The following is a 144179-nucleotide window of genomic DNA, read 5'->3' as shown; positions in this document are numbered from 1 at the left end:
ATACTAAAGGGATTCAACTAGGGAGAAATCCAAAGAAGATCACTGTCGACTGTTTAGCCTTCGCAGATGACATGGCATTGATTACAGATTCACTAAACAATGCCCAAAAACAAATAAGAGAACTACAAAAACAAGCAGCCAAAGTAGGACTACAAATATCCTATGAAAAAACAAAGTTTATGACAAACATCTGTGATGCTCCTCAAAATATTGCAGTTGACAACAACACAATACACAAAACAGATTCCTTTAAATACCTAGGAGAGTGAATTACGTACAATGCCAAAGAAAAGACAGCTATAGAAACTAGAGTGCACAAAATGGAAAGAGTGTTTCATATGACCAAAAACGTTTATAATAAAAAATCCTTGTCCTGGAACACGAAATTAAGACACTACCAAACAGTGGCCAGACCTGAAGCTCTCTATGCGGCAGAAACACTTAAACTAACAAGAAATGGAGATCTTGAGAAACTAGAGAAGGTCGAAAGAAGAATTTTAAGGAAAATACTGGGAGCTAAAAGAAACGATAATGCTGAATACAGGTTACGACCAAACAGAGAGCTATATCTGAAAACGGAGAAACTAACTGATGTAATGAGGAAGAGGAGACTACAGTTTTTTGGACATATATTCAGAATGGATAACAACAGACTAAACAAGCGGATATTCACATTACTCAATAGCTACAAATCCAAGCCAGCATGGTTCATAGAGACTGAAAAGGACATTGAAAATGCTGGAGTTACAATAGACACAATAGAAAACAGAACACATTTCAGAAAGGCAGTTCAAAAGGCAGAATTTCAGGAGAGAAAGAAAATAACTAGACGAAAGTGGACTCAAGAAGAAAGGGAACAACACTCTAAAAGGATGAAGGAAATTTGGAAACTGAAGAAATCTAATACAATGAAGAGTAGCCAAAGTTGATTCATCGTACCCTCCAAATGGGTTATTCGAAAGAAAAAAAAAAGAAAAAAAAGAAAGCTGTTAATTTTGTACATCTTTATGACTGTTGCTCCTAAATTAAATGTCGTACGAGTTTTAGCAAAGGCTCCTTTGTCTGCTCTCGCAGAGAACATTAACCTGATATACTTAACTCGTATAAAGCATGTGACTGTAGATCACCTCTTGCTATTACAGCAAATACAAAGGATCAAGCAACGTGTGTTTCGTAAAACTCAGCAACCACCTCATCGGCTATCTGTGTCGGCAAGTCGCTTTGGACAGATACTTACCGAATACTGTCGCCTGCAGACCTAGCAGAGAGCCACTTCCTCGCCTCTGGCGTCTGGTGTGTGGGCACTGCCAGCGCGCGTCCAGTCAGCAAGCCTCTTTCTCTCCCATAGCGACGGGTGCTCTCGCGTGCGTGTACGCTAGCTACTCAAACATGCGTAACGACACTAAAGTATCAATGGTTTTTTTCATGGTTTTGTCTTTCTACCAGAGTTTTACTTCCTTTCCTTAGGGCACTGCTCCTATCTTTCCCTCATTTATGTCGTCTTATTGAGTACCCTATTCCTCTTGTCTCAAAGTTTTCCACTGTCAGTACCTAACCTTTTCCTTATTTCTTTCATTTTATTCTCTAACCTATTATTTCGTTCTTCCGTATCGATACTATCAGCATATAACCTATTCTTATTTCTTTCATATCATTTCCTAGGCTATTCTTCATTTCTGTCATATCATTTTCTGGCTTTTTCTCCCTTTTACTCAATTTAAGTTCTGCTTCTTTCATTTGGCGGTAAAGTTCAGACAACCCGTCTTCCAATGTTTCCATTTCGAACAAACGTTTTTATTTAGTGTTAAATAAAAATTACAGCTACATAGTTACAGTTACTTATAACTTACGATAACGCTCTATTATACAGATCCGTCCTTTATTCACAGATACGGGTGTTGTTGAATTGCAATAGCCGCTTCACTGTCACTATATTTGAAAAAAAGGCTTGTTTCTGGCAACTGATCTGAGTCACGATGTTATAACATTAGTAAATTTTTTTAATACCAGGTCTGGAGAATTTTGCAGAAACTTGCCCAAAGAACTCTGCAGCTGCTTTCATAGCGGTTTGCTACAAATGCATCAATTCCATGATATGGATTCTATCTATGACGATGATATTTGATCTTAGCTTGCCTGTTGTTCGTGTTTAAAATAAAATAAAATAGTAACTTCGCCCTGATATATTAATCGGACACACAGATGATAACTAGGTTGTATCTAGTGTAACTTCTCTTAGCAAAAGACATATTATGTAATAAAGAGAAAACATTGGGTGTCATGTTTTGTTCTTGTATCAAATTATGTGCGGGTTTTTTTTAATTTATTCTAGATAATATCTGTGTCGGCGAGTACTGAAACCGCCACAGACGATACTTATTAAATATCAAACAAAGATGAGAATGTGTGACTAGTATAAATAATACAGAACGAACATTAATTTCTCTGTCGTCTTCTTGGAGTTACGTGAGTAGGAAGCCTGTGACGTGATATTGTATGCTAGCGTAGCATTCTTTTGTCAAGTTTGTAAGAGGGACGCCATTAAGTAAGGTTATGAAAAGGTGTGTAATTAATCGAATTATTTAAATGTTTTGAATAGAGTTACTTAGTGAAACCTTGCATTATGATTTATGATAAGCTTGCCTGGTATTTTATCCCATCCCTTTAAGACATTTTCAGTTATTTAAATATTATTCGTGGTGCAGAGCTGCGCTACGAACGAACGAGCCGTTGCCGCGGCGCATTCAAAATTCATTAAATGAAATCTATCATACCGCAAAGAAGCGGGCGGGTAATAGTGAAGTAAAAATTATTTCTTTCAGCTTTCGAAGTTGCAGAGCAGAGCAGCAGATTTTATGATGTGTTTTACAGGTTGATGCAGGCTGTTGATAATATATTACTAACAGTGCAAAAAGATAATTTACTTTCATCACATAAAAGAAATCTTGTTGTGTGTAGTTCTGGTCTGGCAACCTTATAGTAAAAACATCTTTTTTCTCCGATAATAGTCTCATGTTCTCGTGTTAGTCGTTGTACTTATTGTTGTTTTACTGTTAACAAAAATCCACTGCAAAATTATGATGTTAAGCAATCATTGCGTACTGTAACATCAGTATTGATAACGAAGTAATTTTCATTAACCTTTTCAATGACTATAAAGTAAGGAAGATACGTTGAACTTTATGGCGAGTTACAGTAACAAAAAATGTTCCTTTAATAGAAAGCCAGATCCAGAACAATAAGAACATAATATATTTTGTTTTGTTGAAAATTAATGATCCAAAGAAAGGCATAGCACTGCATCACTAAAAGGTATTTCGGGGCTCTTTTCGTAGTAACATATTTTGTCTCATACATTAGTTGTTACGTGAATAATAATAATAATAAAACAAAACAAATAGAAAGGAGACGAAGCAAAACTGGCGCCCAAAAACGCGAGGCTCGAATTTGCAGTGGCCACGAAAATAATAACTGTTTTATGTGTTTTATTTCATTGTCTATTGTTATATACATGTATGTATTTAGTGATAAATGTATGTATGTGTATCATGATTACTGCCATGTATTAATGAATGTACAAAAATTCTTTCATGAAAAAACGCACCACTGCAAGCGAGTCAGAGGAAACGATCCTGATAGTACTGAGAAACTGTAACGACTACATAATCCGGGGGCAGCCGAACCACGAAATCAGATAAACTAAAGGTAAGACTACAGTGTAGTTGTCCTGTTTGCAGAAGCTTAACTCCAGTGAAGTGATCTCATATCGCTAGTGGTGTGCGTAGTTTGACGTTAGTATTTATGACAGGCAAAGTTGAGTGTAGATAGTAATTTTAAGTGTACAGTGTATTGTAGATAAATTAACATATTTTGTGTGCAAGTGGCAAAACTGTCCGATCTTGTGTTCGAGTAGGTAATTTATGAATATGGTTAAATTGCGTAGTCAACGTCCGAGCAATATGGATACTGAGGAACAGCCATTAATTAGTGCAGGAAATGTAGAAACGGGTGCATTAAGCAGTACAAGTACTCTCTTTGAGGATATACCATGCGAAAATGTGGGGGCAGGGGCACAGGAAGTGATGCCACCGCCCACCAGTGCTCAAGGAGATGTAGATAAAGAAATTGCACCAACCCCAGAGAAGCAGGAACCAGAGAGTGGTAATCTGCCTGGTGGGTATTCGCTTCAGACGATATTAGAGCACGTGCTGGATTACCAGTCAAAATTAGCACAACAACAAGCTGAAAAGGACGAAAAAATTGAGATCTTTCTCGCACAGCAAGCTGAGCGAGATCGCCAGCAAGCTGAGCGAGATCGCCAGTTAACAGAAAATTTCCTTGCCCAGCAGGCTGAGCGGGATCGCCAGCAAACTGAGCGGGATCGCCAGCAAGCTGAGCGGGACCAGCAACTTGTGCAATCGTTAGAAATTATGAAAAGAGAGATTGCCTGTATGAAACAGAATTATGAGTCGATACCTAAGGCCGTGCAGGAATTGACTGTACAGGTCAACAACCTGCAAGTAGCAAACACTAACATTGTAGGCGAGATAGGTGTCTTGGCCAACCGATTAGAAAAGCTAGAAATAGATTCCACACAGCTTGTAGAGCAGAAGTGGAACGAACAAGCGACTAAACTTGAAACCGAATTCAACTCTTGGCTAGAAGCAAAGGAGCGTGAGATCGACAAAATATTAATTCTAAGGTACAAGCAGCCATGGCAGATAGAGATTCCGAATCGTTCAGTACCGCAGTAAATAGTCAGGTACAGAACGACGTGCAAACCATCAAACAAATACTCAGTGAGGATATTCCGCAGTGGCAAGTGAATATTAGCAAACGGATATCCGACTTGGAAATGGGTTTAGCACAGAGCAGCAAACATCTTGAACATGAAACTATGTCGCCAACAGCCAATGTTTTTGGCAACGCACAAACTTATACGCGACGCAACAATGGTGAATCTTTAGGCGATAATGCGAAGAGCTGTAGCTTCGGTTCGGAGCACACAGCCAATGTCCCAGGAGCAAACCAGTATAGTCCAAAAATATTGGTTGAAGAAAGTTTGATCAAAAATAGGCAGTTTCAAACGTTTACTACTGAATGGAAGTCAGTACACCCAGTAGTATTCATAAAAAGCTTTAAAAATATCTTGCCTAGTGTGTGGAACGAAGCACAGAAAATTCAATACGTAATGTCATACATTCAGGGTGATGCAGCGTTGTGGGCTACGGAAGTAGCGGACAGCTGCATGACGTATGAACAGTTCGTAAGGGCGTTTTTGTCGAAATACTGGTCGCCTTGTATACAAGAGCGGCTAAGAAAAGAAGCATACAATCCCGAACCGTACTCACCCCGTCTTGGGAATCTGAGACGGTATTTCGAGAAGTATATAAACAAAACGCGCTACTGGGACGAGCCTATCTCACCAAGAGACATAATAAGACTCCTGAAATCACATTTACCCATTCATATCAAAGAGAAATTAATACACGTACCAGAGAGCGACATGGAACATTTCCTGTCTGTTCTAGATTCAATAGACTTAATCCAGGAAGACGCAAAAGCAGCGTGTGATCACTCGCGGAATAATGGATCAGGGTGTAAACATGACAGAAATAATAGTGCACAAAACCACAACCATGGAAGTGGTGGGGGTGGTAACAAGCGGCAAGAGCACCCGCAAAATTGTAATAATGGGAGAAGTTAGAACGGGTATGGTCAACCGTCCCATAATAAAAAGCGCCGATTTGACGAACGGTACGATTCCGGACTGCCAGGGACCAACCGCTGAAAAAATGAGCGAGGTCAGTGGCATAGCAAATACAGCGACAGTAATCGAAATTGGAATCAGAATCAGCGGCCAAGCCCAGAACGGCAAGGTAATGACCGGTACGACAACAACAGACCACCACTGCAAAACGCGCCTATTGCGCAGTCGTGGCGGCCTACAAATCTAAACGTACACATAGTAGAGGTCGCGGACAATAGCCGTCCAAGTACCTCGCAAGCAAGCCATCCAACAAACTAGAATCGGCCTCGATATGCTCTCCATCGCTGGCCGAGGGGTGGAGTGAGAGCAACACGAATGACAATAATATCCCTGGAATACATATGCTGCGATACAACGACGGTATCAGTATGGATAAAGATCTACAGACCGAACCGCATGAATGTAAGAAGGATAGCAACGAAAATGTGCAAGCCATAATAGAAGCGAAAATCAATGATGTTGCCGTGAATATAATCATCGACACAGGTGCCTCAGTGAGTGTAATGAGTACAGAATTGTTTAAAGCGCTGGGGAAGGGACGTAGCATACCGACTTTCCTGGTTAATAATTGCAAGGTGTCTGGAGCTATAAGTGGACAGAGCCAATTAGTTAAGTACCAGGTGCAGGTGGAGATTTGTAAGGAGGGCGAAGCCATAGTGAGCTCGTTCCTCATTTTTAAAGGGTTAAAGGTGGCCTGCATTCTGGGAGTAGATTTTCTCCGTGAGAGGGACGCAGTGATCGACCTCTCCTCGGGAAAACTAAGCATAGTTAATAAAGGTAGGAGGATTGAGTTGTCTATGATGAAATCGAAGGAGATACTTGTGCCATGTTGCAACCGAATTAATATCAAATGTGGAACCCCTGGGTACTACACCTCAATGATTATTTACCTGTGACGGATCTCTATTATCCGAGTATAAAAGATAGACATTTTGAAACAAATGTTGATGCATTTCAAACCAAAGTACAGGAATCTGAAAGTTTAAGCAACATACAAAAGCAACAGTTGACGCAGCTGCTATCGGAATATATCATGGTATTTACCGACCGACCAGGAATAGTCAAGGGGTACCACTATCACATAGAGGTCATGCCCCACAAAACATACTGTCGCGCATCTTACTCCATCCCTTGGTCGAGGAGGGAAGTAGTGGCTAAAGAGATTCGGAGGATGTTAGAGTGGGATAGTAAAATTATTTATTCAGTGACGTGTCAGATGTAAATAGTAGTAGTTATGAGAAGATTTCAATTGTGTTTTAGAGTATAAGTATGTTAGTTTTAAGAAAGAATTTGTGTGTAGTTAAAATTTTGAGGAAGCAAGACATAAATAAGTAAGCATAGCATGAAAGTAGAATCAGTAAACTGAGCAATAGCATGCAAATTGAAGACTTTGTTTACAGACAATTAGTGTCATTAAAATACTATATGCTCATCAAGCAATGAACAATCTTTTTGTTGATAAAATAATGATTATGTTCTTGAATCATTTTTCATTTGTAGTAAGTAAGTACAATTAATGATGAGATCTCATATAGTAATGTAACAGGTGTAATTGTGTTAGGATTAAGGAACCCTGAGAGAGAGTCTCTAATGGACAAAAATTCACTTTGTAGTACGAAACGATTATGTGATGTAACGTTTACTGCCAATAGTGATCTGAGAACGACACTGGAGCAGAATTCAATCAAAGACAAACCCTTTCCGTGTAACCTACGCTTTGTATGTATCGATGCTTCAATTGAAGCCCGTGTACTTGGTACACGTCCTTGAATCTTAATTACGCGGTACGCGAATCAAGTCAATCAATGCGGAAGCTACTGTAGTCCTGTAGGACAGATCATTTAAAAAAAAATACTAATACTAAATGAAGTATTTAATGAGCAATATGCCCAAGTCCAGCTGTCATGCACATGGTATAATCTGTTTGCTAGATGGGAGATAACCTGGCAAGCTACACCGAAAAAGGAAAAGAAAGCTATGTACCAAAAATCACACACCTTTAAATAATTACAAAAAAGCCATATATGCCTAGTAATAATACTAAAAGTGTGTAATGACATGGTAAACACAATGGACTGAATGTAGATGAGAGTGATTATGCTAAGAACAGTTGATATGCATTAAAAATAAACTGTGTGCATAAACAATCTAGGAAAGGACGGAATATTGTGTGTACCAGGGACAGAAAATGACTGTTGTATCTGCACCAATATATACGTCGGTATAAGTCAAGTGTTGAGTGACTAACTGTCAGAGTGCAGTGCTCAACGAACAATAAATTTACTGTGTGTAAAAACGGTGGTTAGTGATCCGTTTGGAGTCCATTCAAACAAACATTGCTCGACGGAAACATTTAGTGTGTGTAAACCGAAACATTTTCGCGTGTTGAGAGACGCTCTGGCAGCGTATCGACCGTGAGAACAAATGAAAGTGTGTAGTACAACGTGCGTGTGACGAACCCTGAATACCAGTGTCACAATGCGATTCACTTGTGAAGCCACAAGAAACCCGTTATCACGCCAAAACATCCTGTGCTTGCCAGCGAAACGACGGCTTACTGAACAATAAACGCTTTTAACAAAGTTGCATTTGCTTCCACAGCTAATAATCTGTATCCTTAAAGACAGCACACCGTTGTGGAATATTTGTTTCATGTGTTGTGACGAGGAGCCATGCGGAGAGGCAGAGACGGGTGCCGTGCCGCCAGCCAGCCGGTCGCGGGAAACAACTGCAACACGCCGACATTGGTGAATGGTTGGGCGCGGTTCGCGACTGCGCGGGCGCCACCCCTACACTCCGTCGCTGTTACGGCGAGCAGGTCGTCGACCCCAGCGGTCGTTGGCACGCCGCGTTCCAGACGACGCTACGCAACAATTGCTTCGCGCCGCCCGCTCCGTACGACATTGTTGACATTCAACCGAACATTACCAACTACGCTGTTAATGTACTAATATGAAAATGATTTATTGGATACGAAATTAAGTGACAAACATTTTTTTCTTTAGTTTACTGTGTATAGACTCAAAATATTCATTTGTTCTGTGATATATGTTATATGTTTTCGTCACATTAGTGAAGCAAACTGACACGAATGACATACCATGGTAGAACATTTGTCGTGAGTAAGTGTAGAGACAATCCATTACACTACTGTAAAACTGTTTAATGATTGACTTTTAGTGTGACACAGAACACAAATATTACCACGAATGTGAAAGAGTGCAGAAGGTACATCTTTAACAAGGAGACTAAAAGTTTAACATTTTGTCATAAATAACCTTTGTTATCTGTGAACATTGGATAAATTCCAACCTTTTTTGATGAACACTCAAACTGCGTTTTACAACAAACCAGGCGAGATGACCATGGCTCCAGCGCAGTTTTCCCAGGTTTTCTGACTGCACGTAGCCCGAATGGGGGAGCCAGAACACTGTAATGACCCTGGGACTAGGTTTACGGTCACCTCGCAAAGTGTGAGAAAACCATAAAGAGTGTAATTAAAACTATAGTGCAAAAGAGCAAAGAAGTGAACAGTGAATATTCCAAATAAGGTGACAAACAAGGACAAAACGGACGTTAGTGGCAGCATATTGCCAAACATTCTTAACGTTAGTCAATTGCTGCCAGGGAGCATTGTAACGTCTCTTAGCAAAAGACATATTATGTAATAAAGAGAAAACATTGTGTGTCATGTTTTGTTCTCGTATAAAATTATGTACTGTTTTTTTATTTATTTTAGATAATATCTGTGTCGGCGAGTACTGAAACCGCCACAGACGATACTTATGAAATATCGAACAAAGATGAGAATGTGTGACTAGTATAAATAATACAGAACGAACATTAATTTCTCTGTCGTCTTCTTGGAGTTACGTGAGTAGGAAGCCTGTGACGTGATATTGTATGCTAGCGTAGCATTCTTTTGTCAAGTTTGTAAGAGGGACGCCATTAAGTAAGGTTATGAAAAGGTGTGTAATTAATCGAATTATTTAAATGTTTTGAATAGAGTTACTTAGTGAAACCTTGCATTATGATTTATGATAAGCTTGCCTGGTATTTTATCCCATCCCTTTAAGACATTTTCAGTTATTTAAATATTATTCGTGGTGCAGAGCTGCGCTACGAACGAACGAGCCGTTGCCGCAGCGCATTCAAAATTCATTAAATGAAATCTATCATACCGCAAAGAAGCGGGCAGGTAATAGTGAAGTAAAAATTATTTCTTTCAGCTTTCGAAGTTGCAGAGCAGAGCAGCAGATTATATGATGTGTTTTACAGGTTGATGCGGGCTGCTGATAATATATTACTAACAGTGCAAAAAGATAATTTACTTTCATCACATAAAAGAAATCTTGCTGTGCGTAGTTCTGGTCTGGCAACCTTATAGTAAAAACATCTTTTTTCTCCGATAATAGTCTCATGTTCTCGTGTTAGCCATGGTACTTATTGTTGTTTTACTGTTAACAAAAATCCACTGCAAAATTATGATGTTAAACAATCATTGCATACTGTAACATCAGTATTGATAACGAAATAATTTTGATTGACCTTTTCAATAACTATAAAGTAAGGAAGATACGTTGAACTTTATGGCGAGTTACAGTAACAAAAAATGTTCCTTTAATAGAAAGCCAGATCCAGAACAATAAGAACATAATATATTTTGTTTTGTTGAAAATTAATGATCCAAAGAAAGGCATAGCACAGCATCACTAAAAGGTACTTCGGGGCTCTTTTCGTAGTAACATATTTTGTCTCATACATATTTGATCTTAGCTTGCCTGTTGTTCGTGTTTAAAATAAAATAAAATAGTAACTTCGCCCTGATATATTAATCGGACACACAGATGATAACTAGGTTGTATCTAGGTGCAATTTACGTTAAAAAACGAGCCGTGACTGACGTTTAAATGGAAATAAATAAAAACTTACTGTCCTTTTTAAGTCCACACATTAACTCACGAGCATGTGAAAGGAACTATGCTATTAAGTGATTTGAAAAAAGCTCTAGCCCCCAGTATAGTAGTTAGCGAAGTCACTTCGTAAAAATAAATAGAAACATTTGGAAAGAAACAGGCAGTGCACACAGCTGAAAGTTAACTGAAGCTGAATCTCATACTAACTCAACGTAATCAGTCTAACCGACACACTATGTCCCTCACTGGCGAGATGAGTTCAAGTCCAAACTCAGTGCACAAATTCAGAATCCAAAACGAATTCACAAACAAAAAATACAATTTCTGCTGACTGCAGTAAGAGATATATCAGTGCCCTGATAAATGCAGAATAACTCGAAGTCGTCAATGAATACGCGTGAAATATTCGATGTGTGATGACTAATGACGTGAAAAATTTGTATCACCAAACATGCGGTGCTGGATCACTGCTCAGACCAGTGTAGATGTTGCGTCAACTAACTCGTACTGATCAGAACACTTCTGCAAGGTGGTTGCCACCCTTTACGACTTCAGACCTCCTATCCACGGAAACCCTTCATCCACGTCCCTTAATAAATTTGCACTTTCAGCAACCTGACTCACAGCTTTTTACACATAAATTATGTCTAAAATGTGATTATGCTGTTAGTTGTGAGCTAAAATGTCAATCAGAACATCTTACACTTAAATTTGTGTGCAGTATTTCGTCCAAAATTTAAAGTTAAAAGAAACGCAAAGTTTCGTTGCAGCGCTAAAAACCAGTTCATGTACTCTGTGCCGCTAATTATTACAATAAATATGGATACTATACCATGTGCTTATTGTGTTTTTGCTGCTATTTCTGTTTCACTATTCAGAAGTATGGCCGCGCAGAGTGGCCGGGTGGTTTGAGGCGCCACGTCACGGATTGTGCGGCCGCTCCCGCCGGAGGTTCGAGTCCTCCCTCGGGTATGAGTGTGTGTGTTGTTCTTAGCATGAGTTAGTTTAAGTAGTGTGTAAGTCTAGCGACTGATGACCTCAGCAGTTTGGTCCATTAGGAATTCACACACATTTGAACATTTTTTTAAGAATTTTGGTCGGTGTTCAAGTTACGGGCGAACGAAGGAAATTTATAAACAGCTCATTAAAAACACATTAAAAAAAACTTAAGAACTTAATGTGATGTGGAAGTAGATCCGCAGATGTATACTGCCTTGCTGATGGTGTTTGTCTCTTGTATAAGATAGTATAGTTGTTTTTCATTTAATTTCAATTAAGAAGCGTCTCACAGATTAAGTTTTTTACAAAACATGGGAGTAGTTTAATCGCTTCACATCAATGAGAGCTACAATTTGAGTGCTTGATCTCTTTTGTACCTTAAACTTTATTAAAATTCCTGAAAGATTTGTTGAATTTTTTTCATAAAAATCTTCTCTGTGTTGCATCTTCTCACACATATTAATTACAGTTTATATCTGCATACTCTCAGAATCGTGTTGCTCCCCTCTTTAAGTTGATGTATTGTCCTTCACTGTAATTTCACGGTTTGCGCTGTAGGTGGGCAAAAATGAAGCAATGTATAAAATCTCTTTGTGCGTGCTAGCAGCAGATCTGACGTCACGTCCGCTCGTTTGACTCTGTCGTTTCCAGGAATCTCAGCAGTGTGGCACAGAGAGCCGCTGAGACCCCCACACAACCCAGCCTGGGCCGCAAGCGTATGGCCTCTTCGTTGCGGATCACGTGCAGATCAAACGCTGGTCGCACATATAACCTATCATCCGCTCTCAACATATAGTCCGTCGGGTTACATGTTGAAACCTCCTGGCAGATTAAAACTGTCTGCCGGACCGAGACTAGAACTCGGGATCTTGGCCTTTCGCGGGCAAGTGCTCTACCAACTGAGCTACCCAAAGACAACTCACCACCCGTCGTCACAATTTTACTTCCGCTAATACCTCGTCTCCTACCTTCCAAACTTCACAGAAGTTGGTAGAGCACTTGCCCGTGAAGGACAAAGGTCCCGAATTCGTGTCTCGGTCTGGCACACTGTTTTAATATGCCGGAAAGTTTCAAATAAGCGCACGCTCCGCTGCAGAGTGAAAATTTCATTCTGTGTTACATATTGACTACTCTGGGCCATTTTCAGATCTTGTCTAACTGGTAGCGATTATCACTACCTGGACAAAAAGATAATTTTCCCCAAAATGGCGTCTTGTACTTTCGGGACTGCAAAATTCTACTTCTATGTTCGTCTTTACTCTCCAGTTTCTTCCGTGTGTCTTTGGTTCACCAGGAGGAACTTCCTTTCTTCACGTCTTTCGTTTTTCTTTCTCTTTCTTCTCGGGTTCTGTAATAATGACAGTCACGTATATTGTTAAATACGTTCGTCTTGAACGTAATACTTAGACTGTAAACTGATCACGTGGTCTCCAGTGTCCACCACAATATCTCCTGATAATTCTTTCTGATACGTCTGAACAGTTCGCATGCTTGCCTCATTCAAGGAACAATAGACTGAGAAAGGAGTGATTCATTCTTTGTAATCTATACCAGAGGCCATCGTAGTATTGGTTGATTCTGTTCGCTGCCTACGGTCAAAGTGATGTATAGTCTGACTAGCAGTTAAATCTGTTAAATCGCTGGTTTCTGAGTTATCAATTAAATTTGAAATTAATTTTTCCACAATAATTTACTTCATGGTTGCTTTCAGGTAATAGATAGAAACATATTTTATCTACTTTCAGTTGGTTGCTCGTTCTGTTCTTTGAAACTACAAAATTTGATTTTGCTAATGTATCTCGGTGAACTGTTTTAAAACCAGAAACATCGTGTCTTCTTTTGGTACATCTCACAATTTGAAGACTTCCTCCAATGTAAGTAACCAGCTGATAAAAGTTTCCACAATGATTACATCCGGAACTAACGTGTTTGTAGACACATCAAGTAATATGGACAACTTATTGATTGTTAATAATCTTCACAATAACTTCCACTGGGTTTATTTCGCCGCCATAGTTTACCATAATATGCCACATATTAAAAATTTCAACTAGTGTTACAAAAATAGAACTTGAGTCTAGAGTCAAATAAAGATTGTATACAACTGATGTGTACATAGTTCCGCGTAGTCAGCGCGTACACAACTTTCCCACTAGAGCGCGCCCCGCTAAGCACAACAGCGCAGGCGCAGCATTCGTCTGTCTCCGCACTACGAGATGGCGCTGTCTTAGAGACGGACCAAATTCTGCTTCCGCCGATGCGCGTATTAATATGTAATGCAGCTAATGAGATCGCTGCTAACGTAGAACCTTTTCTCCTCACGGATCACACTCGCGCAGTGATACATGAACGCACGAGGTATTATAACGAGTGTACAGACCTCCGATTAGTCAGTCTGCATCAGTCTGCATTAGTCTATAGTCAAGTTTCAGTCTGCACCTAAGAAGATTATCATATTCCTGTACATAGCCATGAAGAGAAATGTATAGACACTTTGCCAAGTATCAGAGATATGTGAGAATAAGATTAACGTACCAAGACCAAACGAACTTCAGATTGTCAATTGTAAATAGCATCCAGAACCAAGTTAAGTTATTTTTATGCTTGTTATTATTTTTAATAAATGAGTGTGAAAATTAATGAAGTTCTGTTTAAAGTTGGTCACCGTCAATCTGCTACTCTAAGCGTGCAAGTGGCATTTCTATCGTCTGACCTAATGGCAGAAGATAAACACGCCACGATAGGACCACGAGACATATTGCTGACACTCGCCTACTTCGTTAGAGCGACAAGTCACATAATCTGATGGTGTGTGTACCGAAGGTTTTACAGTACGCACACCACAACAACATTAACGAAATTCTTTACTTCTGTTATCATGGTTTTATTTTATTGTAAAATTTTAATCGTCACAACAGATATGATACAGCTTCACGTTTTTTGTTGCAATGTATGGCCACTGAACAGATGAGTACGGAACCCAGTGATACTGTAATTCTTTGCCGCGTGAAGAACGATTCTTAGCCCTTGGCAGACCTCTGCGATGTACACAGAATAATAGAAAGAAACTATTTAGTTTTCCATTAAACACAATATTATTATCACAAAATCATTAAATTAATGCTACACCGTGCCAGATGTATTGTAGCCACTCAAGTTCTCAGTGATCATCCACAACTTTTGTATTACTACACAGGATGACCAAGGAAATGGCTTGGTGCTTTGTAGGAGATACTAAAAGACCGAGATGCTTGTGACTGGCTGCAGAGATGGCCCATCACACAGGGACCCTGAGCGGCCGCGCTGCGTACAGTACCGGACGTATCCAGATGTCCTACGTGCACAACATTACACCGGCACAAAATCAAGGACAGTAGCCCATCTGCAGATAGGCACATGTCTCTAGGATTCTATTTTTCGCATGCTGGAGGCGCAAAAAGTCTGCAGAGTTGGACGCTAGTGTGAAAAAGACTGGAAAAGAACTTACCGTATCTTTAATTAAAAAAAAAAAAGAACTGTGTGCGCTGGTAGCCGTTTAATAATAGCACTAACACTACAATCTTTTTCATATTTACTTTAATTTAATTCAGGTAGACATTTACATTTATTTCTTTCCTGCATTTATTAGTTGTACATTAATTGCATAACCTGAATCAGAGCAAAATTTGAGAGGCTGACTGGCTGGTCAACAAGTGATGTGCAGTATTGTCTAAAGCATGCACTAAAATTCATCGTGTTACTTGTTTAGATAAAATATAGAGAACTAGCATTGTATTAAAATGCAGAAGATAAATTTTCTAAGGAATGTGCTATAAATGAGTTTAGCGTATGCTTTAGAAAATGGCGCATCATATTAACTGTTTTTCCACTGCCTGCTTTCTCTTTATCTGTGACTCAGGCATCTGTACGACGCACAGTGGGATTATCAATATGTTGATTCCTCTGAATATAGTTAAATGTCTTTTATACAGCTATTCCTTGTATTTAACAGGTCATGACTGAGATCATCATCATCATCATCATCATCATCATTTAAGACTGATTATGCCTTTCATCGTTCAGTCTGGAGCATAGCCCCCCGTATAAAATTCCTCCATGATCCCCTATTCAGTGCTAACATTGGTGCCTCTTCTGATGTTAAACCTATTACTTCAAAATCATTCTTAACCGAATACAAGTACCTTCTCCTTGGTCTGCCCCGACTCCTCCTACCCTCTACTGCTGAACCCATGAGTCTCTCGGGTAACCTTGCTTCTCCTATGCGTGTAACATGACCCCACCATCTAAGCCTGTTCGCCCTGACTGCTACATCTATAGAGTTCATTTCCAGTTTTTCTTTGATTTCCTCATTGTGGACACCCTCCTGCCATTGTTCCCATCTACTAGTACCTGCAATCATCCTAGCTACTTTCATATCTGTAACCTCAACCTTGTTGATAAGGTAACCCGAATCCGCCCAGATTTCGCTCCCATACAACAAAGTTGGTCGAAAGATTGAACGGTGCACAGATAACTTAGTTTTGGTATTGACTTCCTTCTTGCAGAAGAGAGTAGATCGTAGCTGAGCGCTCACTGCATTAGCTTTGCTACACCTCGCTTCCAGTTCTTTCACTATGTTGCCATCCTATGAGAATATGCATCCTAGGTACTTCAAACCGTCCACCTGTTCTAACTTTGTTCCTCCTATTTGGCACTCAATCCGTTTATATTTCTTTTCCACTGACATTACTTTCGTTTCGGAGATGCTAATCTTCATACCATAGTCCTTACATTTCTGATCTAGCTCTGAAATATTACTTTGCAAACTTTCAGTCGAATCTGCCATCACAACTAAGTCATCCGCATATGCAAGACTGCTTATTTTGTGTTCACATATCTTAATCTCACCCAGCCAGTCTACTGTTTTCAACATATGATCCATAAATAATATGAACAACAGTGGAGGCAGGTTGCAGCCTTGTCTTACCCCTGAAACTACTCTGAACCATGAACTCAATTTACCGTCAACTCTAACTGCTGCATGACTATCCATGTAAAGACCTTTAATTGCTTGCAAAAGTTTGCCTCCTATTCCATAATCACATAGAACAGACAATAACTTCCTCCTAGGAACCCGGTCATGTGCCTTTTCTAGATCTATAAAGCCTAGATACAATTCCCTGTTCCACTCATAACACTTCTCCATTATTTGCTGTAAGCTAAAGATCTGGTCCTGACAACCTCTAAGAGGCCTAAACCCACACTGATTTTCATCCAATTGGTCCTCAACTAATACTCGCACTTTCCTTTCAACAATACCTGAGAAGATTTTACCCACAACGCTGATTAAAGAGATACCTCTGTAGTTGTTAGAATCTTTTCTGTTTCCATGTTTAAAGATTGGTGTGATTACTGCTTTTGTCCAGTCTGATGGAAGCTGTCCCGACTCCCAGGCCAATTCAATTATCCAGTGTAGCCATTTAAGATCTGACATTCCACTGTATTTGATGAGTTCCGACTTAATTTCATCCACCCCAGCTGCTTTATTGCACTGCAATCTATTGACCATTTTCTCCACTTCCTCAAATGTGATCCTATTTCCATCTTCATTCCTATCCCATTCTTTCTCGAAATCTGAAACATTACTGATCGTATTTTCACCTACATTGAGCAACTCTTCAAAATATGCCCTCCATCTGCCCAAGGCATCCACAGGATTCATCAGCAGTTTTCCTGACCTGTCCAAAATACTTGTCATTTCCTTCTTACCTCCCTTTCGAAGAGTGCTAATTACACTCCAGAATGGTTTTCCAGCAGCTTGACCCATGATCTCCAACCTGTTTCCAAAGTCTTCCCAAGATTTCTTCTTGGATGCTGCAATTATCTGTTTGGCTTTGTTTCTTTCTTCAACATAACTTTCTCTGTCTACCTGAGTTCTAGTATGTAGCCATTTTTGATACGCCTTCTTTTTCCTTTTACAGGCTGCCTTGACTGTGTCATTCCACCATGCTGTTTGCTTCATCCTACTTTTACAAACTACTGTTCCAAGACATTCTTTAGCCACTTCTAGTACTGCGTCCCTGTACCTTGTCCATTCCTTTTCCAATGACTGTAATTGACTACATTCAACTAACTGGTACCTTTCTGAAATCGCTGTTATGTATTTGTGCCTGATTTCCTTATCCTGAAGTTTCTCCACTCTTATCCTCCTACACATGGACCTGATCTCCTGCACTTTCGGCCTCACAATCCCAATTTCACTGCAGATTAAATAATGATCAGTGTCATCAAAAAATCCCCTGAATACACGTGTGTCCCTCACAGCCTTCCTGAATTCCTGATCTGTTATTATATAGTCAATGACAGATCTGGTTCCCCTGCCTTCCCAAGTATACCGGCGAATGTTTTTATGTTTAAAAAAGGAGTTTGTGATTACTAAGCCCGTACTGGCACAGAAATCCAAGAGTTGTTTCCCGTTCCTGTTAGCCTCCATATCCTCTCCAAATTTACCCGTAACCTTTTCATACCCTTCTGTTCGATTTCCAATCCTGGTGTTAAAATCACCCATGAGCAGAACACTGTCCTTGTCCTTTACTCTAACAACTACATCACTGAGTGCCTCATAAAAACTATCCATCTTATCTTGATCTGTCCCTTCACAATGCGAATATACTGACACAATCTAATTTTCTTGCTAGACACTGTCAAATCTATCCACATCAGTCGTTCGTTTACATACCTTATTGCAACTACGCTGGGTTCCATTTCTTTCCTGATATAAAGCCCTACACCCCAATGTGCTATTCCTGCTTTGACTCCTGACAGGTAGACCTTGTATTCTCCCACTTCCTCTTCTTTCTCACTCCTTACCCGAACTTCACTAACAGCTAAAACGTCCAGCCCCCATCTTGCTTGCAGCCTCTGCCAGCTCTACGTTCTTCCCAGAGTAGCCCCCATTGATATTAATAGCTCCCCATCTCATTACCCTTTGTTTGCCAAGTCGTATCTTAGGAGTCCCTGGTTTGTCAGTTAGAGGTGGGACTCCGTCACCTCCAAAGGTCCGAGGCATTTTGCTCTGATTGTTGCCAGCATCATGTTATGACAGATTTTCTACAAAAATCTTTGACTTTTCACGACTCGTGATTTAACTAGTATATTTTTTTTAATTAAATTTTAAATGCTTGAAATCTATGTTACCAATCCACACATATATTTTCATTTACAGATTTGAAGATGAACTTTAATTGATTGTAGTTAACAATCAGTTGTGCTAATTCGGTATTGAGATTGTAACATAAACATTTTAAAAAAATATTCAGTAGCGATGTCTGTCATGACAGCATATAAAAAATAAATTGAAAGTTTCCCTGTGTGATTCAAATTTATCTACGTTTCGAATTTTTACCCTGGTATAACAGGGTAACCGATGAATTAAATCTAGCTAATGTGAATTACAGTTGGCAATGCGTTTGTTGACACAAAAGACCTGAAGTAGTTTTATCGTATACATCCATTGTTCATATTCGTGGTTTATCTATAGTAATACAGGGTCGCATTCATAGGAACGCACATGTAGCATTAAAGAGTGTCAAGGTTTCGATTCGTGTGATGGGCATGGAGTGATTCTGAAAGAGAGATCTTTCTTTTTAACTTACTTCTTGTGAAGGACTGGATCTACAAAAAATAAGGCAAGTCTTTACATAAGTCTTTACGTAATGAGGTATCTCGACCTGAAACGCCTTCTTCATACCAACGAGCATGGTTTCTATAAATATCGGTTATTCGAAACACTGCTCCCGCATTCCTCATTAGTAAACAGCCTAGCCACGTTAATGTGACAACCTGTCAAGAGGCTGAATAACCACTTTCTGCAGCTCGGGCATGCTGGATGAGGGTCAGTGAGGTTCAAGAAGTACGTGACGAGGAAGTAAGGGTGAATATGGTCCCAAACAGTACGTCTGCTTAGCCGGGTGGTAACGTGCACGTCTCGCATGGAAGTGGGCCTGGGTTCGATTCCCGACCGGCTTGGAGATTTTCTACGCTCAGGGACTAGGGGTTGTGTTATTCACATCATCATTTCATCCTTATCACTGGGGCGCGAGTCGCCCAACGTGGCGTCGACTGAAATAAGACTTGTACTTGGCGTCCGAACTTCCCCAGATGGGGCCTACCAACCAACGCTACCATACGCTCATTTACATTTTTTTTGTCCCAAACAATAGTAGCATACTTGTGTTGACCGACTGCGGCTTCCAGAATGACGAGATCATCCAGGGAATGCCACCGAAATATTTCTCAAACCATCATGCTCCATCCTCTGGTCTGAATCCTTCCAATGACTCTTGCAGGCTTGTACACAATAATAGCTATATGACAGGAGCATGAAACGTGATTCCGGCCACCTGTCGCCACTCATTAGATGTCCAGTTGCCGTTTTGGCGTGCAAATTCCAGCCTTCATCACCGATGGACAGCTGTCAGCATGGGTGCATGAACCAGGCGCTTTTTGTGAAGACCTACACGCAGCTACCTATATTGAACGGTCGTCGAAGAGATACCGCTGGTAGCTCTTTGGTTCATTTGGACGGTCAGGTGCTCAACAGTCGCATGTCCATTTGCCGACATACATCTCCAAAGCAGCCGTTCACACCTGTCAACTAAGTCCCATGGTGCAACACAGTTGCATCGGCTCCAGATTTGGATAGCACCATTTTCTCTTGCACAGTATACACTGATCAGCCTGAACATTATGACCACCTACCTAATAGCCAGTATATACACCTTTGGCACTTATTACAGCGACGACATCCCAAAGGTGTTTGATTGGTTTCAGATCTGGTGTGTGGGGGGTCAGTACATCGACTGGAACTCTCCACTGTGTTCGCTGAACCACTCCATCACACTCCTGGCCTTGTGACATGGTGCATTATCTACCTGAAAAATTACACTGCCGTCGGGAAACACGATTGTCATGAATACTCCTTTGCCATCATGGTGTCTTGCACGAGAGTCACTTGACCCATGGTTGCCAACGTGAATGTTCCACAGGGAATGATGGAGCCTCCACCAGCTTCTATTCATCCCACATTACAGGGGTCAAGGAGCTGTTCCCCTGGAAGACGAAGGATTCGCGTCATCCCATGATGATGAAGGAATGCGGATTCACCAGACCATGCAACGCTCTGCCACTGCGCCAGAGTCCAGTGCCGATGGTCACATGCCCATTTCAGTCATACATGCCGATGTCGCCACGTTAATATTGGCACATGCATGGGTCATCGGCTGTGGAGGCCCATTGTTAGGAGTGTGCGATGAACTGTGTGTTGGGACACACTTGTATTCTACCTAGCATTAAGGTCTGATGTTAGTTTTGCCACAGTTCGCCACCTGTCCCGTTTTACCTGTCTATCTGGCGTACGACGTCCGATAGCCGTAATGATGGGTGGCCACCCTACTCCATAACATCTGAACTTAATTTCACCTTGCCTTCGCCACGTGTTCAAGATACTCAAAATGGTTGAAATGGCTCTAAGCACTATGGGACTTAACATCTGAGGGCATCAGTCCCCTAGACTTAGAACTACTTAAACCTAACTAACCTAAGGACATCACACACATCCATGGCCGAGGCAGGATTCGAACCTGCGACCGTAGCAGCAGCGCGGTTCCGGACTGAAGCACCTAGAACCGCTCGGCCACAGCGGCCGGCGTTCAAGCCACTCATCATAGCGTTCCTCGAACACCCGACAAGTTTTGCAGTTTCCGAAATGCTCGTGCTGAGCCTTGGGGTCATCACAATCTGCCCTCGGTCAAAGATAGATCGCACGCTTTCCACGTTCTACATACACACGGCACGCTCAATGATTGTACATGTACCTTGGGTGTGTCTATCAGTCATTCCTCGCCACATGACGCTGCTATAGCATGGACGGGTCTATATCGAGAGTAGGTCGGTGGTCATAATGATCTGGCTGATCAGTGTAAGCAAACAATGAAATACGAAATATGGATGGTATTCAGTTGTTCAGAGTACAAACAGAACTCAGCTCCAACTGAAATGTGTTCATGTTTAGCACTACAGGTGATTTAAAAATGAAAAAAAAATATTCTGCGTGTTTCCACCCGTCATTTGGTTATTTAAACTCTTTGAGGATACTCAGCGATTAGAGGTAACATTTCAAGAAGACTACATTATATTATATGGTACATTGGATGTATTGCGTATTGTGTATTGAACCGGGGACCTAGAAACGACGAGAGGCTTCGTCCCGCCGTAGCCCTCAGTGCTTCACCGACTCACAACATTCCACAGCCTGAAAATGTACTGTTGTCCCAAGCATATTGCAACAAACGGTGTATTTCTATCGCTGCTCGTTTAGTTTTTATTGCCGTTTCAAATATACCGGTCATTTTTGCAACACCCTGTATATAGATGGCGATAGTGTCACATACACAAGGTATAAGAGGGCATTGCATTGGTGGAAATGTCATTTGTTCCCAGGTTATTCATGTTAAAAGCTTTCTGAGGTGCCTATGACTGCACGACGGGAATTAACAGCCTTGACTGCGGAGTAGTAGTTGGATGTAGATACATAGGTTTCTCCATTTCCGTAATCTTTAACGAAATCGATATTCGAAGATCCTCAGTGTCAAGAGTGTGCCGAGAACACCAAATTTCAGGCTTTATCTCTCACAACAGACAACACAATGGCCGACGGCCTTCAATAACGACCGGGAGCAGCGGAGTATGCGTAGAGTTGTCAGTGCTAACAGAGAAGCAAAGCTGCATGAAATAGCTGCAGAAATCGCTGCTGGATTTACGACGAACGTATTTGTTAGGACTGTGCGGCGCCGTGAAGTTTGGCGTTGATGGGCTGTGGCAGCAGACAACCGTCGCGAGTGCCTTTGCGCCTACTGCGCCTACTGCGCATTTACTTGGCTCGTGACCATATCAGTTGGATCCTAGACGACTGGAAAACCGTAGCCCGGTAAGATGAGACCCGATTTCAGTTGGTAAGAACTCATGGTACGGTTGGAGTGTGGTGCAGACCCCAGGAAGACGTGGAACCAAGTTGTCAACAAGGCATTGTGTGAGCTGGTAGAGCTCCATATGTTAAGGGCTATGTTTACAAGGAATCGTCTGGGTCTTCTGGTCGAAAAGAACCGATCGTTAACTGAAAATGGTTATGCTTGGGTACTTGGAGACCATTTTCAGTCATTCGTGGACTTCATGTTCCCAAACATGTCAACAGGCCATAATTGATCGCCATTCGTTTGAAGGACATTCTGGACAGTTCGAGCGAATGATCTGGTCACCCACATCACCCGAAATTAATCCCATAGCACATTTATGGGACATAATCGAGAGGTCTGTTCCTGCACGAAATCCTACACCACCAACACTTCCGCAAATAAGGACAGCTGCAGTTTCAGCATGGCTTAATATTTCTGAGGGGACTTGTAGAGTCCATGCCACGTCGAACTGTTGCACCGCCGGGCAGGAGGAGGTCCGACGCAATATTAGGAGGTCTCCCATGTCTTTTGTCGCCTCAGTGTAATATGTCCCTCTATGACCTTTACGCTATACTAGTAACAAAAAAATCTTAATAAAGGCTTCAAAACTTAATCGTAAGTACAGAAAGCAGTTGTATACAAGTCGATAATTTCATGTTAAACTGAACTTTCATTTTTACCCACCATTTGCTTTTCTTTAAAACGAAAAAATGTGTTTGCAGCATTTAGCAAAGACATCCAGTAATCAGTACCGATTAGTCATGGAAGTACTTTTAGTTCCATTTTTGTGGCGTTAGTGTAGCGTGTTTCTGCGTTTGGAGAGCCGCACGGGCTTTAGGCAGCTAGGAACGTACACAGTCGAGTGGGCCGTGTGGCCGTGAAGATTTGGAAGTAGCACTGTTCTCTGGGAGTCGTATCCAGACCGTAGGTGTCGGCTGTTGGCCATGGTTGTTAATAGGCAACATTTAGACTATTTCAGTTGTGTGATATAAATATTTGGACAGCTATTGTGCAGTCATTCTTTGTACAGAACTAGTAATGAATTGTAACATGATTTGATACTCAGGCGTGAAGCATTACAAAGGCTACGAGGTCACTCATTTTTCACAAACTGGAGGTTGATTACGAGACTGGGTAATATTTACCCAGTCCTATGCATTATGAACGTCCTCCCTTGCACTTTAGATAATTCATTGCTTTACTGAAAGACGTGTATAGCAAACTTGTAGTTTTTAGCTTTATTAGAACTTCGATTCATATCAAGTGTAGTGATCACGCACGTGGCCTATAATATTTGCCTGATCAATCTTAAGACAATACGGCATATGAAATCAGTATTAGTACTAGTTATTTTTCTCGCACAAGATATTTATTATAGTAGATGCACAATTTTTGTGACGCCATCTTGTCATCCCCGTTAGCCAAGATCCCCCTTTGTCTCTTCAATGACTGATCAGTAGGGTAGGTGGAGCAAAAGTACGGCTTTTCGAATTTAACAAACGTTTTTCTTAAAAAAAAACTGCTGCAATACGACATCAGTTACGCATGCAACACATAGTCTGACAACATGGTAGCATTGTGTAGAAGTCTTGTCGTCATCCAATTATTATTAGAGCTATAATGACAGCACATAATACACAGAGATGACCAAGAACATTATGACCACTTACCTAACAGCCGATATGTACACCTTTGGCACGGATACCTGCGGCGACATGTCGTGGCATGGGAGCAATGCGGCGTTGGTAGATAACTGGAGGAATTTGGCACCACATCTGCACACACAAGTCACCTGATCACCGTAAATTCCGGGGAGGGGGCTGATGAGCTCTGACGCCATGTTGAATCACATCCCAGGTGTGTTCGATCAGGTTCAGATATGACGAGTTGGGGAGCCAGCACATCGACGATTCCATTACACTCTTGGCCTTGTTTCATGGCGTATTATCTTGTTGAAAAATGCCACTGCCGTCGAGAAACATGATCGTCATGGAGGGTGTACGTTGTCAGCAATCTATGTACGATACTCCTTGGCAACACTGGACTCGCATTCGGGAGGACGACGGTTCAATCCCGTGTCAGGCCATCCTGATTTAGGTTTTCCGTGATTTCCCTAAATCGCTCCAGGCAAATGCCGGGATGGTTCCTTCGAAAGGGCATGGCCGCCTTCCTTTCCTAATCCGATGAGACCGATGACCTCGCTGTCTGGTCTCCTCCCCGAAACCAACCCAACCCAACTCCTTGGCCATCATGGTTCCTTGCACGAGATCCACTGGACCCATGGATGCCCACGTGAATGTTCCACAGAGCATAATGTAGCCACCACCGGCTTTTCTTTGTCCAGCAGTGCTGGTGTTATGGAGCTGTCCCCTGGAGGACGACGGATTCGCCGCCTCCCATCGGCATGATGAAGAAGATATCGGGATTCATCACGCCATAAAATGGTCTGCCTCTGCGACAACATCCAGTGCCGATGTCGCGTACTCATTTCTGTCGTAGATGCCGATGTCGCAAACATCGGCACATGTATGGATCGTGGACTGCATAGGCCCCTTGTTAGGAGCGTTCGGTGAACTGTGTGTGGAACCTCTGCCCAGCATTAAAGTCTAATGTTAGTTCCACCACAGTCCGCCAAGTGTCCTGTTTCACCAGTCCCCCCAGCCTACGATGCCCGACATCTGTCATGAGGGGTGACCCCCCAACCCCACGACGTCTGTACATGGTTCCACCTTGGTTTCACCACGTGTTGAAGAGACTCATCACAGCACTCTTCCAACATCTGACAAGTTGTGCAGTTTCCGAAATGTTCGTGCCGAATCTCCGGGCCATCAGAATCTTCCCTCGGTCAAACTCAGATAGACTGCGCGCCTTCCACATTCTACACACGTACAGCACGCCTGATACTACATGCACACTGCCTGCGTCTGACTAGCAGTCATTCCTCGCCAGGTGACAATGCTATCGCTTGGACGGATTTATGTCAATAGTGGATCGGTGGTCATGATGGTCTGGCTGATCAGTGCACTTTAACCACGGCGACGAGTAAACAGTTTACAAACTTAGCCATTTCGGAAAATCTTCCACCCTTGGCCCGAAAGTCAATGATCATGTCCTTTCGGACGTCAGATTACTCACGCAGTTTCCACATTACAACAACGACTGCGTTGTTTTCCGCGCCCCCCTGACACGCTTTATATGCGCTCCAACGCTAGTGCTGTCACCTGCTAGCTGCGGTTGGTTACTGCGCTTTGATGTCGAATGTAGGTGGTTGTCACAGTAATGTGACAGAACAGTGTAGATGTTTACCAACCAGACACTACTTAAGCTAACTTAAACTAACATACGCTATGGACAACACACACTCCCATCCCCGAGGGAGGACTTGTACCTCTGACGTTCCGAGCCGCACCGACCATGACAAGACGCCCTATACCGCGCGGCTACCCCGTATGGTTGTAACGGGAAGAATTATCAACACGCTGTAGAGTGGAAAGAACCCTCTGCCATGTACTTCACAGTAATTTGCGTAGCATAGTCGTAGACGAAGATGTACATTTAATAAAGAGTTTGTTAGTCGTCGACTGCGGATGTTGACATTATCTGTTGTCTTGACAGCCGGCCGAAGTGGCCGAGCGGTTCTAGGCGCTTCAGTCTAGAACCGCGCGACCGCTGCGGTCGCAGGTTCGAATCCTGCCTCGGGCATGGATGTGTGTGATGTCCTTCGGTTAGTTAAGTTTAAGTAGTTGTAAGTTCTAGGGGACTGATGACCTCAGATGTTAAGTCCCATAGTGCTCAGAGTCATTTGAACCATTTTTGTTGTCGTGACACTAACGTTCGAGAACTTAATTCACCAACGTGCGCTGTACCTCTCTGCTTCTCGACAATGTGAAGAAAATTGGGCTGATATAGTATGATGATAAAACAAAATATCTCCTTGTATCAAGCCGTCAAACTCTCCTTCCTTTCACTGCTGCTGGAGGACATATCTTTGAACGTGTTCAAGAATTCAAGTAACTGGGATCCATACTGACTAATAAAACTGACGAAAGAACTGAATCAACGAACAATAAACAGACCAGGGCGACATTAGTAATAACTGAAGAAGCAACCTGTGCCTTCGAGAGTAAGGTACCCCGAAAGATATATGACCAGTCTACAATACCGTGGAAGGTAAATGGGAACGAAGACCTGTGCCAGTGGTCTGGAAAGCCGCAGATTATCCGGGCTCCCTCCCATTCGTCCTCCATTCTCAGCCGGCTGGGAATCGCCGAAGGGGGCGTCCAAGAGCACGATAGAAGAATCGAGTATTAACAGTCTTCAAATAAGTGGAGCTGACAACAGTCGAATATGAAGCTTGAGAGCGGCAGCGATGGACTACCAACTGGAGTGTAGATCTTCTCTGTTGTGACTGACTGACTTCATTTTTTACTGTTGTTTTTGTAATTTCCTTCATAAATTTTTTACAGTGTGCTGATTTTGTGCCTTTTTAATGTGGTGATTTCTTTTGTTTTTTCTGCTGTAAGCCTTAAAGGGACACTAACGCAATAAGTGATAATGATGATGAATTTCTCCAGTCTGCCTGTCTGCCGTATGCAGATCCTGTAATTTAAAAACAATAGACCAGTGACAGCTGTACTGAGACAAAAATTATAATAATAGAAATACCATTGTTATAGTGTTCATTCGTTCATATTGTTGACAGGTAAAAGTGAATGACTGATTTCCCATCACATACCGTTCAATTAACTATGGCGAAATGTGTACCTGTTCTTTCCTAAAACACTAGTTATAGGCAGCGTGGAAAGCAACGGCAATGGAACTACGACAGCTGCGCGACAGCGTCGGGAGTGGAGTAGGGTTGGTTGCCTCATTTGCCATCACAATGGATTCCGTAAGAAGATATCCTTCTTATTTTGATTAGCGCCAAAGGAACTACGCTATAAAAACCAGTCTAATCTACAAACGTTACGGGTTTCTGACCCCTCCACTAGAAACGTGTCAGCAATAACGCGGGTCACCTGCTTTATAATTAAGTCTGCGATACATACCACTCCCCTTGTCTTTTGCTAATGGTTATGTACGCTATTATTTGTAGTTCATGATATGATACAATAATATCTTCAGCAAAACGCTCTTCGTAGACTTTATTTAATACATTTCAAAGCTACCACAGTTCCCCTAGGTTTGCTTATATTATTAAGCATGAGGGCAGTATGGTATTGCAATGTGCGATGCAGAAGCCAGTAGATATCGGCCACTAGGCTAATGTGTGCGCCGTGAATTCCGGAAGGCGTTCAGTACACGAGTAATTTAGTATTATCGTCTAATGGAGAAAATATGATCTTTCGGAATATCAGGATGATTTTGTAACTGGACTGAAAACTTCAAAGCGATTACTGTTTTTTGGGAGATATCGAAGATTTGAAGGTACCTTTGGATGTACGCTAATGGAGTGCTTTGAGGTCCTGTCACGTATGTAACTGACCTGGTGAATAAGCTCCATGAGGGTGTTAGGGGATTATATTACCGTACATGCGGACGTTGCAACGGCACAAAACTGTAGCGAAGTGCAGCAAGGACTCGGAATGTAGACGCACTGGGCAGCCACTGGCATATAACGTTTAACAAGCAAGAATGTAACGTGCTGCGCATGTATATGTGGGAGCACTCATTTCTGTTTGATTCTACGGTAGGTGATCATGCATTCGAAAGTGATACCTGCTAAGTATCAAGGAGTACGATGCCCGGAGCGATTTGCACTGAAAAACAAAACCTAGTTATAAGGAAAAGATGTCTAATTCTGATTTTTTGGAGTATTACGTAAATGTGATTCAACCAAGAAGGATGAAGTTCACACAACCAGAATTCGAACGATCCTTAAGTGTTGCTTCTTGTCACTCTGGGATACCTGAATTTTCTCATGTTGAGAAATGGGAAGGTGCGATCTGTTTTAGTTGATAAAAAACTTTCTAATGCCAAGATTGCATAAACATATCTTTATTTTCAACAACCGGTTTCGACAGAATTTGCTATTATCTTCAGGTGCGTAACATACTGCATATATTTGGAATTTATTTCATATCAAGAAACGTGGCTCAATATTTGAGAAAAAAGTATGTACGCCAACAAAAACAAAAACCACACCACGCAAGATTTCCGATACCCGATGCCCGAATCATAATGCCTTGCAAGCCACCAAACATACGGACATTAAGCCACAACAACCCAGAAGTAAACTTACCTGTCTTGCATACAGTAATAAGGATATATGACCGATAGTGTGAGAATGTGCTTCGTCTACAAATATAGTACAGTTTTGTAATCGTCACAGTGTTTAAAAACCACAGTCAAAAGTACGTGATGCTAAATGCGAAATATTTATAATTTACGCTCTGATCTTATGCTACCGATATAAGAGCCATCTAGTGGCTGTAATAGACTGCACACGTGTATTCTTTGCATAACTGACTTCCAGTTGTACCATATACTACGCCGTTTAAAGTGGATCATCAACGAATGGAAAACATCAAGCTAACGTAAAAGGATGTGTTAGTGTGCATTTTATTATATATTGTGATTTTTATGGCGTAACAATCATTTGTAAGCTATACATACACGGATATGGTACGGACATGGCCGTGTGCACAAGGTGCTTTTTGATTGTATACATTTAAACCAATAACATGACAACTTGACAGAAGATTCCAGATCACAGTGAACACGTTCTGCTACAAAAATTTGGAAGGCATGTAATTGTATACCTTCCATTTACGTTTCTTGTAATGTCAAACACAAAACTTTTTCTCAAATTACGTCGTATTCCAAGTATGTGAACTTTGTTACAGACCTGAAGATGACAGCAAAATCTGTCGAAACCGGTTGTTGAAAATAAAGAAACGTTTATGCGATCTTGACTTTGGTAAACTTTTACTCTGGGATACAATTAAAGGAGGAGAAGGAGAATTCTTGCGAAATTACAGCACATTTCGTCATTAGCTTGATTTTTAAGTAAGGCATCGTCAAGGTGTACCTCGTCCAACAACAGTGACAAAACCGTAGAAGAAAAGTGTTGTGCGTTGCGGATAGATTTAATATGGAACTTCCGAGACAAAGAGACAGGAAATATATTACTTTGTTCCACCTACGTCTTTCTAAAGAACCGTGACACTAATTATAGGGCCGGCTGGAGTGGCCGTGCGGTTCTAGGCGCTACAGTCTGGAGCCGAGCGACCGCTGTGGTCGCAGGTTCGAATCCTGCCTCGGGCATGGATGTGTGTGATGTCATTAGGTTAGTTAGGTTTAATTAGTTCTAAGTTCTAGGCGACTGATGACCTCAGAAATTAAGTCGCATAGTGCTCAGAGCCACTTGAACCACTAATTATAGGAAAATTCGATCTGTTACGGAGCCTTGACGACAGTCTTTCTTCGGGCGAAACTATCGCGAAGTGTTGCAAAAAGCACCCTTCGCTAAGCACTCTAATGTGACATACGGGCTACATATGATGATCTAGATCATGCATCTAAAAGCCTCAAACAAATTTTATTGCAAAACGTTGACTAATTAGGCTGTGTTAACTTCTGATATTCGTGCAATCGTTATGTACGAATAAACCCTGCTGAAGGAGGACAAATACTGAAATTTGTAAATAAAATTGAGAGAGTGTCTGACAACGATAAGTCTTCGTGTAAATACGATGTGTGATATTGCCAAAAGAAACGTGATCTTTGGAAAACACTTGTCATACCAGATATCACGTTAATAGCTATTCCAAGTCTGAGACCTTTTAGTGACTCTGCCCAGCTCTACAGGTGTGAGATAGCATTTCCGACTGTCGTATGGTGGATACTGAATCCATTTCCGGTACCACCATGTATGTTTTCTAGAGTGAAAATTGCGTCGCGGGTTTTATACCTCTTTGATAACAACAGAGGAACTGTCTGAAGGGCAAATAGGCGCTATGAACTCGAAAACGGACACATGTGTTCGGGAGGCAGTGCTGATTGTAAGCAGCTCCTACTCGGAGCACCTGTGGCCACACACGTAACTTCACACATGACGAGCATGCATCATCAAGCGCTTTCTGAAAGCGTGCTTGACCGTCCGTAGTGTGACTTTACGATATTCTGCTGATTGTTAAACTCCTTCAGGCTTGCTCCCTTTCCAATTATGCATCATAACAACCTGCAAGTAACTGAGCGTGTGTAATTCGTAATATGCAAACTTGTACAGGCGAACGTTAGTTGTAAGCCAATCTTCGTACCGCCACTATGTTGGTCTATACGAAGCAAATCTGGGAAAGTTTAGTGTATTACGGTAAGGAAAAGAGGGATACTATATACATTACACAGTTTAACAAAATACAAAGCACTTGACCTTGTCACAACGGACATGTCGTTATTAAATGTATAATTTTTTTCAGAAATAAATAGACGATCAAATAATGGAAGCTATTTAGTAATCTGGGACAGATAGAGACGCGGTATGTAAGTCAGCACTCGTGTGTTACAGATGTATGTATACGGGTATTTACGGTTATACGTATAGCCCCCTCAGCTAGCGAGAATTCTCAGTGTAGTCTTTCGTGTGGGATTATAAATTCTCTTACAATTGTATCCCCATTTGTAATGGAAAATATTGTGAGCACTAAACGGTTCAGATACGTTTCTCCAGTGATACTGAATTACCAACCGTGAGGATACATCTTTAACTCACAGTATAACTTATTGTGAGAATGAGGTTTTCATTTCATTATCTTGTTTTTACGCCACACATCGTGTCATCTCTTGTTTTATTTTTTATTTTTTCGCTCGATACAAAAGTAAAACCTACCAATACGAGCAAATCACCGTCGTCAGAGATTCACATATTCGAGGCAAAATTAATGCTTGTATAAGCACGCTCGGACTGTGTGGAGGAGTAGAGGATTTGTGTGTGCTTGCACATGCATGCATGTTTGTCAAGCTCGTAATTAGGTGGACGGCCGCCGGGGGCGGCATGAATCTCATTGGCTGTGGAATGGAAGTGAGAGCACCTGGTCGCACCTTGAGTGTAGTGTCTTTGTGGAAGGAGCAACGCTTTTGGCACCGGCAGCTGGTGTGTATGACGTCCAGGTAAATTGAGCGTGGTGAAAAATTTTACAGGAATCAAAGCACCTCAAGGGGAATATACAAATGAACGTGGACCTCGAACCACAGTGTCAACAGGCATTTTTCATATATGGAGCGTTCCATTTTACTCTGTGACAAGAAAATGGTTCAGGAAAGGTTGTGTTGTTCTGGAAGCCCTACCTGCTTGCAGTGCTGAAAATTAGACTATTCAAATATTTTAACTATAAAAGGCTAATGAGTGAGATAACTCTTTCGTAAATATGTCAAGAAACAACGGAGTGGAAACACATATTTTTATAGTGATGTTGCCGCTGGGTGAATGGATTGCCATCCGGCAGTTTACCCCAGCGACCACTGTCGTTCATCGAAAGTGAGGCAAAGATGACGTAACACTTGACTAGACAGCGCTAGTTCATGTAGCAAGAGGAGTACGCTTCCATCGACCTCAACAGCAACACGAAAGTATCCACGCTGAATTTATTTTTACTCTATGATTTCTTGCCAGATCTACAGAAAAGCCACAGTACTGACATTTCCTCATACAGATATATTATTCTGGCGCAAAATAAAACCATTATTTCATTGAAAAACCGCTATGTTTTTCAGAATGTGACCTTAAAGGAATTTTCGATAACGGAAGCAGACAGGGATTCTGAAATAAAAAAGACCGTGCTGACCTACTTTCTTCTCACATCGAAATGAACATGGTTGTCGCAGATTCCACAGCTAAGTGGAACACAAAGCACTACCACACGTTATGGAAACGAGAGGTGGCAGAAACTATCGAGGGACCGACTGAACCTATCACCCTAACCAAATAACGATCGGCCGGCATATTTTAGCTTCGAGTCTTATCTAATTGAGCCAGTTTTCAAAGCTAGTGATTATAATGTTGGAGAGAGACTTAGGCTAGCATTTATTGAAGATTAGTTTCAAATGAAATGCGATTCGTCATCGGTAGAACAACACTGCTTAAATCTGGCACCCTCCGTTGTTGTTTTGGCTCAGAGTGTTATGGGCGGTGTACGAGTTGTCACGTTTGTTTGTATGGACTGAGTCAGGCGAACCTTGATGCGTCACTTCAGATATATACAATGATCTGTTTCTCACTGAGCGAAAAATGACACTACGTTACATTTACCGTCAAATCTGTCATGTTTAAGGGCAGAACAGTCAGTTAATAAACCGTGTAAGACGTGTATATTTCTATTGTCTACTGTCAACCCACAATTTATGAAAGATTTTTATATTTTATTAATAGGATTAAGTAGGAATAATTAATATTTGTCATGTTGGAAATAATTGTGGTAGCAGGGAATGTCTGCACCAAAGCATTGTTGGCAAGAGAGACCGCAAATTGATATAATTTTAAAAAGTGCGGGAGAGACCGCGTATGGATACATTTTAAGAAAAGAGCGGGAAAGACCGCGCATTGACACATTTTGTAATGGTAGCAGGGATTGTCTGCACCAGAAAGCATTGTTGGCAGGAGAGACCGCACTTCAGCGTTCGTAGGAAGTCAGTAGCAAGCTAGATGTGAAGCGAGTTGGTAGCAGGTCTGAAGCGAGAGGTTGAGAGGAGCAGTGTGCCTGCCAGCCACCAGCTATCATTTACAAGAGATTACAAACGGATGTACAGAGACATCAGCTAACTATTATCATAAGAGGAACTAATATGATTGAATTATTTTCTTTGCGAAACTCAAGACTACTGAATGTATGTTTGCTCAATACTAGCTGTAAGATTATTGTAAAAAGTAAGTCCCATTTGAACGTTTGTAAAATCATTTCATTACCAACAGTAAATATTTGAAGCGTTTTCAGAATATAATTAATTTTTGCCAACAATGTTGCGTTACTGATTATAATCCATACCAAAAAACATCAATGTAAAACTTTGCAAAATTTTTATTGTCGTCAAGAAAAAGGGTAACTATGAATTACGTAACTTCAGTCAAATTAATTAAAGAATGACGTCAGCTTTTCTATTAAAGAATAACGTCAGCTTTGGTAATAAATACAGCCACTTATTATGACAGCCCACCAGCAGTTAATAGAGTACAGTAAACCAGAGTAAGTATATTCATGTCGCAATGCGATGTAGCAGTCAGATGGCGATCCTGTAACAGTAAAGAAGGTAAGGAACAGTTTTGGGTTATTGTAGATAACGACTGAGGGCCACGACGACGACACATTCTATGTTTCGTCGAAATAATCAGAAAATCACATTTAATAAGTAGCAGTTAATTTTTTATGCGAAGATCGAGAAAGAGAATAAATTTCAAAGGGAATATTTCATTTGTTATTATTAAGCAAGATATAGAAATCCTAAGGAAAGGTTTCATAGGTTATTGTAGAAGGGAAGTTTGCGTATAAAAAAAGAGATATAGAGGAGACGGGAATGTTTCAACCACTTACTGTTGGATTGATGTGCATGTGAATTCAGGACGTAAAGTACCCATGATAGGAACACAAAAGAAGCTGAAGCCGTTGTTGTAGCATTCAGAAATAACATACGTTACTTACTGATAACAGTTGTAGGGGCCTGACTTCGATTGCTGGACTAATCGGAGATTTTTCTCTGTTCAGGGACTGGGTTTTTTTAAAATTCGTATCGTCATTACTGACAAAAAATTTAAATTATATATTTCAAAACAAAAGCGGAAATCATGTCAAGGTAAATGTCTCAATAAGGAAAGCAGTCAGTCAATGGTACTTACGTTCTTTCTGGTACTAACGGTACGAAAACTTGTGTGTGTGTGTGTGTGTGTGTGTGTGTGTGTGTTTCTTCTTATGTCACCAGAATACAATTTCTGGATCATTCTCCTAGAGAGTGCAGTGAAACGTAAAGCTGATCCAACATAGAAGGCACCTCAGTGTTCTGTGCTACCGCGAACAGCTTCAACACGTTCAAAATTCACGAGTCAGTTTGTTTTCGACCTAGCGGCGTAATACGTCTCCGTCATAGTTGGCTGCCTTTGAGAGTGCATAATTTACGTTCCCTGTGGCTGTAAGTAAATTTCTGGCTGCTCTTATATGCAAAGCCATGATAGATTCCTCGTCCGATTCTTGTCTAAGCGGAGCAAGTAAATCCCCTCTAATGGTCTCCCTCTTGGCGGAACGCGAACTATAAAAAGAAAGGGACTTTTCTACCTTTTTCTGGTTGAGGAGGAATATTCCATCTTCGACATTGTGCAATTTGTAACGTTAGTTATCTGTGTAATAGAAAGATGTCCACATCACTACAGGCCAAATAATTTTATTGAAAATAGTAAAATACTTATAATAATTATAAAATTTACAAAAATTACAACAAAACATTACAGAGCATTTACAAAATCGTCGTCCAGCCCCTCTGTGCATTCGAGAAATCATCTTCATACTCACTTACGCGGACCTGTAGCGTCGGTGCTTTCCTTTTATGTAGCAAATAAATAAAATGACAAGAGGATAAACCCGGTCAACGAGATGGCTACAAACCTCTGATTGTTGGGCGGTCGTCTGTGAAGGCTTCATGACGACGAGACAATGTTCGATAAGATGTGTGGAAAAAGTAGTATTCTCCATATACGAGGTGCATTCAAGTTCTAAGGCCTCCGATTTTTTTTCTAATTAACTACTCACCCGAAATCGATGAAACTGACGTTACTTCTCGACGTAATCGACCTGCAGACGTACACATTTTTCACAACGCTGACGCCATGATTCCATGGCAGCGGCGAAGACTTCTTTAGGAGTCTGTTTTAACCACTGGAAAATCGCTGAGGCAATAGCAGCACGGCTGGTGAATGTGCGGCCACGGACAGTGTCTTTCATTGTTGGAAAAAGCCAAAAGTCACTAGGAGCCAGGTCAGGTGAGTAGGGTGCATGAGGAATCACTTCAAAGTTGTTATCACGAAGAAACTGTTGCGTAACGTTAGCTCGATGTGCGGGTGCATTGTCTTGGTGAAACAGCACACGAGCAGCCCTTCCCGGACGTTTTTGTTGCAGTGCAGGAAGTAATTTGTTCTTCAAAACATTTTCGTAGGATGCACCTGTTACCGTAGTGCCCTTTGGAACGCAATGGGTAAGGATTACACCCTCGCTGTCCCAGAACATGGACACCATCATTTTTTCAGCACTGGTGGTTACCCGAAGTTTTTTTGGTGGTGGTGAATCTGTGTGCTTCCATTGAGCTGACTGGCGCTTTGTTTCTGGATTGAAAAGTGGCATCCACATCTCATACATTGTCACAACCGACGAAAAGGAAGTCCCATTCATGTTGTCGTTGCGCTTCAACATTGCTTGGCAACATGCCACACGGGCAACCATATGGTCGTCCGTGAGCATTCATGGCACCCACCTGGATGACACTTTTCGCATTTTCAGGTCGTCATGCAGGATTGTGTGCATAGAACCCACAGAAATGCCAACTCTGGAGGCGATCTGTTCAACAGTCATTCGGCGATCCCCCAAAACAATTCTCTCCACTTTCTCGATCATGTCGTCAGACCAGCTTGTGCGAGCCCGAGGATGTTTCCGTGTGGTGTCACACTATGTTCTGCCTTCATTAAACTGTCGCACCCACGAACGCACTTTCAACACATCCATAACTCCATCACCACATGTCTCCTTCCACTGTTGATGAATTTCAATTGGTTTCACACCACGCAAATTCAGAAAACGAGTGATTGCACGCTGTTCAAGTAAGGAAAACGTCGCCATTTTAAGTATTTAAAACAGTTCTCATTCTCGCCGCTGGCGGTAAAATTCCATCTGCCGTTCGGTGCTGCCATCTCTGGGACGTATTGACAAAGAATGCGGCCTCATTTTAAAATAATGCACATGTTTCTATCTCTTTCCAGTCCAGAGAAAAAAAATCGGAGGCCTTAGAACTTGAATGCACCTCGTAATTGCGTAGACTTCCGCAGCCAGAGTGAGTCGACATAAAAGTTTTGTGGGTGTGGTACCACGTCATAATCTATAAACTACTGCTGCTTGAGAAACACCAACGTTTCGGCCACAGTTGCAGTGGGCTTAGTGTTTCTGTAGCCGCAGTAGTTTGATACATTATGACGTAATATTCTCCATGTTCCTTTAACTGACAGTAAAATTATCTGAAGAATTGAATATAATCTACTGCATTGACAGCGGTTAAAAAAAAAACCAACATAAGTTTGGTAAATCGCCTACCAGAAACCGTGCACCAGATTCTAATATTTTATCACGAAGAGGAATTTAATACAGAATGTGAGCGTTTCCGGTGAAGTAGTAGCGATTATTCTGGCTATGCACTTGGCCAGAAAGGTGAAGTCAAGCTTGATCACTTATAACGTACCGTACCCGATCAAGTTCGCCATACTCAATCTCTTTAAGCAGCCACCGCCAACACTTAAGTTTGTTTTCTTTTAGAGATGGAAGTAACGCTGGAACAAGTGAAACGTGGTAACGTTTTAGGTGTAAGGACTTTTTAGGAGTAAGGGCATAAGTACAGAGTGCTTTTAACTCCTGTCTGCTACGAAAGTCACTTTCAAATTTTTTCGCACTAGTAGAAATTTTCTGTGCTGTTTTAGAACCTCTTCAGGTGTTCCAACTGAAGACTTACGGTTACGTTTGAAATTAGAATCATTGCCCGCTGGACCGCCATTTTTATCAACTGCTGAATACCACTTCTCGGAGAAATACTGAACTGTTTACGAAAAATTTCTTTCGAGCTTCGCGAGAAAACTCCCACGCTCTATCGTCGAAGTGTCTGTTGTTAACGCTTGCCGCGGTTCGTCGTGAGAAGCTGTGATAGCGGACCAGTTGGTTTGTATTACCAATGACGTAAGCATCTTTTTGTTTCGATCGCGGCAGGTGTTTTAGGTATTTAACGTAACGACGTAATTGTCGTACTAGATGCTAAAGTGTGATCATTTTTTCGGAGAAACACACTAAGTTTGCAGGGGAAAATACACACAGATGCCTAACCGATAATTTAACACTGAGCTTACATTTTCTGCTTTTGCCGCACATCGGCGTTTCTGTATTGTAAGGCCTGACAGCGTCGGTTGAAGGAGATTCTGCAATCTAAATTCGTTATTACGTTTTCGGTTGATTAGCAACCTTGCACTGATCACTGCAGGACTCTCTACGCAAATAAACAGAAACACCCCTATCGACTCAAATCTCCGGCTGCGCTACACATCATTCCGCCACCGCAACCATATGGAAATGGGGACGTGTTAGCAACACCTCATTCAAAGGCAGCACGTCCAGGGCCCTTTGTAAAGTGTAGCCAAAATTTTACCAAGTTTCCTAAATAAACGAGCACGTTTGCAAGGTTGAAAGAACCTTTCAGTCACGGAATAAGACATACTTTACCTGAATAACTTAGAGAACAATGAAACGACACTAACAGTAACTTGAAATAGGAAGCAAAAACGGAAACTGTGGCGATTAACAACATCCGTCATCTGCATCTTGGACAAGCAGGACACTAAAATAATAATGGATTGCATATGGAAAGCGTCCGGACGTATTGTACAAGAAAGCTGCAATTTGGACAATTGGCTTCGATGTACTGTATAATACGCAAAGCTGTTGCGCTTGCCTGCACACTTTGTACGTTTGTTGCCGGCCGGAGTGGCCGTGCGGTTCTAGGCGCCACAGTCTGGAGCCGAGCGACCGCTACGGTCGCAGGTTCGAATCCTGCCTCGGGCATGAATGTGTGTTATGTCCTTAGGTTAGTTAGGTTTAATTAGTTCTAAGTTCTAGGCGACTGATGACCTCAGACGTTAAGTTGCATAGTGCTCAAAGCCATTTGAACCATTTTTGTACGTTTCATGTATTCCTTTCTTTGTGAAGCATACTGTTCCCGTTCTACAAGTTGTCGTTTGGTGTACTGTCCGCGCAGAACACCGCTTTGTTTACTGATGTGTCCATAACCGGTCGGCCAAGTACTCGTATTTGATGTCGGCCAGTCAAAAATTACTTGACATCAGCTACTTTCTTCGAGCGCAAATGCTGGTTTCTTATCGTTTCATTCGTTTATGGAGCGCAGGAAGAATTAATGCTTAAGTGCCAAAGTGCGCGCTGTATTTTGGATAATCTTGTATTTGGGGTTTCACGGGAAGTATAGGTTGGGCCGTTCGTCTTCAAGCCTATACCACTTTAACATTTTCAGCATTTCCGATACACTCTCCCGAGGGTTAAACAAACTGTGATGATTGGTACTGCTCTTATTTTGTATACTTTCAGCATCCCTTTTAGTCCTCTTTAGTATGGTTCCCACGCACTGGAGCAATTTTCTGGGCGGAGGTTGAAGTCGTCCCTCGGGCATGGGTGTGTGTGTTTGTCCTTAGAGTAATTTAGGTTAAGTAGCGTGTAAGCTTAGGGACTGATGACCTTAGCAGTTAAGTCCCATAAGGTTTCACACACATTAGAACGTTTTTTAATTTTCTGGGATGGGTCGCACGAGAGTCTTGTAAGCATTCTCCCTCGTAGAGTGACTGCAGTTTGACACTATGCTACCAGCGAATCAAACTTTACCACCTGCTTTACCTACATTTCGTGTCCCTAAAACGGATACTCCTAGGTCTGACTTGCCTGATGTCAAATGTAGCTCATTTATATTGTAATCACAGATTACTGGATTTTTGTGTTTTGTGATGTATAGAATTTTGTTTATGAAGAGTGTCCAGACTCGCTGCTGTGTGATAATAATTTTTGTTTCTTGTACTGCAGATTCGTTTCGGTTAACATTGCCATTATCGAGCGACCTACGATATAATTTTGATGTCATTATTTTAATTATTCATATTCATTTTATGATAGAACATTGAGCATGGGCTGCTACTTACGTATGTATCATCTAGATGGATGGCCATACATACAACATCGTTGGTAACTGTGTTTTGACTGTCGTTCTATATTTGTTGAGCTGAGTTAATGGTAAACTACTTAGAACGGTAATTTGATAGTTTTGGAGCTCCGATGTCATACGGTACAAAGTATATCCACTTCTGTACAGATGATATACAGAGTATTCAAAGAAAACATATCGAATACGTTGAAAGCTCGTAGTACTCATCGAAACAAGATAATTAAGTTTAGTGAACATGGGTCCTGAAATGCATACTTTCTGAGATACGTCCCATAAGAATGAGTCGGACATGGGTGTGTGTGTTGTCCTTAGAGTAAGTTAAAGTAAGTAGTGTGTAAGCCTAGGGACCTACGACCTCAGCAGTTTGGTCCCATAGGATCTTACCACAAATTTCCAAATTTCCGTGAGTCTGGAACTTCATACTTTCTGCGATAAACACATATTTACAGGAGATGTTCAACGTGGCGTCCATTCATGACAGTGAACTCCTGTGCCATCTGGCATAAGAAATGACGCACCCTCTAAAGTGTACCCGGTTGTTGTACCTGCTGGCACGCGCTGAAGCCGCGACTCTTTAGTGTCCGCACACCGTTGATTGGCGTAGCGCAGACCAATTCCTTCAAGTGTCCCCATAATCAAAACTCTAGGGGATTGAGATCTTGACAACGAGCAGGTCCGACCAATCCAGCGGTCCACAAACGTGTGTGTCAGATGTTCGCACACATTGTGACGAAAGTGTGCCTCCAGCAAGGTAGACAATACATTAATGAGAAGTCCAGATAATGCACCTAGTTAACCTTTGTGGTAGTACGTGTAGCGCTATTAATCTATGGCCTAGTACACCTGCCCATGTTTCATTAAGAATCGGTGTTGATGTCCTCTTTCCCGAATTGCTTGGGGATTTACGCCTGCCCATGCACAGTGGTTATGGAAATTAACTACACCATCTCTTACGAACCCTGCCTTAAAAATCTTGGGTGTGACAGTGGATCTCCGACACACTTCTGCAACAGCCATTGACAGAACCGCCGTCTGTCACGACGAACCTGTGGCCTTAGGGCCTGAACACTCTGTAGATGATACAGGTACAGCAATTATTTATGATGTAGCCCCCATATAAGGGAGTGAAACACGCCTTCTGCTGCTAATCGCCACACACTAGTCGAACGTAGCACAAGCTCCTCCATGTCAGGCGTGCGGACTGTGCAGGGCCTTCGACTGTCACTTATCCGAGGTGTAAGAGTGTCTGTGTCCCTCAGACGCTGGAAAAGTCTGCCGAACAGCTTATCAGAGGGCACTCTGCGTTGTGGATATTTTTCAGCTACAGGGCACGGGCTCGCAGGCTACGTCCGTTTGCTAAACCATATCAGAATATTATATCCGCTATTTCACTTTTCGAATAGTAGGTTTACATTACTAACAAGGGGTGAAGGAGAGAAAATGTAAATGTACTACACCATTCGTATTTACTGACAGCGCAGTAAGAATGAACACGTAAGTGAATCCGCGTTTGGAAGAATGTAAAACACCACGGTCTACCCGACGGGGGCCCTAGCCACACGACATTTCATTTCATTTTTTACCTACCAGAGGTTGACAGTACTGTAGAGCCGCGCGCAGTGGTCGCGTGGTTAGAAGAACAATGTCACGGACTACACGGCCCCTCCCTCAGGAGGTTCGAGTCCTCCCTCGGGCGTGCGTATGTGTGCTGTTCTTAGCATAAATTAGTTCAAGTTAATTTAAGTAGTGTGTAAGTCTAGGGACCGATGAGCTCAGGAGTTTGGTCCCTTAGGAATTCACACACACTCCCACTACTGTACAATAAGGCACACAAACACGATGACAACTAACATAGCCTACAACACGACTCGAACCACACAACTGACTGCAGATCACCTAAAGGTAGATAGAGTACTGTGAGTAAGACATCATAATACCCTGCCCATGCAACGACTGTGCTAATATCCGCAACCATCGTCGCGCAGCCCTTTCTATTAGCGCGTGATTATTTCGGAAAGTAAGCGTTTCTGGACCCATGTTTAGCGGACTTATTTTTCTTATTTCGATGAGTTCTGCCACCTCTCAAAGTATTCGACACTTATTTTGAACACCCTGTATACAGTATTTGGTTCCGAGGATATCTGTGGTTGCTGTTTATCTGTAGTAGTCTATGTCTGATCATGATTGTAGGGGCTATTGATTTATAGCTGAGTGGTCAGCGCGACTAACTGTCAAGAGTCCCGGGTTCGATTCTAGGCTGGGTTGGAGATTTTCTGTGCTCAGGGACTGGGTCTTGTGTTGTCCTCATCATCTCATTCCCATCGACACGCAAGTCACCGAAGCGGCGTCACCTGAAATGACTTGCACCAGGCCACTGGTCCAACCGGCGGAAGGCCCTAGCCACACGACATTTCATTTCGTTGGGGAGGAGCTCCTATTTGAAGTGCTTAATTTTCTTAACTACTATTTTCGACAATTTTTCTTAAGTTACAACATTCTAGTACGTACTGAATTGAAGCTCTGACATATGATTCCAGAGAATGTCTGTGAGCAAAGATGTTAAAAGTTATATTTTGGTGTGCCTTTGGCTTTCCATTTCCTTTTAGAGCATTTCAATAAAGTTTTTGTACAATAGTATTGCTGTTTAAGATCCGTCTGTCAGTTCAATATGGCTTGTGGTTGGTTTCTTACGTGTATTTAAATTTCAGTTTCCTCGAGAATATTCCTGGTAGGCCCTTCCGGAATTTTATGAAGTACCTCCAGGGCGTATTCAATTGGATCTACCTTGGACTGATGGTCTTCTGGGCGGAGAAAAAAATTTGATTCTAGAATGAGATTTTCACTCTGCAGCGGGAGTGTGCGCTGATATGAAACTTCCTGGCAGATTAAAACTGTGTGTCCGACCGAGACTCGAACTCGGGACCCCTTTGCCTTTCGCGGGCAAGTGCTCTACCATTTTTTTTTTTAAATCTCATTTTGTTCGCTTTAGTTCGTTGCATCTGCTCGGGGCGGACGTCCGAAGACATCCGTTCAAGTTCGTTGTTGATCGATTAACTCAGTTTTTTTTTTATTAGAGAGGGCAGCTAACCCTCAGACCGAATACACTGGGCTACCGTGCCGGCATACCATCTGAGTTACCGAAGCACGACGCACGCCCGGTCCTCACAGCTTGGAAGGTAGGAGACGAGATACTGGCAGAAGTAAAGCTGTGAGGACCGGGCGTGCGACGTGCTTCGGTAGCTGAGATGGTAGAGCACTTGCCCACGAAAGGCAGAGGTCCCGAGTTCGAGTCTCGGTCGGGCACACAGTTTTAATCTGCCAGGAAGTTTCAAATTTGATTCTATTTATAATGTGTTTTTCTATATGCGTGAGAAGGTTTCTTCCGGGATATACTACGTAGAAATGTTTACACCTGTTAGATGTGATTTTGTAAATACTAAGGATAGCGTAGATGACGCACACCAAAATAAAATCTTACAATCTTTGTTCATACATACATTCTGGAAATGTATGTCAGAGCGTCAACACAATAGGACGAGAATTTCATAATTTAAGAAAAATTATCGAAAATAGAAGTTAACAAAAGCATACACGTCAAATAAAAATCTCTACCTAAGAAACACCGATAAATTAATAGCACTCACGATCATTATAAACAAATAGTTCAAATGGCTCTGAGCACTATGGGACTTAACATCTATGGTCATCAGTCCCCTAGAACTTAGAACTACTTAAACCTAACTAACCTAAGGACATCACACAACAACCAGTCATGACGAGGCAAAGAAAATCCCTGACCCCACCGGGAATCGAACCCGGGAACCCGGGCGCGGGAAGCGAGAACGCTACCGCACGACCACGAGCTGCGGACAATCATTATAAACAAGGACTACTACGAACTTATAGCAGCGATAGATATACACGAAACCAAATAGTTCATATATAATCTGTATAACATTGCTTAAATTATGTAAAAGTATGAAACAGTAGCTTCAAAGCTGTCAAATTACGGTCATGACAAATTAGCTACTAACTTAATTGAACAAGTATAGAACGAAAGTCAAAATATAGTTGTCAACGATTTTATATGTATGTCGCTCCATCTAGACTATATATACGTAAACAGAAATTCATGCTCAATGTTCAACCATAACATAAATATTTATAATGATAATAATGTCACAGACTTTTACACAAGTCACTCGATAATGTCAATGTTAGCCTAAACGTATCTGTAGCGAAAGGAATAAAAAAGTAATACCACGCAGCATGAATCTGGATACTCCGCATAAAATGTCACTTTCTGACTTATACTACGCTGCAGACCCTATGGAACATGCAAAATGTTACATTTCTGAACACTTAAGACGACTTGTTAGTCTTTGCACCACTTTGGAATCTTATCAAGATCGGATTCAATATTTGCGAAAACATTTAACAGACCGTATTTAATTAGAGGTAAATGCTAAATTTAGGATAAGTACGAGGTTAATGTATATATTTATCTGGCCGGTCATTAATATTCTATACGGACAGTGAATATCCCAACGAAATTCTCTGGGCATCGATGCAGTTACTTCTGCATCTTTCGATGACCTTATATGCAAGATAACTTACTGCGTCCTCCATTCAATAAAGCTTTTAACCAGTCACAATTTTCATTTGATACTCAATATGGTCGTACAGTCGGTAATAAGCTTTGGTATGGTACAGAGCCACGCGTTTTGCAGAAGTAAAGAATTAACGTATCTACCTACTTGACTTCATCCATGTCTTTCAGGACGTCATGTGACAAAAACAGAAGTTGGTTTTAGCATGACTATTGTTTTCAGAACAGATGCTGATTGACATGGAGGAGGATATTCTCTTAGAGATCCCTTGGTAGTTTTGAACTCAGAATACGTTCTAACATTCTGGGTCCAGTGCAGACGTAAATGTAATATAATAACATTTATGTTAGTGACGCAGTATTATCACGTTTAGTTCATTGCAGTTTACTAAAATAAAATGAATGATCTTGACTTATTTCCAAATTCCAGGTACCCTTCTCCACACGGACTACGATTACACTAATTCATCCGAACAGCGGCTACTGTGTTGATAGAAGTTCATTCGTGTTCGGTTGGGCTGTGGTAATTTCCTCCTCGCCGTACTGTCCTCTCTTCATAGTTAAATGTTAGGCAGGCACTTACATTCGCACATAGACAAATATGTTACGGAACTGCTAACAACAGTCATAGCTTTCTTTGAACAGGAGCGCACTAATCGACATATATGCATGCAAAGAATGTTTAAAGTGCTATGTATATTGAGCCAATATGTTCTAAGGCTCGCGGGCCTTCAAACAAATGTGGCCCTCAACTACGTACCCTCACTCTCAGAGTTGAAATATTAAAAGTTTTGGCTGGTTTCGTTGTCTAGGCGCTGGGATACGTAGTTGCCACATTACATGCCAAAAACTGCTGAGTCTACAGTAAACAATATGAATACACACATGAATCGAATGGCTGAAGGTTCCTATCACGCGGCAATTGCGAATTTTGAATGTAACATGAATCTTTATAAATGAAAGATTGCAATTAAATAAAATCTGCAGGCCCTATTTTAACGACTTTAAATGATGAGTACGATAGCAGAAGTACCTTTAAGAATGCCGTTTATTTCTGCAAAACACTTATTGGTGTCGATGGTCCAGCAATTAAATTAAATATAAGTTGAATAACAGGGAAACAATAGATTCCTACTTCAAGTAATTAGTTATGAACAACAACATAGCTCGCGGAATATTCACTTCTAAACGCTTACTACGCCTTCACTGCAGAAGCCACGAAAATTTCACAAGTGCACTAGTCGGCACTACGAAATATTTCTGTCTCCCGTGATCACGCGCAAACTGCTCAAAACTCTCCAAGTATTTCCTGCGATCGTCCGTCGCGCCTTTCGGTGCAGCACTCCCCTGTCCCGTGCGACCTGATGCTCCTCTCCCACTTACATAAGGTCTCTCCATTGACTTTGGTAGTCGGCTACCGTAGTACGAGCGCTGTGATTGGCTAGAGCGCTCCCTCCCTGTCTCCAAGCCAACGCACACTCACAAACATATTGAAACACATACGAAATACTGCATTTACATATAAATAACTTGAAATTAAATAAATATCCCTACGTCTGGACCATAAACACGCTCTAACACACATTACTAAATACATAAACAAATTAAATAAACATATATCAAAGGAATAGAAACAAAAGTATGCCAGCAGCCTAATGTCTCTGTTCTTTCTAAAACACAATAAATATTTGACCAATATCTTCATGAATAGTATATATCGGATATAAACAAAGACATAGATGAATAAATATATTTGTAATCATGCTGCTACCATTTTTTCGTTTAACTGTGGAGTACTTATGGCCTGACGCAATCAATAGTAATTGGCCACTTTGACCTCTAATAACTCATGTACTATTCAAGTTACATGCCTGTAATTCATACCAATTTAGGTTTACACTAATAGCTTTCTAAAGACGTTTCGATCGACAAAATCGTATGAACCGTTCACATTTTGGAAATTCGTTGCTGGGTGTTACTTGCATAATTTACTGTCAGATACTAAACTTTAAACTAATAAAGATATTAAAAATCTGATTACACCGTCTGAATCGACGTGCAAATAGTGATAATGTACATGTTGCTTTTTGAAGTATCCTGATTCCTCTGGTTATTACTAATTTCTACATGAACTGTGGAATGTCTGCCATTATGGTTTCACGAAGTCTGCCATCTTTGGCACTCCCGGCATAAAAATCTCCTTCATCGACACAAAGCACAGTCCTCAACACAGCGTCAACGTGGAATTCCCAGCCACGTGGTCGGCCTGGACCACATGCTGGGGATACCCCTCTTGCTCCGGCTAATGTCCGGCACCACGCCGTTGCTGACGAGTCCAGCCTTGCCGATGCGGTCACGACAACTCCGAAATTAGAACATTTTCAAGGCGCCACAGCTCGTCCGTTACCTCTCAGTTTCAAATGGTTCAAATGGCTCTGAGCACTATGGGACTTAACTTGTGAGGTCATCAGTCCCCTAGAACTTAGAACTACTTAAACCTAACTAACCTAAGGACATCACACACATCCATACCCGAGGTAGGATTCGAAACTGCGACCTTAGCGGTCGTGCGGTTCCAGACTGTAGTGTCTAGAACCGCTCGGCCACCTCGGCCGGCTAACTCTCAGGTTTGAGGCCGCACGTTAATCCCCAACTCACTGGCTATGCCTGTGATCTGGTAAGGTTGAGGAACTTCCAGTCTTATTTCCTGCCAAAGTGTCTAGAGTGTTTGCGTATCGACTCTCTAAGGTGGTGTTAAAGTTGTAAAGTAGATCAGCCGGCAGGAAGACATGGAGAAGGAAAAGATAATTGTGAGTGAAGGGGGCGTATGAAATGAGAAACGTGCGGTAATCTAGCGCGTTGCCAGCCGTTAATTTTCTCACGTAATTAGGGCTCGTCGCGGTGGCGGCTGAGCCAATCCGACGGTCGGATGTGTCGAGGCGTGACGGGCTATCTAATTAAACGACGGGGCATAAGGTCGCTGTGATTTGTGTAGCGTATAGCCAAACAAAGGCTAATACAAGCATTTCACGTCTCACGAGCATCTTGCTTAAACGACTTCCCGCAACTGCTCGTCGACGAAATTGCGTTCTGCTTCATTACGCTATCTTTCAGGGCACTAATATATCACTTTGTCTTTGCCAGTTAAACTATTTTGCAAAATGTCGGTAGGGGTCGTTGCATACTGGGTCAGTAATGTACATGGTGATACTATTGTCTTTGTAAAAGGCTGATGTTTCGAGAGGTGCACATCCGGTCATTTTCATAGCACAGTTCTCCAACATGTGTCTTGAAAATGACGGAGTGCATTGGTGTCACAGCAACATGCGCGACAAGAAATTAGGGTATTGTTAAATAATCTTTCCGTTGGCCAAAAATTTCTTGCATTCCGCATTTATGTGAACACAGTCGGAAATACTGCCCCCGTTGCACAGTTGGACACTCCAAGCGAAAGGCTAACACACATTTAAAGTAATTTAATGCATTCACGAATCAGTTCATCTACGTACTACTTACACATCATAGATACGTAGGCTCTCATTTCTTTATGTTTACGGAGTTTATGAAAGTGTTTGTTGTGTGAATATTTTACTATGTATTTTTGACTCAGATTTCATTACTTAATATGTTCGTTTGAGCTTTAGAAATTTACATCCTAAATGACTTAAAAATATCAGAGCTGATTTATTATTATCTATAGAATAGCCTAAGCTTTTTTAAGCACGTACACGTTTCACTCTTCAAGCCAAATTAGAACTTCCCAAGTCTAAGTGGGTACGTTACGAATTGCCTGTGGTTTGAATTCAAGAACGTCCTGCGGATGTCTGTTCAGCAAAACGGATATACTAAACACTGCAACTAAGCATATTTATCGCTTAATGGAAGTTGAAGTTGTAATAAATAACACATTTCTCTTTTAAACTAATACAGTAGCTTGAATTTAACGGAGCAGCGCTATTTACATTTTCGTAGTTAAAAAATGGTTCAAATGGCTCTGAGCACTATGGGACTTAACATCTGAGGTCATCAGTCCCCTAGAACTTAAAACTACTTAAACCTAACCAACCTAGGGACATCACATACATCCATGCCCGAGGAAGGGTTCGAACCTGCGACGTAGCAGTCGTGCGGATCCAGACTGAAGCACCTAGAAACGCACGGCCACCGCGGCCGGCAGAACGTAGAACTACTTAAACCTAACTAACCTAAGGACATCACACACATCCATGCGCAGGGCAGGGTTCGAACCTGCGACCGTAACAGTCGCGCGGTTCCAGACTAAAGCGTCTAGAACTGCTCGTCCACCGCGGCCCACCATTTTCGTAGTGTCTTGACTAGATCTCACTTGGCTGTTAGATGATTATGTAATGACTGCATAGCTACAGACGTGAACGAACCATGCAAATGTGTAGCTAATTAGAAACTACACATTTATTTTATGGTTCTGCTGTATATCGTTCTTAGAAAGTTGTAATTTAGTATCAGGAAAAGCATAAAGCTCTGCCAAAGAAATAAGGAAACCGTAGCACCTAGGCACAGCCAAGCTTTATCCCTTGTCGTTCCGTTTTGTGGACGCGTTATCGACGAAGGAAAATGCTCAGTACGCAGACACAGTGGGTGGCGCTGGGACAGAGTAGGCACGTGGGCCGAGTTCTCCGTTGTGCGAACACCTTTTATGTGGGACGCAGTTTATCGCAGACAGACTGAACTGCGGGTAGTAGCCAGGCACTAAGGTTACAGTGAGGTAACGTACCGGTCCGCTCTCAAGACATTAAATATTTGTTCTAACAAAAAAATGTTGAAATATGTATGAAATCTTATGGGACTTAACTGCTAAGGTCATCAGTCCCTAAGCTTACACACTACTTAACCTAAATTATCCTAAGGACAAACACACATTCTCATACCCGAGGGAGGACTCGAACCTCCGCCGGGACCAACCGCACAGTCCATGACTGCAGCGCCTGAGACCGCTCGGCTAATCCCGCGCGGCTGTTCTAACGCTGACACAGATTATGAACGAATGTGATAATTAGCACCCAAAAATTACATCATGTTTCTTCAAGAATGAGTATCAAAGGTAGACTTTACGACGAGATACAGACAATTTATTTGTTTATTCACGTAAAGGAAAGCCAAACTCAATTTAGCTAAAACTTTCTGAAAAGTGCTTTTGGGTCAATATAATAACAGATAAGGCTAACCAATGTCACCATCTTATTTCAGATACCAACCATTTCTTTGAGTAACTCCAGTATTAAAATGTATATTTAATGTGTGGAACAGCAGCAAGAGTAAAGACACTGTTCGTACGATTTATTAAAATAAAAAAAAAAAATTGCGATGGAACTTTGATGTTTAAATTCAGTAGCGAAAAGCCATTAGATTGAAGTAATTTCAGTTTAATGACAATTACTGACCTCATTTTCTTCTTTACTATATTCGTATTGTATGAAACGAAACTCATTTAACATCTTTTTACTTTTATTATTGTACAAATAAGCTAAAATTAAATTATACCGGTATTAGCAAGCAGAATTAATAATTTTAAGGAGGGCCACTCTAAAGGTAAGTTAGTATTGGTTTTTGGCGCAGTGGTGAATAGTGCCACTGTGCTTTAGTGGGAAATATTAACTATCAAAACGATAACTACAGTTAATGGTGAAGTGTGCGCAGTTTTTCTGGATACAGCGATCCACTAGTTTCCCCCCTAAAAGCACCGGAAGAAGAACAATAGCCTAATCAGTATTCAGATAAACGCGCTTACTATTAATAAGAGAGTTCAATTTACCCTAAAATAGTGTTCACAGTGTTAATATTACTTATTTTTAGCAGTGAGTTTGGAGTTACACATTACGACACACAACGAAGGTGATAGCAAGGTCACGCTGTATTGTAGGTGCGACCACACAACTCACAATAAAAGACGATAAGATAGTACTATAACTACAAACAGGGTGCAGCGTCGATATAAACTCAGAGGAAAGAAGAATATGCATAAAAGCTTGAAGTTGTTTATGATTATCTATAAGTGTGTTCATTATAAAGAAACACAGATTTTCAACAACTCGCCAGCGACTTCAAAAAATATTAGTACACATTAATAAGAGCATAGATTATTTATTGGTGGCCAATTATTTGTACTAGACTGATACATTTGTTGGCAAAATCGCTTGGTTACTGTATTGATAACAACGTGAGTGCTACATGATTCAAGAGTTCTCCACATATTTAGCAAAGTACTGCGGTTTGTGTAAATATAGTCTCTAATTTGTTTGCTTTTACGATTCTGCGCTATAATAGCCGAAGGTACATATACATATGAAAAATATTTTTAAAATGTCAACGTTAGTGTGTGACAGATAAACCTAAAAATAGTTACTGAAACTGGGAGTTGATAAATGAACTGTACATTTGTTGTCTTGATTCAAGGGGAACGACAAACATTTACAGCGTTGTCCTAGAATGTCACTTTAAGCTCATACAAGCCGTGCTGCTGCGGCACATGTTAGTATGTAGGCTACATGCTTAAAGCAGCTGCTTGACGGACGCAAAAGGTGTTTTTGATTGGACACGTGACGGGCTGTGCGCAGCAATTAGTCTAAAATGCATCCGCCGGCTCGTATTACTCACAGCTCGCTGATAACTGCCCGCACACCGCACAGAACGCAGATTACCAACGGAACTATTACGCTCAGCTCCAGACTGGATTGGAAGTTGCGAGCTTTAAACTCTCCCAAAAAAAATTAACATAATTTGACTGAAATGGAGTAACGCACTTCTGATGTGACTGGTGGTTACACAAATGAAAGAAAAAGACAGGGTGAAAGATAGCGCCAGCACGGAACGCACACGCTTCGGAAGGCAGATGGACTACCGGTGTCACGAAGCGTCAATAATAGTGACCCATTGTAGTAAGTTTTCATACATGTGGAGTGTTTCTGACAGAACGTCTTGCATGGCGTAATTTAGCGACAAAGATTGTTCCCACAGCAGAATTTAAGGAGAGTAATTAGATCTTGTGGGAAAAGAGTCATTTGTAAGTTCCATTTGTGTGTTATCTCGTAATACGTGCATCGACGCTCGTGGTCTTTACTCTGAGCTGTTGTTATGAGATTAAGTTCTTATTCTAAAGTGTGAATTGGTCTAGTTGATAAAAAGGTAAATATTCATATCCGAGAATTACACACTTGTCTCAAAGCACACAGTTTAGGATGCCCTACCATTTGTAGTACGAGTAATCCACTAAATTACAGGTCTATATCATTAAGGTCGATATGCAGCAGGATTTTCGAACATACATTGTGTTCCATCATTAAGAATTCCCGCGAAGAAAACGGTCTATTGACACACAGTCAACATGGATTTAGAAAACATCGTTCTTGTGAAACACAATTAGCTCTTTACTCGCACGAAGTGCTGACTGCTATTGACAAGGTATTTCCCATTGATTCCATATTTCTGGATTTCCGGAGGGCTTTTGACACTGTACTACAAAAGCGGTTTGTAGTGAAACTGTGTGCTCAGGTGTCATCTCAGGTATGTGACTGTGTTCGTGATTTCCTGTCAGAGAGATCACAGTTCGTAGTAAATGACAGAAAGTCATCGAGTAAAACTGAAGTGATTTCTGGAGTTACCCAATGTAGTGTGATAAGCCCTTTGCTGTTCCTTATCTACGAGATGCATTCAAGTTCTAAGGCCTCCGATTTTTTTTCTAATTAGCTACTCACCCGAAATCGATGAAACTGGCGTTACTTCTCGACGTAATCGCCCTGCAGACTTACACATTTCTCACAACGCTGACGCCATGATTCCATGGCAGCGACGAAGGCTTCTTTAGGAGTCTGTTTTGACCACTGGAAAATCGCTGAGGCAATAGCAGCACAGCTGGTGAATGTGCGGCCACGGAGAGTGTCTTTCATTGTTGGAAAAAGCCAAAAGTCACTAGGAGCCAGGTCAGGTGAGTAGGGAGCATGAGGAATCACTTCAAAGTTGTTATCACGAAGAAATTGTTGCGTAACGTTAGCTCGATGTGCAGGTGCGTTGTCTTCGTGAAACAGCACACGAGTAGCCCTTCCTGGACGTTTTTGTTGCAGTGCAGAAAGGAATTTGTTCTTCAAAACATTTTCGTGGGATGCACCTGTTACCGTAGTGCCCTTTGGAACGCAATGGGTAAGGATTACGCCCTCGCAGAACATGGACACCATCATTTTTTCAGCACTGGCGGTTACCCGAAATTTTTTTGGTGGCGGTGAATCTGTGTGCTTCCATTGAGCTTGAGAGGTGGCATGAGCCCGCTCTCATATTTCTATCTTACGATCTTCCTCTCTAATTGCACGCGGTGAAAAGTCGCTATTCCTTCACATGCGGACTTCCCACGCAGCGCCTCTTGTCACCCGGGTGGTCCGGTGACAGGCGGGCCCTACTGATCTTGAAAGAGTTAAGCCGACGGGTGTAAGGGAGTCGAGTGAATGCTTTCCAGACGCCGACATTGTCAAAAGACACGCCCACAGGGGCCTGAAGGAGCGGCTGGGCTAGAGAATCCGTTACTTCGCAGAAACTTAGCGAAAACACTTTATGGCGGGCTACCAGCGAGGCGTGGGAATGACTTGTATTCCCAGGTAGTTCCCGCGTTTTCTGCAAAATCGTAACTGTGATTGGCTTGCTCAGGGTATAGCTCCGTGATGTAGCAAAATCGGCGCAGAAATTGGCGCCAAGAACCTCCATTGGTGGAATGGTAGTGCTTCGGCAATAGAGTGGAATTTTCCGCCGGTTTTCGAGTGGCTGATTGGATCGTTTAACCACACCATTGTCATGGGGGTGGGAATGTTCTGTGTTCAGCTTGTACAGGTGCTCTTGAGGGAGTTGGCTCTCGCCTTTCGGTTGGAGTGGGTTACAAGACTGAGCTCTCGTTGGTCTGGACAGCCTGCCTTCCGTTGGCTGTCTAATATACTTTTATTTAATTGTAACTGTTTGACGAAGTTGCTGAAGTTTCGACTTCAACGTAACTTTCCGAGTACAGTTGACAATTGAGCGTTCTGCGTACAAGCGGCCTATGTTGTCTGTCTTGAGCAGTTTTTGCTAAAGTTGACTGTATCGGAGTTACAGTGTGACTTCACTTGTTAAAATCAATCACTGTACCATCAGTGATTGTGTGGCGAGCCTTCTTCGTCTCCCTCAGAGGCGCATTTGTAGTGCTAGGAAGTCTTTAGTCTGGAACAACCTGACCAGGATAATTATCATCACCATGACGGGATGTCGAAGCAACCAGCCATTGCCTCCGGTACGCCAGATCGTGTTCTTGCAGTTAAGAAGATAGTTTGGTAATGTATGTCCGCAGCACTGGCAGATAGGGATTTTCTTAGGTGATAATCAGAGCTAAGCAGAGCACACCTGTTCGTCTTTTTCTTTGTTCTGTCTTGGGTGTTCATTGTCTGAGTTCTCACTACTGTAGCAGCAATTAATGTTGGGTTGGCTGTGTGTTTCTCTTAAGATTTGAGCTGCAAGGAATTGGCTTCACATACCACTTCGTCATATATGTCACAATCTAGTTTAGGGACAACTTCACCTTCACAGCATTTATTTGAGAATCCAATTTGAGCCAATTTGATGTATTGTAAAATGTTTCATGTGTTTTGTTTATTATTTTGATTTTAGTCATAATAAATCATGTTGTTATTTTGGACAGAACTTTCATTCTGTTAATCGGTAGAGCAACCCTTTCATTTCTCACTACGTTAATGAAACTTTCCTTTATTTAACTTATTTATCAAATTAAATTATTGCAGGTGCCAAACTCTTTTCTACTCCACTTGCAGGGTCAATTACAGTCAGTTCGCATTTCTTTTTAATCCATGTGCAATAGCAAAAGTCGGAGTTAGAGTAGGGGGGGCTTAGGGCACCCTTTATATATGAAGATTCTAGAAGAATGTAGTGTTAAATACACTGCTAGCCCCAGCACCTCTCATAAAATGGCGACCCTTAGCCTCGGATCTTTCCTGTGAATCGCTGATAAGTAAGCAGTATTATCAGTAGGAACAATCAAAAATTATTTACTTAATTTTTTATTGATTAATATCCAAGTTTTTCTGTTAGTTCTGCGTTTAGTTTTTAAGTAGCGGCGCATGATTACAGTTTTTGTTTTCAGTGTATATATTTTTTTGTTCATTGTTTTTTGTGTTTCGTTGATGTGGTGTCCGTACCACATCGCACTTTGTCGGATTTGTGTGCGGTTTCTGTACCACATCAAATTGTGCTTGTAATTACAGCGTTGGAAGACGTTGTTGAAATTTTATGTCTATGTGTAAAAATACAGGGAGTAGATTATTTTTATTGTGTATTTTAGATAAGTTTTGTTTCTCATGAATGATCACGAGAAGTAAGGCACGACTATTAGTGGGCGAAGCTAAAACAAAAGTGGATACTATAATGGATAAGGGGCACGTTACTTACGGGGATAGGTTTGGAGATGAGATGGGCACATTTTTAGCAGGACAGGACGACAGGGTCATTGATGAGGAAGGTGATTTGGACGCGATCTTAGAGCAACGTCGCGGCCGTGATTACGATAGTGAGGTAGAGGATGAAACAGAGACAGGCACACAGGTCGAGAGGGCAGCAGAAGTTTATAATCAAACGAACTAGAGCAGACAGGGGCCAGCTCGGTCACGTCAGAGCTCTAGCGCCCAGGTGTCCAGAGTTACATCGCCCATGTGTGACGAGGATCAAAAAGATGACATTAACCCAGTACTGAGCTTCCTACGATCAATGAAAGAAGAAGCTGATGAACAGGAGAAGGAAGAAGCGGACGAACAGCGTAAGAAGGACACTCAGACTATAACCTCGCATATAGGAGAAATTCGTGGGGAATTACTAACATTAAAGAAAGAATGTGGAGAAGCAAAACAAATGTCAATAGTAGCACAAAAAGTAGCAGGCCTAGCCAAAATGGCAGCAACAGGGGCAATGAAAATCGCAAAAGCAACTTTTGAACTCGCAGGGTGCTTGCGACGTGCGACACAAGCCCACTCAAAATCCCTAGCGGTCTTAAAAACTCAAGGTAATATTGCGGTTACGAACATCACGAAACGAATGAAAGAAGTAGAGAGTCGGATAGCAAAACTAGAGCGAAACGGGCACACGAGCCCTGCGCGTTCGGATACCAGTGATGGAGTACACAGAATTGTGTCTCCGAGGAAAAGCCCGCAGTGCTCTAGCCCTGTGACAGAGTGCGGAACTAACAAAGCACACGCAGAAACTGTTAGTAATAGCTCCAATAATTGTAGCCCACTTAGGAGAGTGAATTCGCGGTGCCACTTCCACTGTGAAACAGAGGTAGCACATCACAGTTATCAGCAAGATAGATCAGGACACTCAGCACACGTGCAAGTATCGGAAACGTCTGACAACACCAGTGCGAGGATCGGATTGGATTTTGATCAGAATCACTTCCTGTCGATACTAAAATTCCAGAAGTTCAATGATAATGGAGGGTCGATGCATCCGAAGAGCTGGGTGATGCAGTTTACAAATTCATTACTGTCGTCATGGCCAACCCAGGCAAAATTAGAATTCATGTGTGGACACATCGAAGGCCAAGCCGCGGAAAAGATGCGGGGTGTGGCAGCGACGTGTCGGACGTATCAGGAATTTGTTGGTGCATTCCTGCGGACCTACTGGTCAAAGGAAACGCAAGACAGGATTAAAGAGGAAATAATATTTTGTCCTGAACTGGAAGTGTCCGGGCATAGGAGCGCAACCAAATTTTTTGATGATTTACTCAAGAAGAATCAGTTTTTAGATAGTCCATATAGCAACGGAGAAGTCATTAAATTTTGATTTTCCAAATTGCCAGTTAGGTATCAACAGACACTTGTCGGGAAGTGTGGATCTGACATAGAAGCATTCAAGAGTCTATTGCGCGAACTCGAAGTAGTCTTTGATAAACAAGACGCAAAGGACAAGAAGAAGGCGCAAAATAACAAATACCACGGGCCAGCAAGGGAAGAAGACAACAGATCGCATAATCGCACTGGTCAGTTTAGAAACCAGGGTTATGGAAATCAAGGTTACGCTATTCAAGGTTATGGAAACCAGAGACACGGAAACCAGAACGTCAGGGAACAGGGTCATGCTAGACAAGGAATCTGGGAGAGGAGGAATAACGAACGGCAAAGCGACCGTAATTGGAGAGAGCGAAACCAAGGACAACAGTGGAGCCAAGAGATTGAAAGTAGACCTGCAAATCCTAATGCACGTCAGAGGAGGGAGAGTCTGACAAGGGATTGGCGCTAGTCCATAGGACTCCACCACATCTCTCACACAAAGAAGTTCGTGGATTAATAGCAGTTTAAGTGGTGTACATAGTAGAATAGGCAAATATATGAACCTTTCTTCGGGGAACAATAATCGTTGCATTAATAGATTAAGATTGTTAAAGTATTAACACGCTGCGTTTTCTCGTATAAGAATTTACTGCTGCTAAATTTTTTTTTGTTTATGTTCACGATTTCCAATGTCGATGGAGTAGGAGACACTACCTTTCCATGAGCAATGTTTTTATCCTTTCCTATCTGGTGTCCATGTTGAGGCATAATGATGAGTGAGGAGATGTCGCACAAATGGGCGCATACAAGAACGAGCTCTTAGAAGCGTTCTGAGAAGTCGTGATAGGCTCCATAGCGGCCACAACCAGTTCGTGAGACGTTCATACCAATGCTTGCAGGCACGCGTCAGTGCACTGTAAGATTGTGGTATATTGCGTGATTTCGAGGATGAATATGGGCAGTATAGTTTTTACAGTGATGCGCCAGCATCGTTGTCTTGCATGTCGGGGCGAACCTGTGAGCGTTTGACTCCAATGGTGCCCTAGACGGTAGAAATGCGGGCATAAAGCCTACCATGCCAATGTGCTGGTTGGGGGTTTAGCGTGCAGCTCGTGACTGTCACAGATGAATAGCCAAGGGATTATACTTGGAGATTCGTGACATACCGTGTAGCTGGCGTGTTGTGGGCGACTGAATCCTCAACAGGAACCAGTCCTGGCTTGGTCATATTACATTGCGTCTGGAAAGGTGCGCTTTCACTGCTAAAACTGCATCACATACAAAAGGAAGTTGCAACTATAAATTTATTGTCTTGTATAGCCATGGCTAACCCAGTCTCTGGAGTTTCAGTGAGGCGTAGTGAGAACTCGGAGGCCATGTCGTACGGCGCGCACATCACTGTCGTCGTCAATAGCGGCGAGCAGCGAGACATCTCAGCGTAACAGGAATTCAGGAATTATGTAAGAGTGTTGTAGACGGTAAAAAAAAAAAAAAAAAAAAAAAAAAAAAAAAAAAAAAAAAAAAAAAAAAAAAAGAAGATTGAGAGAGAGTACCATATACTAGGGTAAGTTAAACTTTAGAATTTAACAATAATTAGGTCCTTAATATTGTGGGTGTTTTCTACCACAAGTGTTTGGCGCGCGCCTGTTGGGATGATATTTTTCAGGTCACCAAACCACAGACCCGAGATGGAGGGACGACGGGCGAGCGAAAGTAGAATAGTTGCATGTTCTTTATAGCTCAGTAAAACTTCGACCTGCATAATAACATAATTTATTCAAAAGACATAGAATGTAGATCGTTGGCAAATGGTAGTTAATTCTTGAGCATGTCTACTGTTGGACTATATAATTAATAGTAATATTAATGCGGGCCCGCACATTTAGTTGTTCATCCAGTATAGCGTCACACACCATGTACAGTAGTGAGATAGGTCTCTACACAAATATCAAGATAGATTATTTCCATGTCTAGATTAGATACACCAAGATTTTGTTATAATGATTGCCGTAGATTGATAACTATAAAATTAAAATAAGAGTGTCTGAAATGACAGACCATCAATGTATCATTATGTAAATTTATTATAACATAGAAGGTCATGGGAAAAAGTTAGGCATAAGATTTTTGTCAGAAATGTGCAGATGACGGGAATCGTGGCAATCCAGAGGCCAGGCGGAGCAAAAACAAGAGGTCATCGGCTACCTGCAAGAAGGGGAGCGTCAGCGCGCCACCTGACGAGAAGGGCGTGGGAGCATCCGGTTCTACAAGCTGTAAGTCACCAGGCGGTATACCTGAGGGATTAGGCGGCAGACAGCCCTCGCCGGGCCACAAGCGAAAGTGTGGCTGGCCGTTGACACTGACACACCACCAGCACGCAACAGCCAGCTAGCTCTCCGGACGCGGCAGCCGTTTTGAGGCATTCCCTGTGGCAGACCACGTTGTCCTGAGTACACGAATATCACATAAGGTGTCAGAACCTGCGCCTCATGTGCCTCAGGACAGAAAGGGACGCTATATAATCACCTATTTGAGTGTTTACAACTCACTGGCATTGGGCGATCTGCATACAGTGCCACAAACTCAAACAAATGAATTGTCTCATTTTTAACTTCTCCTCTCACTTAGAGAGCAGTTGTAGCAATCGTCGCTCATAGTTCGATGCTGTCTGGATCACTTCACACACTTGTGGAGTCACTCCACGTGCCATCATCACTCGTCGAACTGCAATATTGGGAAACTTAAAGTACTGTCCAGGGAGAGAAGAGACCTGGACTAGTGATGCATCCCAACTAGTGGACCTCAGAGACATTTAATCGTCATGAGGAGAGCCTATGTCTTCCTACCGTACTGCTGTGATCATATGCGTGGGTCTTGCTGCAATCTCAACAGCGTACTGCAGATGCTCCAGCACACCCTATTGCTGTTGCAACAACGTAGCAACAACACCCGACGTTTAGCCCTATGTGATGTCAGTGCTGTGGCCCCATCCCAAAAGCCCCCCTCTGGTGCTCAAAACATGGAACCACGTGCATCAATGCATATGACTCAACATACCAACCCCCTCAGAGAAACTAACGAATTTGTGAAGTGCTTCGAATATTTCCAGCAATGTGATTTAGTGCCTCATTCTCAGCACAGTCGTGAACATTGTGCAATGTGCAAGCACAACTTGACACCCCATGAACCTTGTTTTTTTCCTTAAATTTCTTTCTCTAGCGTTGTTTTTGTAATGTGTGTTATACCTTGTATGTGTTTGTGTTTTACACTGTAATTCTTATGTAAGTGATAGAGTAGGGCGCACAAATTACAAATTACTGTATTGTTCTCCACACCATGTTTTTTTTGTATTTTGTATTTATTGTTGTGTGTATGCAAACAGTGTGCCTGAAGTCCCCATAAACTGAAGCAGATACCACCACTGTCATTGTGAATGGACCATCAGTTCAGGGAACATTTTGTAAAGGTTATTCTTGCTGCAGGGAGACAGAATGAATTAGAGGTTGTAATTAGATTCTGAAAGCTCACAAAGAGATTGTTAACTTAAATAGTATCATGTGTGAGTGAGTTCAGGTTAGTTTAATGATACAAATTGTTGTAACATTTTGGGCATTTGATTGCAGAGCACTCCAACTCTGATTGTCAAGAACAAATTGCTCCATATTTGGCTCACATGCCGGAGCCATATGTAGAGAGTGAATGTCTGTGTGAATTGGTGTTTGGAAGGGGGTCCCTGGGTATGAATGTGTGATGTGAGTGTTAGAGTTCCATATTAAGAAGGTGAAGTTGACTACATCATAAATAATCCTCCCTCTATGAGCTGCATTTTTCAGTTGCAGTGATTTTTTTTATAGAGTGCGACATGTGGAGTTAGTTTGCAAGGTTGTTCTTGGGCGATTGACTCACTACCTTGCTCCCAAGTGAGCCAACCGCTCACCAATTACAATCTAAAATGGCGTAGGGGCTATGAGAGGTGGCATGAGCCCCCTCTCATATTTCTATCTTACGATCTTCCTCTCTGATTCCATGCGGTGAAAAGTCGCTATTCATTCACACGCGGACTTCCCACGCAGCGTCTCTCGTCACCCGGGTGGTCCGGTGACAGGCGGGCTTTACTGATCTTGAAAGGATTAAGCCGACGGGTGTGAGGGAGTCGAGTGAATGCTTTCCAGACGCCGACATTGTCAAAAGACACGCCCGCAGGGGCCTGAAGGAGCGGCTGGGCTAGAGATTCCATTACTTTGCAGAAACTTAGCAAAAACACTTTATGGCGGGCTGCCAGCAAGGCGTGGGAATGACTTGTGTTCCGAGGCAGTTCCCGCGTTTTGTGCAAAATCGTAACTGTGATTGGCTTGCTCAGGGCATAGTTCCATGACGTAGCAAAATCGGCGCAGAAATTGGCCCCAAGAATCTCCATTGGTGGGATGGTAGTGCTTCGGCAATAGAGCGGAACTTTCCGCCGGTTTTCGCGTTGCTGATTGGAACGTTTAACCACGGCCACTGTTGTGGGGGTGGGAATGTTCTGTGTTCAGCTTGTACAGGTGCTCTTGAGGGAGTTGGCTCTCGCCTTTCGGTCGGAGTGGGTTACAAGACTGAGCTCTCGTTGCTCTGGACAGCCTGCCTTCCGTTGGCTGTCTAATATACTTTTATTTAATTGTAACTGATTGACGAAGTTGCTGAAGTTTCGACTTCAACGTAACTTTCCGAGTACAGTTGGCAATTGAGCGTTCTGCCTACAAGCGGCCTATGTTGTCTGTCTTGAGCAGTTTTGGCTAAAGTTGACTGTATCAGAATTGCAGTGTGACTTCGCTTGTTAAAAATCAGTCACTGTATCGTCAGTGATTGTGTGGCGAGCCTTCTTCGTCTCCCTCAGAGGCGCATTTGTAGTGCTAGGAAGTCTTTAGTCTGGAACAACCAGGCCAGGATAATTAGTTTCGGGCTATACTCGCGACATTATCATCACCACGATGGGATGTCGAAACAACCCGCCAATGCCTCCGGTACGCCAGATCGTGTTCTTGCAGTTAAGAAGACAGTTTGGTAATGTGTGTCCGCAGCACCGGCAGATAGGGATTTTCCTAGGTGATAATCAGAGCTAAGCAGAGCGCGCCTGTTCGTCTTTTTCTAACTTCGTTCTGTCTTGGGTGTTCATTGTCTGAATTCTCACTACTGTAGCAGCAATTAATGTTGGGTTGGCTGTGTGTTTCTCTTAAGATTTGAGCTGCAAGGAATTGGCTCCACATACCACTTCGTCATAAATGTCACAATCTAGTTTAGGGACAACTTCACCTTCACAGCATTTATTTGAGTATCCAATTTGAGCCAGTTTGATGTATTGTAAAATGTTTCATGTGTTTTGTTTATTATTTTGCTTTTAGTCATAATAAATCATGTTGTTATTTTGGACAGAACTTTCATTCTGTTAATCGGTAGAGCAACCCTTTCATTTCTCACTACGTTAATGAAACTTTCCTTTATTTAACTTATTTATCAAATTAAATTATTGCAGGTGCCAAACTCTTTTCTACTCCACTTGCAGGGTCGATTACAGTCAGTTCGCGTTTCTTTTTAATCCATGTGCAACAGCAAAAGTCGGAGTTAGAATAGGGGGGGGCTTAGGGCATCCTTTATATATAGGAAGAATCTAGAAGAATGTAGTGTTAAATACACTGCTAGCCCCGGCACCTCGCAAGCTGACTGGCGCTTTGTTTGTGGATTGAAAAATGGCATCCACGTCTCATCCATTGTCACAACCGTCGAAAAGTAAGTCCCATTCATGCTGTCGTTGCGCGTCAACATTGCTTGGCAACATGCCACACGGGCAGCCATGTGGTCGTCCGTCAGCATTTTCAACTCGTCATGCAGGATTGTGTGCACAGAACCCTCAGAAATGCCAACTCTGGACGCGACCTGTTCAACAGTCATTCGGCGATCCCACAAAACAATTCTCTCCACTTTCTCGATCATGTCGTCAGACCAGCTTGTGCGAGCCCGAGGTTGTTTCGGTTTGTTGTCACACGATGTTCTGCCTTCATTAAACTTTCGCACCCACGAACGCACTTTGACACATCCATAACTCTATCACCACATTTCTCCTTCAACTGTCGATGAATTTCAATTGGTTTCACACCACGCAAATTCAGAAAACGAATGATTGCACGCTGTTCAAGTAAGGAAAACGTCGTCATTTTAAGTATTTAAAACAGTTCTCATTCTCGCCGCTGGCGGTAAAATTCCATCTGCCGTTAAAACACGTATGTAACATAGCAGCGATGGTGAGGCACGTTAAAATCTTTGACCAGAGAGCCTATTATCGTAGTTAGTATGCGCTTGCCCGCGCGAATGTTGCGAGCAGTTCACTAGCAGCCGTCATGTAGAGCAGTACGCGAGTGGCAGTTCTCTGTCAGTAGCCGTTGCGACTAGTAGTCGTCATGCAGAGTCGTCGGTCAGTGGTAGCAGCCCAGTGCGGTTGTGTGATGTAGTCTGTCGGCAACACTGGTCAAGATGCTGAATGAGGTATACTGTTACTTAAGATAATCATCGGATAATGTAAAGTTTATTTATTGTAATTAATTTTCAACAAGTGCCCCCAATAATAATTTTGATTTCAAAAGCAATTTTACATAAAAATTTTATTTAATTGAAGTAACTATTTCGTTCCACTTCCCTTAAAGAAAAGTTTCAGTTTTCAGTTAAATAATAAAAAAAAAAAGAGAATATTATTATTTGCAATGCAGTTCCTCCAAGCCGTGCGCAAGAATAAGAGCAGAAATTTGACTAGCTGTTACAATGAGGTAAGAATTTAATTTTGATTTTTGCACAGGGCCAAAGACCGATATTTCGGTTTAGTTGAATTATCATTATCACTGAGATTTTCTTATCACTGAGTAGACTTTAATTTTTTTTGTGTGAAGAATTTATATTTGAGTCAGATCGCGATTCTCACTTTTATTGTCATTAAAATTTAATTGCTAGGGAGGTTACGTTTGGCTCCCATTCATTTATTATTTCTGTCATTAAAATTTTGCTAGGGAGGTTGCACTTGGCGCAATGTCCATTTCTATTAAGTATTGTCATTTCATTTAAATTTTTGTGGGGAGGTTACACTTGGCGACACCCAGTCCAGGATCGTATTTCGTTGAGAGTCTTTTGAACAACAGTCAGATATCTGCTCTTATTTGCTTAGATATAATTAGGATTTGGCACAACGCTTTTATTAACTTGTGACTTTCTTTCTACAGGTCAACGGCAATTCGTTGCTCTGTTGTATTTGTGTGTTGCTTTTGCATTGTGCTTATTTCTGTTTTTGAACAATTGTGACTACTGTAAAAATGCCGCGAAAGACTGTGAATAGTGTTTCGCGAGGTATTATGAACGAAATTACCGACTTAAACAACGTGACCGATAGTAATTGTGACACGCAGTGTAATGATGACAATCCTGCGTTCACTGACAATCAGTGCGTTCCAACAATTAGTAATGATGTAGACCTTAATGATGAACAAACGAACTCGATTGTGTCTTGAGTTGATTTAACGACAATTGATGACGCGGGGCGCACTATTGTAATGAGCGCTGCCCTGCTTAACACAACCGATTTACTAAATTCACGTGACGAACAGACAAATTTGTCTAATGAAAATGAACAGATCACACAAAGTAGGACGGATTTATTTAATTCCGAAACAATGACTGATAGTGTACATTTGACTGGCAAACCTTTTTCTAAAATGCAGAATGACCAAATGGTCGCACAAAACGTGACAATTGCACATATACCACCACACAGTACTGAGAATGCAACAGCTACTTTTGGGTGGGATCAAGTTATGGCATTTTTACGACAAATGAATGAAAAACAGAGTGAAGATTTCAAACATCTTAGGGAAGATAAGAAACGATTGATTGAAATATTGGACAACCATTTCAAACAACTTAGCGAAATAATTGATAAAAGTTTCAAACTCACAAACGAAAAACAAGACGATCATAAAGAACAGAACAAACTAGTTAGTGAGCAGATTACAGCTGTTACCGTACAATGTCAGGACAGTAAAGAACAATTACGTGAGGATACTAAGACTTGTGCTAATAACAGTAATGAAAAAGTTGGCACTGTTGCACAAGAATTAAATAATACACGTGTAAGCACAATAGAATCACATAAAGACAAGATTAATGCAGTCACTGAACAATGTTCAGCGAACGAAACACAGATACACGAAGTTAATGCAGTCACTGAACAATGCCCTAAAAACGCAGTACAGATACGCGACGAGGTTAATTTAGAGTCAGTGGAAGTTTCACACACTCCGAATACGGCAGTTGACGAGAAATTTGCACGACAGATCAACCAAATTGACGAAAGTATTACAGTAACAGAGTTGAAAACTATTTCAGTCACCAATACGTCACAGAATCCGCCACTTTGCGAACATTTGTCTGACTCACGCAGCGTATATAATGTGAACAATTTACAGAGACTACGCGAATTAAAATCCGAAAAGCTACGCGACTTAAAATATGAAAAGCTACGCAACTTGAAGTACGAAACGACACAGACAAACAGATTCACACACAAACCCGAACGTGTTTTCAAATTCAGTGACGAGAACGTTGATAATAAGCAGTTTGCATTTGTAAGAAAATGTAAGGAATTTAATAATGACAGCGCACAGGTACACGCTTTACACTGTATACGACAATTTATCTTTGTACATTCACCGCTATTACCTGTAATGCAGAAACTAGCTTTGAACCAGAGGCGACAATTTGCTATTGTATTTACAACAGCATTGCCTATAATGCAGAAATTAGAATTAACTTGGATACAACTATTTGCTTTTGAATTTATACCGCAATTGCCTGTAACGCAAAAGCCAAAATTTATTTGCAGTGCGTAATTGACCTCAGGGGATTCATTACGCTTTAATGAATATGTGCCGTAGCGAGCATAGGGCCCCGAGCTGTAGTAGTGCTGTTTCATCTTTAGTTTTCTGCACTGCTGCCTTTTCTTCTACTATCCTTTATATCTATCAAAACTGCTCTTTAACTATTGCTCTATCTAGAATTAAGAAACATTGTACTGAAAACCCGATATGACAAATCTTTTACCGAATGTGACAATTTTCAGCAGGCACTCCCGTAATGACAACTACCGCCGTAACTTTAATAACAGATAAAATCGTAATCATCAGTATGTGTAAAATTTTGAGCAATCGGAACCATATTTTTGTAACAATAGATGTTTTTCACCACAATAGCATGAAAGTCAGCCGCTTAGCATACCTAACCAACAGTGCAGTCTACAAGGTCAACCAAACTTTAATGTTTCGCCGCGTGCACGTATAGTCCCAGCTCCAACAAATAGTAACGCATGGCAGCAAAGAAATAACTACGTACAGACAACACACCATTTCAATTCCTATCGCAATGCGCCGTATAGAAATTACTATCATGACAGACGTAAAAAAAAAAAAAAAAATGATGAGCACAATTTTCAGCGTACATTTAATAACAGTCGATCTTATGAGCAGCAACAACATCAGCAACAACAAATAATCATGAATGGAACAGACAATAGGTGTCATCCATAGCGCAACACGTCATTAAGAAATAGCAGAGCAGTTCAAAATAGTCGAAATGCCACAGCATCCTCCCGTAAATAATAACACGTACGATAGAATTTAACCAGATACAGCACAGAGTGCATATTACAGTAACGCAAACATTACTTTTGACACGCAGAATTTTGCTCACGAGAATGTTATTTGAAACATGCTCTGTTGAATGCACCACTTTTATCGCACCCAGATCTTACTAGAAATTTTTCCATTGCCACTGACAGTTCTAACACCGCTTTAGGCGTACACATTTTCCAGGAAATTGAAGAAGATGGTTCTACAGTAATTAAAAACATCGCGTTTGCAAGTCGCATTCTGTCACCTGCTGAACGAAATTATTCTGTTACAGAATTGGAAACATTATGTGTTGTATGGGCTTTTACGAGATTTCGGCACTTTCTTTACGGCAGACATACCACCGTCTACACAGACCACAGGGCGATACAATTTTTACTTTCGGCTAAATTTACTCATGACAGATTAAGTAGATGGAAACTTTATTTACAGGAATTTAATTTTACAATAGTTCACATTCCCGGCACACAAAATGTTATAGCAGACACACTATCGCGTTCTCTGAGCAACAATCAGCAAGACGTAGCAACCAACTTCTGCAAAACAAATTTCAGTGTCATGTACATTCAGCAAGTTGCATTTGAAAACTTTATTTCATCGTCATTGCAGGACATAGCACAAGAGCAAAATAAAGACAATGTGTGGAAAGAAATTAAACACCTTTGGCAAGATAAGAAAAATGTTACGATTAGGAACCACTACACTGTACGCAATGACATTCTGTTTCGCCGCTCTCATCCTGACAGCAACAATTGGTTATTATGCATTCCTGACGAATTGGTCAACAAATTAATCTGGTACACTCATTTAAGTTACGCACATTACGGAGCAAGAAAATGTTTTCTTATACTGAGACAGAACTGTTATTTTACCAACATGGAGAAACGTATACGACGAGTATTAGCGTCTTGTAAAATTTGCTAGAAAGCTAAATCAGACACCACTTCACATATTCCTCCTTTATGTCCCATTATACCTGTTAAATTAAGACATATGGCCGCAGTAGATATTTTTGGTCCAATTCCCAGAACTAACAGAGGTTTTTGCTACATCTTTGTCGCTGTTGAGCTCACTTCAAAATTTGTTACTTTCACTCCATTACGCAAAGCTACTGCTAAAACTGTTTCGAAAGCATTTGTAAAACATTTTCTATTTCATGTAGGGCATGTGATGAAAGTAATTTCTGACAATGGATCACAATTTCGTAGTAGCGTATGGACACGCATGTTACGAGCCAGAAACATTTCTCCGATTTATATATCCAAGTACCATGCTTCTTCGAACCCCTGTGAAAGATTAATGAAAGAAATTGGTAAGCTGTGCCGAATATACTGCCACAAAAGACATATTGATTGGGATACACACATACTCTCATTCCAAGACGTAATTAATTCCATTCCAAATGAATCCACTATGCTATCTCCTTCTGTTATACTGAAAAACGTTGAACCACCAAACAAAATTAAAGAATTAGTAAACTTCCCTAAATGTCGTCGACTAAGACACCACGAAATAATTGACATTGCGCTGAGTAACATCAAACGTGCCGCAGAGCGCCGGAGAAGACAGCAAAAACAGGTTTGTAGACGCCGCGACTTTCACATTGGACAGAAAATATTAGTACGTACACACTATTTATCCAGCAAATTAAAAGGTAAGTGCAGCAAATTTGAACTTCTATACGCAGGTCCATATCGGATTCGCAGCATCCCTCACCCCAATGTTGTACACGTCGAAACTTTGAGAACCAGAAAATCGAAAGGCAATCACCATATCTCAAACATTAAACCGTTTATTGAGTGAAGACACTTTATGATTCAACACACTATGATGCCATTTACTTATGCAATTATATTCACATGACTAATTACTGATGATTATCGTATTTTTTCTTGGCAAGTGCCCGGCAAGGTAAGGTTAGCAGGTCGCTTTTCTTGTCGTTACACATCAGACTGTGCACATTTTCCATTTTTTTTGTGTGTATGATTGTTTTCAAGTTTTGTTTGTATGCACTGTGAAATAGTTAAGATATAACACACACCAGTCGACTTTGACATTTTTTGCCTTATGACATCTCAACATCGTGACTGTTTTACATTTTTTGCTGCTGCATTGTGATATTCTCTGTACATTTTGCATCTGAACACTGTCAATGTCTTTGACATATTACGTTTTCTGTCATGTTATGCTGTATGGTTAATTATGTTACCATAAACCAGTCATTATTTAGTGGGTATATGATTTAAATGCAGGACATTAATCTTTGTTCATCAATTTCAGAAATAAATGATGCGTGTAAGAAATAAATTCAACAGAAATGGGAATTTCACCTACGGAATAAACGAAAGAAGATGCAATAACTTTATGAGGAAGAGTAAATGGATCAGGATTAACAAACATTAACGAGAATATACTATACTCATTGTAGAATAGCAGTCTTAACTAATTTTTTCTTTCAGAATACAAGGTGATTGATGCAGGCTGTCAGACAGAACTACACATCTTAGTTTTAGTGATGAAATATGCTAGAGATAAGGAATAGTTGTATAATGAGCAATGAAGTGATTTTTTGCAGATGATAATGAAGACTGATGAATAATGATGAAGGATATGGTATTATGAATAATGAAGTTTTTCTTTACAGGTAATGATAACAATGAAGTTATGATGATATGGATAATGAAGTTTTCTTTACAGATGAGGATAATGTTGAAGTTATATTTAGGCTATGTAGTTATTTAAGTATTTGTTGCAGTTTGTTTTGACAGCAGGTGTTATATTGCATAGTAGGATGACGGAAAGTTTTGGAAAGGACAGCTATGGAACACATTTTTATACACATTTCACTACCTGTTAATTCGAAGTTCACTACTTTTCAGCATAGTGTGCGTTTCTTCTTTCAGGTCAATAATCCATTTTGTATTTTTTCCAGGAGATGCTTGTCATGATACTTACTCAACCTATTACCTATTATACCTGTTCTAGTACTTGCATTTTTATTTTTTTTACCCATTTGTGTCTATCACTTATAAATGTGATCACATATACTGCTTTGTTACATAACCTTGCTACAGCTGACTCATGACGAATGACGTTACCTATCCTCATTTGCAGCAATAGGTCAAAAGCAAATAGTGTTATGCCTCAGCAATTAATTATCGATCCCAACGCAATGCATTGCTAACAAAAAATGTATTACCAGTCCCAAGTCGTGATACCAGTTTGAGAAAGTTCTGAGTAATACTGATTAGCTCTGAATAGTAAGTCACTTCAGTAATGACTTCTTAATGATACAAAAAAAATATACATATATAAAATAATGCTTTGTAACTGGCTAAGGACTGCCACTGTTTATTGTAATGAGACTACTTATAATGGCCATGATTATTAATGCTATGACTATAATTAACTGATTTTTAATAATGACTTCTTAATGATCTGAATAATACTGAATGAGGAACAATGTTTTATTCTATTCAATACTTGCTGGCCACTGAGTGCCAATAATTAATATCACTCAACGAATTATGTTATTCATTATGCCATTAATTAGCTCTTGTTTTCAATGTTGATACTTTGTAACTGGAAAAGAATGTGACTGTTTAATAATGCTTTGTAATTAGGAAAAAGCTAATGATTCTTACTATATTGAAATGACAAATGATTAATTAACTATGCCATACTTTGTAACTGGAAAAGAATGCGATTGTTTCATAATGCTTTGTAATTAGGAAAAGCTAATGATTATTACTATTGGAATGACAAATGATTAATTAACTATGCCATACTTTGTAACTGGAAAAGAATGCGATTGTTTAATAATGCTTTGTAATTAGGAGAAGGCTAATGATTCTTACTATATTGAAATGACAAATGATTAATTAACTATGCCATACTTTGTAACTGGAAAAGAATGTGATTGTTTCATAATGCTTTGTAATTAGGAAAAGCTAATGATTATTACTATTGGAATGACAAATGATTAATTAACTATGCCATACTTTGTAACTGGAAAAGAATGCGATTGTTTCATAATGCTTTGTAATTAGGAAAAGCTAATGATTATTACTATTGGAATGACAAATGATTAATTAACTATGCCATACTTTGTAACTGGAAAAGAATGCGATTGTTTCATAATGCTTTGTAATTAGGAAAAGCTAATGATTATTACTATTGGAATGACAAATGATTAATTAACTATGCCATACTTTGTAACTGGATCAGAATGCGATTGTTTCATAATGCTTTGTAATTAGGAAAAGCTAATGATTATTACTATTGGAATGACAAATGATTAATTAACTATGCCATACTTTGTAACTGGAATAGAATGCGATTGTTTCATAATGCTTTGTAATTAGGAGAAGCCAATGATTCTTACTATATTGAAATGATAAATAATTAATGCTTCGTAATTAGAAGACGGCTAATGATTTTTAACTGGAAAAGAATGTGATTGTTTCAAAATGCTTTGTAATTTGGAGAAGGCTAATGATTCTTACTGTACTGGAATGACAAATGATTAATTAACTATGCCATACTTTGTAAATGGAAAAGAATGCGATTATTTCATAATGCTTTGTAACTAGGAAAAGAAGGCTACTGATTCTATGTCAAACAATTAATGAACATTTTTCTGTAATACTACATACATGGTACAGAAATGTTCAATAACTGGGCTATGAATGCCGCAAACTACTACTGTAACTGTCAATATTATGTAACTTAATGTCCTTCACCTTATGAGCTAACTACCCTGAATTACTGCAATGTCCATTTGTCCTGTCTATCCTAGTGATCATGGAGCACTATCTTTGGTTTTGCACTAATTCTACGTTGGTGTGCCTTGTAAGAGCGTGGTGTTGACACGACATGCTGTCCACCACCGTGAGCGATGAAGACGTTATTATGGTCCCACTGTTTGGTGTACCTAGTGTACTGTCAAAATGAGAACATGGAACATTACTACGACAGTTCAGTGTCTTGGCTACACTGATAAATTATGATGGGAAAAGAACTTCAAATTGTGTCACTTGGTGTTGTACTTCTGTGGGAAGATATGGACTTTCAGAACAGCTGTGTGCAATCTAAAGTGCTACAACCATGATGCAATCCTTCCCTTTCCTATCCTAATTCTTGTCACATAGTGAAGATCATTTTTTTGCTAACATTATTTATGTTCATGGGTTATACATTTTTTTTCGATTCGCTGAACTCCAGTGCGAGTACAGTTATTTCACTTGTCGATATGATTTTTTGCTATTATGTTTATTTATTGCGAAAATGCTAAAGACATTTTTCGATTTGTGCTGAAGTACAGTATATGTACACTCTTGTCTTTTATATTGTATATACATTTTTTATTTTGAGGATATGTTCTGAACTACAGTGCATGTGCACTTATGTTAGGTGTTAATATGTTTTCTACTGAACTTCAGTGCCTGTGCACTTTTCTCATTTTTCAAGATGATTTGTACTCATTCTGTATATTCAATACTTCAGTGTGTATGATTTTTTTTTTCAGTGCGTGTGCACTCTGTTATCTGTCAAATAATTTGTATATACAGTTTTCTGATTTACTACTATGTTTTGTACTCACATTTTGTCTTTGTCTGATATATTTTGTACTCGGTGCGTGTGCACAACATATAATTTATGTACTAAATTTAAATATTCTGTAAATTGTAAAAATTTCTTGCGATGGCAAGTCCAAATGACTCACCATCGCTGCCAAATTTTTGCCCCCCCAGTGGAGGGTTATGAAACACGTATGTAACATAGCAGCGATGGTGAGGCACGTTAAAATCTTTGACCAGAGAGCCTATTATCGTAGTTAGTATGCGCTTGACCGCGCGAGTGTTGCGAGCAGTTCACTAGTAGCCGTCATGTAGAGCAGTACGCGAGTGGCAGTTCTCTGTCAGTAGCCGTTGCGACTAGTAGTCGTCATGCAGAGTCGTCGGTCAGTGGTAGCAGCCCAGTGCGGTTGTGTGATGTAGTCTGTCGGCAACACTGGTCAAGATGCTGAATGAGGTATACTGTTACTTAAGATAATCATCGGATAATGTAAAGTTTATTTATTGTAATTAATTTTCAACAAGTGCCCCCAATAATAATTTTGATTTCAAAAGCAATTTTACATAAAAATTTTATTTAATTGAAGTAACTATTTCGTTCCACTTCCCTTAAAGAAAAGTTTCAGTTTTCAGTTAAATAATAAAAAAAAAAAGAGAATATTATTATTTGCAATGCAGTTCCTCCAAGCCGTGCGCAAGAATAAGAGCAGAAATTTGACTAGCTGTTACAATGAGGTAAGAATTTAATTTTGATTTTTGCACAGGGCCAAAGACCGATATTTCGGTTTAGTTGAATTATCATTATCACTGAGATTTTCTTATCACTGAGTAGACTTTAATTTTTTTTGTGTGAAGAATTTATATTTGAGTCAGATCGCGATTCTCACTTTTATTGCCATTAAAATTTAATTGCTAGGGAGGTTACGTTTGGCTCCCATTCATTTATTATTTCTGTCATTAAAATTTTGCTAGGGAGGTTGCACTTGGCGCAATGTCCATTTCTATTAAGTATTGTCATTTCATTTAAATTTTTGTGGGGAGGTTACACCGTACAGTGCTGCCATCTCTGGGACGTATTGACAATGAACGCGGTCTCATTTTAAAACAATGCGCATGTTTCTATCTCTTTCCAGTGTGGAGAAAAAAAATCGGAGGCCTTAGAACTTGAATGCACCTCGTATATAATGCACCTCGTATATAAACGATTTGGGAGACAATCTGAGCAGCCAGCTTAGGTTGCTTTCAGATGACGCTGTTGCTTAACGACTTGTAAAGTCTTCGGAAGATCATATCAAATCGCAAAACGATTTAGAAAAGATATCTGTAATTGGTAACTGACCATAAATAACGAAAAGTGCGAGGTCATCCACACGAGTGCTAAAAGTAATCCGTTAAACTTCGGTTACACGATAAATGAGTCAAATCTAAGGGCCGTGAATTCAACTAAATACCTAGGAATTACAATTGCGAACAACTTAAATTGGAAGGAATACGTAGAAAATGTTGTGGGGGAAGGCTAACCAAAGACAGCGTTTTATTGACAGGACACACAGAAAATGTAACAGATCTACTAAGGAGACTGCCTACACTACGCTTGTTTGTCCTCTTTCAGAATACTGCTGCGCCATGTGGGATCCTTACCAGATAGGGCTGACAGAATACATCGAAAAAGTTCAAAGAAGGGCAACACGATTTGGATTACAGCGAAATATGGGAGAGAGTGTTACTGAAATGATACAGGATTTGGGATGGACTTCATTAAAACAAAGGTCTTTTTCGTTGCGGAGGAATCTTCTCACGAAATTCCAATCACGAACTTTCTCCCCCGAATGCGAAAATATTTTGTTGACGCCGACCTACATAGGGAGAAGCGATCAACATGATAAAACAAGGGAAATCAGAGCTCTTACGGAAAGATATTGTTGTTCGTTCTTTCCGCGCGCTGTATGAGATTGGAATAATAGAGAATTGTGAAGGTGGTTTGATGAACCCTCTGATGGGCAATTAATGTGATTTGCAGAGTATTCACTTAGATGCAGATGTAGATGTATATTTTTTACTAGCTGAAAACCTGGCGTTGCCCAGCTACGTATTTATTCCAGTCTTCTATTACTTATCCTCCTTCCTCCTCTCTGTCCATCTCCTCCTTCATCCCCTCTCTTTCCATCACCTCCACCGCCCTCTCTCTGGCCATCTCTTCTTCCCCCTCTCTCTGTCGGTCCCCTACCACATCTGTCCAACTCTTCCTTCCTCCTCTCTCTGCCTATCTCCCCCTCCTTCCTCTCTTTGTCCATCTCCTCCACCCACCTCTGTCTATCTCCTCCTCCCATTCTCTCTTTCCATCTCATCCTCCCCTATCTGTGTCCATTTCCTACTTCCCCATCTCTTTATGTCCTTCTCTATCCACGTCATCACACTCACCCTAACAGGAGGCTGGTGGTTCTTGCAACCACAGTATTTCTTTCCAGACTGTAACTAATATGTATGCAAAATTCGATTGAAATCACTTCAGTGGTTTAGGATCACCTTTTTACCTGTGGCTTTGCCTGTGCACGTACATGTTAAGTACATGTAACATATTTAACATGCATCTGCACACATATTTCACCTGCATCTCTGGCGAATTTCACCCTGCAGCTTCATTTTCACACAGCTCAATCTTTATGACGTCATATATCCTGAACAATGTGCTGCGCAATCATATAATTTTGAAGATACATACAGTGATGTATATGTGTCTTCTCTTTGCGAATGTGTTGTGAATAGGCTTAGTAGTATAAAAGTACTAAATTAAAACATCGTGCATGATGAGGCAGCTTTCACACTTCTCAGTGTTTATGACGTCATATCTAATGTACTATGTGTCGTACAATAATATTATTTTTCTAGAACATTTAGTGGTATATGTGAATATTATCTATGAGACTTGTTGCTATTATAGTTTGTAGTAAAGGGGTAATAAATTAAAACCTTACGCTCCATATGGCAGTTTTACTGCATGTAAATGGTTGTTAATGGGTGAATGGTAAGCTTTAATTAAATCTGAAAAATTTAATATAAGAACTGAATTAATCACTGAATTGATAAGCATAACTAACTTGTTAATATTAATAAAAAGATCCAAGTGAATATATAGAATGAGCATAAGGGAAAAATTTAAGTACAACCGTTAAATGAAATAATCCAGCCGGCAGGTGTGGCCGTGCGGTTCTAGGCGCTTCAGTCTGGAACCGCGTGACCGCTACAGTCGCAGGTTCGAATCCTGCCTCGGGCATGGATGTGTGTGATGTCCTTAGGTTGGTTAGGTTTAATTAGTTCTAAGTTGTAGGCGACTGTTGACCTCAGAAGTTACGTCGCATAGTGCTCAGAGCCATTTGAACCATTTTTGAAATAATTCAGATCAAGCAGGAACTAAAGTCTCAAAAAAAAGAATAAGATAATCAGGCAAGGTATACTTAATATAAGGGCTGCCTTTTGTGCTTGAGAAACGCCAGGTGGGATGTATTAAAAATAATCTTACAAAAGCGGACGGGTTTGTCTGAGAAACAGTCATCACAGTTTAAAACAGTTTATTAAAATAACACATCATATTAAAAATTCACAAAATAATTCTAAATTATGATCTGTCGTTGCCTGCTATGTATTGCATTACCTCATTTATTATTATATTGAGTGCTGTGGTACATTGCGGTGATAAATGAAATCTTCGGCACGCATGGGAAGAGTTCACACAAACATACACGATTCACATACAACAATAGAGATAAAAAGAATTTTGCGATTACAGTATGTTAGAGGCTCAGATCTTCGTCCCCGCTACTATGACTGAATTAATGTGAATAAGAATACTATGAAACACTTTCCGCACATCAAACTAAGCTACGCTGGCGTGAGCAGCAAAAATTTAGTAAGCGATAAACTTCGTTCCTTTTATTATTTTGTGGTGGTGGTCAGCGAGAAAAGGTTTCATAAAGGTTTGAAATTATGTGTCAATTTTGTTGCAAGTTTCTAAGTGTTCTCATTCTCAAATACTGGAAGACTAAATTACAGATGTCAACGCTTTGTGGGTTACACTGCCTTTTCACCCCCGCTCCATCACCTTGATAGAAAGGTGGTCCTTACCACCACAGCGATGATTTCCACACAGTGACTGATATGTGTACCAGTTTGGCTGAAGTCGGTCCAGTGATTTAGGAGGACATGTGAAACATAAATACATTCATACACATACGTATATGTACATCCATTTTTTATAATATATGTGGAATCTAAAGTTTAATGACGCTTATACGGGATGTTTCAAAGTCTTTCCATCGATCATTGAGGACTGATAGATCACATCATGGGGAACAACTTTTGTTTGATACAAAGTACGTGCAGAAGTTTACTGGCGACACTAGGCGTCTTCTAGTATTGATTATGCCTCTGAGTGGCAGCTGGGCCTAATTAGGCATTCGGCGCCACGTGTACGTAATGTGTTTTGCGTATAACCCGGTCATCTTGTCTGCGTGAAACATGTCACAACGAAATCCTGATTGGCTTCTTAAATTTCTTTTTCTGCTCACATACAGTCATTATCAAGGTTTTCTGTGCGTAAATCACACAATAAATTTACGGGGACAGTAGTATGCAGATGCAGCACACCCGGGTAGTAAACACAGCAGTTCGTCGAAATCTCGTCGCCCCAGGGCCGGCGTATATATATATATATATATATATATATATATATATATATATATATATATATAAAGACGCTTATTGTCGCAGGAAGTGTCGGCCAACATTTTATCTATAACAAGAATTTTTCCGATACGTGATCCACCAGTCATAGACGTTTGAAGCAAAGACTGTGAAACACCTCTTAAATCTGTACAACAACCATCTCTCAGAATAATGGGAACACCTATGTTCGGGAACAGTGTCTCTATGAGGTAATAAGGTTATCGTTTTAATTGTATTACTGACGTATACTACCTTTACTACCCAAATAAATTTCAACATGACTACTGTTTATAATCTTTCTAAACACATTTGTAAGCAAAACTACAATTGTTACAGTGACCACTGAAGATCCTTTAAAAATAGCGAAACGCATCTGCTCCAATCAACGTTTGATTACAGTCGTAAAAAAAAAAAAAATAACCATCATATTACTTGTAGAGCTGCGACTGAGTGGTAGAGGCAACTTTATGGTTTAAGTATTGGAAGGCGATAAAACAAAAATAACAAGAATTTCTCCTTTTAGCATCACTTCTTACTCAGATATAGGCTTTCCATAGCTTCCCTCGGCCTATAAGGGCTTCGACGTTTTCGTTTCCCAGAGCTTCCTAGGAGTAATTCTCACTGTGTCCGTGGTATCTATACATATTACAAAAATGGATATGCATACTTACATATGTATACATGAACCGCTGGGCCGATTCCAACCAATCTCCTCAGCCAATTTCCTCAACAAAACATGAAGTTTTAATTTATTACTTCCTTACTACAAATTATGTTCGCAACAAATTTCGCAGACAGTACCCACATTAGTTGCTTAATGCACCTACAAAAATATATCGTTGTACGACAAATAGTTCAGGTGATACGACGTCAGAAACAATGAGATGAGTAAAAATGGCCACATCATGCATGACGTTTTAATTTATTATTTCTCTTACTACTAACTGTTCACAACACATTTCGCAGGCAGTAGAAAAATATAGCACTCGATGTACCCGCAAAGTTATATCGTTGTACGACACACACATCTGGAGATACGACGTCATAAACACTGAGCAGCGTGCAAATGAAACTACTCGCTAAGATACAGATGAAATATGAGTGAAAATACGAGTGAAATATTGTAAATATGTGTGAAATATATTTGATATGTGCATGTATATGATGGGAGCAAAGCCAGGGGTGAAAAGCTCATCCTGAATCCTTGGAACGATTTCAGTCAAATTTGGTACACATATAAGTTCCAATCCGGAAAGAAATGCTGTGGGGATAAGAACCATCAGCCTCCTACTTTGGTGGAGTGATAGCGTAGAGAGTGAAGGGGGGTGGACATAGAGGGGGAAAGAGGAGATGGACACGGATGTGGGCAGAGGAGGAGACGGATAGAGTTAAGGGGAAATGGAAAGAGAGGTGGGAGAGGGGGAGATGGGCAGAGAAAGGAGAGAGAACAAGATGGACCGAAGAATGGAGAGGAAGAGATGGACAGAAAGGGGAGAGGAGGAGATTGACAGAGAGAGTGGGAGGAGGAAATGGACAGAGAAAAGGAAGGGAAGGAAATGGACAGAGACAGAGGAGAGAGGGGGAGGACAGAGGAAGGATAGAGGAGGTGATGAATAAGGAGAGGAGAGGAGGAGATGGACAGAAAGAGTGGCGTGGATGAGGTAGGCAGAGAGTGTGGGTGAAGGAATGGGACAGAGAGAAGGGCTGGAGGAGATGGACAGAAAGAGAGGGAAAGAGGAGAACTAACGGAAGACTTGAATCAATATGTAGCAGGGCAACACCCGTTACTCAACCAGTTTCGAATAAAGTCACATGTGCTGCCCCCTTTCCCCCCACCCAGAGCGATCTAGTCTGTGAGAACCTCAGGGAGCTCAGCGTTCTTTTGCTGGATACGCTCTTGTTAGCTGGGGACTGGTAATCGTTGCCATTGCTCTGTAACTATAAGCTCTGGGCATGCTTTAGCGAGCACCGTCAGGTGCTATAATGCAGAATTGTTTGTCACAGGGAACTTAATTGCCAGAAGTGCGAATATGTTATAGAAATTTATAAGAAAATCGTCATTCTCAAGTTCCGCCGTTCGCTGATGAAACGCATGGCTGTTGAGGCAGCACAGTAGCTTTCAGGCAACCACTTGGGAACTTGCCACTCCCCAGTGGTATCTGCAGCACGCTAGCGGAAGAATTAAAAGTGACGTCTCTCGCGTAGCTGCGGTCGGCGCACAAGGGGCCGGGTGCGGACGACGACATTACTGTCGATGCCTCAGATCAGGCTTACGCAAACATGTGGCGCTCTGTCTGAGTGCGCACATACTTCTATAGCTGCTTGCCCTACTTCCATGAAGCCCAATCTGTCTCTTATACTCCCAGCAAATTGGGTATTCCGTTGGGTAGTATTAACACCCAAAACACGAAGACGCCTCAAGTGGCCAGTCTGTCTAAACGTCACTGAAAATAGCTTCCATAAATATAACTTCCATGAAACCTAGTCTCTTTCCTATACTCACTGCAAATTGGGTATTTCGTTGGATAGTATTAACACCCAAAACACAAAGACATCTCGAGTGGCCAGTCCTCCTGAATATAAGAAAAAGCGGTAATAGTAACGGACCTCATCCTGTGGTCAATATTGCAGAGGACATCTAGATGTAGGATCCCACAGCTTCCTTCAGTCTATAAGGTCATCCAGATGTTGGTTACCTGTAGCTTCCCCCAGTCTACAAGGACATCCAGATGTAGGCTTCTCATAGCGTCCCCCAGTCTACGAAGGCGCCCAGAGGAAAGTTTCCATAGCTTGCATGAGTCTATCAGTACATAAAAGAAGTTGGTTTCCTACAACTTTCCTCAGCCTATCAAGGCGTCCACGTATAAGTTTCCATACATTGCCTCACTCTATCATACATCCCTATGCTGGTTTCCTGCAGCATCCCCGTGTCTACCAGGATATCCAGATGAAGATTAGCCATAGCTTCCCTTAGTTTATAAGGGCATCCAGGGGCAGGTTTCCCATAGCTTCCCGTAGTATATCAGGGCAAGTGTAGGATGATTGCCCTGCTTCGGTCATGGCCTACTTTCTGCACCATCCAGTACTTGTGCTTTGTACCTAATGCTCTCACCGTCAATAATACGTTAAACCCTGAGCTCTCTTTCCCCCGGAAAATAATATTTTTGAAATATTAACGGAAAATAAGAATAGTCTTTTCCATTATTTCTTCTCGAATCTGTTGTCTAGCTCGTTCACGCCGATTGTGGACGTCATTCGACGTGGAGTTTGCCGGTTTGCAAATAAAAAGTAGTTGAAGAGATGAAGTCATTGTACTACAAAGTTCTATCTGTCCGTAACTACCTCGGACCTAGAAATCATAGTAACCGTAAGATGTAAACGATTACAGAGAGACTTCTGTAGCATGAGAGACGTTCTTAGGGTCGGTCACTCTAGCCCTAGCGTGATGGTTGCCTCACCCTGAGCTCCAGGAACTCACACATCAATATTACTAGATTGCTCCACGTATTATACATAGCGCATCTGCCAGTTGGTTATGGACGCTGGTCTGTGACTCGCAAAAATGACTGAGATATTATTCAACAGCAAAATATTCAAATAATTACCTATACTAAGCATTTGAAATCAATGAGACAGCTTGCCAGTGTCAGCTAGAACAGTGATCAACATACCACCCACCTCCTCTCCAGCCCACAATAGGACTGCTCCCATTTCTGTCGCCATCTCGCAGCACCCATAAATAAAAATTGTGACCCACCTTCCTTATAACTCCGTCCGATGTCGAATTAGTTTGGCCACATGAGATTTTCCATCTCAATCTGCATTTCACAAGCAACGTGGTGTAAGACGTCGTGGTCTCCTGACCTTCATTGCTTACGTATTCCGCTCTCACAATCATATTCCGCACATCAAGACACTTCATTCGAACCCAAACTCGATAAGATAAAGTCATTGTTGTATGAATTCATGTAAACGATATGCAATTAACAAATAAGCACTCTGTGGTTGAAATACTCGAGGCTGGCATACACACATACATTCCAGACACAACGGCCACAGAAGCTTTTAGTTCGGGAGAGAAACCGCACAACGGGACGCCAGTCCCTTCAGAGGACGACCCAGCCTATGTCGGCCGGTGATCGCCCGTGTAGCGGACAGCGTGGGGCCGAGTGAAAGGGGGGAACGACCCTGTGTTCGCCTTAAAAGAAAATTCCGCTACATTGTGTGGGAGCGGCCAGCCTACGGATTCTATACACATAGCACGCAGTTTCAGAGATTTTCACAGGGAGACAGCAAACGCCAAACGCCATTGTTACAGGTTTCCGGATTGGTCGCATTAAACGAAACGTCATTCGCCCGTTTTAGAAGAGCAATTCTGATTGGCAGACGATATTTCTGACGCCTTGAGCTGAAGGAATAATGGAAGAGACCGAAAGATATACCCCTTCACGTCTGGCGTGGAGAAGCGCTGTTCTGTTGTCGCTCTTGGAGCAAGGAAGAAGTCTCTCCTCAATACTTCACTGAGAGAGCACCTCTGTCGAGAGCGAATCGAAGTGCTACTCTATATTGAGTCCTTGCGATTAAGCGTTGTTCACTGTGTTGGCCAACACACTTATTGTGCGGTGTAAACGGACAGAGTTATAGTTAAACGCCTGCGAGCGAATTTTGAGTTGCATCACGGTGGACTGGTTATCTGACTGGAGTACCACGCCAATAGTTAGACTAGGGGCGAGTAGGAATCCTTGACTTCATCAAGGCATAGGGAGAGTTTGATTGGCGAATGTCAATCCAGATAGAACGAGAGTTATCTTATTTGTCAGCAGCGAGTGGCGCAGACAGCAGTCATCGCAGCTTACGGTATTGTGCACTACAGCTATTGCGAGCCCCATATTTCCTCCACAACAGTACACTTCACTGCATTTCACACGCGACAGCCTCGACCGTACCTAGCAACATTCTAAAGGATAACTATTCAAGTTGAGTAGGCGCGCCTCTCAGCCATTCTGCCAAGTCAACAAGCATCTTATACTCTGTATAGAAATTTCACTAGCGAATCCTATCCTTGAGAGGTAACTTCACATTCCGTAAAGAACCAGGATATAATTTGTTCAATTCATAACTAAAAGTGCCATTGTGAATTCTCGGAATTGTTGCAAAATAAATAATAACTGTCGTTAGTTTCATGTTTTTCTTACACTAACTAGCACTACTCCAGTACCCAAGTATTCCACTAGTTACGTAAGAAATATTGTGAATTTTTGTTTCATTTCCTTACAGTGGACGACTCCTGAAGATATTTATTGCTGAAAGTTTTTCAGGCATTTCTCTTTAGAACGTTGGGAGCGTCTGTCTGACTTCTGTAGTAGTGTGGGGGTGGAAATTGCATCTTGCAGGAGCCACAGGGTAAAGGGTACATCTCAGATTAATCCGTTGCGCAGAATAACAGATTAACAGATCAACCACACAACTCAGAGTGGTTTGTGGCGGAGGGTGTATAGGATATCACAATCATTTTTCGTCGTTCCTGTTGCATTCACGGATTTTGCAAGGGAAGAAAGACTACTGACATCCCGAATTTCTCATATTGTACTATGGTGGACATTACATGCAATGCTGAAGAAAATGATTCGTTTGGAATGTACTTTCTCGGAATGTTTGCGGCTAGGGCTTCGTGCAACGTACGACGTCTCTATTGACCACTTATGTGATATTCTCACACTGACTGTAGGAACAAAGGGTGTGGCAGACTTACTTTTATAGGAACCTAAATCGGAATCTAATGTAGCGCAGATGTTTCATCGGAGTCGAAATCACAGTTTCAGGTGGTCTTGACGTGGTTTTTATTTGTAAATAATATCTACATCTGTGTTCCACAAGCTAGCTTACGTTATGTCGGAGTAGCTACCTCTAGTACTACTATCGTATCCTCCCTTCCCTTTTCTGATGAGCAATACTCCATTCGAAGACGTCTGTGAATGACTGCGCTCCGGTAGGTTTCTCGATTGCTCCCCTTCTTGTGATGGTATTATCTACAGTCACACTGTTACACCTACATCTACACACTTCGAACCGATGTGATGTGTGTTGCAGAGGGTACTACAAATTATACCAGTTATTAGGAATTTTCCCGTTCCATTCATGTATGGAGCGCGGAAAGAATGATTTCTTCAGCTCTTCTGTGCGTGCTGTATTCAGCATAATCTAGCCTCCCTACAGGAGTGTAAGCGGAAGTCCTAGTATATTCCTAGATTCCTCCTTTAAAGATGGTTTTCGAAGATTTATAAGTAGGCCTTTAGGGGTACTTTGCGCGTTCCTTGACGAGTCTGCCGGTTCAGTTTCTCTAGTTTTTCCGTGATGCTCTTCCATGGGTCAAACAAACCAGTGACTCCTCGTGCCACTCTTCTTTGTATACGTTCCATATCTATTTTCAGTGCTATCTGGTGTGGGTCCCACAAACTTAGGCAATATACAAGGATGGCTCGCATGAGTAATTCGTAAGGACACTCTTTTGGAGACTGATTATATTTTTCTAATATCCGTACCAAGGAATGGAAGTCTGCCACCTGCTTACTTACGACTAAGCGTACATGATCATTCCATTTTATATCCCTACAAATTGTTACACACACGTATTTGAATACTAACTGTGACTGACTGATATAGAATGTAACATTTTTTCAGTTTGTGAAATGCACAATTTTACATTTCAGAGCATTTAAAGCCAGTTGACAAATTGGCACGACTTATGAAAAAAATATTCAGGCAGGTCTTCATAAGATTTCAGATGGTAGTTCATTACAGATAACTACATCAGCAGTGAGAAGTCTGACATTACTATGTTTTGTCTGCAGTGTCAGTAATATACAGCATAACCATTAATACACGTTCCTGGAGCGCATATGAATTTACTACTACAGTAGACGACAACTCTCCATCCAGGACCCCAAAATCCTAAGGTCTTTCATAAATTTCGCTTGATACACCGTATGATCATTCTTGTGATAATAAGAGTTAAGTGCGGTACTCAGTCAAATGTTTTCAGGAAGTCAAGAGATTCTGCATCTATTTGAACTACCTCGAATCATGTCAGTCATTACTTTGTAAGAGAATCTGAGTGAGGTGTCATTGTGTCTCTGGAATTGAATTCGAAAGAAAGGAGATTCAAGTCACCCATAATAATATCCAGAATCAGGTTTCCATAACGGCAAGTAACAGCATGGATTCTCTGAATAGCTCAAGGCCGATTTCCTTATATCTCTTCGTCTATTGCTGCGCGTCTCTAACACCTTCCAATTTGACTTGATTTTTCTTCTTTCCTTCGTAAGACACGGTGGTCTCTTCACTAAGACGTGTACGCACATAACAATCCAGAAGATGCATTGACGGTTATTCCTACTAGAATTGGTTACTGAGTAGTTTAGAGGAAACACTTCTAGTTGATGATATCTATATAAACATTCCTTTAATAAGAACCATGGGCCTTGCCTTTGATGGGGTGGCTTACATGTCTCAGTGATACAGATAGCCATACCGGAGGCGTAACCACAACGGATGGGTATCTGTTGAGAGGTTAGACAAACGTGTGTCTCCTGAAGAGGAGCAGCAGCCCTCTCAGTAGTTCCAGGGGAACAGTTTGGATGAGTGACTGACCCGACCTTGTAACATCAGCCCAAACGGCCTTGCGCTGTTGGTACTGCGAACGGCTGAAAGCGAGGAGAAACTACAGCCGTAATTTTTCCCGAGGGCATGAAACTCCACTGTGTGGTTAAATGATGATTGCATCCTCGTGGTTAAAAATTATGGAGGTAAAATAGTCCCCCATTTGGATCTCTGGGCGTAGACTCTTCAGGAGGATGTCGTCATCGGGAGAAACAAAACTGGCGTTCTATGGATCGGAGCGTGGAATGTTTGACCCCTTAATCGGGCAGCTACGTCAGAAAATAAGAAAAGAATAGGTTGAAGATAGGTATAGTGGAAATTAGTGAAGTTATGTAACAGGAAGAAGAGAACTTCTGGTAACGTGAATGCAGAGTTAAAAATACAAAATCAGATAGGGGTAATGCATGAGTTGGTCAATAATGAATAACAGAACAAGACAGCGCGTAAACTACTATGGACAGCGTAGTGAATGCATTATCGCAGTCAAGATAGACACGAAACCCATACCAATCACAGAAGTACAAGTTTATATGCCAATTAGCTACGCAGATGATGAAGAGATTGAAGAAATTTATAATGAGACAAAAGAAATTATTCAGATAGGTAAGGGAGACGAAAATTTAGTTGTGGTGTACTGGAATTCTATAGTAGGAAAAGGAAGAGAAGGAAAAATAGTAGGTGAACAAGGAATGGGTGAAGAGGTTGAAAGAGGAGGCGGTCTGTTAGAATTTTGCACAGAGAGTAGTTTAAGCATCACTGGCACTTGGTTTAAGAATAGGGGAAAATTTTACTCGTGAAAGACGGCTGGAGACAGCGGGAGGTTTCAGACTGATTACACAGGTTGCCTATTTATCATGACCACCCTGAGTAACTGTTTGTCCACATGCAAATTACAAAATGTTTCAAGAAAATGTTACTTTAGCCGTCAGGGGGACATCAGTCAACATGATTGCCTTCGTTGTAGTTAGGTTTTTTACAAAGATATGAACAGCGGTATGACTTTTTTAAATGGCACCCTGTATTTTTTGTTCGGTAATTCATTTCCTCTCCTAAAGATCTATTCAAAAATGTACCACAGTGTATCATTCACTGAAACACAACGTTGTTAATTACATAACACAACATTGACTTTGAGCACGGGATCACAAACTTGTCCACTTGCTGGGGTTGTCAGAAAACAAATGAAAACCAAGTAAAAACAGAACAAAAAATTGACTTTGACTGTCCTGTACCGTTGCCCAGGAGGAGAACATTCAAAGGTGCTCAGAATGGTGACACTGGGCACTGATACACTGGTGCACTCGTTGAATGAAAGAATTATTTACTGCTTCCAATGTTACCTGCGGAAGAGAATTACAAGCAAGCATGGTACGTTCCTGTATGTCCTCTGGAGTTGTTGGAATACCGTGATAGACAACGCCTTTAATGCATTTCCAAAGAAAAATGTCTAGGGGATTTAAATCAGGAGACCTAGCAGGCCAAGTAATTGTTCCTCCTCGACCAATCCATCTGGTAGGATACCTTCGGTTCAGAACACGACGTGCACACAAGGCATTATGTGCTGGACATCCATGGCGTCGATACCACATAAGCATTCTGGTTCTTAGCGGCACTTCATCCGGAAGAGGAGGAAGAATTGGTTAGGGGACCGATGACCATCGCAGTCTGGTCCCTTTAACCCCCACAAACCAACCGAAGAATTCGTCTGAGGAAGTTGGCATCCGCTGTGCCGTTTAGACTACCATTGATGAAATAAGGGCCAATATTTGTAGTACCAAGCATCCCACACCAGACCTTAGCTCTCCATTGACGCTGATGTTCCACCTGTCTAGGCCATTGTGGGTTGTCGCTGGACCAGTTATGCCTGTTCCCTGTATTTACCTGTCCTTTGTTTGAGAAGGAACGTTCATTGGTAAATAGAACACTGGAGAAGAAGATTTGGTTGGCAAGGATCTGCTGCTGTGCCCACTGACAGAACTGTACACGATTCTGGAAATCATTCGCATGCAATTCTTGATGTAGGTGTACATGGTAAGGATGGAACCGGTGGCGTGTAAGAATACGATGTACAATGCTTTTAGGAATGCCAATCTCGTGTTCAAGCTGTCGTGTGCTCACATGTGGATTCACGTGGATTCTGGAAATCATTCGCATGCAATTCTTGATGTAGGTGTACATGGTAAGGATGGAACCGGTGACGTGTACGAATACGATGTACAATGGTTTTAGGAATGCCAATCTCGCGTTCAAGCTGTCGTGTGCTCACATGTGGATTCACAGCAACGGAATCGAGAACAGTAACTTGGGCAGCTTCGTCTGTGCGAGTGCTACGACGATTGCGTTGTCGTCGGTTGAAACTTCCCGTTTCCTGAAGCGTCGAAATAAAACGAGGAAACATCAGTCGGGAAGGTGAGTCCTTGTCAGGATATCGCTCTCTGTACAGTTCCGCTGCCTGCATAGCATTTCACCTACCTTCAACAACAACAACAACACTAAAAGAAACATTATGTTAAAAAATGATTCACATGGCTCTGAGCATTATGGGATTTAACAGCTGAGGTCATCAGTCCCTGGAACTTAGAACTACTTAAACCTAATTAAACTAAGGACATCACACACATCCATGCCCGAGGCAGGATTCGAACCTGCGACCGTACTGGTCACGTGGTTCCAGACTGAAGCACCTAGAACCGCTCGGTCACAACGGCCGGAAAACGTTATGTCGATGCAGTTTGTAGGAAGGATAGCCTTTTCTGTATGCCTACTCTACACAACAGTATTTAAAAGTTCTAAACTGCTGTACTAAATGTACCTGTACATAAGAAAACAGTATTGCAGTTACTGTTCTGCTAACTTACATTCCCCATAGATGAGTAGAATTTCTACCTTCTCTTCGTTTGTGTACATTCTACTCACACAACTCTTCAGGTGACGATGGTTGAAGAAATGACGGGTGTGCATTCTACTCATGTTTACATTTGTCCTTTGTCAACGTCAGCACGTGGATGTGCTCCATCACCCCGAGTATCTGAACTAAGCGCTGGGAGCATCAACGTCAGTGTTGTGTTATGTAATTAATAACGTTGTGTTTCAGTGAATGATACACTTTGATACATTTTTGAATAGGTCTTTAGGAGAGGAAACGAATTACAAACCAAAAAATACAGGGTGCCACTTAAAAAAGTCATATCGGTATTCATATTTTTGTAAAAAACAAAGCTACAGCGAAAGTAATCATACTGATTGATGTCCCCCTGATGGCTAAAGAACATTTGCTTGAAACATTTTGTAATTTGCAGGTGGACAAACAGTTATTTATGGTAGTCAAGATAAATGAGACACCCTGTATAACAGTGAGACAAAGATTTCGGAACCAGATTTTAAATTTTCAGGCATTTCCAGGAGCAGATGTGGACTGTGACTACAGTTTATTGGTTATGAACTGTAGAGTAAGACTGAAGAAATTGCAAAAAGTTAGGAAATAAAGGGGATGGGACCTGGATAAATTCAAAGAACCAGAAGTTGTTGAGAGAGTCAGAGGAAGCATTAGGCAACGATTGACTAGAGCAGGGTAAAAGAATACAGTACAAGACGGATGGGTAGGTCTGAGAGATGAAATAGTGAAGGCAGCAGAGGATCAACCAGGCTAAAAGACATGGCCTGTTAGAAATCCTTGGATTACAAAAGAGATAATGAATTTAATTCATGAAAGGAGAAAATATAAAAATGCAGCAAATGAAGCATGCTAAAGGGAATAAAAACGTCTAAAGAGTGAGACTGACAGGAAGTGTAGAGTTGCTAAGTAGGAATGGCTAGAAGACAAATACAATGATTTAGATGTATATATTACTAGGGGCAAGATAGATATTGCCCACAGCAAAATGGAAAATTACTTTGGAGAGAAGAGAAGTAGCTTTACGGAAGGAAAACCATTTCTACGCAAAGAAGGGAAAGTTGAAATGTGGAAGGAGTGCATAGAGGGTCTGTACAAGAGAAATGAAACTCAAGACAATATTATAGAACAGGGAGAGGACACAGGCCAGGATGAGATGGGACATATGATACCGTAAGAAGAATTTGATAAATCAGTGAAAGACGTTAGTCGAAACAGAGCGCCGGGAGTAGACGACATTCTCCCAGAACTACTGACAGCCTTGGGAAAGCCAGCCATGGCAAAACTATTTCACCAGGGGTGCAAGACATAACATACACGCGAAATGCCCTCACACTTCAAAAAGAATATATTAATTCCAATTTCAACGAAAGAAGTTGCTGACAGATGTGAATATTACTGAACTATCAGTTTAATGAATCATAGTTGCAAAATACTAACACTAATGCCGTTCGTCTGTAAAGAATTAACAGGGGGAGCGACATGTTTGTAGCCTATCCTAGATGTTAGTCGATCTGTATATTGAGCAAACGGTAAAGGAAACGAAAGAAAAGTTTCGAGGAGGATTTAAGTTTCAGGGAGAAGAAATAAAACTTTGAGGCTAGTCGATGACAATGTAATTCTGTCACAGACAGAATAGGTTTTGGAGGAGCTATTGGACACAATGGACTGTGTCTTGACAGGAGGATGTAAGAAGAAAATCAAAAGAAGCAAAACAACGATAATGGAATTTGGTCGAATTAAATCAGGTGATGCTGAGGGAATTAGATCAGAAAACGAGACACTTTACAGCAGTAGATGAGTTTTGTTATTTAGGCAGGGAAATAACTAATGATGGCCGAAGTAGAGATGATATAAAATGTAGACTAGCAGTGGCAAGGAAAGCGTTTCTGAAAAAGAGAAATCTGTTAACTTCTAAGATAGATTTAATTGTTTGGAAATATTTTCTGGAAGTATTTGTATGGAGTGTAGCCATGAATGGAAGTGTGAAACATAGACAATAAACAGTTTAAACAAAAAGAGAATAGAAGTTTTTGAAATGTGGTGATGCATAAGAATGCTGAAGGTTATATGGATAGATCACGTAACTAATCAGTAGGTACTCAATACAACTGAGGAGCAAAGACTGACTCGAAGAAGGTGTCAGTTGGCAGGGCACATTCAGAGACATCAGTGGACCACCAGTTTAGGATTGGAGGGAAGTGTGTGTTTGGGGGGGGGGGGGGCGTGAAAATTGTAGTAGGAGACGAAGATATAAATGAAGTGAACAGATTCAGAAGGCTGTAGGTTGCAGCAGTTATTTGTAAATTAAGAGGCTTGTACAGGATAGAGAAGCGTCAAACCAGTTGTAAACCCCCCCCCCCCCCTTATCGACCTAAATGACAGTGAAAAATTAAACCTCGTGCACCTAATGGAAATTTGGGAAAAGCAATTGTCACCGAAGTTCATTTGTCGGTAAAGAGGGAGGAATGGGTTACATCTAAATGAAAGGAAAAATGCTAATGAAATTGATGGAAATTCATTTTGAGAAAAGGGTAAATTAATAAAGAAAGTAAATGTGCGGTCGTTAAGTTAACAATTAATTGGCGTTAATTAGATATTTGAGATTTGGGGAAAATTACGGTCGCCAGTCCTATGGACAACTACTATAATAACTGAAAATGAAAGATTAATGCACACATAATTAGCACAAAAAGCGTGGCTACTGAAGGTTGACACGTGTTGTGTGAAAACTGAATGTTTGTCAGAAGTAATAAATTTCGCTACAATCTGACTTAATTTAGGAAAAGAATTAATAAAACCGGAAAATTGAAGGTTAATTTAGTGACTGAAATTAATAGTGAACTTCGTTTCCGAAGCACTACGAAATTCAATAAAATAAGGTTAGTCTTGGGCTACCTCAACAATCATTTCAGAAGCTACTTGAATCTGCGCAATTCAGAAATAAGAGATTTAACTTTGAACTTGAATTAAATGATTCTGAACAATTAACGATAGTAAAATTTAGTACGTACCAAGCTGAGCTGCAGTCACAGGTAAGCTAAAATATGGTAACAAAACTCGCACTCTTAATTTCTGCTTGTGTAATCTAAATATTGTAGCCAGCTATGAATACTGTAACTGAACTTTGAAATTAAAGCTGTGAAATGGAATGATATTACTTGGTAATGCAATTGGAACAATGAGCAACGAAGGTTCATGCTAAGTTGCTGTATTTTTGTCATGCAACAGTTTGAAAAGCTGAGGCCTGCCATACAGTTCTTAAACTTTACGTGCTTTTAGCCTTCCTTGTTGGTTGATTGAAGGTTTGCAGTCGTCGATCGGGGAGGTGGCGACAGTCACTCATTGTGGGCCGTCGCTGTTGCAGAAGCTGGACGTTGGCGCGCCTTCTTCTCGACACGGTCACCAGGCGAAACGGGCCCTTGATGTGCGCCAGCTAATGCTTCCCGTCCGCCACACAGTGTCAGAAACTATCATAGCAAGTCGAGCGCACTTACATGCTGCCAAACCCCGAAAGCGCGGCAACTCGCCGGAGCGTCACACAACACACCTGCTCCAACGCCCAACACCAGCCAGACTCTGCTCTGCCCGCGCTCCACGCGGCAGAGTTAACACTACCAAAGATCCTAAACACTTTGGTTCTCCACACGACCTATCGATGTAATCGTTCGATAGCATAGTTTGGAAACAGGAGGATATTCATTTCCGGCGTTACACGTGCCCCACATTGTCTGAGTATGTTTGTGTAACCTAAACGGACTCAGAAAATGTCCCAAAAAGGAAAAAAAGCAGCGGAAATGCATATGCTCAAACTATCAAGAAAATTTAGCATTAGGCTAATTAACCATAAACCAATTTTTAGACCATAATAATGTGGAGACACTCCTAACCTTATTCCACTCTGTCATCTCTCACAAGAAAACAGGTTGACAATATATTAAAATTCAAACAAAACATAGAAAATGGTTTAGCTATTCTAAAATCAGCAAAATTCTTAACAGTATCAAAAAATGGAATACTATTTACAAAATTATTCAGAGTACATGGTCACAAAAAACAGGTATATCAAAATACGGAAATTAATAATTAATTACATAGAATACACATTTTTATATAACTTTTCGTAATTAATATTATTGTCATGAGAGTACACTTAACGCTAGACAAGAAAATAATATACAGCAGATCGAAAAAAAAAAAAAATAAACATTGAAAGCAGAATTCTTTCACATCAGCTGTCTGGGAAGAAAAACAACTCCGCCTTCCGTACCCGCAAGTACAAAGAATGCCGACCGGCACAAGAGCCGACAACGGCTCCGCCTCTCCAGTATTATTGCGCCCGCCTGTGCGGCACGCTGGATCTCACCCGCCTGTGTATCGGCATTTCCAGAACGTCCGTTTCACTGAATTCTTTCGGAAAACTCACTCGCGAGTAATCTCAAGGAGTCCATTAATATTGTCACTGTGGATAACTCAACACTGAAGATGAACAGATAGAGAAAGTGTATGAGGATATTGAAAGGGTAATGCAGTATGTAAAGGGGGACCAAAATCTAATAGTCATTGGCGACTGAAATGCAGTTGTAGGGGAAGGAGTAGAAGAAAAGGTTACAAGAGAATATGGGCTTGGGACAAGGAATGAACGAGGAGAAAGACTAATTGAGTTCTGTAACAAGTTTCAGCTAGTAATAGCGAATACCCTGTTCAAGAATCACAAGAGGAGAAGGTATACTTGGAAAAGGCCGGGAGATACGGGAAGATTTCAATTAGATTACATCATGGTCAGACAGAGATTCCGAAATTAGATACTGGATTATAAGGCGTACCCAGGAGCAGATATAGACTCAGATCACAATATAGTAGTGATGAAGAGTAGGCTGAAGACATTAGTCAGGAAGAATCAATACACAAAGAAATGGGATACGGAAGTACTAAGGAATGACGAGATACGTTTGAAGTTCTCTAACGCTATAGATACAGCAATAAGGACTAGCGTAGTAGGCAGTACAGTTGAAGAGGAATGGACATCTCTAAAAAGGGCCATCACAGAAGTTGGAAAGGAAAACATAGGTACAAAGAAGGTAGCTGCGAAGAAACCATGAGTAACAGAAGATATACTTCAGTTGATTGATGAAAGGAGGAAGTACAAACATGTTCCGGGAAAATCAGGAATACAGAAATACAAGTCGCTGAGGAATGAAATAAATAGGAAGTGCAGGGAAGCTAAGACGAAATGGCTGCAGGTAAAATGTGAAGACATCGAAAAAGATATGATTGTCGGAAGGACAGACTCAGCATACAGGAAAGTCAAAACAACCTTTGGTGACATTAAAAGCAACGGTGGTGAAAGGTCTCTGTTGGATTACTTTCATGTTAATTTCTGAAATCTGTTGTCATTTACGGCATAACTTCCTCTTCTAAATTTACTGTGGTGTTTCTGATTATCTGGGAGGAGACTGAGCAGTGAAACGTGTTACTTTTACTCACTACTACACTTTAAAACACAGTTTATATGTAATTCATGTCACACATGCTCATACGGAACCTACATCCGCTTTCTTTTATATACTGTATATGATAAGATACTGTCATCCCCCTTCCCTTCTGTGTGAGAGGATGAATGAGCAAATGTATTTCTAGTTGCATGCTGGAAGGTAGCAGACAAGCCTGTCTACCAGGGAACAGTAGGACCAACGTCGGAACAGGTAGCTACGCTTTCTAAAAGCAAAGAAGTTTCTATCCTTAGTATGGTCCTGTCCGTCCCTTGTCATGTTGGTATAGGAAGCTGCCTCTCTGGTCACTTCCGTTTTGTATACGGAAGCACCCTTGGTAGGAACCCAGGTCAGTCTGTCCGCGGTGAGCGTCTGAAGTGGTAAGATCTCCGGCTAAGCGCGTGTCTGCTAAGTCCGTAGGACAATGGATTTCTTAAATTCAGCCTAATTGAAAATTTAATCACCTTTATTTCAGGTTTAGCTCTAAAATATCACCTCACTGTTGTGCGCCCTAAAACACTAATCATCATCATCATCATCTAAAATATCTATTGTTATCTTAAATTGCAACGCAGTGTGATTCGAGTGTACGGTTCAGAATATTCCAGTAGTTGCTTTGTCACTACTTTGTGAGTAAAGTGGAACCACGTGTTGATCAGTAACTCTAACTAAGATCATCAATCCTAAATGCGAATGTGCGTGAGATTATAACGTCTCGTCTTGACAATATTTTTCTTTATGTTCAACTCACGTGGGGTGTAGTTTGTGAGACCAGTACCATGTACTTATACAATTGTTTGACCCATCAGGTTAATAGTAAGACGATAGTAACCAGTTCGAGGTTTTTCTTTTGTAAATTGCTTTTCGATCTAATTTATTTTAATTATCAAAATTATTGTGGAGTTACACTCCTTGTGTAAACCAAGTCGACCACGTGAAGCATGTGGTGTAATCATCAAAGTAGCCCTTAGCTGTTCTTTTCGGGAAGATTTCACAGAGAGTTTGTATGAATTTAGTATACCAGTGTGTGGTAATTACATTACGAACAGGATTGTGCTACGAACGTAACTTCTAAGGGTGAAAACTGAATCGGTTGGTTGTGGTTAATTTCCTCTTGCATATGTTTCAACGTTCTTCGTGTGTTATTTTATGAATGCAGTGTTGTATGCAGTCTCCCAATCTTGGCTCCATATTTGATGTGTTCCGTAAGATCACAATCTCACATTTTCACAATCCTAAATAAGGCACTAGTTTAGTTATGAATCAAGTTTAAGATGCTGAAATTTGAATGATCAATGTTAAAATAAATTTCCAAATATAAACTGATTTATTTCTTTTTATTTAAATTCTCTTTTATATATATATATATATATATATATATAAAACCAGTGATATATATATATATATATATATATATATATATATATATATACATCACCGGTTGTCGTATGACTATTAAAAGATTATAATTAATGTTAGTCTGGTAGGGAATTTGGTAAGTTAGACTGGATACCTGGTGAAACAGTTGCTCAGTAATGCAAGGTTAACTTCCCCAGACAACTCACAGCTTTTAAACCACTTATATGGTCTTGAATATCAGCACTGCTTACAGAACAAATTAAAGCAACAATATTACACATGGCGACCCTGTTCTGTGATTCCGCTAGACTCTGGAATCTCTGAAAGTTAGATTGCGAGGATTGTATAATGTTAATTTTTTTTCCCTGCAGCGCTCAAACAACTTGTGCGTTGTTTCTGAACAGACTTTCAAAAGATTCACGGCGTTATTGAGCGGCGTTGTTTTGTTTGCCTTGTTTTGTTTTCTATATTTGTGTATTTTATATGTATGTGTTTTTCTTCTCGCTCGTAAATTGCACTGACTTCGATCAAAGATATAAATTTGTTTTGCGTGTGAAAAAGTGCATACTAGGTTGGGTATCTTTCGTGTGACTGTCGTAATTTTTGGGGGATACATTTATTCCGTTTAATGTGTTGCGTACCGGGTATAAATTGAACTAATGCAGACACGTAACCAAGCTACAAGTACGCGGTCCAACAACTTCAGCATCATGGAGCAAGGGGATAATTTGATTTCGAATATTAACGTGTGGTACGGTTCAGAAAATGCATTGGGGAATACTTCAGAGGAAATGCAAAACAGGACGAACGGGCTCACATCAGAGCCAAAAATTAATTTGCCTCCAACTAACCAAATTGATTTGGCAGAACTCATGAAAGCCTTATTGCAACAAAATGAAGAAAACGCTGAGAAAACTGAAAAACCGTTCCGAGAGCTAGGCGATCAAATGACACGGAAATCTGAAAAATCGATCCGCAAGCTAGGCGAACAAATGACGCAGAAAACTGAAAAATCGATCCGCGAGCTATGTGAACAAATAGACGAAAAACTAATCCGGCAGACAAATAAAGTCGACAAGTCGATGGAGAGATTGTCCGATGATATCTCACAAAGAATAAACAATCTTGCAAGTGAAATAAAAAGTGATATTATGAAAGAATTAGGCTGTACATTTGAACATATCGATGATCGTCTGCAAGCCTTAGAACAGGGCAAGCGGAGGCGCGATGTGGAATCGGAAGAGAGCGAAGAACAGCTACTTAGGAATTTCCAAGTGCTGAGAGAAGAATGCCAAAGCAAACACCAGCAGGTACTCTCCAGGGTCCAGGAGGCAGAAACGCATTGTTCCGCGTCTGTTAGCAACACAGTAGCAGACAATAGTCAAGTGATTCACGCACTCGAACAGCAAGTAGAACAATTGAAGCAGACAAATACATGATAAGATTGTGGCATTAGCGGACATCGTAGGTAAGATGAAGGTGACGGAGAGCGATAATAATACTACACCGGTAGCGGTCGCAGTGACCGAAGAAGTGCGTTCGCTTCTTAGATTTCAGAAAGGACAGTTCGAAGTGAACAGGAGGCACAAAGCTGTAACAGACGAATTACAAGAACGCGTAGCGAATCTGGAAAGCCGCATGGGGTGTGATTCCGAACTCGCCAATAGCACTAAAAATAGCCGTACGAACAGTGCAGAGAGGGACTCCGGCCACAAGGGAGATTTTGACGACAGGGAAGAATCTATTTTGAGGGGCAGACATGAGAAAAATAGAAACATTCAAGGGCCTCTCCGGAAGGAAGTGCGGGGATTTGATTTCAAATATTTCCTTACGGTGAGAAAGTTTGAGATATTTCGAAATTCGCAAAAAGGAATACATCCACGAGCATGGCTTGAGCAATTTGAGTTCTGTCTTCCCCCCGACTGGGCAGGTTCACATAAGATAGAATATACGTGCGGCTATTTGGAAGGCGAACCGGCGATTCACATGAGGTCGGCAGCACATCACTGCAACTTCACTCGGGAGTTTCGACAAACCTTTCCGTCCGCCTACTGGTCAGAAGCGGCACAAGATAGGGTCAAGCATGGCATAATTATGCTGGCAAATTTGAACCAGTCTGGTTTCGGCAGCCCAGCACGCCTGTTCGGCCACATGCTGCAGGCGAATAAATTTCTATATGACCCATACGGGCCTGCGGAACTAATTAGGATATGCATCACCAAATTGCCGATGCACTTGCGCCACATCATTCTTGCGGGACGAGGCAAAGAGGACGTGGAAACGTTTAAGACACTTCTCCAAGAGTTGGAATACAATACAGCAGAATGCCCGCCTAATCAGGCTCAAAGTTATTACGGGGCACAGCAGTGCGATCGCAGTCGTGGCCGTAGTACTAATCAACGGCGTGACTGGTCGTCGCGCCGCGGATGGAACAATAATCTGGACCGGCCGTATAGAAACTGGGGTAACACTCGTTAGCACAGGTGGAAGAACGGAAATGACCGTGGACGTGGACAGGATCGTGAACGCAACAGGTACGGCAACCAGAATCGATACTACGATGAACACAGTGGGAATAGGATCGTAGGCGGAGCACCACATGATTTTGAAACTCTGCTGGCGAACCCTAGACGTAATCCAGCAAATGGAAATGAACAAAACTGGCAATGACAGATGATCAGCGCAGAAGGCGCCCAATCGGAACAAATGAGCGACATGGCAAATGAGTACATAGGTATATAGAGAGTACCGTGAGGAGTAGAGAGGACGGCCAGAAGAAAGAATTGATTCGTTTAAATTTGTGACATATGCATTTCGAATAATATGTTGGTAAAAATAATGATAACGATGTTTCTATGTGATTGATTGAAGTGATGTTTTTAGTTTTTTTTCTTTCCTTGTGCAATTAGGATTTAGGTTGGTTCAAATTTGAAGATAAAAGGTTTCTTTGTGAACGAGTGAAATGCTGTTTATGGTTTTTTTTGTGTAAATTGAAAAGAGTCGCTCCTGAGAGAAGCAAGATCTGGGTTGAATTAATGCAAACCTCAGGGGAATATCAGATCTGTGAGTATTATGGGTCTGGCAAACCCAGGTCCCCAGCTGTTAGTAGCCTTGTTTCCGATTTTCTGCTTTCAGTGCTACTATCTATCTATTACTATTCTATATCTGTCAGTATAAATGAGGATCTCTTACTATAGTGTGCGTGCTGTATGAATATTTTAAGATAGGATAACTCTGAGAAAGGAATGAGTAAGTTTGGAATCTTGAAAACAGGATGCGGTAATACGATTGTTTAGCCATTGGCTTCCCAATAAGCGATGATATGTTAATATTGATGATATATGTCTTTTTTTGTTCTTTATAGCTGAGTACGTAAAGTGCTGTCTGTGGATTTCGTAAGTAGATTGATTCCCTTCAAGGTGAAAGAAGAGTTGTGGTTTGTGTAATTTACGTGGCCCTGAAATGGTATTATGGCAGTCAAATGACGATCAGTTTTCCTGCAAATGGAGAATGGAACGGAAATATGGATCCTTTTTGTAGTCTTGACTGATGTTGAGCCAGAGCCTGAAAAATTATTCTGCTTTAATACTTGTCCTAGAAAAGCGACATTTATGTGTTTTGCTGATGCTGTGAGCATTACAGCTTACTGTTTTCGCTGGTGCGGGATGCACTGCAGCCTATATGATTTGTACTGAGGAAATTTCCCTCTTGAAGGTAGAGGAAGATTAAATAATTTTCAGTATGGGACCGAAGGAAAGCTTGGTTTAAGGTAATAAGGATGAAGCAAAACATTTGTCATTTAAACTACAGGAGGATTCGGATCTTTTGTGTCTGTTGTAAGTTCAATATGTTAAGATGAAACTGTTTTACAGAATAGAGGAGACCACAATTTTGCCATTCATGAGAAATAAATCCTGAATAACCACCACAGACGAAATAACTGATTTGGAAGCGAGAGGTAACTTAAAGAAGGAACGAAATGGGTAAGAAAATGTAGTATAACCTGTATAATGAAAATATTTTTACCCTGCTCAGAGTCATCTGTGTGATTAATTCTTGTGATAACGTAATTTTAGATGAAATTTTCTTCCTGTTTTATGTGTGAATATATGAGTATGATAAATGTATAATTGCGAATCTCTTATCAGGTGTGTCAACTGGTATAAATGTTTTGGCGTGTAAATAACCATTGTTCTTTTTGTTGTGTATGTTTAAGGAAAGTTTCTCCATATTTATCATGTGACAAGACATATGCGGCGAGTGTCAGGAAGAGGACGAATTCGAACAATGTTGTAGTGGTGTAAACACTTTTTTGAAGTAGCATTGAAGTAGCTTGTTGGATTAACTAGTAGTGGATTGAAGTAGAATTTTGAGTAATATATGTTTATGGGTAGTTAGTTTGTAGTATAGACAACAAGTATGCATGTGTGTGTGTGTAAATAACATGTGAACCCTATGCTGCCCTGACCTATACTTGCACAAGGCATAATCCTATTCATTTTAGTGAATAAGAAGCATTTGATTTATTAAAACGCAAGTGAACCACATTAGTGATGTGGATTTAGATATTATATTGTCAGTTCATTTAATTTTTATTTTTTACATTGTCAAGCCACTTCACTTTTATTTTTTACATTGTCAAGTTATTTTTTATTTTTATATTGTCGATTCATCAACTTTATTATTTTAAAAAAATTAAGTCTCACTTTTGTTCTTAAAAATTATGAAAGACAATACTAAGTGGTATTATGTATGACATTTTGTAATCACATAACTATGATGAACAATTTCTGTGAAGGCAGTTGAGAACGTGAAAGCGAACCGGCTAAACTCTTACGAGACAGCGGGAGCAGCCAGACTAGTTGTAAACTGGCGGGTTTCCCAGCAGGACACACTGTCAACCGGGCCACTTCGGGAGTGCGGTCACAACAAAAGAAGGGTACGGGAGAAACACTTTCCCTTGCGCCTGGAGCTAATGGCCGGCCACACCAGTGCGACCCTTCGTGGAGGTGATGACCTGAGATGGCCGAGCGGTCCACCGCGCGGAAATCCTTCTGCTGGCAACGCAACACATGCACACGACCGTGACGAAACGGCCGCAGTGAAACGACAGAAGACAGGGGATAAAGGGGCGTGGAGCCTTTTGACAGGTACTGTCCAGAGAAACTTGCAGACATCAACGACGACTATCAACATTTCTTGGTGGAAGCCCATTGTCAAGCGACAGTAAATCATGGTTCGGTGTTCTCTGGTTGCTAAGGGTGGCACAAAGAAGAACCAGTAAGTGTCATCCTTGCCCAGGAATATCGAACCGGCGAGCCAATTGAGGATAACTCAAGAATTTAACAATACAAGGGGCGTGGAGCCTTTTGACACATACTGTCCAGAGAAACTGGCAGACTTCAACGACGCCTATCAACATTTCCTGGCGGATGCCCACTGTCAAGCGACAGTAAATCATAGTTCGATGTTCTCTGGTAGCTAAAGGTGGCACGAAGAAGAGCCATTAAGTGTCATCCTTGTCCAGGAATATCAACCTGGTGTGTCAAACGAGGATACCGCACGAATTTGACAGCACAAACATGGAACCAAATCATGATGTATGTGACACGGGCCACCAAGAGAAACTTCATGAGAGGGCAGAGAAGGCGGGATTGCACGCAACAGGTGGACAAAAGACCCTACTGACAGCTGCGGCGACGAACCCCCCCTTCCCCTTATATTGTGCCTCAGAACAGTGGAACTACTGAGTGTGCGAGTGAACAGTGATTATACAGTTCTTACTCCAATGCTTATACGTGTGTTCTTTCAGAGAAACTTTGATCGTGTATTTTGCAGGGGTTCGATTTATTGGTGTTTTTTTTAGTAGACTGACTCTTGCATTTTGCAGGTGTTTTATTTATTGGTGATTTTTTTAGACATTGACTATTGTACTTTCAGAGCTGTTTTATTTATCAATGTTTGTTTTTGTGTGATGTATTAGATTTGTGATATTTTGTTTCGTACATTCATTGCTGTGGCATTGCTTTGTTTATCAGTCAGATAGCTTTTCATTCTCATTGGACTGTGATCGATTAGCCTTTGCATGGGGCATATTTATAGTGAGGAACCCCATAAGGGTAACAATCACATAATTAATTGTAGCTTCTGTATAACAACACAGTGATCATTGTTTGCTAACTAATTGAAATATAGTAGAGTCATTGAATTAGTGCCACAAAGTTATTTTAATTCTACGAATTATTAGTTTTATAAGATATAGAATTTTTTTGCGATAACCACTTTGTAAAACATGTTTTTTTCTCTTATCATTTTTTTGCTTTTGCGGATTGTGCATTTTAATGTTCTGCTTTATAGTACTGACGTTATTTTCATGTTCTTTTTTAATTGCTGTGGCACCTTTGCTATTTTCATACATTTTACTTGTTAATAAAGAGTCATAAATTTTCTTATGATCAGTTGGCTCTTGCAATGAGCAAATACTGGTGAACTCCATAAGGGTAACAAGCAGAAATTGTTTTCATATTAATGACACAGGAACCATTGTTTTTACTTGCTGACCGAATTAGGTCTACACTGTCTTTTAAATAGGTGTCACAGATTGTTTTTTTCTCTTTGAAATTGGTAGATTCTAAAGATGTGTTGAAGTTATTGTGTTTTAGCAAGTAGCTGGTGACCTTTTGCTTTTCTTTACGTTTTTGGTTTAAGTTGGGTGTGAGAAGCCTGCATGGGAATGTCCTAGCATGGCCAGAAAATTCCTTGCACAGTCTTTTCCCGGAGCCTTGGGGTTATGAAAGGTCTCTGTTGGATTCCTTTCATGTTAATTTCTGAAATCTGTTGTCATTTACGGCATAAATTCCTCTTCTAAATTTACTGTTGTGTTTCTGATTATCTGGGAGGAGACTGAGTAGTGAAACGTGTTACTTTTACATACTATTACACTTTAAAACACAGTTTATATGTAATTCATGTCACACAGTCTCATACGGAACCCACATCCGCTTTCTTTTATATACTGTATTTGATAAGATACTGTCATCCCCCTCCCCTTCTGTGTGAGAGGATGAGTGAGCAAATGTATTTCTAGTTGCATGCTGGATGGTAGCAGACAAGCCTGTCTACCAGAGAACAGTAGGACCAACGTCAGAACAGGTAGCTACACTTTCTAAAAGCAAAGAGGTTTCTATCCTTAGTATGGTCCTGTCCGTCCCTTGTCATGTTGGTACAGGAAGCTGCCTCTCTGGTCACTTCCGTTTTGTATATGGAAGCACCCTTGGTAGGAACCCAGGTCAGTCTGTCCGCGGCGAGCGTCAGAAGTGGTAAGAGCTCCGGCTAAGCGCGTGTCTGCTAAGTCCGTAGGACAATGGATTTCTTAAATTCAGCCTAACTGAAAATTTAATCACCTTTATTTCAGGTTTAGCTCTAAAATATCTAATGTTATCTTAAATTGCAACGCAGTGTGATTCGAGTGTGCAGTTCAGAATATTCCAGTAGTTGCTTTGTCACTACTTTGTGAGTAAAGTGGAACCACGTGTTGATCAGTAACTCTAACTAAGATCATCAATCCTAAATGCGAATGTGCGTGAGATTATAACGTCTCGTCTTGACAATATTTTTCAATATAGCAACTTTTCTTTATGTTCAACTCACGTGGGGTGTACTTTGTGAGACCAGTACCACGTGCTTATACAATTGTTTGACCCATCAGGTTAATGGTAAGACGATAGTAACGAGTTCGAGGTTTTTCTTTTGTAAATTACTTTTCGATCTAATTTATTTTAAATATCAAAATTATTGTGGAGTTACACTCTTTGCGTAAACCAAGTTGGTCACGTGAAGCATGTGGTGTAATCATCAAAGTAGCCCTCAGCTGTTCTTTTCGGGAAGATTTCACAGAGGGTTAGTATGAATTTAGTATACCAGTGTGTGGTAATTACATGACGGAGAGGATTGTGCTACGAACGTAACTTCTTTGGGTGAAAATTGAATCGGTTGGTTGTGGTTAATTTCCTCTTGCATATGTTTCAACGTTCTTCGTGTGTTATTTTATGAATGCAGTGTTGTATGCAGTCTCCCAATCTTGGCTCCATATTTGATGTGTTCTGTAAGATCACAATCTCACATTATCACAATCCTAAATAAGGCACCAGTTTAGTTATGAATCAAGTTTAAGATGCTGAAATTTCAATGATCAATGTTAAAATAAATTTCCAAATATAAGCTGATTTATTTCTTTTTATTTAAACTCTCTTTTTTATATATGTATATCACCGGTTGTCGTATGACTATTAAAAGATTATAATTAATGTTAGTCTGGTTGGGAATTTGGTAAGTTAGACTGGATACCGTGAAACAGTTGCTCAGTAATGCAAGGTTAACTTCCCCAGACAGCTCACAGCTTTTAAACCACTTTTATGGTCTTGAATATCAGCACCGCTTACAGAACAAATTAAAGCAACAATATTACAGTGGTAACATTAAGGGTGCAACGGGAATTACATTGTTAAATGCGGAGGAGAGAGCAGATAGGTGGAATGAATACATTGAAAGCCTCTATGAGAGTGAAGATTTGTCTGCCGTGATAAAAGAAGAAACAGGACTCGATTTAGAAGAGATAGGGGATCCAGTATTAGAATCGGAATTTAAAAGAGCTTTGGAGGACTTACGGTCAAATAAGGCAGAAGGGATAGATAACATTCCATCAGAATTTCTAAAATCATTGGGGTAAGTGGCAACAAAACGACTATTCACGTTGGTGTGTAGAATATATGAGTCTGGCGACATACCATCCGACTTCCGGAAAAGCATCATCTACACAATTCCGAAGACGGCAAGAGCTGACAAGTGCGAGAATTATCGCACAATCAGCTTAACAGCTCATGCATCGAAGCTGCTTACAAGAGTAATATACAGAAGAATGGAAAAGAAAATTGAGAATGCGCTAGGGGACGATCAGTTTGGCTTTAGGAAAAGTAATGGGACGAGAGAGGCAATTCTGACGTTAGGGCTAATAATGGAAGCAAGGCTAAAGAAAAATCAAGACACGTTCATGGGATTTGTCGACCTGGAAAAAGCGTTCGACAATATAAAATGGTGCAAGCTGTTCGAGATTCTGAAAAAAGTAGGGGTAAGCTATAGGGAGAGACGGGTCATATACAATATGTACAACAACCAAGAGGGAATAATAAGAGTGGACGATCAAGAACGAAGTGCTCGTAGTAAGAAGGGTGTAAGACGAGGCTGTAGCCTTTCGCCCCTACTCTTCAATCTGTACATCGAGGAAGCAATGATGGAAATAAAAGAAAGGTTCAGGAGTGGAATTAAAATACAAGGTGAAAGGATATCAATGATACAATTCGCTGATGACATTGCTATCCTGAGTGAAAGTGAAGAAGAATTAAATGATCTGCTGAATGGAATGGTCTAATGAGTACACAGTAGGGTTTGACAGTAAATCGGAGAAAGACGAAGGTAATGAGAAGTAGTAGAAATGAGAAGAGCGAGAAACTTAACATCAGAATTGAAGGTCACGAAGTCAATGAAATTAAGGAATTCTGCTACCTAGGCAGTAAAATAACCAATGACGGACAGAGCAAGGAGGACATCAAAAGCAGACTCGCTATGGCAAAAAAGGCATTTCTGGCCAAGAGAAGTCTACTAATATCAAATACCGGCCTTAATTTGAGGAAGAAATTTCTGAGGATGTACGTCTGGAGTACAGCATTGTATGGTAGTGAAACATGGACTGTGGGAAAACCGGAAGAGAAGAGAATCGAAGCATTTGAGATGTGGTGCTATAGACGAATGTTGAAAATTAGGTGGACTGATAAGGTAAGGAATGAGGAGGTTCTACGCAGAATCGGAGAGGAAAACACTGATAAGGAGAAGGGACAGGATGATAGGACATCTGCTAAGACTTGAGGGAATGACTTCCATGGTACTAGAGGGAGCTGTAGAGAGCAAAAACTGTAGAGGAAGATAGAGATTGGAATACGTCAAGCAAATAATTGAGGACATAGGTTGCAAGTGCTACTCTGAGGTGAAGAGGTTTGCACAGGAAAGGAATTCGTGGCGAGCCGCATCAAACCAGTCAGTAGAGTGATGACAAAAAAAATAAAAAATATTAAAAACTGTCCATCATCTCTCGCAGGTACTAGCCTGGAACTTAAAACAGCATCTAAGTACATATGCAATGACTAGTAAAACACACATTCATGAAATCTTACAGCTAGTTACAAAATCATATTTACATTCCTTAATCTACTGTGACTCAGCTGAAACTTAAACTAGCAGCTTGGATTTTTCAGTTGATTAACAATCAGTTACTCTTGAATCATTTAATCAAAATTAATTACTTATTAATTACAACTTCTTTAATGACCTCTTGGTCAGGAAAAAGCTTGGAAACCTATAAAATCCTTAAATCTTACACTGTATATTTACATACTGTACAAATTACCCATTCTGTGGTATTAATCAAACCTTGGTTGGTACAATTTCGAGTCTACAATGTTCCGTATACCTAATAGTTCTCCAGAGCTTGGATACTCTAAGCAATAAGCATTTGTGTGAGGTATACCAATGACGTTATATGGTCCATTATAAACAAACTTAAATTTAGTGATTTCATTGTCAATCTCACTCGATTTCTCATGAGCTTTTACAAGTACTAAGTCTCCGATTGCAAACTTAGCAAAACGCGCTTTAGCGTCCTGACGACGTATGCGAGCATCGGCTTTTAGCTTCATTATTTCTCGCAAACGATCTTTTTTCACACCAATACTAATGTCAATCCGTGGAGGGAATTTGATTACCTCTTCCACAAGTCCCGGTTTGTCTGAAAACACACTCTTATTCCTCATTATTACTTCATACAGGCGTCGTCTTTGTTCGTGTTACGTTTGACACACCGTCTACAATACTTTCCAATTCACTTTCTACACTATTGTCAATACCGAGATTCCTCACGTTACAGTAGTTCAAAATTCATACCTACTTCAATGGCATTCGGCCAGTTAACAATGTGTATAGGGTGGTATTGTGTATGCACACTATCTCCTGCCTCGTCAAAACTAACTACTATTGTTTTATCTTGTGGCCTACATGTCAAAGTTTTGCTTCCGCAATTAATCACTGCATGGTACTTTAATAGCCAATCTATCCCGAAAATTACTTCCGTATTTAAGTCTGGCACGACGACAGACTCTTGTTCAAATCGGGCCCCACATATCTCGAAGTTGACAAAAATCTGTTTTGTGACCGGTTTACTGGCCTTCCCAGTAGCACCGATAATTTTCACTCCTGTTACTGGCATAACTACAATACCAGGTCTGTCTTTAAGTAACTGAAATATTTTCCCAGATACAGCACTCAATTCGGCACCGGTGTCAATCAACACGTTTAGTTGTAGGTCGTGCATATTAACAGACACTACTATCTGTCTACACTTATCCTCGACTGTTTCTTTATTTTCCCACAATAAATCCTCGTCTATATCCAGGTCATTCCAGAAGAAAACATCCGGCTTTGATCTTAAATCCGGCTTACCTGGCTGCTTTTTCAGCCTCTGTTAACATACAGTTTTAATTTCAACACGTTTGTCCTGAGGCTTAGTCTGTAGCTTCGCCTCCAATACCGAAACCTTTTCCTGTAACTCGTCACCTAGTGAGTGTTGCTTTGCTATCAGTTCACTGATTCTCACCTTCGTTGATTTCTCTTTGGTCAGCTTGATCTCATCTGCCAATGTACCTGGAGGAATGTGCCCAGTAGTATCTGCAATTACTCCCTCTGGATCTGCGAAACCCACACTGCTACCGTCCGACCGTATAACGTCAGCTTACCTCATACACGTTGTAATCTACGTGCTTTTCTACCAATTTTTTTCTACCAATTTTCTACCTAAATTTTCGTAATCTTTCTCCTTAATACTCTCGCAATGTTTAAACTGGAGTTCTGCGTCGGATGGGTCGGCTACTTCTACCACTATAACTTTCGGTAAGGTCTACCGGTTAGGGCCAGAACTTTCCGTTACTACTTCAACATTCAACTCCTGCGGGACGAAACGCGATGAATCTTGCTCTTGCTCCCCATTAACATCAACTATTTCTGGTAAAGTCTGCCGGTTAGGGCCAGAACTCTCTATCACTTCACAAGCACGGTCTTCCTGCCGGACGAGACCCGGCAATTCTCCCGTAAAGGCCCCTATAATCTCTTAGTTCGTCGTATAAGCGATTGAACTGCCTTAACCAGACCTCATCTCTCTCTGCATCCCCTCGCTCAATGACGGACGTGTTATCCGTCATCTGATCTTCGCTCAACAATTGCGAATCATTCTTAAACTCAATCTCCAGTTTCGCTGTGGGTGTTAAAGCTGCCACTTTATAATCGATTTCCGGAACACTACTTAAATTGTTCTCACTGACAGTGAATATATTTTCTACTGCCGTGTCTACAGCTGATCTACTACTTGTGGGCGCACTCCTTTCTCTTAGGCCTGGAACCCTCTCACTCCGTTGATTATTCCATACGGAATTTTCTTAACGACGACAACTGGGTTTTCTCCTGTTATTGGGCCGCCAAAATTTCTCCATGCCCGGTCGGCCCCTCACCGGAGCGGCTAATGGTTTCCCTGTCTCGTCCCAGCAGATACGCTCCCCGGATGCTGCTGAGGCGGCTTATCACACCCTCTGGCGTTATTACTATTCTGTGAAGCTCGTATCACGTTAGTATGATACTGGTTTCCGTCATTCCTGTTATTATTTGCATTGTACCGATTGTTATTACGGTCCGGTTCAAAAATGGCTCTGAGCACTATGGGACTCAACTGCTGTGGTCATAAGTCCCCTAGAACTTAGAACTACTTAAACCTAACTAACCTAAGGACAGCACACAACACCCAGCCATCACGAGGTAGAGAAAATCCCTGACCCCGCCGGGAATCGAACCCGGGAACCCGGGCGCAGGAAGCGAGAACGCTACCGCACGACCACGAGATGCGGGCTATTACGGTCCGAACCATTATTGTTATAGCTGCCATGGTTGCGGTATGCATTATTCCCATGGTTATCATTGTTGTGGTTGTTGTGGTACCCGTTGTTTTTACCACGGCCTCTGCCACTGTCGCGATTATTGCGCCAATTGTCCTCGTCCTCAACTCTTTCCAGGAAATCATTGATTGTCTTGTAATCGCTTCCTACGTAGCGTTTTGTATCATCTGGAAGCTTCTTGTAGAGTTCCCAGACTATTTCGGATTCCGTGCGGTGATCACGCAAATATTCCAACTTGTGGATCCAGCCCTCACAAAACACCTTCATCGAGCCACGCGAATTCGCATTGAAAGGCCTCGATACGACAAATTCGGGCTAGACACTTTGTTGTGTTGGCTCTGACCAGTATTCAGCCAGAAACAAATTTTTAAACTCGTCAAAAGTCAGTTTCGTAATGTTGAGGTTTAAGCCCCAACGCTTGGCGTCACCAGTCAACACGTCAATAACAGCATTAATTTTTCTCGCATTAGACCATGATCTGGTTAAAACTTTCACAATTTTTAATGAAATCCGTCGCGTGTATACCGCCTTTTTTCAAGGGGTCGTACCGCTCCTCTTTCGTCAACAATTCCGAACTATGTGCACAGATTTGCACATAGCTCTGTTTTTCGTCAAGTTTCTTTTCTAATTCTGACACTCTCGTAATTACTTGGCAAGTGGTTGTCGCGAGCGTTTCCACTTCCCTCTTTTTCTCTTCGCAGGTATTAGCCTGCTTCCTCACTTTAGTATCTACTTCGGATACTAAAGCCTTTAAAGTTTCCACCTTCTGTTGATCCTCTTTTTTCACTAATTGAATTTGTTCCGTCACCTTATTCTCGATGATCGGAGCAACTGCTTCTCCTACACTTTTCTCGATTCTGCTAATTTCGGAATCGAAACGAGTATTTATGACTATCATTTCCTGTTTAAGATTACCGATTTCGGTATTAATTACAACAATATCTTCTTTGATTTTATCAACTTTTGTGTTAACAACTCCAACATTGTTGTTAACAACATTAATAGCTTTGTTCTGATTGTCTAGCTTCTTGTCAATTTTTTCAGACTGAGCTTCTTGCTTGGCAGACTGAGCTTCTTGCTTGGCAGACTGAGCTTTAATTTCTGCCGATTGAGTTTCTATCTTGCTAGACTGAGCCTTGATTTCGTTAACCAAACATTCAATAAATCAGTTAAATTCGCGGAATCCAGCGGTTTTACTACCGTAGCGGGTGCCTCTTTAATTCTCCCCCCATATTCGTCATCAAGGTGTTCAGATTTGATTTTCACTTCCGATTCCAAAACATTTTCTAAACTTTGGAATTCCATTTCTGCTCTTTGTTGCTTTTCGGCGGTCGCGTCTTTCATGCTAGCCGCCTGCCCCTGTACAATGGGTTCCGCGGTGCGCGTTTCCCACTGGTCGACCGATTACCAAAGTTAGGTAATTGTTGCCTACACTCATTTTAATAATTTTCAATATAAATGCCAAATCTCAAATCTAATTAGGATTCCTCCCACTCCTTATTCTCGCTGACGCAACTACCTGTTCGTAACCAGTACTTTGTTACGAGATTTGCACAATGCCAAATTCGTGTCCAGAACAACCTCAAATCCTAAGATTGTTCTGTCATGGTCGCCACATGTAACCTCCCCCTCACTCATCGCTGTTGCAGAAGCTGGATGTTGGCGCGCCTTCTTCTCGACACGGTCACCAGGCGAAACGGGCTCTTGATGTGCGCCAGCTAATGCTTCCCGTCCGCGACATCGTGTCAGAAACTATCATAGCAAGTCGAGTGTAATTACATGCTGCCAAACCCCGAAAGCGCGGCAACTTGCAGGATCATCACACAACACACCTGCTCCACCGCCCTACTCCAGCCAGACTCCGCTCTGCCCGCGCTCCACGCGGCAGAGTTAACACTACCAAAGATCCTAACCGCTTTGGTTCTCCACATGACCTACCGGTGTAATCGTTCGATAGCATAGTTTTCCCTAGGCCAGACCCAGCGTAAAAATACAAATAATTATTCGTATATATATATATATATATATATATATATATATATATATATATATATATATATACTCCTGGAAATTGAAATAAGAACACCGTGAATTCATTGTCCCAGGAAGGGGAAACTTTATTGACACATTCCTGGGGTCAGATACATCACAGGATCACACTGACAGAACCACAGGCACATAGACACAGGCAACAGAGCATGCACAATGTTGGCACTAGTACAGTGTATATCCACCTTTCGCAGCAATGCAGGCTGCTATTCTCCCATGGAGACGATTGTAGAGATGCTGGATGTAGTCCTGTGGAACGGCTTGCCATGCCATTTCCACCTGGCGCCTCAGTTGGACCAGCGTTCGTGCTGGACGTGCAGACCGCGTGAGACGACGCTTCATCCAGTCCCAAACATGTTCAATGGGGGACAGATCCGGAGATGTTGCTGGCCAGGGTAGTTGACTTACACCTTCTAGAGCACGTTGGGTGGCACGGGATACATGCGGACGTGCATTGTCCTGTTGGAACAGCAAGTTCCCTTGCCGGTCTAGGAATGGTAGAACGATGGGTTCGATGACGGTTTGGATGTACCGTGCACTATTCAGTGTCCCCTCGACGATCACCAGTGGTGTATGGCCAGTGTAGGAGATCGCTACCCACACCATGATGCCGGGTGTTGGCCCTGTGTGCCTCGGTCGTATGCAGTCCTGATTGTGGCGCTCACCTGCACGGCGCCAAACACGCATATGACCATCATTGGCACCAAGGCAGAAGCGACTGTCATCGCTGAAGACGACACGTCTCCATTCGTCCCTCCATTCACGCCTGTCGCGACACCACTGGAGCCGGGCTGCACGATGTTGGGGCGTGAGCGGAAGACGGCCTAACGGTGTGCGGTACCATAGCCCAGCTTCATGGAGACGTTAGCGAATGGTCCTCGCCGATACCCCAGGAGCAACAGTGTCCCCAATTTGCTGGGAAGTGGCGGTGCGGTCCCCTACGGCACTGCGTAGGATCCTACGGTCTTGGCGTGCATCCGTGCGTCGCTGCGGTCCGGTCCCAGGTCGACGGGCACGTGCACCTTCCGCCGACCACTGGCGACAACATCGATGTACTGTGGAGACCTCACGCCCCACGTGTTGAGCAATTCGGCGGTACGTCCACCCGGCCTCCCGCATGCCCACTATACGCCCTCGCTCAAAGTCCGTCAACTGCACATACGGTTCACGTCCACGCTGTCGCGGCATGCTACCAGTGTTAAAGACTGCGATGGAGCTCCGTATGCCACGGCAAACTGGCTGACACTGACGGCGGCGGTGCACAAATGCTGCGCAGCTAGCGCCATTCGACGGCCAACACCGCGGTTCCTGGTGTGTCCGCTGTGCCGTGCGTGTGATCATTGCTTGTACAGCCCTCTCGCAGTGTCCGGAGCAAGTATGGTGGGTCTGACACACCGGTGTCAATGTGTTCTTTTTTCCATTTCCAGGAGTGTATATATATATATATATATATATATATATATATATATATATATATATATATAAGTAGTGGAACAATTACAATATATAAAGACACAGAAATGTCATATCTTCAGGTAACAAAATAAGGAAAAAAAATAGTACAATAGATGGAAATAGGAGGATATGCATTTCTGGCGTTACACAGTCTCCAGACTCATAGACCGCAACAACAAAAAATAACAACTTGATGCCAAAGTAGGTTGTTGTCACCTTGGCGTCAGGTTAAATCACATTTTTCCTTACGTTTCATAGGTAAGAAACGAATATTTCAGTTTAACGCCACTCAGCTAGCTACTCATCAGGCTCGGATAGAAAAGGAAATCGTACGTATCCTTTTTCGAGGCATTCACTTTGATCGAATTAAGAAAATCACGGTAAACTTAAATTCGGATACCAGAGGATGACTGAAATCGCACTCCTCGCAAATATGTGCGCAGTTTGCTAACCATTGCCCCACCTCGCTTGGACACGCTGTAGGATATTATATCCAGCTTCAAGTTCTAGCTTCATCACTCTATGCTTCTCAACGAGACAAGTTGGGACACTGGGGCTTATGGTCCGTTGACAACGAGATCATTACAGACGGATCTGAAGCATGGACTGAAGAACATTGGGAAAAGAAATCGACCGTATGCCTTTCTAAGACATCACCCTAACCTTTGCTTGGATTATTTAAGAAAATCACGGAGAACCTAAACCTGGACGTCCGCACGGTGGTTTGATCAGTCAGCTCCTGTGTATGACTCCATCGATTTACATCTCGCTCGGTGTCACCCCGTAGGATAATATTACACGCACGAGCATTTTATTCAAGTACGTTTGTCGAAGTAGTACATCTACGGAGCTTCTGGGTCACGGAGCTTCTGACATTACACACTCCAGTTACCTACATGCGGCGCTAGGTGGAAAAGAAAGGGAACGGTGCCTGGTTCCTTCTTCAGCATTTGCAGAAGTCACACACACACACACACACACACACACACACACACACACACACACGCTAGTATTTTTTTCTGATCACAGAAATGAGTTTACCGATCATTAAAAAATCAAATAGCCAATCAGGGAACTTTCTACGTCAAGGAAAGGCAAGGTACATTATGAAACTTCCTGAGAGATTAAAACTGTGTGCCGGACCGAGATTCAAACTCGGGACCTTCGCCTTTCACGGGCAAGTGCTCTACCAACTGAGTTACCCAAGCACGACTCACGCCCCGTCCTCACAGCTTTACTTCTGCCAGTACCTCGTCTCCTACCCTCCAAACTTTACAGAAGCTCTCCTGCGAAACCTGCAGAACTAGCACTCCTGAAAGAAAGGATATTGCGGAGACATGGCTTAGCCACAGCCTGGGGGGATGTTTCCAGGATGAGATTTTCACTCTGCAGCGGAGTGTGCGCTGATATGAAACTTTCCTGGCAGATTGTGTGCCGGACCGAGACTCGAACTCGGGACCTTTGCCTTTCGCGGGCAAGTGCTCTATCACTGAGCTACCCAAGCACGACTCACGCCCCGTGCTCACAGCTTCACTTCTGCCAGTACCTCGTCTCCTACCTTCCAAACTTTACAGAAGCTCTCCTGCGAACCCTGCAGAACTAGCACACCTGAAAGAAAGGATATTCTCGGTCAGTTGTGTAATACAATACTTACAGTTTGCTTGCCTGCCTGCACCAAAGTCCTCACACGTGTACTCTTTGAAAGCTATCATGTGACATTACCTAAGCACTGCCTGAATTACGTGGAATGTTCTATCTGTCGTGGAGGTTCAAATGGGCATGAGAGATATAGATCACACGAAAAACTCTGACCTAAGCTGATCAATCTATTACTCAACACATCTTTGTCGGGCCGGCCGCGGTGGCCGAGTGGTTCTAGGCGCTTCAGTCCGGAACCACGTGACTGCTACGGCCGCAGGTTCGAATCCTGACTCGGGCATGGATGTGTGTGATGTCCTTAGTTAGGTTTAAGTAGTTCTAGGGGACTGATGACCTCAGATGTTAAGTCCCATAGTGCTCAGAGCCATTTGAACCATTTGAACTTCTGTGTCATAATAGATATGTGACCAGTAGGTTGCGACTACATTCTCGTAATACATCTACAATATATGTGCAACAGTTTCAGTTTCGTAATATACATATAAACAGTAGATAACAATTACATTTCCATAATGCATCTACAACATATCGACTACACGCTCTTTATCATTTCTACATCATGTAGGTTACAATTTCAGTGAGTTACGTGTACAACCATTAGATTACTACTAAATCAACTGCTCCGCACACAGCTGTCATCCAACTACGCTCACTTTATCATCTAATTCAAAACATTTATTATCTTTTGCCGATAGGCCAGTTTGTCCTGCTTTATAATGGAAACTGTATGCATGATGGACTGCATTATATTCTGAAGAGTCGGTTTATTACCATTATTTAATAAACGTTCTCAGTAATCATTAACACTAGTATATCTGCAGATCAGCGTTTCACACCTTTCGCTCTACGCATTGCATATCGTGTTTCAGATTCGAGAGAGTACATTTCTGCATGGTGATTGCGTAACTCTCCATCTTGCAGGTTCAGACAGGTCGTCATGTAGAGAAGTGTAACTCAGGTGCTGCGCAGCCGTGAGTTGACACATACATGACGGCCAACTTTTGATCAGGTAACATCCCACAAATGCACCTGTTTGCTGACTCTTACGTATTTACCTTTTATGAAAGATTTACACTACAGGCTCTAGAATTCTGCCTGTATGTTGAATTCTCCTTTGAAACAGAATACAATCTCTCACTACCTATTTCCAAGATCCAAGGCGTGCTGTTCAGTATGTGAAATCTTTTGCAATAAGTATGTGAAGTGTAAACAAATATTTCGAATTAGCAAATCACGCCTATTGCGACCGATGACCTCAGCAGTTTGGTCCCATGAGACCTTACCTTACCTATTGCGACACTCCACTGACGCCGGCAGTTGTGGCCGAGCGGTTCTAGGCGCTTCAGTCTGGAACCGCGCGACCGCTACGGTCGCAGGTTCGAATCCTGCCTCGGGCATGGATGTGTATGCTGTCCTTAGGTTAGTTAGGTTTAAATAGTTCTAAGTTCTAGGGGACTGATGACCTCAGATGTTAAGTCCCATAGTGCTCAGAGTCATTTGAACCAATTTTTGTCCACTGACGGAATATTTTCTTGTGCAATTTCCCGTCTTACAAGTGAGTGTTTCACTTCATTTTCCGCAGCCATCTTAAACCTTAAACAATAATTGCTGCTTCCCAAATTTCCTCTTCAGTAGATGTTACGAGGGCATGCTGAAAAGTAAGGACACCGAATTATTTTTTAGTCTGTTCTCGATATCGGTTGAGGTATTACATCTTATGCATATTACTTGGTCGGATTTCCCGCTTCGTTGACGGAAGTTGAAACCACCTGTAGCTAGAGGGCTCCAAAATATAGTGCGTAACATGCAATGTGTAACGTAACTGTGTCTGTCCGTGAGATACTGAAAGCACGAATTCGAAGAGTTCCTCCCTGTCCTTCAGCATGACAACGCTAGAACACACACAGGAGCTGCGACATATGCAACAGTCCGTCGCGCTGAGTTCACTGTTATCGATCTATACAGTACCGGCTAGGCCCCATCCAGTTTTCATCCGTTTCCGGAACTTAAAGAAAATCCTCGCGGACTTCACTACGTTAGTGACGGAGGGGTGTGATCAGAGATGAGATTGTGGCTCCTTCTACAGAGACAGTGTCAACGAACTGGTTTGTCGTTGGGAGGAATGTGTTCGTTGCCAGGGTGGCTATGTTGAGAAATAAATATGTATAAATGAAGAATAAAGCTGTAGAAAGTAAATAAAGTACGTTTTATTTAAAAAGTTATAAGATTTTTCATATAAAAAATTCCGAGACTTTACTTTTCAGCATGCTCTCGTATTCACTATCTCGTGAATTTTTGCCTGGCCCTTTCGATGTTAGTAATAAAAGTAATAGCCTTACCAGTTCATTCCGGTTATTCCAGTAACTGCAATCGATATGTGCTAATGATTCGTTGGAAGCCGTGTATCAGTACTGGATGTCAAGTTCCTTTTCGTTCCTGGATGCCATGCGGATTTGTGTATCATCGTCTCTCAATAATGATTCACCTCGTTCACCTATTGCACGCTAAATGATATTGGTGTATTTATAGCCTGTGTTGGAATTTACTGCTCAGCAGGAGAAATAATTTGTTTGCAAGCATTGGTAGCCCTGAGAATTCTAGAGTAATTTTGAAGATCTCACGTTGTGTAGCTCTTTAATTTTAAACAATAAATTATACACTTACCTTTTTTTGGTTATCTTACATTGTGAATTAAGGCATATCCATCGATATCTGACCGTGAATCACCAATCATCCACACTCTTGTTATCGGATGAAATCTGACATTCCGTCTATTCCTACCTTCAGTATCATCATAATCATCATCATCATCGTTATCATACACGCTTGGTTCATCTGGTTCATCTTCTCCAGTGTCTCCACCTACTTCTCTGCTTTCAGAAATACGTTGTTTTCTGTGACTATTACATCTTCTTTATCTTTCCCCTTCCTTCGAAACAGTTGTCCTTCTTCAGTCAATCTCTGTAGCGGTTGAGAAAGGGTTCAATGCTTTTCCCAGTACAAACTCAGCTCCAGCCTTTCTTTTTACAGCAGCGATTGCTCCCTGCGGATATCCCGTCGAGATTTCAACGCCTGACTTTTAAGATTAATTGATAATCATGTTAATTTTGTTGACTACTGAAGTTCAGTCATCATCTGTACGGATTATAAGCAAACGTCTCAATTTATACCGAAGTAGGGAGCCTCTCACATGTAGCGGATGAGTCTCCGTCTTTCCATCTTTTTGGAGACATCTTTTTGACATCCTGTAGCTGATAATGTCTTTCCCCTTCTGTTACTCCTGAGTTTCAGTATGGTAGACTGAATACAAATAATTATAGTTATCGAATGTCTGTAAGCCTCTAGTCATAGCCTGGCACTTTGGTGGTGTGTGTGCGATTGGTCCTCTTACTGAGGGCTGTGGCTGCAGAGCAGTTACGTTGCTGCGCTGCTGCGTCTACGACTGAGCAGTCCTGCTCACATCATACGAGAAAGGGGTTAGAAAAGATGCCTTAAACATAGTGAGCCAACTTTTATTACCTGTGTCCAATGGTACCACCAAAATGTGGTCGGACAAATAAGAAACTATATTTCGCAACACGGAATATAAGGACACTCACTGATGACCCAGAAAATGATACCTGAAAGGAGAACAGTTATTGTGAGCAGAGAGCTAAGAAGATATAACATGGACATAGCAGCACCACTTGAAACCTGTCTTGATGATAACGATCAGTTGAATGAACTAGGTGCGCGATACAGCTTCTACCCGTAGGGGAAAACTATGAATGAGCATCTAATGCACGGAATGAACTTCATTATCAAGTACAAGCTTCTCAGGGACGTGTCTAAACTTCCAGCTGGACATAATAAACGCAACATGACCATCTTACCGCAGCGATCATTTCATATGGTCCCAGTCTGGATTGTGATGATAATAATGATACAAAAGAAACATTGTATTCGGATTTAGATGATATTCAATCAATTATCAATCGCTACGACAAAATAATCTTACTTGGCGACTTTAACGCTGACGGGGATACATGTATGACATATTTGTAGGAATAAAGTGGTAAAAATTTTCTTCGTAAATTCTCCATATGTCCTCCCAATCAATCGTCTCAAAACTTCATACAGCGGCGTTAATACTGTCGCTTACCACATCAGTCAAACATTATGTTATTTCTCTTTAGTTCTGATGTGTCTTACCCTGGAAAGGCCAGACGTTCTTCTATGAGCATTTGTTGTGTCATCCTGTTGTTCAATTATCGTTTTAAATATTAACATATGATTAGCGTCCTCAAAAATAACTTCATATATACTTATATTTTCTGTATGTCTTGATTACTTACTTACATTCAGGAACAGTAACATATTCAAATTTTGTCGTAGTCCTGTCGATAAAGACCATGACATTCACAACAAAAAAGCGACAATCCATTTAACAGGAATAATTAAAATGCACATAACACACCTTGCATTAAACGTATTAATGGGATCGGTCTTTAAGCTAATTTTATTGTTTTAATGGCTCAAACGACACGTTGAAACAATAATGTTAGACCAGATATCAGACTAGGTAACTTAGACACGTAAAAGTCCAGTGTATTAGGATGCCCAATACTATTATATATGTGCTGTTGTTTACATATATATTCTGTTATTGGGATGTTCTCATGTTCACTGAAGAAGAACGTTTTCTGTTTTTCTTGATTTTGTACTGAATTCCAACTGCTGTTGCTGACAGTCTTGTGGAAACAAACTGTATGACAAATATTTAAGTAACCATAAATTATCTGAACTTAACAGTAGACCCATAATTAGTATTACTGACACTACGTATATGGCGTAAGCCCGATACAGTCCTGGTTGTCTCTTTACAGTGGAAGAGGCGTTGCTACCTTTCACATGCCACATTCCCATACAGCTTATTCTCGTTTATTTCTTTTCTTAAGTGTCTTCCACACAAGTTTTTCTAGATGAATAATCAGCAATAACGGCAAGTTCAAACAGGTACGTCTGTTTATACACTACTGGACATTAAAATTGCTACACCACGAAGATGACGTGCTACAGACTCGAAATTCCGACAGGAAGAAGATGCTGTAATATGCATATCAATAACTTTTCAGAGCATTCACACAAGGTTAGTGCCGGTGGCGACACCTACAAAGTGCTGACATGAGGAAAGTTTCCAACCGATTTCTCATACACAAACAGCTGTTGACCGCCGTTGCCTGGTGAAACGTTGTTGTGATGCCTCGTGTAAGGACGAGAAATGCGTACCGTCACGTTTCCGACTTTGATAAAGGTCGGATTGTAGCCTATCGCGATTGCGGTTTATCGTATCGCGACATTACTGCTCGCGTTGGTCGAGATCCAATGACTGTTAGCAGAATATGGAATCGATGGGTTCAGGAGGGTAATACGGAACGCCGTGCTGTTTCTCAACGGCCTCGTATCACTAGCAGTCGAGATGACAGGCATCTTATCCGCATGGCTGTAGCGGATTGTGCAGCCACGTCTCGATCCCTGAGTCAACAGATTGGGACGTTTGCAAGACAACAACCATCTGTACGAACAGTACGACGACGTTTGCAGCAACATGGACTATCAGCTCGGAGACCATGGCTGAGGTTACCCTTGACGCTGCATTACAGACAGGAATGCCTGCGATGGTGTACTCAACGATGAACCTGGGTGCACGAATGGCAAAACGTAATTTTTTCGGATGAGTCCAGGTTACGTTTACAGCATCATGATGCTCGCATCCGTGTTTGGCGACATCGCGGTTAACGCACATTGGAAGAGTGTATTTGTCATCGCCATACTGGCGTATCACCCGGCGTGATGGTATGGGGTGCCATTGGTTACACGTCTCGGTCACCGCTTGTTGGCATTGACGACACTTAGAACAGTTACATTTCAGATGTGTTACGACCTGTGGCTCTATCCTTTATTCGATCCCTGCGAAACCCTACATTTCAGGAGGATAATGCACGACCGCATGTTGCAGGTCCTGTACAGGCCTTTCTGGATACAGAAAATGTTCGACTGGTGGCCTGGCCAGCACATTCTCCAGATCTGTCACAAATTGAAGACGTCTGGTCAATGGTTGCCGAGCAACTGACTTGTCACAATACGCCAGTCACTATTCTTGATGAACTGTGGTATCGTGTTGAAGCTGCATAGGCAGCTGTTCATGTACACGCCGTCCAAGCTCTGTTTGACTCAATGCCGAGGCGTATTAAGGTCGTTATTGCGGCCGGAGGTGGTTGTTTTGGGTACTGATTTCTCAGGATCTATGCACCCAAATTGCGTGAAAATGTAATCACTTGTCTGTTCTACTATAATATATTTGTCCAATGAATACCCGTGTATCATCTGCATTTCTTCTTGGTGTAGCAGTTTTAATAGCCAATAGTGTATATGCTTAATTATACAATATATGGGAAAGATATAGATTTCGAAGCCAGTTTTCAAACAGCAAAATATTCCGACGAAGATTGCTGAGTATTTCAAAGGGAACCTTAGGCGACAATTCAATGACACAGGAGACAGGAAGGCAATAGTTGATGAATGGGTAGCTTTGAGAGACGATATTTTGATGAAAGCAGGGAATTAAATGGGTAAAAAGACAAAACAAACTAAAAATTTTTGGTTAATGAACAAGATTTTGATTTTAAATTACGAACGGAGAAACTAGTGAAAAGGTTACTACCACTCTCGTCGAGCCATATGTGAGTCTGGTCCTTCTGCCGATGTGGCTGTACGTAGGATATGAGCGGCTGTGTAGTTGAGGCACACAAGCCACCCCACCGTGACAACATCCATGGTTCATACGATCGTTGGTTTAACATTGCATCAGCAGCTAACTGTGAATGTGTCGTAGTTGGTAATGTAACTGTGGATGTCATGGGAGGTATAACTAAATGGTTCAAATGGCTCTGAGCACTATGGGACTTAACATCTATGGTCATCAGTCCCCAAGAACTTAGAACTACTTAAACCTAATTAACCCAAGGATAACACACAACACCCAGTCATCACGAGGCAGAGAACATCCCTGACCCCGCCGGGAATCGAAACTGGGAACCCGGGTAGGTATAACTCACATACTTAGTAACCAGTACAGCAGATCTGTACACAGGAATTGGATTTGATCGACAAGGTATATGTTGCAGGAAAATGACAGTGGGTTCGGTGTTGCTTGTGCGAGATTTATCGTTTCCACCTGCGTACGAGCCACTGTCGTAACGTTGTCTTCGATTTACTCGGTTTACACAATTCCACACATCGAATCCAAATCGCTACAGATTTGTTACACAATGCAGGAAGACTTGAAATTCAGCGCTTGGAGTGACGACTACCAACTGACTGTCTATACAAATAAAGGTAACTTAATAAGTGCCAATGGCAAAAAATGTCATATATTTTGACTACACGTACGACCCGTTTGGCAAATGATGGGGTGAAATCTGCCGTAATAATGCTAAGGCAGGAAACTACCCACGAAATAGCCTTTTCACTACTTCTTGTACAGTACAGGGTGATTCAAAAAGAATACCACAACTTTATGAATTTAAAACTCTGCAACGACAAAAGGCAGAGCTAAGCACTATCTGTCGGCGAATTAAGGGAGCTATAAAGTTTCATTTAGTTGTACATTTGTTCGCTTGAGGCGCTGTGGACTAAGCGTCAGCGTCAGTTGATGCTAAGATGGCGACCGCTCAACAGAAACCTTTTTGTGTTATTGAGTACTGCAGAAGTGAATCGACGACGGTTGTTCAGCGTGCATTTTGAACGAAGTGTGGTGTTAAACCTCCTGATAGGTGGTGTATTAGACGTTGGTATAAACAGTTTACAGAGAATGGGTGTTTGTGCAAAGGGAAAAGTTCTGGACGGCCGAGAACGAGTGATGAAAATGTAGCACGCATGCAGCAAGCATTTGTTCGCAGCCCAGGAAAATCGACTCGCAGAGCTAGCAGAGACCTGCAAATTCCACAATCAACTGTATGGAGAGTCCTACGAAAAAGGTTAGTTATGAAACCTTATCGTCTGAAATTGGTTCAAGCACTGTCTGCAGCTGATAAGATTAAAAAAATCGATTTCTGTGATTTTATCCTTGCTCAAATGGAAACAGATGAATCTTTCGTTTCAAAGATTGTGTTTTGTGATGAAGCAGCTTTCCACACTAACGGGAAAGTCAACCGTCACAATGTCTGTATATGGGGCACTGAGAATCCGCGGGAAACAACTCAGTATGAACGTGACTCGCCTAAGGTGAACGTTTTCTGTGCCATTTCAGCCAATAAAGTTTTTGGTCCCTTTTTCTTCGAAGGTGCTACTGTAACTGGACTACAGTATCTGGAGATGTTAGAGAATTGGCTATTCCCTCAGCTCGAACAAGAAGCACAACAATTCATATTTCAGCAGGATGGAGCGCCACCACATTGGCATTTATCTGTCCGTAACTACCTGAACGTCAAATACCCGAGGCGATGGATCGGCCGCCAGGCAGCCCGTGACAGAGCACTTCATCACTGGCCTCCAAGAAGCCCTGATCTTACCCCCTACGATTTTTTCTTATGGGGGTATGTTAAGGATATGGTGTTTCGGTCACCTCTCCCAGCCACCATTGATGATTTGAAACGAGAAATAACAGCAGCTATCCAAACTGTTACGCCTGATATGCTACAGAGAGTGTGGAACGAGTTGGAGTATCGGGTTGATATTGCTCGAGTGTCTGGAGGGGGCCATATTGAACATCTCTGAACTTGTTTTTGAGTGAAAAAAAACCTTTTTAAATACTCATTGTAATGATGTATAACAGAAGGTTATATTATGTTTCTTTCATTAAATACACATTTTTAAAGTTGTGGTATTCTTTTTGAATCACACTGTATTCTTCGTTACGGAACACTATCAGTCAGAAATAACGGAAGCCGTAGAGATGTGGTTCCTTAGTGAGCGTCGTAGAGTAACTAAAAACATTAGTGATTTCCATTCGGGGAAGTGACAAGAAAGACGCGGTGAACCGCCGGGAGCATTACAAACTTCCAAGATTACACTTTTCACTAAGAGTCAAGAATTTAATTTTCAGTCCATGCAGGGCTTCTTCATCTTTGGTTGTCGCTGTCCAACATTTTAGGCTATATAGGGCCACAGGGTGGATCTAGAAACCTGGCATTTAAAATGTTTGGATACTTTCCTGTCATAAAGCGCTCCACTGACTTGGTGCCAAAGAAGATAGATAGAATTAATTCTGTTTTGTGTATCTAAGAACGTCTTGCCATCAGAACTTCTAAGGGAGTAGAGGTATGTAGACTGTCTATTTCAGCTGACTAGTAGATTATCCATGACATCATTACCACTAGACTATGGTCTATACTTAGTTTTATTGATAAATACATCAAAGAAGTTATTGATTTTAAAGGATTTACCAGCTCAGTGTTCGTCTTTCATGACTTTGTTGGGTTCGGGCTACGTGAAACATAACATATTCCCAGTTCGAATATAATAAGCATTCTTGAGACTGAGAAGCTTATGAGCAGATTCAGTACGGTTTTAGAAAGCATCGCCCATGCGAAACTCAGTTTGCTCTTTTCTCACATGAAATACTGAGAACTATGGATGAAGGGCAATAGGCATATTCCACATTCCTAGATTTCCGGAGAGCATTTGACACGACGCCCCACTGCAGGTTGTTAACGAAGATACGAGGGTATGGAATAAGTTCACAGAGATGAGAGTGGCTCGAAAACTTCTTCAGCAATAGAACCCCGTATATTGTCCTCGACGGCGAGTGTTCATCAGAGACAAGGATATGGTTAGGAGTGCCCCAGGGAAGTATGATGGGACCGCCGTTGTTCTCTTTGTACATAAGTGATTTGACTGACAGGGTGGACAGCAATTTGCAGTTGTTTGCTGTTGATGCCGTGGTGTACGGTAAACTGACGAATTTGAGTGACTGTAAGAAGATACAAGACGAGTTGACAAAATTTCCAGTTGGTACGACATATGGAAACATATAAGTTACTGCGGATGAGTACGATGATCAAACATGTAACGTTCGGATACGACATTACTAGAGTCCTGATTGACACAGTCAAGTCGTTTAAATATCTGGTTGTAACGTTGCAAAGTGATGTGAGGTGGAACAATCACGTGAGAATTGCGGTAGGGAAGGCGAATGGACGACTTCGGTTTATTGGGAGAATTTTAGGAAAGAGTGGTCCACCTGTAATGGAGAGTACATATAGAACGCTGGTGCGACCTACTCTTGAGTACTGTTCGGCGTTTGGGATCCGTACCAGGTCGGACTGAAGAAAGACGTCGAAGCAATTCAGAGGAGGGCTGCTATATTTGTTACCAATAGGTTCGAACAACACGTAAGTGTTATGGAGATGCTCTAGGAACTCTGATGGAAATCCCTGGAGGGAAGGTGACGTTCTTTTCGAGAAACAATATGAGAAAATTTAGCGATCCAGCATTTGAAGCTGACTGCCGAAATATTCTACTGCAACCAAAATTCATTGGGCGTTAAGGACCACGAAGATAAGATACGAGAAATCAGGACTCATACGGAGGCATACAGACAGTCGTTTTCTCCTCGCTCTATTTGTGAGTGGAACAGGAAAGGAAATGGCAAGTGGTGCTACAGGGTACCCTCCACCACGCACCGTACGGTGGCTTGCGGAGTATCTGTGTAGATATACATGTACAGAATTATGAGAGTTCCTGCATATTAATTGAATGCTGGACCGATACTCGAACAGGTGACATCTGTTTTTCGCGGACAAGTGCTCTTCCAACTGCGCTACCCAAGTACAGCACAGGACCCTTCCACACAGCTACACTTTCGCCAGTGCCTTGTCTCCTAGCTTCCAAACTTGAGTACTGTTACTTCTGGAAATAAGGATATTCCGGAGACACGGGTTAGTCGCAGGCTGGAGGAAGTTTCCGGAATGAAATTTTCCCTCTGGGGCGGAATGTGCGCCAATAAAAAAACTTTATGGCTGATTTAAACGTGTGTGGGACCGAGCAAATGCCCGCGAAAGGTGAAGGTCCCTAGTGCGAGTGTCTGCTGGCACACAGTTTTGATGTACAACGAAGTTCTGACATCAGTGCACAACACTCAGATGGAGTGAAAATTTCATTCTGAAACATAATACACTACCGGAAAAAATTCATCACTTTCAAGGGCTGTGTTCAGTGGCACCAGGATGTAATACGTACATACAGAGGGTTTTAGGGTTAGTGTTTCAGCCCATACGTACATACTGAGGATTTCAGGGTTAGTGTTTCACCCCTCACAGTCATTAGCGATGAGATGGCGCTCAGGAGGCTGTCTGTGCATCCTCCGTTTTGACTCAGCAGGCAGTATCTTTGCTGAGTTTAGAGGTAAACAGCTTTATGAAATTCATTCTATGATATCGTATGACACAGCAACAAGTACGTATTACTGCTGAACAGCTTCAGCTAAGTGAACAGGGTCACATTTTGGGCCTGCTGGAAACTGGCTGGACGTATCGACTGCTGGGGCAGTATGTGTCGGTGGTGTGTCGCAGTTCTCAACGTTGGTCTGTGGGTAATTCCCACACCTACAGACCAGGTTCTGGACCTCCATGTGGTACAGACGCACGTCGAGATCAACGATATGTCACAGCAGCGATGTGCGTCTATCGAGGCTACCACTGACACCAAGACACCGCCAAGCTTGAGTACTCTGGTGTCTTGAAAGGGTTCACTGGAGAGTGGAATGGCGCTCTGTTGTGTTCAGTGATGAGGTTAGGTTCAGTCTGTATGCGAGCGATAGATGCTCCTGCAGGATGAAGTAACCAGTGCCCGCTACACTGCACGGGCGGTTATCCGTGTTCTACTGCCATTTATTCGACAAGAGCGTGATGTGCTTTTTTAACAGGAAAGTGCACGTACACATACGGATACTCCGACGCAACCTACTCTTCGTGGTGTAAAACAACTGTCCTGCCCAGCAATATCACATGATCTCTCGCCAATTGAACACGTAAGGGACATGATGAAGTGGAAACTTACCCGCGTTCCATGGCCTGCAGAAATCATTGCTCAATTTCAGCAAAAGGCGCAAGACACATGGGACAGACTATCTTAGGATGCCATTCGGCACCTTTATGATAGTCTGCAAGTCAGAATTCATGCCGGCGTTGCCGCCAAATGTGGTTCACTGTATACTGATGCGACTCTTGGTGTACCTTTTACTGACGTATGTTTCATTGAGTTTGAATTTGTTATCATATACTTCTACAGTGATAAACTACCTGATAATTCAATTGCCCATGAAATGAGCTTGTCCTTGAGGGTGATACTCTTTTTTTCAAGCGGTGTATATGGATTATACTAATCTGTTATCTCTCTCGTGCCTTGTTTAATATTTTTTTAGGTGATGTAGTTAAAAACTGCATTTAACAAAAGTTTATTTAGCTAAAAACGCCATTTAAGAAAAGTGTGGCGTGACAGTGGGAGTAAGTATAATAAAATATATAGGATTTACTGATGATATGCTGTTACAGACCGAAAATGGAAAGACAGATATGTTAACAACTGCTCTGTGATGTGAGAGTAGTGCACCATTACCACTCAGTATACATAAACGTGACAGAATAGCGCATTTGGCAAGTTCAGTCTAATTTAGAAGGTGTGACGTGAAAAGTGGACTGATTGTGTAACACGATCTTTAGAGAATATAAGGAGACCTAACAGCCACAACTGATCAGTTTTCTGTTTTAGTGGGAAATGTCAACGTGGTTTCCTGTAAACCGCTAAACATCTCTCAGCTATCAGCCAGGAATACAAGATAAACTGCCGAATGATTTGGTTTGGGATGCAATGGTATGCTATTTAGAAAGAAAAATTTAAGCACGATGACACGTATTACAAAACAGTTTTGAGACAATGTAGTGGTGGTTAAGATATTCGCTTGCAGACGATTGTCAAGAACACTTGGAAAAATGACAGTCTGCAATGATGAAGAGATGTGTGGATCGTTTAACAAGTACCTACGTAGTAAATTCACCAGTTTAATCTCTGTGAAACACGGTGTCAAGGCGATGCTAGCATTTCTCCAACAATGGAACAACGATGTGACAAAAAGCGATATTGGAAAAAATCCGCGAGGAATTACTGGAAATCATTACGAATAAATTTAAAAAATAAGACGGATGAGGTGGGGGGGTGGGGGTGGGAGAAGGACAGACAAGAAAAGACAAGGAACTAACGATATCAGCTCCATCGGGACTTTATGTTGAATCAGCGGCGACGAGTGAAAAATGTGCGCTGAACCGGGACTCAAACCTGGTATCTTTTGCTCACTATGCAGTTACGTTAACCATCACGCCACCTGCATGCAGTGTTTATCGCAGATCTGCGGACTATATTTTCATACTCTCCGGCCGACTTATATTCCCACCTAGCGCGACCTAGCGGCACCTACCCTCAGTCCCCATCCGAGTCCACCATGCCCGTTAATTTTTAGATTTCTACGGTTGGCCGAATGTAAATGTGCTTCCACATTGAAGGTTATGCATTCGTTGCTCATCAGAGCAAATCAGTTATATTAATGGGTGGTGCCTGTTCTTTCGGACATGGCCAAAATAAGAGAGACCACGTGGAAACTGCAACTGTGATACATACACTGAAGCGCCAACGAAATTGGTATAGGCATGCGTATCAAATACAGAAATATATAAAAAGGGAAAGTACGGCGCTGTGGTCTGCAAAGCATATATAAGACAACGAGTGTCTGGCGCAGTTGTTAAATCAGATACTGCTGCTACAATGGCAGGTCATCAAGATTTAAGTGTGTCGGCGCACGAGCGATGGGACACAGCATCTTCGAGGTAGCGATGAAGTGGGGATTTTCCGGTACGACCATTTCACCAGTGTACGGTGCACATCAGGAATCTGGTAAAACATCGAATCTCCGACATCGCTGAGGTTGGAGAAAGATCCTGCAAGTACGGGACCAACAACGACTGAAGAGAAACTTTCAACGTGACAGAAGTGCAACCTTTTCGCAAATTGCTGCCGATTTCAGTGCTGCGACATCAACAAGTGTCAGCTTGCTAACCTTTCAACGAAGCATCATCGATATGAGCTTCTGCTGCCGAAAGTCCACTCGTGTACTCTTGATGACTACACGACACAAAGCTTTACGCCTCGCCTGGGCCCGTCAACACCGAAAATGGCCTGTTGATGACTGGAAACGAGTTGCTTGGTTGGCCGAGTCTCCTTTCAAATTGTATCGAGCGGACGGGTGTGTGCGGGTATGGAGACACCCTTATGAAGACATGGGCTCTGCATGTCAGCAGGGGACGGTCCAAGCTGGTGGAGGCTCTGTTATGGTGTCGGGCGTGTGTGGAATTGGGACCCCTGATACGTCTAGATACAACTCTGACAAGTGGCGCGCACGTAAGCATCCTGTCCGATCACCTGCATCTGTTCATGTCCATTGTGCATTCCGACGGGCTTGGGCAATTCCAGGAGGACAATGCGACATCCCTCACGTCCAGAACTGCTACAGAGTGGCTCCAGGAACACTGTTTAATCACTTCTGCTGGCCACCGGACCCCCCAGACACAATATTGAGCACATCTGCAACATGCTGTTCAGAAGAGCTCTCCATCCAGTCGTACTCTTACGGATTTATGGACAACACTGCAGGATTCATGGTGTCAGTTCCCTCCAGCATTACTGCAGACATTGGTCGAGTCCATGCCATCTCCTGTTGCGGCACTTCTGCGTTCTGACGTGGGCCCTATAGGATATTCAGCATTTGTACCAGTTTCTTTGGCTCTTCAGTGAATTATGTGAATGGAAGGTGGAGGTGGGAGAAAGGGAAGGGAAGGGATTGAACTCATGCTGTCAGCTCGATCGGGACTTTATGCGGAGTCAGTGGCGCCAAGTGTAAATGTGTTCCAGACTAGGATTCGAAACCAGGATTTTCAGCTTACTAAACAGTTACCACTCGGACACCATGCTGCAAATGCGTGGTCTGTCTCGGCATATTCCATAAGAACAGATACTATGCACTCATGTAGTTGATTCGCCGCGATGCCAATGAACCCGTAACCTTCAGTGTGCATGAGCATTCAGGGTTGACCCGGCGGGAATCTAAAAATCAATGAGCATGGAGGACATGGATGTTGACTTTGGATAGTTGGCGCTAGGTGAGAATGTGAGTGAGCCGGGGAGCATGCCGAGGTACTCTGCGCATTTGAGTTAAACACTGTGTGCGGGTGGCGCAGTGTTTAACGCAACTGCCTAGCAAACAGGAGATCTCGGTTTCGAGTCCCAGTTCGGCACACCTTTTCACTCATCGCAGTTTATTCGCATAAAGTCCAGATGTTGCTGATGTCATTAGTTCCTTCCCTTTCCTTTTCTTTCCACCCTCCACCTTCATTTTACAAAACAAAAAATTCTGCGGCTATACTAATATGCAGATGTTAGCATGTCTGCTCTAAAGAGAGGACTGCCTGTGATATTGCAACACATTCGTGTAGATGACTATTATCTTATAGACCTTGACATAATGCAAGACATTGTTGGGATTTATAAAGAAATGGAGATCTATGACTACCTAACATCAAAACACGAATTCTGTGAGCAAGAAAACTACCAGGAAATCGCAGTGTTGACGGTGAACAACGACAGTTGGAACTGACTGTTTCACGTGAATGAACTCCAGTTGTAGAATAAATGTATGTAATAAATTTATGTGTCAGGTCACAAGTCCAGAAGTGAATGAAGTTATCAGAGACTACCTTATAGAGTATATCATGTGCCCTGATTTATACATTCCTTGGCTAAAGCAAATCGTACTACCAGGTATGAAGCCATTATTTACTGCCACAAAATGGATGTTGTGTTAACCCTTTGGAAGACCGTGTCAGTGCGTTAAATGGCAACGAACAGTATTTACATTGTGCACCACTGTACTCTGTGCCAATGACTTCCATGGGGAGTAACTTACAGCATAACTTACAGAACAGGTGCTGTGTTCAGTTTTACAGTAATGTGAAATTTGTCGACTGGAACAATAAGGGTACCAAAAAGTTGAATGTTGTGTTAGTAAACGTTCCAGACAATGACAACTGAGAAAAGATTATAAACTATGTTCTATTTCCAGTTAGTTTCAATTATTTCAGTTCTAGTTAAGTGAAGTTGTTACACAGGCTCTGACAAAGATGATATAAGTATTATACATAAGTGTTAAAGCTGGAGAATGTAATTTTCTCATTCTAGGACATTACTCTCCACAATATGTGGTACAGACTTTAACCATAAACTATTAAAGAAATTCCATCTCTAAGTAGAGACAACTTGTTATGCGTGAAGGAGGGATAGGAGCATTTATTGGAAAGAGGAGGAGGTAGTGTAGAAGTGCAGGTGAAGTTCACATATTGCTTAAAATACAATCTATAAAAAAATTTCGTTCCAAGTTCGTAATGTGAAGCAATCTAACTCTCTCTTTCAGCACTAGGAGCCGAATTAAAAAGTCGATGAGCAGCATTTGTTTATGCTGCCTTGCTGACTCTAGTCACAAACTACAAAAATGAGACTGCAAATATATACCCAAATAACAGAGAAAATACATTTGACAGCTTTTGGATTGTTGATTGCAAATAATATATTGATACAATTATGCCTTGGTTCATTACCTTGTAAATGGAAGCTCCTGAAAGTTTTGTCTACATCGCCACTTACCCCGTTTTCTTGTGTTACCAATAATCAGAAACCTGTACTGCATGTGATAATTGTGTGTCAAGTACTGTGGACCCTACTGTGTTTAAACAATGTGTAGACACCCTCTTTACGTACACAAGAGAATGCGAAAGTATAACAGTGTGATACACGGCTGCCTGCGATCAGTCTGCCGCCAGAGAATGACCAGTCTTAGTATTTACTGCAGCTAACGTAAAAATAATTGCTAGATAGGTCTTGTCATGGAAACATTAGTCAGACTGATAGAATGTTACTAATGTATAATTTCTTGAAATATCCCAACGACTATCAGGCGAGTTATGTGTATAAAATTATTAGACTAGCGACTTGATGCCTCCAAGTGGCGGACTGTAGCCTGTATGGCGGATCTGAGACAGTAGCAAATTGTTATGGGTGTGCAAAATGAGTGTTAATTGATTTATACAGATGCATACCCTTGTGCATTCGTAACGGTAGTAGCACAGTGAAGAGTCAGCGGTTGCTGTGCAGTTTGCCTTTTATAATATGATGTATAATGGCACCTGTAAGGAGTGGATATCAGTGTAATTTGTTTAAATAATGCTCTGAGGTAATTGTCAAAACATTTAATGTCTTGTATTTACTTGTGTCTTAGGGTGACCATTTAGCAAAATGTCTGTTTGGAATACTGGGATTAAATTGTAACAAACAGCCCTCAGATTGTAACAGATTGGCCAAAAACTATAAATATGTACGATGTAGAAAATGCCATTGAACAAACATATCATTGAATTATAATAATTAAATTGGTAGGATAACGCTCCACAATGTTTCACATATCCACTATACTTCCAAAGTATCTGACGTCATTTTTTGACTGACAAATCACGGTATTTCAGCCTAACTCGACATTTAGACATCAGAAAATTGACTTTCAGGGGTGTTGGCAGTTGAACTGGAGGGGGGGGGGGGAGGGGAAGATGGAAACTTGAAAGGGGTAGGGAGGATGACATCTGCGACGTATCTAATTGAATGGTTAGAACACGGGTGTAGAGTTTGTTTACTTTAGGCCTATATAAATAACAAAAGTGGCAATGTTGTTTATGTAAGAAGCTCAACCATGAGAGTAATGTGTTTATGAAGTGGTGTTATTCTGTACACAAGGAGGCGAGGTAAGGGTACTCACTGCTTGCATAAGGAGAACAATAGGCCCATTCAAGCAGAACTGGCTCAGGTCTAGCCACTTGAAGCACGCTTGCTCTATATATCTGAACGTATTTTATTCGACAGATAAATTAAAAGAGCACCTGCATGATTGCTCTGCACCGAGGCTCGTATGTGTAGTGAAATCTGCTGACTTGAATAAGTTCTTAAAGTTTGAGAAGTTTCAGCATAAGAAGCGAATACCATTTTGTAGTGTATGCCGTCTCTGAACGTCTTCCCACCCCTGTGGCAGGAGTGAGGGTGTTTTCACTGCTTTATATACAGCCCTCACAGAATAACACATACCATATGTGTCTGGGTTTCATGTTGCATGTTCATGTGACTCGAGTCATAATCATTTTAATCATACGTTTTGGACGATCCTGAGAGATGGTTGCTGCAAGAACTTGCAAAAACTGTTGTAATTTATCCTATAAAGTTTCTAAGAATGTTATATGGAAAGTAAAATCATTGTATGATAAGTCAGGTAACTGCTGTATTTGTGGACCATCATTTGTTAATATTAATGAAAAACCATGCATCTATCACTTCCAATTAACTGGTAAGTTCTGGGGTACCACGAAAAATTCATGTAATCTTAATTACAAACTCCCACAACACATACCCATTTTATTTCAGAATCTGAAGGGGGATGTTGCACATTTCGTTGCTTGAGCTCTTGGATGACTTCGGTTTCAGCAATGATCGAGTTAATGTTCTAGCTGACAGCACAGAGCAATATATTTCATTTTCAAATACAGTAATGAAGAATATTATGCTATGCTTTCCGTATTCTCTGAAATTCGTGGAGACACCACTCCAGACACTTGTTGAAACCATGCATCAGTAGGATATCCACCTCAGTCGAACTGCACACACCGATGAAGCTAAATTTCAGTTTGTAACAAAGAAAGGGGATATGTATGTGAATATCTGGATTCCCCAGGGGAAACTCCGCGAAACTACATAACATTTCCTTGTTCTCCAGTAAAATTACAGATGATATCATGAGAGATGCATAATATGGTCACACGGTGCTTGTTTAGCATATACAATTTAATGGACTATGAAAGACTTAGTAAGGGCATTTATGTATGCTTACTTCCAGTTCCGGACTGTGTGGATGGAAACATGCACGTGGAATCCTGCATTCACCACTCAATGCCACGACATTTGTGGGACGTCATGCTCAAACATACACGTCTCAAGCTCGAAGCCTTAACCAAAGTCGACGTGTTATTCTTTTTTGATCACGGCAAGCAACGATCTCCAACTATTGGACGATTTCGATAGCCGTCTGGTGATAAAGTCGTCAGATCAAGTGAGTTATTAATTGTTTCAGCTGATTCTAATGTGGGATTTGATGGAAGGTAGGCTTGAGAAATCCTAATAGTCTGCATGGGGTGTACAGTTATTTGCCACTATGTCCAAAAAACATCCAGTTGTATGAAATGGATCCCAATCTAAGTTGCTGACAGCAATGGAGAAAGAAAGAAGACATATGCTGAATTACAGAAACTTTCAGCAATGTATAGAGTTGAGATTCTATCTGAGTAGATTTACCCCAGTTATTGAATTCGTTCAGTCCCCTTGCCTGATGCCATACATCGATAAAAAATACTGAAATGAGTGTTTATTTGATATGATCATTTGCCAAAGATTTTTTAAGTCAGTAACCAATGCAGTTTTTGCGAAAACAATGCAAAACATTAGAAACCATCTCAATATTTACTTAGTTACTTGTTGAAATGGACTTTTCGGTTGAAGAAAACTGGTCGCTGATTAAAATTCTAAACTTCGTATGTTTACCAACAAAGAATTCGTTGCTCTGTACTTGACGAAGGTTTTAATGCAGTCCACGAAACGTTTTATGTAGATACATGTGTATTGTACCTGTCTAAACTCCACAAGCACTGGTTTCAATATGAGTTTTCTAAGAATCATTGGAAGACTCAAAGTTATTTTATATGAATTACAACTTCATTTATTGGGTGAAGTGTTGTGACCCATAATAAGTAAAGAAGTGCCATCCCCAAGGATTCAAACATCCGGCTGTGCGACTGATAACCAACATGGTATGAAGCTGTCAAACAATGAGGTTATCCATCTAACGACAGATGAGGCGAATGGAGAGCAGATTGTCTCTAAGATCCACTGTTTATCCATATAGTGCAGAGACATGTGCAACCCTATGAAGGGGCTAAGAGTGTGTGGCATGTGGCCATGAAGACTTTCATGACTGATGATCACTTGGCTTGCCTGTTTTTTTTTTTTTTGTGGCGTTGGCATTGCAGATGATACTCTTCTTCCTATGCTGCATATGACATGCCAGGTCAATTTTGAATCGAGAAGACACGTGATGCTTACTGTAGCATAGCTGAACATTGAGCTGGAACATCATGATGAGTGGGCCACTTGTCAGAATGGTGCTGAAACCTTACCACACCTTCAATATTCGTCTAATTGAGTAAATTTGAGTAAATGTATTTATTATGCATACATGTGTGCAATAGTATGGTCTGTTTATCATACACTACTGGCCATTAAAATTGCTACACCACGAAGATTTCGTGCTACAGACGCGAAATTTAACCGACAGGAAGAAGATGCTGTGATATGCAAATGATTAGCTTTTCAGAGCATTCACACAAGGTTGGCGCAGGTGGCGTCACCTATAACGTGCTGACATGAGGAAAGTTTCCAACCGATATCTCACACACAAACAGCAGTTGACCGACGTTGCCTGGTGAAACGTTGTTGTGATGCCTCGTGTAAGGAGGAGAAATGCGTACCATCACGATTCCGACTTTGATAAAGGTCAGATTGTAGCCTATCGCGATTGCGGTTTATCGTATCGCGACATTGCTGCTCTCGTTGGTCGAGATCCAATGACTGCTAGCAGAATATGGAATCGGTGAGTTCAGGAGGATAATACGGAACGGCGTGCTGGATTCCAACGGCCTCGTATCACTAGCAGTCGAGATGACAGGCATCTTATCCGCACGGCTGTAGCGGATCGTGCAGCCTCGTCTCGATCCCTGAGTCAACAGATTGGGACGTTTGCAAGACAACAACCATCTGTAGAACAGATCGACGACGTTTGCAGCAGCATGGAATATCAGCTCGGAGACCATGGCTGCGGTTAGCCTTGACGCTGCATTACAGACAGGAGCGCCTGCGATGGTGTACTCAACGACGAACCTGGGTGCACGAATGGCAATACGTCATTTGAACGGATGAATCTAGGTTCTCTTTACAGCATCATGATGGTCGCTTCCGTGTTTGGCGACATCGCAGTGAACGCTCATTGGAAGCGTGTATTCGTCATCGCCTTACTGGTGTATCACCCGGCGTGATGGAATGGGGGCCATTGGTTACACGTCTCGGTCACCTCTTGTTCGCATTGACGGCATTTTGAACATTGGACGTTGCATTTCAGATGTGTTACGACCCGTGGCTCTACCCTTCATACGATCCCTGCGAAACCCTACATTTCAGGAGGATAATGCACGACCGCATGTTGCAGGTCCTGTACGGGCGTTTCTGGATACAGAAAATGTTCGACTGCTGCCCTGGCCAGCACATTCTCCAGATCTCTCACTAATTGAAAACGTCTGGTCAGTGGTGGCCGAGCAACTGGCTCGTCACATTACGCCAGTCGCTACTCTTGATGAACTGTGGTATCGTGTTGAAGCTTCATGTGTAGCTGTACATGTACACGCTGTCCCAGCTCTGTTTGACTCAATGGCCAAGCGCATCAAGACCGTTATTACAGACAGAGGTGGTTGTTCTGGGCACTGATTTCTTGGGATCTATGCATCCAAATTGCATGAAAATTTAATCACATGTCAGTTCTAGTATGATATAGTTGTCTAATGAATACCCGTTTATAATCTGTATTTCTTCTTGGTGTAGCAATTTGAATGGCCAGTAGGGTAATATGTATAGCTGTTAGATGTACATAATGCATACTACATATGTTTTTTTAGCTTTTTACTATATATGTATTAGATGATTTGATTTATGTAGTTAGTAGTTAGTTTAGCTTTTTGTTTTTCCTGCTGCTGGTTGTAAAAGAGAAGTTTTTTTCATTCTAATAAAACTAATGTAAAAATATTACCATTGAAACTGCTGAGTCTCAGTGTGCCTATTTTTCATATATGGGTAAACGAAGTATGGCTAAATAATAATATACATGTGATACATTGTAAATATCTTTTTAACGTTAAAAACAGTAATATAGTGTATACTGTTAAAAGATATGTTTGGTTCTTGTTATTCTATTTACATTCTACAAAATGGTCTGAATAACTCATACTTAAAAGCAGTGAACTATGATTGTATGGTAGACATGAAATTTATTTGCAGTTACCAATATGGACAACCATTAGCTGTATAAAAGAATGGCTACAGTGGAAATTCCTTCAGAAATGCATGCAGCAGACACTTGGTTGACGACATTTGGAAGTTTAGGATTTACCATGAGCAGTGTTTGGACAGCCCAATAACAAGGTGATCACTCGCTATGAGTGGGAAATTCGTGTTCGAGTCCTGGAATGGCACAAATTTTAATTGTTGTGATTCCATTATAAAATTGATTGTAAGCATTTACCACCTAGAAGATTAATAGTAGCAGATATGAGTGCTACTCGTGTACACGCCTTTATACAGGTGATCAGCGTTGTGAAGCCTAGTGCATGGTTGGTTCTGGTGACTGTCAGCATAAGGAATTTTCTGAAAGAGGATCACGTAGTGATTGTGGGTGGAGCGGGGAATAGTTTTGACAGGGACGGTTAATATGATGTAGGTAGTGACCTGGTAAAGATTGATGCTCAAACTGGTGGCACTAATGTGCATTTCGTGCAACTGTTTCAGCGTCATGATCGGCCTCATCTTAATGCGGCCGTTAGGTGTGTTAACATAGGGCTGGAGTAGGCACTGGTGGCAGAGGGCATGGGTCACATTGCAGTGGAGCCTGTTGAGTCTATCAGTAGTTCGGGTTTCAGAGGCTTCCTTTACCAGGTTACAGATTAGGTGGCTGCTCTTCAAGGAGTTGCTTGCGGAGTCGGGTAGTGGTCATCTACCTCGGAAACAGTATTCTGTTTAAGTCCATATACTTATCACGGCACTGCACTGAACAGATATTTGAATATTATGCTGGGGCAGTTGAATTTAGTGAAACTAAACCTCTAATTGTTGTTGTTTATAGGTCCCCTAATTCTGATTTCAGATCATTTCTGTTCAAGTTAGAGAGGATTCTTGGTTCACTTTACACGAAGTACCAAAAATTAATTATATGTGGTGACTTCAATACTAATTTTGTATGCGATTGTGCAAGAAAAATGATGTTGGTAGGTCTTCTAAACTCATACGATCTGATGCAGACTGTGTTTTCTCCAACTAGTGTACAGGGGAACAGTAGCACGGCCATACACAATATTTTTAATCGTTCTTCATTACTAGACGGGCATTCTGTTAGTAAAAGTGTGAATGGCCTTTCAGACCATGATGCAAAAGTTTTAACACTAAGAGGCTTTTGTACTCAAACAAATGTCACATATAATTACAAACTATATAGGAAAGCTAATCCAATGGCAACAGAGATTTTTTTAAACTTCATTACTGAACAAGACTGGCAGGATGTTTATAGAGCCGATAACATAGATGATAAATACACTCACGCTCATAAATTAAGGATAATGCTGATAGATGGTGAAACAACGCCCTGGTGGGCGGTTTGCGGGTTTAAATCACCTTGGGGTATGACCATGCAGCGCATTTGACCTGCGGTCGTCGCTCGGTGGCGCTGGCAGCAGTCCACTCACGCAGAGGCGTGTTGGTGCATGTCAGAGTACGGTCCTGGGAGTAAGTGTGCAGACGTTTTCAGACGTTCTAATGGTGACTATGTGTTGAAAATGGCTCACAGAACACATATTGATGACGTAATGAGGGGTGGAATACTAGGGCGACTGAAGGCTTGTCAAACACAGCAGGTCGTAGCATGGGCCCTTCGTGTGCCACAAAGCGTGATCTCAAGATTATGGCAACGATTCCAGCAGAGAGGAAACGCGTCCAGGCGCTACAGTGCGGGTCTTCCACAGTGTACAACACCATAAGAAGACCGATATCTCACCATCATTGCCCGCAGACGCCCAAGGAGTACTGCAGGTAGCCCCACTCGGGACCTTACCGCAGCCACTAGAACAGTTGCCTCCAGTCTACAGTCGACTGAACAGACATGGTTTATTCGCCCAGAGACCTGCAAGGTGCATTTCATTGACCCCTGGTCACAGGAGAGCCCGTAAAGCCTGGTGAAGAACACAGTACATGGTCATTGGAACAGTGGTCCCAGGTTATGTTCACAGACGAGTCCAGGTATAGTCTGAACAGTAATTCTCGCAGGGTTTTCATCTGGCGTGAACCAGGAACCAGATATCAACTCCTTAATGTCCTTGAAAGGGACCTGTATGGAGGACGTGATTTGATGGTGTGGGGTGAGATTATCATTTGTGCACATACACCCCTGCATGTCTGTGACAGAGGAACTGTAACAGGTCAGGTGTATCGGGACGTCATTTTGCACCAGTATGTCCGCCTTTCCAGGGGTGCAGTGGGTCCCACCTTCCTCCTGATAGATGAAACGCGGCCCCACCGCGCTGCCATCGTGGAGGAGTACCTTGAAACAGACAATGTCAGGCGAATGGAGTAGTTTGCCTGTTCTCCAGACCTAAACTCCATCGAGCACGTCTGGGATGCTCTCGGTCGACGTATCGCTACACGTCTTTAAACACCTATGACACTTCAGAAGCTCCGATAGGCGCTGGTACAAGAATGGGAGGCTATACCCCAGCAGCTGCTCGACCACCTGATCCAGAGTGTGCCAACCCGTTGTGCGACCTGTGTTCGTGTGCATGGTGATCATATCCCATATGGATTTCGGGGCACATGCGCAGGAAACAAGGGCGTTTTGTAGCACATGTGTTTTGGGATGGTTTTCTCAACTTATCACTAATACTGTAGGCTTACAGATCTGTGTCGTATGTGTTCCCCATGTGCCTATGCTATTAGTGCCACTTCTGTGTAGTGCCACGTTATGTGGTACCACATTCTGCAATTATCCTTAATTTATGAGCATGAGTGTATAATGCTTTCCTTAACACATTTCTAATGCTCTTTGAGAGTTGCTTTCCTTTAGAACGTTCTCAAAGGGATATTAGCAGTAAAAGGAAGCCTGGGTGGCTGACTAGTGAGATAAGGATATCATGTAGAACGAAGTGGGAGTTATATCAAAATGTCATAAGTAGTCATAATCAAGCTACAGTAGCCCATTATAAGCAGTATTGTAAGGTGCTTAAAAATGTTATTAGGAAGACAAAGAGTATGTGGTACGCAAATAGAATAACTAATCCACAGAATAACATTAAAACCATATAGTCAGTTGTGAGGGAAGTGTCTGGTCAGCAGAACAAGGTCAACGATATAAAGTCAGTTCACAGTAAAAATATTTCTGTTACTCATAAATCGAATATATGTACAGTATTTAACAATCACTTTCTGAGCACTGCTGGTGAATTACATAAAAACTTAATTTCTACAAGAAACGATATAACTCTCTTGGAAAATGCTTTTCCTAGTCTGATGTCTGAGATACTCCTCTATGATACTGAAAGGGAAGACCGAGTCAATAATTAAATTACTGAAGACTAAGGACTCTCATGGATATGATGGAGTGCCTAGCAGAATATTAAAGTATTGTGCTGCACATGATAGCCCTGTACTTAGCCACATTTATAATTTTTCATTTAAGATTGGTCAGTTCCCTGAACTATTAAAGTACTCAGTAGGAAAGTCGCTTTACAAAAAGCGAGAAGGAGATAATGTAGACAATTTTAGACCTATTTCTATGCCATCAGTGTTTGCAAAAGTTATTGAAAAATCTGTGTACATAAGGATAATTCATCATTTTATATCACATAGTTTGCTATCAACTGTAGAATTCGGCTTAAGAAGTCATTTAACAACTGAAAATGCTATATTCTCTTTTCTCTGTGAGGTATTGGACGGATGAAGCAGAAGGTTTCGAATGCTAGGCATATTTTTTGATTTAACTAAGGCGTTTGATTGTGTTGATCACAAAATATGGCTCCAGAAGTTGGATCATTACGGAATTCGGGGAGTAGCTCACAATTGATTCACCTCTTAATTTAACAACAGACAGCAAGAGATCATTATTCACAGTGTTGAGAATGACTGTGATGTGAGGTCTGAGTGGGGTACATTCAAATGGGGGGTGCCCCAGGGATCAGTGTTGGGGCCACTTCTGTTCCTTATTTAGATAAATGACATACCCTCTAGTACTATAGGTAATTCTAAAATATTTCTGTTTACTGATGACACTGGCTTGGCAGTAAAGGTTGTTGTGTGTAACACTGGCTCTGTTTCAGTTAGTGCAGTTCATGACATAAGTTCATGGCTTGTAGAAAATAAACTAACAATAAATCTCAGTGAGACTGAGTTTCTACTGTTTCTGACACACAATTCTACAAAACCCAACATTTCACAGAATGGGCATATGATTAGTGAAACTCAACAGTTCATATTTCTAGGTGTTCAGATATATAGTAAACTGTCGTGGAAAGCCCACATTTAGGATCTTGTTCAAAGACTTAATGCTGCCACTATTCGAAAGGTATCTGAAGTAAGTGATCGTTTGAAACGAAATTTAGTCTAATTTGCTTATTTTCATTCGCTTATGTCATATGACATTATATTTTGGGCTAACTCTTGTGAGGTAATGGGCGAGTTGTGGCGCACTGAAAACATTCTAAGTTCAGAGTTGGCATGGCCACGTGGATCAATCGACAGGCTGATCGCATGGTGCTAGACAAGAGGGGTAGCTCCAGCACGTGCTACACGGACCATGTGGCTGGGAATTCCATGATGACGCTGTGTCGATGAAGGAGACATGCCAGGAGTGCCAAAGATGGTGGACTTCATGAAACCATAATCGCAGACATTTCACAGTTCATATAGAAATTAATAGTAGCCAGATGAATCGTGATAACTCAGAAGAAACATGTATATTACCATTATTTGCATGACGATTCTGATGGCGTAATCAGATTATCAATATCTTTGTTAGTTTAAAGTTTATCTGATGATAAATTGTACAAGTAACATCCAGCAAATAATTTCCAAAATCTAAACGATTCATCCGATTTTGTTGATCGATGTGGTTTTAGAAAGCTACTAGTGTAAACCTAATTTGGTATAAATTACAGGCATGTAACGTGAATAGTACATGAGTTATTGGAGGTCAGAGTGGCTGATTACTGTTAATCGCGTCTGGCTATAAGTACTCCACAGTCACACGAAAAACGTTAGCAGCATGATTATAAATATAATTATTCACCTATGTCTTTGTTTATATCCAATACATACTGTTCATGAAGAAATTGGTCAATTATTTACTGTGTTTTAGAAAACACAGGTACATTAGGCTACTGGCTTACTTCTGCTCTATTCCGTTCATATATGTTTATTTAATTTGTTTATGTATTTAATAATGTGTGTTAGAGTGTGTTTATGGACCAGCCGTAGGAATATTTATTTAATTTCAAGTTATTTAAATGTAAGTCCAGTATTTCGAATGTGTTTCATTACGTTTGTGAGCCTGTGTTGGCTTAGAGACAGGGTGGGAGCTCTCTAGCCAATCGCAGCGATCGTTCCAAAAAGGACACGTGGAGACAATGTATGGAAGTGGGGGAGTTCTACAGTATGGGAGAGGACACGAGAGATTCCTCGACCGTACGGCGCCACGGACGCACGTTCGCGGGGAAGGCTGTACGTGGAGCAGTGACGTAGAGTCGCAGGAAAGACTTGGAGAGTGGAGCAGTCTGCGCGTGGTCGCGGGGAGATACAAATACTTCGTAGTGCCTACTTGTGCACTTGTGAGATATCCGTGGCTTCTGCAGTGAAGACGTAGCACGTATTTAGAAGTGAATATTTCGTGAGCTATGTTGTTGTTCATAATTAATTACGTGAAGTACGAAATCTATTGTTTCCCTGTTATTCAACTTATATTTTAACTAGTTGCTGGACCATCGACACCAGTAAGTGTTTTGTAGTAATAAACGGCATTCTTAAAGGTACGTCTACTACCGTACTCATCATTTACAGTCGTTAAGAAGAGCACCTGCAGATTTTATTTAATTGCATTCTTTCACTTATAAAAGTCTATTCATTTAAAATTCGCAATAGCTGAGTGATAGGAACCTTCGACCATTCGATTCATGTGTATATTCTTATTGTATACTGTAGACTAAGCAGTATTTGGCCTGTAATGCGGCAACTAAGTATCCCAGCCCCTAGACAACGAACCAGCCAAAACATTTAATATTTCAATTCTGAGTCAGAGGGTACGTAGTTAAGCGCCACCACAACACACTATTTATGATTTGAAAGCCCATGCTCTTCCCATTCGAAAAGCGTGTTTTTGGCTCCGAAATGGGAAGTTCGGGCAATAAGTGGTGTAAGTTTGCGAAACTCTTGTCGACTCCTGTTCGTTAGTCTGGGTGTCATTGGCCTCTCGATATACGTATTCTTTACTGTCGTTTCTTGTTACAGTATCAGCTTATTCCCAAGAATTAGCAGCTTTCACTCAGTTAATACTCGGAGAAATCCAATCTGCATTTCGATCGCATTTCCTTAGCTCCTGTGCAGAAAGGTGTGCAATATAGTGCTGCATCGATTTTCAATAAGCTACCACGAGAATTCAAAAGTGTTATCAGTAATCCACTCGCTTTCAAATCGAAACTGAAGAGTTCCCTCCTGGATCAGTTCTTCTATTCTGTTGAGGAGTTCTTTGAAAAATTAAGCTGATTCTTATGTTATATTGTTGACTCCATTTACTTTAACTGTAAGTAGGCTGTTTAGGTTTTTTTAATGGTAACGCCACGTAGCGCTCTGTATGAAAATCACTGGATGTGCTGTGTGCAGTCTGTGGCTGGTTTGCATTGTTGTTTGCCATTGTAGTGTTGGGCAGCTGGATGTTAACAGCACGTAGCGTTGCACAGTTGGAGGTGAACTGCCAGCAGTGGTGGGGAGAGAGATGGAGTTTTGAAATTTGTAAGACTGGGTGTCATGAACTGCTATATACATTATGACTTTTGAACACTATTGAGGTAAATACATTTTCGTTCTCTATCAAAATCTTTCATTTGCTAACTATGCCTATCAGTAGTTAGTGCCTTCAGTAGTTTGAATCTTTTATTTAGCTGGCAATAGTGGCGCTCGCTGTATTGCAGTAGCTTGAGTAACGAAGGCTTTTGTGAGGTAAGTGATCTGTGAAAGGTATAGGTTAATGTTAGTCAGGGCCATTCTTTTGTAGGGATTTTTGAAAGTCAGATTGCGTTGCGCTAAAAAATATTGTGTGTTAGTTTAAGCACAGTCATGTATAATTTTTCTAAGGGGACGTTTCATATGTCGACCCTTAGCTGAGGATACCTCACTGGAATCTTCTGATTTTTTCTTGTAGCTTGTGTAATTAGTGTAGCTTTTGTTTATTGCTAGCGCGTAATTGTAGAAAGAATTTCCTTTGTAGTTGTAGTTTTTCATTCTTGTACAGTAAAACAGTTGTGGCATGCATGTAGATTTGCACCAAGTATTTCGCAGCTGCGCTTGCAATTAACGAGATATCATTTTCAATGCTATGTTAATGTGTTTTCTTATTTTGCTCTTCAAATTGTGCTTTTCTGTGTTGTCGTGTGAAATATTGTGACAATAATGGCGTGTGAAAAACGTAATACTCGGCTCCAAAGTATACTGAGAAATGACAGTGAAGACGAAAGCAGTGTGTTAGCGCCACTGTGTAATGAATTAACTAATGTTCAAAGTAGTAATTTGGTAATTGTGCATAGGGAAATGAAGCGGGCGGTAAACAATGGTGTAGACAGTGAAACAATTAGTGAACAGGGAAGCATTATCGACCGATCGGTCGGCAACAGCCCGTCTCAGGAATCGGGAATGACAGGACACAATTTTGCAAATACTGCAGATTCATGTTTTGGGTCCTCACCATTTTCTCAAATAAGTCAAGACATTTTCTGCTTGTCAAAATGTGAATGTTACCGGTGCAACTTCACTGCCGAAAAGCACTGAGGAACATGTTTCAGACACCAGTGCATTGTTATTACAGTTAATGCAACAAATGAGACAAAGGCTACAAAAGTTAGACAAAATGGAACAAAATCTTCAAAAGTTAGACACAATGCTTGAACAAAATCAGAAACAAATGGGACCAAATCTTCAAAAGTTAGACACAATGGAACAAAATCTTCAAAAGTTAGACACAATGGAACAAAATCTTCAAAAGTTAGACACCACACTTGAACATACACCTGAAGATTTAACTACTGAGTTACATAGAATCGAATCGAAATGTCAAAAAGTCTGTAATGACGTAAAAACACAAATTAGTGAGCATTTCCAACCTATTTTTTCGCGTCATGAAAATGCATAACAGGATCACGAAGCAGCCATAAAGGAACTGCAAACTATAGTTCATGAAAATCAAGACACCTTGCAAGCTGAAATTGACTCAGTTGCATCTACCGATCCGGTTACGCAACTTGCAAAAACTCAGGAAAACTTAAAGGACACAGTAGACAGTCTGAAAATTGGTTCAGAAAGACACATGGCGGAAATTAGTTCATTATCAGAGAAAGTAGTTGAACTTTCGAATCGGCTAAATAATTTATCTACGAAGGTAGATAATAATCTGAATGACACAAAACCGGTAGTCTTTAATGACACAGAAGAGCGCGAACAAATTAGGAAATTCAAACAAAATCTGAATCAAATTAATACGCAACACCAAAGAGAAATCCGGGAAGTACAAGATAAGATGACACAGGTAATACAAGAATTACGTATTTCAGAGGACACAATACGGGAAGAGGGACATAGAAATACGGAACAGCCACAAAATAATAACACAGCGCATTTCCGAAATTATGAAAGAAATTTGCAAGGTGCACCGAATTTTGAAATGGAACCGCCGAAACGACGTAACAATGACCGAAATGCGACTCGCCGACATGATGATTTTGACTATAAGCTGTTCATTACTACACGTAAATTCAAAACATTTATGTATTCTGGCAACGACATTCATCCACAAGCATGGCTCCATCAATTCTCTCATTGTTTTCCTCCCAACTGGTCATTAGAGCACAGATTAGAATTTATGTGTGGCTATTTAGAGAATGAACCAGCTGTAAGAATGCGATCGGTCATTCACGATTGTCACAGTGAAGGAGAATTTTACCATGCCTTCCTCTAAGCATATTGGTCTCAAGCTACACAAGACCGAGTAAAACATAGCATCATAATGATGAAACATTTTGAACAATCTGAATTTTCCAGTCTTGTGAAATATTTTGAAGACATGTTGCACAAGAATCAGTACCTGTCAAACCCATACAGCCTCTCAGAACTCATCCGCATTTGCTTAATCAAATTACCTGAACATTTACGACATATTATTTTGGCAGGACGTTGCAAAGACGACATTGAAGCTTTTCAGGGACTCTTACAAGAATTAGAAATTGACACAGACAGTCGCGGGATGCGAAAACAGGAATACAACCACTACAGGTCACATCCGTCACAATTCCGTGACGACAGACACAATAACTGGACACGACAAGTCTATTCTTACAACGCAAATCCACCCATATGACAACCACTGGCAGAGTAATAATAGTTACAGAGAAAGATCGCATTTCCGTAGTAACTAATATGATGGAGATTACCATAGAAACCGGTTCTAGGCGCTGCAGTCCGGAACCGCGGGACTGCTACGGTCGCAGGTTCGAATCCTGCCTCGGGCATGAATGTGTGTGATGTCCTTAGGTTAGTTAGGTTTAAGTAGTTCTAAGTTCTAGGGGACTGATGACCTAAGATGTTAAGTCCCATAGTGCTCAGAGCCATATGAACCATATCAACCATAGAAACAGACAATATGGGAACAAAAACAGTTATTATCAAGGGAGACAGAATAACTTTAGACGCAACATTCCAGCGCGCGGCTACGATTCTGGGAGAAATTCTCCACCACATGACCAATAAACAAGAAACTATGTAAACTACCAACAAAACGACAGACCTGAAATCCATCAGAACTGGCGGGATTCAAAGAGAGCAGGGCACACTCGTCAAGGTGAATTTCAAGAAGTTAGGTCTCCAAATCCTAATAACGACGCGCGCCAACAAAGAGACAAGACAATGACTCGCACAGCAGGCAGCCGCGTGTGCCAGCTGGCTCAGAGAAAAATAACATAGATGCTAACCTTGAGAAAAATTCCAGTATTCTTTACCGACATATACCACACGATGATTCCGTTGAAGCTGGAGCTCTGCATAGTAGTAAGAGTAAAGACTTGCACCACATTTCACATATAAAACCGTTTATTGAAAGATAATCTGCTTTTTAACTTAGTCTTTGCCATAAAATTTTTCACTTCACATTTCTAGTATGCTTTGTCAGACTTAAGATACTGTTAACATGCAACAATGTTTAAAGTTAAATATCCAGTCAAGAACCAA

This window comes from Schistocerca americana, unplaced genomic scaffold, assembly GCF_021461395.2.
Source record: "Schistocerca americana isolate TAMUIC-IGC-003095 unplaced genomic scaffold, iqSchAmer2.1 HiC_scaffold_106, whole genome shotgun sequence".
NCBI lineage: Eukaryota > Metazoa > Arthropoda > Insecta > Orthoptera > Acrididae > Schistocerca > Schistocerca americana.
The sequence above is the reverse complement of the archived record's forward strand: the minus strand, read 5'-3'. Positions refer to the sequence as shown.